Raw genomic sequence first — 135,710 nt, forward strand, 5'->3', positions numbered from 1 at the left:
AGTGACGGGGCGAGAGACTTTGGTATGTGTGAACCGACAACCATAGCGCTGCCCGTCAACCGACGAACGGCCAATCGGAGCGCGTGGCATCAAGTTTCCGTAGTTTAAAAATGCTGCGTTGTCGATGTACACAATGTTGTGGCGTAACAAGACAGCTACGCCACACTGAAGTAGCCGAAAGGCACGCGTAATCTCACGTAGGCTAGATAGAGGTCTGAAACAGGATACGTAATGAATGGTAGCAAGAAAAGTACGTAGCTGCGTTAATACTTAACTTTTAATCCTTCATGTGAATACAGCATTCCTAGATGATACAAGTGAGACTCTATCTTAAAATGGTTAATGGCGCCTTGCTAGGTCGTAGCCATTGACTTAGCTGAAGGCTATTCTAACTGTCTGCTCGGCTAGTGAGCGATGCATTCTAACTATCTGCTCGGCTAATGAGCGATGCTTCGACCGTGTAGTCGCTAGCAATCTCGTCGTACAACTGGGGCGAGTGCTATCCCGTATCTCGAGACCTGCCTTGTGGTGGCGCTCGGTCTGCGAACACACAGTGGCGACACGCGGGTCCGACATGTACTAAATGGACCGCGGCCGATTTAAGCTACCACCTAGCAAGTGTGGTGTCTGGCGGTGACACCACATTCCTCCCCCGCAAATCGGCGAACGGTCGTGTTATAAGGCTTCCGCCCGCCGTGGGGAGGGCCCCATGTTGACATATGCGATAAGGTGGGGAGCCTAACAACAGGCGAGGCTGTGCCACCCGCACCCGGCCATTCGGTCCGAGGGGAGCTAGGAAACGCCTGAAAACCTAGTCCAGGGTGCACGTGAACATGCGGTGTATGCGCCCGTAAAGAGACGGGAGGGGCCGAAGGGTCGACCTCCATTGCGTCGGGGTACCCGACGCGCGATGACGTCATGTGGTCCGGAGCGGGCAAGGGTTCCATGGCGGAGGACAGCTGGTCACGGGAAGCGATCGTCGGCGCGTGACCCAGGGAGGCGCTTGGCGGCTGCAGCGTAGCGTCGAAGGCGGTCGGCGCCGGCGGGAGAACAGGCGGCGGCGGCGGCAGCTGCTGCGGCTCGTCGCCATGGGGCAAAATGGAAGGCATCGTCGGTAACACCTGGGGATGAGGCGAGCCAGTAGATGGGTCCCCAGGGCGCTGACCGGACGGCACCGTCGCTGAAAGCAGACGGGGAGCGGCAGAACCCGTGCGACGACAGAGGCGCAGCTGATTGAGATGCCGACGCACCTCACCAGAGGCCCCCAAAACCAAATACATCGCACGGCCGAGGCAGCGAAGAATGCGCCCTGCGAGCCAACGCCGTGAACCTCGATAGTTGCGATAGAATACAACGTCGCCTGGAGCAAAAGGAGGAGTCTGCCGCTGCACAGGAACCTGATGCGGCGAATGCAGCAAAGACATCAAGGTTCGATGAGGACGACCGTGGAGCAACTCAGCCGGCGAGCGACCATCTCGGGGCTGAGAGCGATACGAAGACAAAAAGAGCAACAATGCGTCCTCCCGAGAATGCGACTCTTTCAACTTCAACATCTGTGACTTGAAAGTCCGGACCAATCGTTCAGCGGCACCGTTTGACTGAGGCGAAAACGGCGCGGATGTCAGATGTTGAATACCATTGGCCTGGCAGAAAGACTGAAATTCAGCAGACATGAATTGTGGGCCATTGTCGGAAACAATTGTCTGCGGAAGACCTTCAATGCAAAAGATAGCAGACAACGCTTGGGTGGTGGCAGTTGACGTCGTGGAAGACATCCGGACAACAAAAGGAAAATTACTGAAGGCATCTACCAGAACCAACCATCGAGCATTCCAGAATGGACCAGCAAAATCGATGTGCAAGCGTTTGGCCATGCAAAGAATTTCCGCGGCGGCGCGGATTGTTGTTCGGCACACGCCATGCAAGAAGAGCACATATTCGTAATCGCAGCATCGATTCCGAACTAAGTACAGTGCTGACGAGCAAGTTGTTTCGTTCGCACTATACCCCAATGTCCTTGGTGAAGAAGCTTTAAGACAGAGGACTGTAACGAACGTGGGACCACGACTCTGGACTGATCATTATCAGAACGCAACAACAAAACACCACGTCGTACAAAAAGTCTCTCCTTGTGAGCAAAAAATCGGCGAACCAACGGATCCTCGATCCGAGACTTTGACAAAGGCCATTGCGTAGCAACAAAACGCAAAACCGTAGCAAGGACCGGGTCAGCAGCTGTGGCTGTAGCTACACGACGAAAATCAATCGGAAACGAGTCGACCACTTCATCGGTTTCCGCATCAATGAACATGCAAGCAAGTTCAGAAGATTCGAATGCTTTATCCTCAGCAACAGGCAAACGGGACAACGCATCGGCGTTTCCGTGCTTAGCAGTGGACCGATACAAGATATCGTAGCGGTACTGCGAGAGGAAAACAGACCAGCGAATGAATTTCTGCGCTGTACGTGGAGGTACAGGCTTGGTCGGATGAAAAAGCGACGTCAAAGGTTTGTGGTCTGTGATGATGGTAAAGGGACGACCATACAAGAAATCATGAAACTGAGTAACACCAAACATGAGAGCCAAAGCTTCTTTCTCTATCTGTGAATAATTTCTTTGCGCAGACGAGAGCAATTTTGACGCAAAGGCAATAGGGCGATCATGCGATCCATCTTTGTGCGCAAGCACAGCACCGATCCCGAAATCCGATGCATCTACCATCAACAAAAGGGGTTTCTGGGGATCGAATGGCGTAAGGCAAGTATTTGAAAGCAATGCCGATTTCAACTGACGAAAGGCGCGTTCGCATTCCGTCGTCCAGACGAACGGAACACCTGTACGGCGTAAGCGATGAAGCGGAGCTGAAATTGAAGAGGCATTGCGCACATTCACTCCCACCTTGTGGTTCTAAATCGTTTAATGTTCTTGCGACCTCATCACGCAATACGTGGGGAACATTGCGCGCTCGGAAAAATTTCGGTTGCGCGTTGACTTTCAGTTCCAAATGTGCTTCATAATTCTTAGCGCAACCAAGACCCGGTGCAAAAATGTCTGCAAATTCTTCACATAGACTAGAAACACTGTCTGAAGGCACAGTCTGATTCACTGAGAGGACCTGATTTACCATAGACGTGTAAAACAACTGAAATAAATCTAAACCAAACAAGTTCACTGCAGAAGGAGAACGAAGTACGTAAAATGACACAAGTTTTGTTTGTCCCTTGTATGTTGCAAGAAGAGTGCACTGTCCTAACACAGGGATCTGCTGTCCTGAATAACTTTTTAACTGAACATTTGCGGCACGCAACGGAGGTTTGCCCAGTTGTTTGTACGTGTCGTGATTGAGCAATGAAACTGCAGCTCCGGTATTGAGCTGGAATGGGATCACTTTGCCATTAAAGTCCAAATCTACAAAAAGTTTATTGTCCTGCTGACGACAAGAGCGACTGTTTTGTGCAATTTGAACTGACACTGGTACAGAAGCACTTGCGACTTGACGCGATTGCCGGCAATGTCGACGCACAGTATTTGTGGGACGAACACAGTCACTGTTAGAGACAATGGCACTGGACGAAGTGGAATTAACTACATGAATGTCCATGGGCGAAGGTTCACGAGCCTTAGTGTTCTTGGTTCGATTCCGGCGCGAAGCAAAGGGCCTGGAATGATTAAGAGTGTCTGATCTGAGCTTTTTCTGACAAACACTTTGAACATGTCCTTTCATATTACAGAAAAAGCATATAGCTTGGCGTGACGGGCAGTTTTCACGCGAATGTCTAGTTGCACACCGCGGGCATGATTTCACTGCATTTGTGTGCTGGCGCGGCACACCTGGTTTAGAGCGTGGCGGCAGCTGCGTGGACGTGCGCAAGGGCAGTTTACCGGGCCGCGCAGCGCACCTGGCGGGCCGGTTAATGTTACACACGGCTGGCGAAGTTGCAAATGAGTCCTGTGCAAAGTCAAGCGTGTCCTGTCTATCCAATATGTCTATCACTTGCTGAAGGGAGGGATTAACTAGTTTCAAAATTTGCTCCCGTATACGAACATCAGAAACGTTCTGTGCAATTGCATCACGTACCATTGTATCTGAATAGGGGAGTCCACATTCACACTCAAAAGCACAATCTCTTGTAAGGCCTTGCAATGTTGCAACCCACTCCCTATTAGTTTGACCGGCCGTACGTTTTGTACGAAAAAACATATACCTTTTTGCAACTACATTAACTGTTTCTTTGAAATAGGCGCCCAATGCCGACAAAATTTCTTCGTAGGACAGAGTCGCTACGTCGCGTTGGGGAAATAATTTCACTATCACACGGTACGTTTGCACCCTTACACACGACAATAAATGAGGCTGCCGCTCGTTACCTTGAATTCTGTAGGCGGCGAGATGAAATCCAAACTGGCGCGACCACTCAGTCTATGTCTCTTGCGCCGCGTCAACACTGCGAAACGGCGGTGCAACTGCATGTTGCGGCGGCGGTAGCGGTGAAGCGGCGGCTGCCGCATCGGTGTGCAGTGCACGTTGACCCTGGACGAGCTGTCCAAGGGCATCCAATAACGCCAGCGTCTGCTGATTCTGCAAGCGATAAAATTCGGACAGTACATCTGGCGAAGCCATGACACAAGTAAGTGTAAGCAATTAGAAAGAACAAGACCCTTTCCGTTGACTCGGCGCCAACTATTGTGGCGTAACAAGACAGCTACGCCACACTGAAGTAGCCGAAAGGCACGCGTAATCTCACGTAGGCTAGATAGAGGTCTGAAACAGGATACGTAATGAATGGTAGCAAGAAAAGTACGTAGCTGCGTTAATACTTAACTTTTAATCCTTCATGTGAATACAGCATTCCTAGATGATACAAGTGAGACTCTATCTTAAAATGGTTAATGGCGCCTTGCTAGGTAGTAGCCATGGACTTAGCTGAAGGCTATTCTAACTGTCTGCTCGGCTAGTGAGCGATGCATTCTAACTATCTGCTCGGCTAATGAGCGATGCTTTGTCCGTGTAGTCGCTAGCAATCTCGTCGTACAACTGGGGCGAGTGCTATCCCGTATCTCGAGACCTGTCTTGTGATGGCGCTCGGTCTGCGAACACACAGTGGCGACACGTGGGTCCGACATGTACTAAATGGACCGCGGCCGATTTAAGCTACCACCTAGCAAGTGTGGTGTCTGGCGGTGACACCACACACAACATTCGTAATTTTGATTCCTACTGGCATCAGCTATGCAAGGTTAAAATTTCGTGACACAATTTTTCTCCACCCTTTATATCTGCTACATATTTTCCATCGATAACGATATATCGATAGCAAGATGGAAAAATCGAGTGCCGATTTTTTTTTTTCAAATTACATTTTTTCAGAATTTTCGGTAAATATTTGAAACTTTAGTAGAACAGAATTTTACTTTCACTGTGTGAAGGAGTCTTACAACTTTTTGAGCTTTCATCATGTCTAGTCTTTCTCTTTGACTGTGTGAAGCAAGTATATAAGGCAGAAAGAACTCCTATTTCACTGTGGCATGGCGGTGTGAATGGAATAACATGCTTTCCAGTGTGAAGAAATAGCACACCAGATGCGTCAAAAAACATCATAATTCTTCACAGACAGTTGCTGAAACTGATGAACAAAATTGCCTCGGTCGAATTAAAGGCAGACATTGATGCAATGTGCAGGCGTCTTGCTGGACGTGTTACCAGCAGGTTCGATCAACAGGCTATAATACAAAAACCCTCCGTGAACGCAAATGAAAATCCTTGAGTGGATAAAGACGCTCTTTTCGCGAACCACTATTAAGACGGTTTCTAGAACAGACATTTGCGATCGACTGTAGTATGATACTACTGACACCAATGTAGGTCTCGCATAAGCACCGTGAAGCCACGATAGGAGAAATTAGAATGCGACGGTTCGCCTATATTGACCACCGGTACAAATTTTTTTTTTCCGTGTGTATAATGTTAAGAGATTTTTCATATAATATTGCTGAGCAACCAGGCGGAACTAGAAGGGTGGAATGTACCTCTTCTAGCGTCACTAAGAATGTGTTGCAGTGGATTAAGCGTTTGTAATGAGCCACAGAGTGTTGGAATGTGCTGATGGAGATGAAAGTAGCTGACGCTGTGCTGTCTGGGCAACGACAGCAGTGCGGAAATCCACCCGATGTCAGAAAATGTCTGGGTGCCGTCGCTACTCCTCACGAAACACAGTTTCAAATAATATGTAGTCAGTCTTGTGTTTCCATTCTTAATTTGTTGAGTTTGTATTTAGTACTCGATCGACGTATTCACCAGCTGTCAGTAAATGTGCGGGCGCCGTCGCTATTCCTCATGAAACAGAGTTTAAAATAATATGTTGTCAGTCTTGTGTTTCCATTCTTAATTTGTGGAGTTTGTATTTCGTACTCGACCAACGTATTATTTCTATGCATCAGGCCAAGGCTCTTGTTAATTACTGAATATCGTATACACCGAAGCGCCAAAGAAACTGGTACAGGCATGCGTATTCAATGGGATATGTAAAGAGGCAGAACACGGCGCTGCTATATAAGACATCAAGTATCTGGTGCAGTTGTTCGATCAGCTACTGCTGCTACAATGGCAGGTTATCAGGATTTAAGTGAGTCTGGATGTGGTGTTATAGTAGGCGCACGAGCGATGGGACACAGCATCTCTGAGGTACCGATGAAGTGGGGGTTTTACCATACGACCATTTCACGAGTGTACCATGATGATCAGGAATCCGGTAAAACCTCAAATCTCCCACGTCGCTGTGGTCGGAAAAAGATCCTGCAAAAACGGGAACAACGATGACTGAAGAGAATCGTTCAGCGTTACAGATGTGAAACCATTCCGCAGATTGTTGCGGATTTCAATGCTAGTCCATCAACAAGTGTCGACGCCCGGACCATTCAACTAAACGTCATCGATATGGGCTTTAGAGCCGAAGGACCACTCGTGTACCCTTGATGACTGCACGACACAAAGCTTTATGCCTTGCTTGGGCCCATCAACACCGACATTGAGCTGTTGATGACTGGAAGCATGTTGCCTGTTCGGACCAATCTCGTTTCAGATTGTATCGAGCGGATGGACGTGTACAGGTATGGAGACAATCTCATGAATCCATGGACCCTGTATGTCATGTCACCAGGGGACTGTTCAAGCTGGTGGAGGCTCCTAATGGTGTGGGGCATTTGCAGTTTGAGTGGTATAGGAGCCCTGATACGTCTAGATACGACTCTGACAAGTGACACGTACACAAGTATCCCCTCTGATCACCTGCACCCATTCATGTCAATTGTGCATTCCGACGGACTCGGGCAATTCCAGCAGGAGAATGGGACACAGCACATGTCTAGAATTGCTACAGAATGACTCTAGGGACACTATTCTGAATTTAAAAACTTACGCTGGCCACCGGACTCCCCAGACATGAACATTGTCGAGCATATCAGGGATGTCTTGCAAGGTGCTGTTCAGAGCAGATCTCTTCCCCTCGTACTCTTACGGATTTATGGACAGCCCTGCAGGATTCATGGTGACAGTTCCCTCCTACATCAACACTCCTTCAGGCATTAGTCGAGCCCATCCCACGACGTGTTGCTGTGCTTCTGCGTGTTCGCAGGGTCCTATACGATATTAGGCAGGTGTACCAGTTTCTTTGGCTCTTCAGTGTATACAAGGTGGGCCAAATATCTCATGAAATAAGCATCAAACGAAAAAACTACAAAGAACGAAACTCGTCTAGCTTGAAGGGGGAAACCAGATGGCGCTATGGTTGGCCCGCTGGATGCCGCTCCCATAGGCTGCGTTTTTTTCAAATAGGAACCCTCATTTTTATTACTTATTCGTGTAGTACGTAAAGAAATATGAATGTTTTAGTTGGACCACTTTTTTCGCTTTGTGATAGATGGCGCTGTAATAGTAACAAACGTATAAGTACGTGGTTTCACGTAACATTCCGCCAGTGTGGACGGTATTTGCTTCGTGATACATTACCCGTGTTAAAATGGACCGTTTACCAATTGCGGAAAAGGTCGATATCGTGTTGATGTATGGCTATTGTGATCAAAATGCCCAACGGGCGTGTGCTATGTATGCTGCTCGGTATCCTGGACGACATCATCCAAGTGTCCAGACCGTTCGCCGGATGGTTACGTTATTTAAGGAAACAGGAAGTGTCCAGCCACATGTGAAACGTCGACCACGACCTGCAACAAATGATGATGCCCAAGTAGGTGTTTTAGCTGCTGTCGAGGCTAATCCGCACATCAGTAGCAGACAAATTGCGCGAGAATCGGGAATCTCAAAAACGTCGGTGTTGAGAATGCTACATCAACATCGATTGCACCCGTACTATATTTCTATGCACCAGTAATTGCATGGCGACGACTTTGAACGTCGTGTACAGTTCTGCACTGGGCACAAGAGATATTACGGGACGAAGACAGATTTTTTGCACGCGTTTTCTTTAGCGACGAAGCGTCATTCACCAACAGCGGTAACGTAAACCGGCTTAATATGCACTGTTGGGGGACGGAAAATCCACGATGGCTGCGACAAGTGGAATATCAGCGACCTTGGCGGGTTAATGTATGGTGCGGCATTATGGGAGGAAGGATAACTGGCTCCCATTTTATCGATGGCAATCTAAATGGTGCAATGTATGCTCATTTCCTACGTAATGTTCTACCAATGTTACTACAAGATGTTTCACTGCATGACAGAATGACGATGTACTTCCCACATGATGGATGCCCGGCACATAGCTCGCGTGCGGTTGAAGCGGTATTGAATAGCATATTTCATGGCAGGTGGATTGGTCGTCGAAGCACCATACCATGGCCCGCACGTTCACCGGGTTTGACGTCCCCGAATTTCTCTCTGTGGGGAAAGTTGAAGGATATTTGCTATCGTGATCCACCGACAACGCCTGACAACATGCGTCAGCGCATGTCAATGCATGTGCGAACATTACGGAATGGGAACTACTCACTGTTGAGAGGAACGTCGTTACACGTATTGCGAAATGCATTGAGGTTGACGGACATCATTTTGAGCATTTATTGCATTAATGTGGTATTTACAGGTAATCACGCTGTAACAGCATGCGTTCTCAGAAACGATAAGTTCACAAAGGTACATGTATCACATTGGAACAACCGAAATAAAATGCTCAAACGTACCTATTCTCTGTATTTTAATTTAAAAAACCTACCTGTTACCAACTGTTCGTCTAAAATTGTGAGCCATATGTTTGTGACTATTACAAAGCCATCTATCACAAAGCGAAAAAAGTGGTCCAACTAAGACATTCATATTTCTTTACGTACTACACGAATATCTAATAAAAAATTGGGGTTCCTATTTAAAAAAAGGTAGTTGACCTATGATAGCGCCATCTAGCGGGACAACCACAGCGCCATCTGGTGTCCCCCTTCAAGCTAGACAAGTTTCGTTCCTTGTAGTTTTTTCGTTTGACGCTTATTTCGTGATATATTTGGTTCAGTTACGATCAATGGGCCACCCTGTATATTACTTCTCAAGTCAACAGCCGTCTTTCTCAACACACATTAGTCGTACAGGGATGAATGAGGACTAATTATAACGATTTTTTTGTCGCAATCTGACATTACATACCGATTTTTCGCTAAAATTTCTATTTGTGAAAAATTTTAACATGAAAAAGAATTTTGATTAACGTAGGGAAAAGGGCACGATATATTTTCAGATACATAACTGTATCTTACGGAGCCAACTTATTAATGACGGATAAGAGACTCTCTTTCAGTATTATCTTATTACTAATACCATTTTGCTAGTTTTTGAGTAGTTATTGACTGCATAATTAGTATGCAGCATTGCCATAGATAATAAATCAAATGGCTCTGAGCACTATGGGACTTAACATCTTAGGTCATCAGTCCCCTAGAACTTAGAACTACTTAAACTGAACTAACCTAAGGACATCACACACATCCATGCCCGAGGCAGGATTCGAACCTGCGACCGTAGCAGTCCCGCGGTTCCCGACTGCAGCGCCTAGAACCGCATGACCACCGCGGCCGGCATAGATAATAACTGTGAGCACTGCAGTAGTCCATTATCTCTGCCCATCGTACAAGTTGACTTTTCTAAACGAATATACTTTGTGAAACGACGAACATATTTGTGAAATGATAGTTAAATCGACACCCTAGCTGCAAACAGGCGTTGGTATACATCATTTGGGACATGTTGAAAATGTGCGCCGCGACCGGCACTCGAACCCGGGATCTCCTGCTTACATGGCAGACGCTGTATCCATCTGAGCCAGCGAGGGCACAGAGGATAGTACGGCTGCAGGGACTTATCTCTTACACGCTCCCCGTGAGACCCACATTCCCAACATGTCCACACCACTACATTCGTAGTGCGCCAAAGAGATCTTTGCCCATCACACTCATTACTCGTTGCAGATTAATCTGCCAAGTCCCGTGCGAATTGGGGCATATCGTGTGCGTTCGCACAAGAAGGTCAGTGGCCGGGTAGCCATATTTTAACTATATATGAAGGTAGTGTCTGTCCCCGAAATAACAGATACCATTGATGCCCGAGCAGCTTCTCTAGAATGAAATGATAATTAAATCGACACCCTATCTGCAAACAGGCGTTGGTATACATCATTGGGGACATGTTTAAATGTGTGCCCCGACCGGGACTCGAACCCAGGCTCTCCTGCTTACATAAAAAAATCTCATTTTGTTCGTTCGTTGCTTCAGCTCGTAGGGGACGTCGCTAGATTCCCGTTTCAGTTATTCGTTGATCCATTAACTCAGTTTTTTATTACAGAGGGCAGCTAACCCTCTGACCGAACATGCTGAGTTACCGCGCCGGAATCTTAGCCACCGAGGGCACATGATGTATACCAACGCCTGTTTGCAGCTAGGGTGTCGATGTAATTATCATTTCATTCTAGAGAATCTGCACGGTCATCAATGGTATCTGTTCTTTCGGGAAAAGATACTACCTTCATATATAGTTAAACATATTTGTCATCGTCGCCTTGAATTACGATTTATCTTTGGTACTACGTCCATACGTGCTTACTGAAACTGAGAATGTTTGTCGAGTTAAAGTTAGAGGTTCCGTGGTCATATTGACAGTTGCTGATCTCTGCCCCTAGTACGTACAAGCCGGCACAAACATTCGGAATGCAAAACATTTTTTTGGGCACGTATAAATGTATATATAAGGATGTATTATAATTTCATGATCATTATTTTACCTAGTTCAGTTCATTTTTAAAGATGTTTTCTCCACATTCCCACAGATACCCTTACCCGAACGACTACACTTATTCCAAATACTGTCACTAATTAAAACTATAAAATTGCGAAAGTTTTGCACGAGGCACCGATATTGAAGATATTTTAATTGATTTAACATAATTTAATTTGATAAAGATAATTAGATTTAATGAAGCTAATTTAATTTAATAATTTAATTATTGGGTTGGTGCATAAATTCTTAGCTTTTTCTCCTAAGCTTAATAAAGACAACAGATACACATAACAGAGTTCTCCACCACTATTTACAGCAGTCTGCCAATACTGGGGTAACTTTTCGATTCCGCGACTGTAGAAATCAGGTGGTTTTGAGTCAAAGAACTCGTCGACCCATGTTCGAAGCGCATTTTCATCGGGAAAGGAAATTCCTCGAAGGCTGTTCGATACAGAGTGGAAAAGCTGAAAATCTCAGGGGTAGGTTCAGGCGAATAAGGTGATTGCGGGATGAATTCCCACCCCAAATCCTGTATAGGGTTTTATGCCAGTCTAGCAGAAAGCGGGCGGGCGTTACCGTGGAGTAGCGTCAATTCACGCAGTCTTCCTGGCCGTTGTTAGAGGATTGCGATTGCAAGACGTCTCAGTTGTTGACAATAAATGACAGCAGTGAAGGGTACACCTTGGGGAAATCGAAACAAGTATCCAAGGAACAGAAAAGCAACTGGAATCACTCAACAGAGGAAAGACCACTGGACCTGACGGAATACCAATTCGATTCTACACACAGTACGCGAAAGAACTTGCCCCCCTTCTAACAGCTGTGTACCGCAAGTCTCTGGAGGAACGGAAGGTTCCAAATGATTGGAAAAGAGCACAGGTAGTCCCAGTCTTCAAGAAGGGTCGTCGAGCAGATGCACAAAACTATAGATCTATATCTCTGACGTCGATCTGTTGTAGAATTTTAGAACATGGTTTTTGCTCGATTGTCATGTCGTTTCTGGAAACCCAGAATCTACTCTGTAGGAATCAACATGGATTCCGGACACAGCGATCGTGTGAGACCCAACTCGCTTTATTTGTTCATGAGACCCAGAAAATATTAGATACAGGCTCCCAGGTAGATGCCATTTTCCTTGACTTCCGGAAGCCGTTCGATACAGTTCCGCACTGTCGCCTGATAAATAAAGTAAGGGCCTACGGAGTATCAGACCAGCTGTGTGGCTGGATTGAAGAGTTTTTAGCAAACAGAACACATCATGTTGTTCTCAATGGAGAGTCGTTACAGACGTTAAAGTAACCTCTGGCGTACCACAGGGGAGTGTTACGGGGCCATTGCTTTTCACAGTATATGTAAATGACCTAGTGGATAGTGTCGGAAGCTCCATGCGGCTTTTCGCGGATGATGCTGTAGTATACAGAGAAGTTGCAGCATTAGAAAATTGTAGCGAAATGCAGGAAGATCTGCAGCGGATAGGCACTTGGTGCAGGGAGTGGCAAATGACCCTTACCATAGACAAATGTAATTTATTGCGAATACAGAGAAAGAAGGATCCCTTACTGTATGATTATATGATAGCGGAACAAACACTGGTAGCAGTTACTTCTGTTAAATATCTGGGAGTATGCGTACGGAACGATTTGAAGTGGAATGATCATATAAAATTAACTGTTGGTAAGGCGGGTGCCAGGTTGACATTCATTGGGAGAGTCCTTAGAAAACGTGGTCCATCAACAAAGGAGGTGGCTTACAAAACAGTCGTTCGACCTAAACTTGAGTATTGCTCATCAGTGTGGGATCCGTACCAGATCGGTCTGACGGAGGAGATAGCGAAGATCCAAAGAAGAGCGGCGCGTTTCGTCACAGGGTTATTTGGTAACCGTGATAGCGTTACGGAGATGTTTAACAAACTCGAGTGGCAGACTCTGGAAGAGAGGCGCTCTGCATCGCGGTGTAGCTTGCTGTCCAGGTTTCGAGAGGGTGCGTTTCTGGATGAGGTATAGAATATATTGCTTCCCGCTACTTATACCTCCCGAGGAGATCACGAATGTAAAATTAGAGAGATTCGAGCGCGCACGGAGGCTTTCAGACAGTCGTTGTTCCCGCGAACCATACGCGACTGGAACAGGAAAGGGAGGTAATGACAGTGGCATGTTAAGTGCCTTCCGCTTGCGGAGTATAAATGTAGATGTAGATGTAGAAGCAATTCATAGAACACCACATCATTGCTGTTCCACTAGATCCATGACATTATCTGTTGGGGATGCACGCAGGGTTTTTTATGGGAAGTTGCTGCTCTGTTTGGGCTCAACAATTCCTTTCTTTTCCTTATGTTAGCACAAAGAAACAATTTCTCGTCACCAGTAACGATAAGGATAAAAATTGTCGGTGTTGTTCTGGAGCCAGATGATGACGAGCAAGCGGAGATGTACACATGGCCCACCCGCTGATTTTGTGGTTTTGGTTTACAGCAGGCGCACAATGGTACAGTGATCACAGTTCGTCAAATTTGGCAGTTCTCGAGTACACTGACGTGAATCATTGCAGATTAAGACGCTTAAATGAACTTCATCAAAACCCGAGGGTCTTCCTGAAATTCAGTCAGTAATGTCGAAACGATCCATGCCATGCTCTGTCGAACGGCATTGTCCCCATACATGGCACAAATGTTCCTTGCCGCCTCCACAGCCATCACCCCTCTATTGAGCTCAAACAGGAAAATATGGAGGAAAAGTCCCTTCTTCACCACTTGCCACCCAATTTTATAGCATCTAGGCTCGACTCACTATCTCCACGTGACGATAGTATGTAAACTCAAATTGCAACGATAAATAAACGCTTAGGAACCGAAATACCAATATGCGAAACAAAAACGTTACGAACTAATGCAGCAACATAATGCACTACTGGCCATTAAAATAGCTACACCACGAAGATGACGCGCTACAGACGCGAAATTTAACCAATAATATGTGATATGCAAATGATTAGCTTTTCAGAGCATTCACACAAGGCTGGCGCCGGTGGCGACACTTACAACGTGCTGACATGACGAAAGTTTCCAACCGATTTCTCATACACAAACAGCAGTTAACCGGCGTTGCCTGGTGAAACGTTGTTGTGATGCCTCGGGTAAGGAGGAGAAATGCGTACCATCACGTTTCCGACTTTGATAAAGGTCGCATTGTAGCCTATCGAGATTGCGGTTTATCGTATCGCGACATTGCTGCTCGCGTTGGTCAAGATCCAATGACTGTTAGCAGAAAATGGAATCGGTGGGTTCAGCAGGGTAATACGGAACGCCGTGCTGGATCCCAACGGCCTCGTATCACTAGCAGTCGAGATGACAAGCATCTTATCAGCATGGATGTAACGGATCGTGCAGCCACGTCTCTATCCCTCAGTCAACAGATGGGGACGTTTGCAAGACAATAACCATCTGCACAACAGTTCGACGACGTTCGTAGCAGCATGGACTATCAGCTCGGAGACCGTGGCTGCGGTTACCCTTGACGTTGCATCAGAGACAGGAGCGCCTGCGATGGTGTACTCAACGACGAACCTGGGTGCACGAATGGCGAAACGTCTTTTTCTCAGATGATTCCAGTTTCTGTTTGCAGCATCATGTTGGTCGCCTGCGTGTTTGGCGACATCGCGGTGAACGCACATTGGAAGCGTGTATTCGTCGTCGCCATACTGGCGTATCACCCGGCGTGATGGTATGGGGTGCCATTGGTTACACGTATCGGTCACCTCTCGTTCGCACTGACGGCACTTTGAACAGTGGACGTTACATTTCAGATGTGTTACGACCCCTGACTCTACCCTTCATTCGATCCCTTCGAAACCCTACATTTCAGCAGGATAATGCACGACCGCGTGTTGCAGGGCCTGTACAGGCTTTTCTGGATACAGAAAATGTTCGACTGCTGCCCTGGCCATCACATTCTCTAGATCTCTCACCAATTGAAAACGTCTGGTCAATGGTGGCCGAGCAACTGACTCGTCACAATACACCAGTCACTACTCTTGATGAACTGTGGTATCGTGTTGAAGTTGCATGGGCAGCTGTACCTGTACACGCCATCCAAGCTTTGTTTGACTCAATGCCCAGGCGTATCAAGGCCATTATTACGGCCAGAGATGGTTGTTCTGGGTGCTGATTTCTCAGGATTTATGCACCCAAATTTCGTGAAAATGTAATCACATGTCAGTTCTAGTATAACATATTTATCCAATGAATAGCCGTTTATCATCTGCATTTCTTCTTGGTGTAGCCATTTTAATGGCCAGTAGTGTATTTTGAGTCAATAATTTAATATTAAAGATAATGCACTTTCCTTGTAATGTGGAGAATATGACTGAACTTACCGTACAGCAGTTATTTACGTTTTCATTAGTAGTTTGGTGATCGTAAGATGAAATAACTACTGTGAAAGTCCTGGTTTCAAGTTTAATGAGTGAAAATAGTTACGTGGAGGTATACCCTGTCTATGCAACTAACTGAAGGCTGTTTGTTTATTGCCATACGCGTTTCGCTTCTTTTGTTTGGGGAGCATCATCAGTGGCCAGATATACATGTTTCCTTTTATACATACAATAAACGTATTATGTAGTAGATATAATATGCTGCTAAATTATATTTTGTTGTGTTTTTCTCTTGTTTCTTAGGTTCGAACCAAGTTTTGTAGTACAAATTCCGTAACCTGAACTTATCGTTAGGTGTTACTTACGATGTCCAGAGCTGTTAACTCATGTGCGTGGTCCTGAAGACGTATTCGTTAGTTTCCATTCTCCAGCTGGCCCATTTCTCTCTTTCTTTCACCCACATTGAGCACAAAATGGAAAGTGCAAGCGATATATGCGATGTGAGAAAGGTGGCGAAAGAACGCCAGAAATCGGCCAGCTGGAGAATGGAAACTAACGAATATATCTTCAGGACCCCACACACGAATTAAGAGCGCTGGAAATCGTAACACCCAACGATAAGTTCACATTACGGCTTTTGTGCTACAAAAGCTGGTTCTAACATAAAAAAAAATTAAATAAAAAATAAAAAAATAAAAAAAAGAGAAAAACACGACAAATGTAATATAGCAACATATTATATCCACCACATAATACGTTTATTGTATGTACAAAAGGAAACATGTATTTCAGGCCACTATGATGCTTCCCAAATAAAAGAAGCGAAACGCGTACGGCAATAAACGAACTGCATTCAATTAGTTGCATAGACGGTACATACCTCTACGAATTTAGAGCAATAAGTGCTGATCGGAAAACATAAAAAAATTACGAAAATAGTTACGTTACAAAGAGAGAGATGATTATTCCTTGGATTTTGTGTAATGTCTGTGCAACTTGAGAGTTTTTAGATCGCGGGTACTGACGGAAAACTATCAGTATTAAGCCGTCATATGAAATTTTTAATCGCTTTCAACACCGTAACTCAACATGCGATATATTTTGGGCTACTTTCGCTGGTCATCGCACCTAGGTCAAACGCAATAGCTCTGGCGCCTCCATGATTGGACGCCGGCCGCGCTGGCCGACCGGTTCTTGGCGCTTCAGTCTGGAACCGCGCGACCGCTACGGTCGCAGGTTCGAATCCGGCCTCGGGCATCGATGTGTGTGATGTCCTTATGTTAGTTATGTTTAAGTAGTTCTAAGTTCTAGGGGACTGATGACTTCAGATGTTAAGTCCCATAGTGCTCAGAGCCATTTGAACCATTTTTTTAACCGTGGTTGGACAGGTGCTGAATTGGATCAACCTCTCGTATTCTAACATTCACAACCCGATAGGCTGACAGCAGAAAGGGCTCGAACGGAGGCGTATTGACAGTCATTATCCCCCCACTCCATTTTGCGAGTGCAGCAAGAAAGGGAATGTCTAGCAATGGTGCAAGGTACGCTCCTCCACGCACTTTATGGTGGCTTTATGAGTATGTATGTATATAAGTAGCTACTGAATCGTATTGCATCAATGAACCGTCGACCGTGAGCTGGAGATGCCACCGGCCTTGGGGCCAATATAAAATTGTGTTGCATTTGGTACTCATGTAGTTATCTTATCGCCTCATACGCCAGCCAGATTAAAAGCTATGGTTCACGTTGAAAGGTGGCCTAGTCGTCCATCTGATCGCTTAACAGGTAAGCAGTGAAGTCTCATTACTCACTACGTCCTGCGCGGTTGCTTTGTTGTTTGTTAGTGGCGTGTTTTGATCACACAAATTACGCTTTCTACTCATTACGAGAAATTGCAGCAATATGGGGGGTTCGGGGTTGAAATTGTACACAGTCCATATAAATCATGGAAAGAATATAACTTTATAATTTTTTACATTATTTGCAATATAGGAAGATCCAAGCAACACAATTAATAAGCAGTTTAGGAAGAAACAATTCATTTGAAAACCTTGAAAAATGTCGTCATACAGAACGCTACTATTTTGTAACTTTTGCTCCAGTCGCACAGAGCAGCGTTTCATAAACTTCTTCCACTTCATTGTAGCAGTTAATTTGAATGTAACACCTGTATTCGTTTTTCGTCTTGAGAGAATTTACTGATAACACGACGAGTAGAATATTGCAACGCTCTCTAAATGAAGAGAGAATCGGGTGTATGACCTCGTCGATGGTGAAGACATAATAGACGGCTCACGAGGTCACGTTTGGGGCAGGATCGGATAGAAAATCGGACTTCTCCTTTTAAACTAAGTAACCATCTTGGAGTTTGCCTCTAGCGGTTTGGGGAAACCACGGATAGCTTGACCAATGCTTCCCAACGAGCTCGCTTATACATTAACGAAGTGCGTGGAAAACTGTACATTCCATTTCTATTGGTTATCAGAAGCGCATTTCCCATTGTACCAGTTATTAGGGGCCGGCCGAAGTGGCCGTGCGGTTCTGGGCGCTGCAGTCTGGAGCCGCGAGACCGCTGCGGTCGCAGGTTCGAGTCCTGCCTCGGGCATGGATGTGTGTGATGTCCTTAGGTTAGTTAGGTTTAACTAGTTCTAAGTTCTAGGGGATTAATGACCTGAGAAGTTGAGTCCCATAGTGCTCAGAGCCAGCCAGTTATTAGGGCTTCCTCCCATTCAGGTATGGAGCGCATGAATAATGATAGCTTAAACGCAGCTGTGAGTGCTCGAATTACATCTACATCTGCATCTACATACACAATCTACAAGCAAGCGCATGGTGCATGGTGGAGGGTACCTTGTACCAGTACTATTCATTTCCTTTCCTGGTGCATACGCAATTAGAGCGAGGGAGAAAGCAGCTGTGTATACGATGTGCGACAAAAAAGTAATGAGACTGATTTTCTTTGCAAGGCTCGCAGGCTTGCGTAGGCACAATATCTTTGACCTTGGTCTATAAGCTGCTTCTAGTCCGAGTGGCACATCGATGCAACTACTCAGTTGTGAGTTATGCTGTAATAAGTTAATACATGTTTGTGTCTCTCGTCACGGAAATGGAACCGCATAATATTGCACGAAGGTATGCCATTTCCTTTTGCGTTAAACTGGGTGAAAACGCGACGACAACTTACGGTATGCTTCAGAAGACTTTTGGAGAGGAGGTTATGTCAAGAGCTCAAATTTTCGTGAAGGCAGAACGAATGTTGATCATGAACACCGCAGTGGACGACCATTATCCTCACGGACAGAGGTCAACTTGGCCAGGGTGCGTGAACTCGTACGATCTGATCGAAGATTATCCGTGAAAATGATTGCACAAGAACTGAACATCAATTGAGAAACGGTTTGTCTAGTAATAATTGAATTCTGCATCACGGTAATGCGCCATCCCATACTGCTCTGTCAGTACAGCAATTTTTAACTTCAAAACAAATTTCAGTACTACCACAGCCACTTTATTCAAAAATGGTTCAAATGGCTCTAAGCACAATGCGACTCAACATCTGAGGGCATAAGTCCCCTAGACTTAGAAACTACCTAAACCTAACTAACCTAAGGACATCACACACATCCATGCCCGAGGCAGGATTCGAACCTGCACCGTAGCAGCCGCGCGGTTCCAGACTGAAGCGGCTAAAACCGGCCATCACGGCCGGCAGCCAGCCACCTTATACACCAGATATCGCTCCGTGCGACTTTTTTCTATTTCCAAGAGTCAAAACGGCGCTCAAGGGACACCATTTTCAAACAACACAAGATGTCCAAAAAGCTGTGACGAGGGTTTTGGAGGATATTACAGAAGATGAGTTCCAGAAATGTTACCATCAATGACAGAAGCGCTGGAAAAAGTGTGTGCAATCAGAAGGGAACTACTTTGAAGGAGACAACACTAAGCTTGACTAAAACGGTAAGGAACATTATTTTCCACATCAGTCTCATTACTTTATTGTCGCATCTCGTATGCCTTTCTATGAGCCCTAACTTCTCTTATCTTCGTGGTCCTTAAGTGAAATGTACATTGCCGGCAGTAAAATGGTTCTGAGGACAACTTGAAATACTGGCTCTCTAAATTTTCTCAATGGTGTTTACCGGAAAGAATCCCGCCGAGTGTTACCATTTGAGTTCCTGAAGCTTCTCTGTAATACTCGCTTGTTTATCGTGCATCCCGGTAACGGATCTAGCAGACCGCCTCTGAATTACTTGTCTGTCTCCCTCAAATCCGACTTGATGTGGGTCCAAAACACTCCAGCAACAGCCGAGAATGGGTCGACCTAGTGTTCCATAAGATGAACCACACTAAAGCGAAGTCGATCATTCGCCTTCGCTACTTACAATCGTTACAGGCTCGTTCCATTCTACATCGGTTTGCAACGTTTGCAACTATATGTTTAATCGACGTATCCAGCAGCACACTTCTAACGCTCTGCTCGAACATTACTGGAGTCTTTTTCGTACTCATCTGCATCAACTTTCATTTTTCTATGTTTAGAGCCAGCTGCGATTTATCGCATCAACTAGAAATTCTGTATCAATCATCTTCTGACCTCCTACGTCCAAGCAACGACAACACCTTCCCATACACCACACCATAATCAGAAAACATCCGCGGATTGCTCCTCATCCTGTCAGTATTTTAAATATACAGAGAGAGAAAGAGCGGTCTTATTACACACCGATGACAGCTCGCCGTCGAGGACAACGTACTACATACTGTTCCCTAAGAAGTCATCCAGCCACTCGCGTACCTGGGAACCTACACTACTGGACATTAAAATTGCTACACCACGAAGATGACGCGCTACTGACGCGAAATTTAACCGACAGGAAGAAGATGCTGCGATATGCAAATGATTAGCTTTTCAGAGCATTCACACAAGGTTGGCGCCGGTGGCGTCACCTACAACGTGCTGACATGACGAAAGTTTCCAACCGATTTCTCATACACAAACAGCAGTTGACCGGCGTTGCCTGGTGAAAGGTTGTTGCGATGCCTAGTGTAAGGAGGAGAAATGCGTACCATCACGTTTCCGACTTTGACAAAGGTCGGATTGTAGCGCATTGCTATTGCGGTTTACGTATTGCGACTCTGTTGCTCGCGTTGGTCGAAATCCAATGACTGTTAGCAGAATATGGAATCGGTGGGTTCAGGAGGGTAATACGGAGCGCCGTGCTGGATCCCAGCGGCCTCGTATCACTAGCAGTCGAGATGACAAGCATCTTATCCGGAGGGCTGTAACGGATCGTGCAGCCACGTCTCGGACCCTGAGTCAACAGATGGGGACGTTTGCAAGATAACAACCATCTGCACGAACAGTTCGACGACGTTTGCAGCAGCATGGACTATCAGCTCGGAGACCGTGGCTGCGGTTACCCTTGACGTTGCATTACAGATAGGAGCGCCTGTGATGGTGTACTCAACGACGAACTTGGGTGCACGAATGGCAAAACGTCACTTTTTCGGACGAATCCAGGTTCTGTTGACAGCATCATCATGGTCGCATCCGTGTTTGGCGACATCGCGTTGGACGCACATTGGAAGCGTGTATTCGTCATCGCCATACTGGCGTGTCACCCGGCGTGATGGCATGGGGTGCCATTGGTTACACGTATCGGTCACCTCTCGCTCGCACTGACGGCACTTTGAACAGTGGACGTTACATTTCAGATGTGTTACGTCCCGTGGCTCTGCCCTTCATTCGATCCCTGCGAAAACCTACATTTCAACAGGATAATGCACGACCGCATGTTGCAGGTCCTGTACGGGCCTTTCTGGATACAGAAAATGTTCGACTGCTACCCTGGCCAGCACATTCTCCAGATCTATCACCAATTGAAATTGTCTGGTCAATGGTGGCCGAGCAACTGGCTCGTCACAATACGCCAGTCACTACTCTTGACGAACTGTGGTATCATGCTGAAGCTGCATGGGCAGCTGTACTTGTACACGCCATCCGAGCTCCGTTTGACTCCGTCCCCAGGCGTATCAAGGTCATTATTACGGCCAGAGGTGGTTGTTCTGGGCAGTGATTTCTCAGGATCTATGCACCCAAATTGCGTGAAAATGTAATCACATGTCAGTTCTAGTATAATATATTTGTCTAATGAATACCCGTTTATCATCTGCATTTCTCGGTGTAGCAATTTTAATGGCCAGTAGTGCAATAATCAGTCTTATCTTATCCTCGCGTACTGGCTTGTAGTATAGTCCTAGATTCCTGGTTCTTGAAACTCTGAAAGTAGGCATTCCCGGGACAATACGCGCCTTCCTGAAGAGTCTGCCACTTGAGTTTTTTCAGCATCTCTGTGACGCTCTCCCACGTGTCAAACAAACCTGTGACCATTCACGCTGCTCTTCTGTGTATGCATTTAATATCCACAACAGTCTTATTTGTGCGGGTCCCGCACACTTCAGTAATATTGAGGGGTTTGTAACCAGTCTCGCTTGTAGACTGCTTGCATTTCCCTGGTATTCTACCAATGAGCCGAAGCGTGCCAGTCATCTTACCTACGACTGAGTGTACGTGATCGTGTCCTGCGGCGTGATTTTACAAAGCGTATATTTGGTCACAAATTTAGCGACGTATGAACCATAAAGAGCGTTTTATTTCCAAGTGTAGAAATCAACCAATCTAAAGCAATAGTTATTATTCATTTCGCAGCTATATTTGTATGACTCAGTGTATTATAGTCTATGTGCCACGGTCGGACGAATACTTTGTGGAGTCACTGTACTCTCGTTTCCATCGGCTCCTTCACCTGCGCACTTTAACGCGGTCGCACACTGTCATCCATTAAAATGAAGTCAGAGCTGAATGCACCCCTCATAAGACACACCTGGGGACGGAACACAATGACACAATAACTTTGACCGGAGAGTGCAGCGTGTTCAAACATTCGGAAATAGGTGAGGCCATATAATATTATGCCTCCACACACAATAACAAATGGTTCAAATGGCTCTGAGAACTATAGGACTTAACATCTGAGGTCATCAGTCCCCTATAACTTAGAACTACTTAAACATAGCTAACCTAAGGACATCATCCATGCCCGAGGCAGGATTCGAATCTGCGACCGTAGCGGTCGTGCGGTTCCAGACTGAAGCGCCTAGAACCGCTCGGCCACTACGACCGGCACAGACAATAACAACTGGACAACCGAACTGATAAGTCTCTTGAAAGACATCATAGTCGCCGTTGACTGTATGAAATATTTATTGTTACTATTGCAATTTCGGCCTTATGGCCATTTTCAAGTAAACTGCAAAAGTTACCTAAACACAAAAATACAAAAGTGAAGTAACAGGGTGTATGTACATAATTAAGCAAACATTTCATTAAGAAAGTAGCTCAATTATAAAAATTGGAGATAAATGTACATTACTTACATTCTGTCAGCATATAAAACTATATCACATGAGTACATGTCGTCGTCAAAACGCAGCCTTTTGAAAATGGCCATAAGGCCGAAATTGCAATAGTAACAATAAATATTTTATACAGTCAACGGCGACTATGATGTCTTTTAAGAAATATTATATGACTGTGAATCCCAACCATGAGAAGTTAATCAAATGTATGCCTATCCAGGCATATTGGATATTACTGCACTACCAACGAACCGAGATTAAACTAAGTAATGTACATTTATCTCCAATGTTTATAATTGAGCTACTTGTCACCTCAGTGTGCCATAGCAGTTCGTTCTACATGTATAGTGCAAGTTTCATCGAGCTATGTCACTTAGCTGTGACACATCACGCGGTATAGTTTCTTTCGTTCCTACGTTTTGCACTCCAGTGTATGTCCCATAATTCTAAACATTTCAGTTTACAGTACCATGCATATATCTGGCGGTCGTTGCAAATTAGAACGACCTGCGTCTTTTTCGTGTCTCGCAGCCCGCTTCGTTCCCCCATAGCATACTGTCGCTACAAATAGGGTAATTTCTTTCACATAGCGAATGTAGAAATTCACGGGCATCATTTATCGGGTGACTTGAGCTCATTTTCAATACTAGGCTCTCTTATTTCTGTACCTATCTCTTCCCATATCAGTGTGTTGTGATTCACCGTGAAATCATTTCGGAAGACGTAAGGAATCAGTTCAAGCTTCGTTTTATAATATGGTCTTACATTTCGTTCTTGTTGTTGTGGTCTTCAGTCCAGAGACTGGTTTGATGCAGCTCTCCATGCTACTCTATCTTGTGCACGCTTCTTCATCTCCCAGTAGCTACTGCAACCTACATCCTCGTGAATCTGTTTAGTGTATTCATCTCTTGGTCTCCCTCTACGATTTTTACCCTCCACGCTGCCCTCCAATACTAAATTGGTGATCCCTTGATGCCTCAGACCATGCCCTACCAACCGGTCCCTTCTTCTTGCCAAGTTGGGCCACAAACTCCTCTTCTCCCCTATTCTATTCAATACCTCCTCATTAGTTACGTGATCTACCCATATAATCTTCAGCATTCTCCTGTGGCACCACATTGCGAAAGCTTCTATTCTCTTCTTGTCTGAACTGTTTATCGTCCACGTTTCACTTCCATACATGGCTACACTCCATACAAATACTTTCAGAAACGAATTCCTGACACTTAAATCTATTCTCGATGTTAACAAATTTCTCTTCTTCAGAAACGCTTTGCTTGCCATTGCCAGTACACATTTTATATCCTCTCTGCTTCGACCATCATCAGTTTCGTTACCATTGTGTTTTACTTCGTACCATTCACCGATTTTTTCAGATTCTTTTGTGTCCAGTTCATTAAATCTTTTCGCATCCCGTCGGTATGATACTTTGATTTTGCTCGCTATTTATTTCAGCAGAGGTCCCGCTTTGTTTAAATACGGCAAAAAGCTTTCTCAGTTTTTATAGTGACTTTCTGGAACTGTTAACAACCGCTGTCTGTTGTTCCAGTCTCTTATTTTTCTCACACGAGCTTAGCTTGTCACCTGTGGTCAGTGGTAATTTGGAGAGAGGCATTAATGAATTTATTTCAGGCAATAGCACCTTCCCACAATTTGTTTTAGAGCCTATTTATTCCAGCGTGATAAATGTCTTCTACTGCTTGCTAGAGACTACTGCTTGCTGACTTAAATGCAACCACGTAAATTTACTGAAGCTGCTGAAAAGTTTGGACCAGAATTAGAAACAGCCTCTGTGAGATTAATCCACTCATAAATATGACAATAACTTGTGGTGATACTTTTGCCAACGCCCCCTTTTTAGCACCATTTATATGTGCCGTGTATTAGGCCCACTCTGGGAGCTAATTAAGTGTTGATACCTTTGTTGTGTTATTCCAGTCGGGAAGCTTTACATTACGTTGACGTACTAACTATAAAAGTTGCCGTTGAGTAAGTTATTTTAGATCAGTATCAAGTAAAAGAAGTCAGTCCCCGAGGAACTCTCAAAATACCCCTCATGCAAAGGCCAACAAGACAACACTTAATGTGGTTTTTACGAGAGATAAGCGTGACCGAGATACCGGCGTTATCACAATATATTGTGATGCTTCTTCCCCGTATCTGATTACCGCAAGTGCCAAACGTACTATCACGAATCAGTCCAAAAAACCGGTGTTGTGGATTAGATATCAATATAGTTCGTTTTTTATTGCTTTCAAATGCGACATCTTCGGACCCACACTTTTAATGGTGTTACGGGCAAGTCATATACAAAAAAAAAAAAAAAAAAAAATTAGGTTAAATTACTCCAGGAGTTTCAGATTTATTAGGGTTTCGTATTTCAGTCCATAAAAACGGCACTTTTATTGTATTACTTTATAGTCCGTCTGTCTGTCTGTCAGTCTGTTAAGACGTTTGTTTTAGAAACAGGTGGAGGTATGAAGTTGAAATATATGTCAAATACGAGAGTAAGTCAATTATTATCCGCAATTTAGTTATATTTTTGTTTATTTTAGTAGTACTGTCTTTTCTCGTTGATGACGCATGCTTTGTTTATTTGTTGTTATATCTTTGCAGTTTTCAAGCTGCTGGGTTAGTTTCGCTATCGCGGCCGTGCTGTTAATCATGGTTGCTCCGCTGTCTATTTGCGCCAAGAAGATCGACGCTCAGTGATCCGTTTTTTGTGGTCGGAAGGCGTACCAGTGGCCGAAATTCATCGAAGACTTTCGATACAGTACGGGAACAGTGTTTTGCCAGGACGGAGTGTCTACGAATCGATTGAAAAATTCGGAAATGGTCGCACAAGTGTTACACAAGATGAATGAGCCGGACGACCGTTTACCGCCACAAATGAAGAAACCATTGAGCGTTCACGTGAAATGATTCTCTTAGACAGACGATTAACTATTGACGAAGTGGCATATCGTCTGCAAATTAGTCACGGTTCTGCCTACGAAATCATCCACAACAGAATTGGGTGTCATAAAGTTTGTGCAAGATGAGTCCCAAAGCAACTCACACAGTTGCATGAACAAACGCGCTTGGACATCTGCAAGAAACATTTGGATCGCTATTATCACGAAGGAACAACTTCTTAGACTGGATCATTACTGTTGACGAAACATGCATCCACCATTACGAGCCGGAGAGTAAACGGCAGAGTATGGAATGGAAGCATCCAAATTCGCCGTGCAAGAAAAAGTCAAGGCCCAACCGTCCGCTGGAAAACTGATGCTCACGGTTTTTCGGGACGCAGAAGGTCCAGTGCTGGAACATTATAGGGAAAGGGGCATAACAATAAATAGTGTGCGTTACAGTGAGATGCTTACTGCCAGGCTAAAGCCTGCAATTGGAAGCAAACGCCGAAGATTGCTATCAAAACGTGTTGTGTTGTTGCACGACAATGCCTGTCCGCATACTGGTGCCCACACTGCTGAAACGCTGCAGAAACTCAAATTTGAAGTTCTGGACCATCCTCCATATTGTCCCGATCTTGCCCCCTTCTGACTATCACTTGTTTGTTCCGCTCAAACAGGCATTAAGGGGCCGTCGATTTGCCTCGGACGAAGCAGTGAAAGAAGCGGTGCATTCCTGGCTCGCAGCTCAACCGAGAACCTTCTTTTATGAGGGCATCTGGAAGCTTGTATAACGATGGACCAAGTGCGTTGTAACGCAAGGAGACTATGTCGGAAAATGATGTTCTTGTAAGTTTCCTATTTGATTGCAATAAAATTTTATAACTATCTTGCGGGTAATAATTGACTTGCCATCGTACTATGGTCTACGGTCTCTTGGCGGTATAAAAGTTTACGCTTTTAAGTCGGTGCAGTCAAAAGACATTTATCATACTGGAATAAATAGGTTCTAAAACAAATTGTGGGAATGTGCTGTTGCCTCAAATGAATTCATTAACGCCTCTCTCCAAATTATCATTGACCTCAGGTGATGACCTAAGCTCGTATGAGAAAAACAAGAGACTGGAACAACAAACAGTGGTTATGAACAGTTCTAGGAAGTAACTATAAAAACTGATAAAACTTTTTGCCGTATTTAAACGAAGCCGGACCTCTGCTGAAATAAATAGTGAACAAAATCAAAATATCATACCGACGGGATGTGAAAAACTTTAAATGAATTGGACACGTAAGGTGTGTCTTATCCTCATGGTAACTGTGTTGTGGTACAGTCACGTATGTTCAAAGATCACTTGAAATTGCTCTGGGCGAGACAGAGATGCGCTGAAACACGCAAACGCACACGCACGCACACACACACACACACATACCTGACGTATGCACATGCACTTTCATATTATACGTATAGCTACCGTACTGAAACGCCCTAATGTGACTTACAGCTGCAGCCAGGTTTTATTATTTTATTGTATTAATTCCTTTAACACCTTATGTGGAGTATAGGGTTGCAACAAACGACCACCATCTTGAATAAGAATTTTCACTCTGCAGCGAAGTGTGCGCGGATATGAAACTTCCTGGTGCATCAAAACTGTGTGCCGGACCGAGACCCGAACTCGGGACCTTTTGTTAGGAAGGTAGGAGACGAGGTACTGGCGGAATTACAGCTGTGAGGAGGGGGCGTGAGTCATGCTTGGGCAGCTCAGACGGTAAAGTACTTGCCCCCGAAATGTTGCCAGCACGGTAACTCAGCGTTTTTGGTCAGAGGGTTTGCTTCCCCTTGCAATAAAAAAACTGAGTTGATGGATCAACGACGAAATGAAACGGGTGTTTTGCGACGTCCGCTCCGAGCAGATAAAACGAACAAAATGATATTTAAAAAAAATCTATTTTCACTTCTTCCCATCCTAATCCTTGCTGTTGATCTGCCTTGCTGTTGATCTTCCTTGCTGTTGATTTTCTGGTTCAATTGATCGTCTCCGCGTCATTTTGGGTCTGCCTCGTCACAGACGTTCCAGCGTGGTCAAATAAAGTGCTTCCTTCGCAATATGTTCATTTGGTCTCCTAAGTGTATGTCCTAATCAGCTTCACTTCCAGCTTCTTATCTGCAGCTAAATTGGCTTCTAGCTGGTTCTTTCCAGGAGTGTTTCGTTAGAAATGACATTTGGTCACCGTATATCCAGGATGTACCTCAGACATCTGTTGCTGAATGTCTGCAGCTGTCTGGATTAGCTGCTTTGTCACTTTCCGTATGTCACATCCAATATAAGCACAGATTTTACATTACTTTCAAATATCCGCAATTTGGCATTTCATTCGATCTCCAAATAGAGCGTAGACTTGTAGAAGCGTCTTCAGCTTTGTTGATGCGGCTATTAATGTCCTCTGTTGTACCATCATATGGCTTCTAAGGTAGCAAAACTTCTCCACCCTTTGGCTCCCAAGCTTAATCTCTGCGGTGTTGTTGTCATTTGCCCTCACGTCTTTTGTTTTCTGGTCATTAATTTTCAAACCGACTTTCATTGTCGCTGATTTCAGGCCTCCTAGGTTCTCTTTCATGTGGTTGAGGCTGTGGGACAAAAGGCAAAGGTAATCTGCAAAATCTAGCACTTCTATATGTGTTCCATTGCTCCATTTTATCCCTCTCACTTTATCCATTGTTCGCCCCATTACAAGATTCAGTACTGTGTTACATGTTATCGGTGTGAGCGTGCGGCCTTGCTTAACTCCTGTTTTCACTGCTATTGGATCTGAAAGCAATCCTCGATGTTGAACCTGACACGTGTATTTTTCATACATGCGCTTGACAAGAGCAATTATTTTCTTGCGAATTCCAAAAGTTAGCAGCGAGCTCCGTGTTTTTGTTCTAACCATAACTCTTTTTTTGTTCTAACCGTAATACTGTTTTTGTTCTAGTTATACTGTCGAAGCCCTTTTCAAAGTCTGCAAACAGCATGTAAAGCGATGACTCGTATTCATATGAATATTCAGCTATTATTCACAAGGTGTTTATCTGGTCAATGCAAGTATTGTGATGTAATATACGGTCAACCGAATAATACGTAATATGTAATATACAGTCAACCGAAAATGCATTCGCTACATCACATTTGGAGTCATCAGTATACAGCCAACTATAGATATTCGTAATTCAAGCGATCTAACAAAAAGGTCTAACAATTTCTAACCTGATTTAACACACAAGTTTGACTGAAAAACGTGCAATCAGGGGAAAGTAGATATAAGAGCATACGCAATACGCATTTCTGTACAGATGTACGCAAAAAGTTACCATCAGAACTACAAATAAAGATTATTTTTTCAGTCTTATTATTTTCTATATATTTTAACATTTCAAACCAAAGTCACCGAGAACACGTAGGAAAACCCCAGCTTCATTCACTCTTCCATTCTGAACAAACTGCATTATTAACGACCGCATTTTCTCCACGAATTTTCTTAAATACGAACTTATGTCTTCTTTTCTTTAAAGTCGTTCAGTAACTTCTCACTTCGACGAAACTTTCAATGCACATATTAACAGCGAATGGCTTGGCTTTCTCTAAGGAAGTAACGCCCTACAGATATGTCTCGTCTTTACACTGGCTAAGCCACTCCAGTAAGCATTCTCCAAGAACTCGGAGCTCACCTCGCCGTGTGCGCTTCTTCGCTCCTTACGATACTTTTTCGGCGTTCTTACCCCTCTGCTTGAGAATTGTCCTGTTTTTACTTTTTGGTCAACTGTTCGAGCGAACCGAAAAGAGCACTCCATAGAAAATACACAATGGATTTTTGTCCGAATAGCAAAACGAAGAGTGACAGATGGACAAATGGGAGATCAAAGGAGGCTAGTTTTGCAAAAAAAATTTTATGGCCCCAAAGTAATCAGGGTAATTCATAAAAACTTAAATAGTGACTAAAGGGAAAATTTTAGTCCAAATTTCCATAGCCGACTGATGAGGGGAAAATGTACAAATGCCGTATCAAACAGACAGGTGTGTGGTCTAGTTTTGCAGAAAAGATTTAACTGCTTACACGTATTAAGAGTAACTGAGAACATCTTAATTAGTGATTTGAGGAAAAATTGAAATATTTCACGAAGAGATGCTGCTAGCTATGCAAATGAAAAGTATAAAACTTTATCTCTTCAAGACCTAGCTATTTTGCTCATATAAATTTACATTATTGTGTTATTTAAATGTCAAAAAGGATTCCTTCAAATCAAATACTAAATGTAGGCCATTTCGAGGACAGAACACGTTAGGAAGGCAAATGATATGTCAAAAAGTACATCTGTTCAGAACATAGCTATTTCGAGTCTCGGTATGAAAAATCCCATTAGTTTGGTATTTAACTGCCAAAGTACTTTCCTTCTATCCAGCTAATGAATTCGGGGGATTTCCAGAATGGAAGACGGTTTTAAAGAAAACTTGTCCAAAAATTTAAAAAATATGTGATTCAATGTGCCACTGGGCACAAGAGAAATTACGGGACGATGACAGATTTTTTGCACGCGTTCTATTTAGCGACGAAGCGTCATTCACCAACAGCGGTAACGTAAACCGGCATAATATGCACTATTGGGCAACGGAAAATCCACGATGGCTACGACAAGTGGAACATCAGCGACCTTGGCGGGTTAATGTATGGTGCGGCATTATGGGAAGAAGGATAACTGCCCTCCTTTTATCAATGGTAATCTAAATGGTGCGATGTATGCTCATTTCCTACGTAATGTTCTACCGATGTTAACTACAAGATGTTTCACTGCATGACAGAATGACGATGTACATGATGGATGCCCGACACATAGCTCGCGTGCGGTTGAAGGGATATTGAATAGTATATTTCATGACAGCTGGATTGGTCGTCGAAGCACCATACCATGGCTCGCACGTTCACCGGATCTAACGTCCCCGGATTATTTGCTATCGCGATCCGCCGACAACGGATGACAACATGCGTCAGCGCATTGTCAATGCATGCGCGAACATTACGGAAGGCGAACTACTCGCTGTTGAGAGGAATGTCGTTACACATATTGCCAAATGCATTGAGGTTGACGGACATCGTTTTTCGTTTTGAGCATTTATTGCATTAATGTGGTGTTTACAAGTAATCACGCTGTAACAGCATGCGTTCTCAGAAATGATAAGTTCACAAAGGTAGATGTATCACATTGGAACAACCGAAATAAAATGTTCAAACGTTCCTACGTTCTGTATTTTAATTTAGAAAACTTACCTGTTACCAACTTTTCGTCTAAAACTGTGAGCCATATGTTTGTGACTATTACAGCGCCATCTATCACAAAGCGAAAAAAAGTGGTCTAACTAAAACATTCATATTTCTTTACGTACTACACGAATATGTAATAAAAAATGGGGGTTCTTACTTTAAAAAACGCAGTTGGTATCCGTTTGACCTATGGCAGCGCCATCTAGCGGGCCATCCATACCGCCATCTGGTTTCCCCCCTCAAGCTAGACGAGTTTCGTTCTTTGTAGTTTTTTCGTTTGACGCTTATTTCGTGAGATATTTGGCCCGGTCACGATCAAATGGACGACCGTGTGTAATAGAAGCTTTTGACCCGCCTTGGAATGATGCCGATAACGAACTGAAAGTTCAAAGTTTAACATCTGCAATTTGAAGTTGAATGTTTAACATTTGCTGTCTGTGATTTCGACCATAAATCAAGGACGCGTCAAAAGTTTCTCAAGTCTGTTCTATTTCTAAGTTTTAGACAAATCAGTTCCAAATATTTTACAGTTTTTTTCAGATATGTCATTTCACAAAATATTCGAGCCCTATCTTCTCTTTTTATGAAGAAAGCTTCTTTTTTTTATGCAAGTGATTTACACAGGCGGCAAAAGTCATGGCATGACTACATGCACATATACAGATGGCGGTAGTTTTGAGTACACAAGGCATACAAGGTCATTGCATTGGGAGAGCTGTCATTTATCCACAGGTGATTCACGCGAAAAGGCATCCGATGTGATTACGGTCGCACTACGGAAATTAACAGACTCTGAACACGAATTGGCACTTGGAGCTAGACGCATCGGATATTCCGTCTAGGCAGTTCTTAGGGAATTCAATATTCCGAGTGTCAAAAATGTGCTCAGAATATCAGATTACCGGATCAGGTTGTTTGTTGTGAAGCAATTTGTAATAAACTATTAATTTGCCTGTTCAAGTGTACGGTACTATTAGTTTATTAACCACAATTCCTACTTATTACTGACACGAAAGTGAAGGTGGTACTGTTGGTCTAGTGGTAGAACGTGTACCTGCAAACCGAGTGCCCGCGGAATCCAATCCGGGTCCAACCGATGATTTTTCACACTGCCTTTTGACCTAGCATCCTCTTCTCAGTGATGTAGAGCTTCACCAGAATCGACACGTTGTTTGGTTTCCATGTTAAGTTGTTGGTTCCTTTTCCGTGGTTGGATAACTTGGGTAGGTTACGGAGACGCCAGTCTCCGAAGTGGAGACTGCTCCAGGCCACTGAGACACTCGAAATTATTGCAGTAGAATCTCGTTTATATATTTTTGAAGACAGATGAGAAATTAAATGTACAAGCGAGATTAACATTGAAATTAAACTTCTTAATGTATTTGTATTGACTTTAAACGCATGCAAACAGAAGATACATAGAAATTCTTCAAATCCATACGTGGCATACAGCAAACCAGTGCTTAACAGTATTGGTTAAAAACAGTTTTGGTTGCAATTTTATTTTTTTTATTTTTCAACGACGCTTTTCACCTTATTTAGGCATCTTCAGGTTATCTTAATTTGGTATTTATTAGACGGATCCTTTAGTCAGCGTACCCAAAGGGCATCGTCGAATATATCGGGCCAACATCGCCTTCGTTAAACTAATTAAAACTTTTCTAAGTTTAACGAAGGCGATGTTGGCCTGATATATTCGACGATGCCCTTTGGCTACACTGAGTAAAGGATTCGTCTAAGAAATACCAAATTAAGATAACCTGAAGATGCCTAAATAAGGCGAAACGCGTCGTTGAAAATTAAAAAAATTAAATTGCAACCAAGACTGTTTTTAACCAATACTAGAAGACACATATTCTGTGCTGCAGTAGCTACAGCACGGTAGTTCACACAGTCTTACGCCGAAATTATGGACAATTAAAGTTACTTAGGACGAAGGAATGAATCAGTTGTGGGTTGTTTCTTGGAAGAAACTCTGCATTCATACAATTGCTGTGGGCATCTTGTCATCACTTATGTTTCTCGAACTTACGTAATGTTGTGTCATTTCCAACCTAGTAAGTGCTACTGATAGGCTGAGGTTGTCATCAGATTCATCACCCAACTCTTCAGATTCCTCAGAAATATCTTTTTTTTTTCTTCCTGGTAGTGGTACAAATTCTTTCATTATTTAAAAATAATTGTACGCACAACGCACGGCAGTATCGGCACCACAGTCAACAACATCATCAGTTCCATTTGAAATACGGGCCCAGTCTACTGGTACATCGAAATCTACATCAAAATCTTCATCATTTTCGGGCTCAACTTCAGTTTCACCGTTTGTTATTCCAGCTTCTCGAAAACACGTGCTTATTGAGTTTGCCCTCAACTGATCCCAAGCGGTCCTTACATACTGCATTGCCTATATAGGTAACAAAAAACTACAACCGACTGATATGTACTGTGATTGTTGGGCCACGGGCCGCATTACCCCTTGCTATCTCTGAAACCGACTGCCAAAAAGTATTCTGTAGCTACGGCCCGCAGTATTAACAGCAAGTTTGCATGCGGGCAGCAAACCAACAATCTCTGGTTAAACCATATACGAAAAGTTTTCTGACGACTTTTTTGGCTTGAGAAGTCTAAGTGCGACGAAAATGACTGTGGAGGAGTGAAAAATAGCGTCAAAATACGCAAACGTGTAGATGGATATCGTGGAAGTGGAGTAACTTCGCATCCAAAATCGAGAAAGTGCACAAAATACACTGTAAAAATGCGAAAAACGTAGAAGTGAGAAACGTATAAATGCGCTTTCATTGTATTACCAAAGATAACACGATGCTTTGCATCCATGATCTCTGGAGTATCCACAGCTGTCCACACAGGGGCTAGTGTTATTAACGTACACCATGTGAATCTCGCCTCGTTCGTAAATAACATACATGCTGCTGTGGACTGTAAATCTTCAGCATTCCGTCTTGCAGTTGGCCAATAAAAACAGGAACGTACAGAGATGAAGCCAACGCCCCCGCGGAACCCCCAGTACTAACCCTCCCCACCCCCACCCAATCCAAAACACACATTCTACGTAAAACAACCTTTCTGCATTTTTCCTATGCAAATTTTACATGTACGTCTGAAAAAAGTAGAAGTGCTAGTAGAACTCGCGCTCTGTGGGCCCGTATGTGATACTCTGTCGAATCGCATAAACGTGACCACCTGTCAAGAGCCACAATAATCACTTCTTCCAGTGCGGACCGCTGCTAGACGTACAGGAACGGAGTCACTGAGTTTCTGGAATGCACCGACGGGGGTACGCAGCCAGCTGCGCTAGATGGTAGAAATGATTCTAGGCACCATGGGACTTAACATCTGAGGTCATCAGTCCCCTAGACTTACAAGTACACTACTGCCCATTAAAATTGCTACACCACGAAGATGACGTGCTACAGTCGCGAAATTTAACCGACAGGAAGAAGCTGCTCTGATATCGAAATGATTATTATTTCAGAGCATTCACACAAGGTTGGCGCCGGTGGCGACACCTACAACGTGCTGACGTGACGAAAGTTTCCAACCGATTTCTCATACGCAAACAGCAGTTGACCGGCGTTGCCTGGTGAGACGTTGTTGTGGTGCCTCGTGTAAGGAGGAGAAATGCGTACCATCACGTTTCCGACTTTGATAAAGGTCGGATTGTAGCCTATCACAATTGCGGTTTATCGTATCGCGACACTGCTGCTCGCGTTGGTCGAGATCCAATAACTGTTAGCAGAATATGGAATCGGTGGGTTCAGGAGGGTAATACGGACCGCCGTGTTGGATACCAACGGCCTCGTATCACTAGCAGCCCAGATGACAGGCATCTTATCCACATGACTGTAACGGATCGTGCAGCCACGTCTCGATCCCTGAGTCAACAGATTAGGACGTCTGCAAGACAACAACCATCTGTACGAACAGTTCGACGACGTTTGCACCAACATGGACTAGCAGCTCGGAGACCATGGCTGCGGTTACCGTTGACGCTGCATCACAGACAAGAGCAACTGCGATGGTGTACTCAACGACGAACCTGGGTGCACGAATGGCAAAACATAATTTTTTCGGATGGATTCAGGCTCTGTTTACAGCATCCTGATGGTCGCCTGCGTGTTTGGCGACATCGCCGTGAACGCACATTGGAAGCCTGTATTCGTCATCGCCATATTGGCGTATCACCTGGCGTGATGGTATGGGGTGCCATTGGTTACACGTCTCGGTCACCTCTTGTTCGCACTGACGTAACTTTGAACAGTGTACATTACATTTCAGATGTGTTACGACCCATGGCTGAATCCTTCATTCGATCCCTGCGAAACCCTACATTTCAGCAGGATAATGCACGACCGCATGTTGCAGGTCCTGTACGGGCCTTTCTGGATACAGAAAATGTTCGACTGCTGCCCTGTCCAGCACATACTCCAGATCCCTCACCAATTGAAAACGTCTGGTCAATGGTGGCCGTGCAACTGGCTCGTCACAATACGCCAGTCACTACTCTTGATGAACTGTGGTATTGTGTTGAAGCTGCATGGGCAGCTGTACCTGTACACGCCATTCAAGCTCTGTTTGACTCAATGCCCAGGCGTATCAAGGCCGTTATTACGGCCAGAGGTGGTTGTTCTGGGTACTGATTTCTCAGGATCTATGCACCCAAATTGCGTGAAAATGTAACCACATGTCAGTTCGAGTATAATATATTTGTCCAATGAATACCCGTTTATCATCTGCATTCTTAATGGTGCAGCAATTTTAATGGCCAGTAGCGTACTTAACCTGACTAACCTAAGGACATCACATGCATCCATGCCCGAGGCAGGATTCGAAGTTGCGACCGTAGCTGCAGTGCGGTTCCGCACTGAAGCGCCTAGAACTACTCGACCACAGCGGCCGGCAGCTGCGCTAGATTTCTCGGTTGAGCTTCCACGGTGCGAACTCCCCGATCGAGGTGGTCCCACATACTTTCGATTGGGTTTAAATCCGGGGGGTTTGGTGGACAGGGGAGTACTTTAAATTCAGTCTGGCGCTTTTCGAACCAAGCAAGTACACTGAGAGCTGAGTGACATGTTGCGCTGTCCTGCTGGTAGACTCCATCGTGCTGAGGACAAAGAAACAGGATGTAGGAGTGGACGTGGTCCCCGCGGATAGATTCTTATTTGTGTCGATTGACTGTGCCGTCCAGAATGACGAGATCACCCAGAGAATCCCACGAAAACATTTCCCAGAGCATAACGCTCTCTCCTCCAGCCTGGACCCTTCTTACGATTGTTGCAGGATGTTTGCTTACAGATGTTTCACGCCATACAGGCCAACAGCCATGTATCCTGCAAAGTCCAGCTGGTGCCGCTCAGTGGACGCCCTGTTGCGGTATGGGCCTGCAAATTCCGGCATTCGTGGCTCAAAACTGGTTCAGATGGCTCTAAGCACTATGAGACTTAACATGTAACGTCATCAGTCCCCTAGACTTAGAACTACCTTAACCTAACTAAACTAAGGACATCACACACATCCATGTCCGAGGCAGGATTCGAACCTGCTACCGTAGCAGCGCGGTTCCGGACTGAAGTACCTATAACCGCTCGGCCTTAGCGGCCGGCGCATCCGTGGCCGATGTATAGCAGGCGCCTGCTGCAGAGGCCCATACGCAGCAACGCCCACTCAATGGTCATTGTGGAGACACTGCTGGTAGCCCCTTGGTTCATCTTGGAAGTCAGTTGCTCAACAGTTTCACGCCTATCCACCTGTACACGTTTCTGTACTTGTCGTTTACCCGTGTCGACAATGGCCCATGATGCACCACAATTTCTGCGGAGTCCGTGTTGGGTGTGTCCATTTTGCCATGCACGGTGTAATTTAACCACGGCGATACGAGAACGGTTTACAAACTTAGCCGCTTTGGAAATGCTTCCATCCTTGGCCGAAAGTCCATTGACATGCCCGTCTGATCATCACATAAATCGCTCCACTCCCGCATTAAGACTACGACTGCACTCATTTCCGAGTCCCTGCGACGCACTTTATATATGCTCTCCTGCTAGTATTGTTATCTGCTATCCGTGCGTGGTTAATGCACGTAGACGTTGAACATAGGTGGTGATTACCTTAATGTGTACTAATAATTCAAAAATGGTTCAAATGGCTCTGAGCACTATGGGACTTAACATCTGTGGCCATCAGTCCCCTAGAAATTAGAACTACTTAAACCCAACTAACCTAAGGACATCACACACATCCATGCCCGAGGCAGGATTCGAACCTGCGACCGTAGCGGTCACGCGATTCCAAACTGAAGCGCCTAGAACCGCACGGCCACAACGGCCGGCTACTAATAATTTCCTGTTACTAATTGTACTGGTGCATGTTTGCCTATTGGACACCACTTTGGCGACTTGCTTGTGGATAACCTACCCCAGTATCAAACCAGTGAAACGAAACCTACAGTTTAACGTGGGCTCCGAACCACGTATTATTTCTGACGACTCCTGGTGTCATTGGGAGGTAAATTCCGGGTTAAAGCCACGACTGAAGAATCTGTGGACCGACAGAGATGCGACCCCGAGGACCTCTCGATTACCACTCACGCGGCTTACCGCGAAACTATCAGGCCCGACATCCATAGGTTTCGATAAGTGAGTTTGCTAGTATCAAAATATTTTTGCAGTCGTATCTTTTGATTCCATTGACTTAGAAGCATAAATTATTTACATTGCCAAGGAAATGTACTCGTACAACATAGTATTAGACAAAAATTTCTGCTTCTAACCCCTTCTGACAAAAAGGAGCCATAACAGTTGGAGACACAAACGGAGAACTAAGTAATCCTACAAGGATTCCGTTTCTGTGGGTTGAGATACGGAACCTTTATGAAGCATTATTGAAAAAGTGCCTGAGAATAACTCTGGAGCACGCAGAAGACATTGTCGTATGTCAGTGTAAGTTCATACATGTACAGACCATCGGCAGGTCTCCCCGTTCCATTGACGAGTGGAGAGCAACAGGAATTATTACTTAAATGTTTCTGTGCGCGCTGTACTTATATAATATTGGCGTCACGATCCCCAAGGGATCAAAATTTACAGGGCTGTACTACATTTGTAGATTCACCACAAAAAGCTCCTGTTGAAACATTGTAAGTAGCCTTTCTCGGGATAGTTTACTCTTCTAGAGTCTACCAGTTCAGTTTCTTCAGTATTCCTGTGACACTGTCTCATGGATCAAATAAACCTGTGACCAATCGTGCAGCCCTTCTCTGCTTACGTTCAACACCCTATGTCAGTCCTACTTGGTATCAGTCCCAAACATTTGAACAGTATTCTAGGTTGGGCGAGGGAGTTTTTGTAAGTAATTTCCTTTGTAGGCTCCATCCATTTCCCTGGTATTCTACCAGCGCAGCGCTGACTGGCGCTTGCTCTACTCACGACTAAGCCGTTACGATCGTTACATTTCACATCGCAAGAAAGTGTTAGCCTCAAATATGAGGGTTGTCCAGAATGTAAGCTCCGATAGGTCGCTAAATGAAAACCATAGTGTAAATCAGAAACATTTTATTTGCAAGAGTTAGCTACACTTTCCAGATACTTCTGTACATGGTCGCCGCTCCAACTTAGATATTTGTCGGAGCGTTATACCAAATTTCCAACACCGTCGTCATAGAAGGCAGCCGCCTGTGCATTCCGATAAGCTGGTCTATAGCGCGTAGCCTGCGTCCAACCGTTTTCTTCATATCCAGCGTTTCATGTGAACAGATATCATACTCAGGACAAGCCAATTACGGCTGTGTTGTTGGTGATCGCACACGTCCCATCGGAAAGGCTGCAGGAGCGTCTTCACTGCCACAGCAGAGCGCGGCTGAGAATTGCCACGAAGAAGGAAATGCATGGCAGTTGTGTTAGGTGGGCTGCACTCTTTAAGGCGAAGCCTCTCAGCGGGCCCTCCTACTTGGCAGGAGACATCGCTGTTCTAGGCACCTTTACTCGCCCATGGTACGCTCACAAATGAAAAGAGCGTCTTGATGCGATCGACGGTCATACCAGAGACACTACCCAACACACTTGTGCAAAATTTCATTGGGTTTTCACTGTGGTGGTCATTTCGCGACCGATCAGAACTTACTTTCTGGACATCACTCGTATTTGCATGAGTTAAACGACTCCAGTTGTAACTGTCATTTGATACTACGATTTCTCCGTTTTGTTTAGTGTAAAAGTTTACGTTTCCACACATTTGAAGCAAGTTATCAGTGTGTGCACCACTTGAAAATCTTATCGAGATCTGACTGAGTAACTACGCACAGTACTTCATTAACACATAACAGCATCGTCTGTGAAGTCTGAGGTTTCTATTAATTTTGCCTGCAATGTTATTAATATACACTGAGAAATTCATGAGCTAACGACATTCACGTCCGCAGATAGATCGTAGTTGTCAAGCCGGTGGTGGCTCCATGATGCCAGCCGCTGTGGCCGAGCGGGTCAAGGCGCTTCAGTCCAGAACCACGTGGCTGCTACGGTCGCAGGTTCGAATCCTGCCTCGGGCATGGATGTGTGTGATGTCCTTGGGTTAGTCAGGTTTAAGTAGTTCTAGGTCTAGGGGGCTGATGACATCAGTCCCATAGTGCTTAGAGTCATTTGGCTCTATGATGGTGTGTGCTGTGTTTACATAGAATGGACTGGCTCCTCTGGTCCAACTCAACCTGTCACTTATGGTTATTTTCGGCTACTTGGAGACCATTTACAGCAGTTCACAACTTCATGTTCCCAAAGAACAATGTCATGTCACTGGCTCACAATTGTTTGCGATTGGTTTGAAGGACACTCTGGACCATTCGAGAAAGCGATCTGACCACCCAGATTTCCCGACATGAGTCCCATCGAAAATTTGTGGGGCACAATCGAGAGATTAGTTCGTGCATAAAGTCCTGCATCATGAACTCTTTCGCAGTTATGGATGGCTTCAGAGACGGCACGGGTCAATATTTCTGCAGGTGATTCGAACGACTTTTTGAGTCCATAACACGTCGAGTTGGTGCACTACGCTGGGCCATAGGAGGTCCGACACGATATTAGGAGGTGTCCACGACTTGTGTCACGTCAGTGTAAAGTTATCAGGACGGGTCATGAGGCCGGCCGGTGTGGCCGAGCTGTTCTAGGCTCTTCAGTCTGGAACCGTGCGACCGCTACGGTCGCAGGTTCGAATCTTGCCTCGGGCATGGGTGTGTGTGATGTCCTTAGTTTAGTTAGGTTTAAGTAGTATTAAGTTCTAGGGGACTGATGACCTCAGATGTTAAGTCCCATAGTGCTCAGAGCCATTTGAACCATTTTTCCGGGCCATCAGTGGCACTTGTTTAGCTCGGTCAGTGGAGCACTTCCTGCGAAAGACAAGTGTCTCGAGTTCGAGTCTCGGTCCGGCACACACTTTTAATCGATTAGGAAGTTTCATCAGCCATTTTAACTGCGTCGAGTACGGTTATCAGTTAGTGGTGTTGACGATCAATGCTCTTTTCTTATTCCTCGTGTTGGTCTCTGTACTCAAGTCTTCTGTGGTCATGTTGTCAGACAGGGCACTTATAAATACCTTCTACATCAGCCAGTCTCTAAGTATTGCGTAGAAGCTGCGCTGACACCAGAACAAAGTTAGTGACTAGACTGAGAACTTGTGGGTTTTGAGGATGCAGCATATTATCTCGTATGGAGACTTAGCGACAGTAGAAGTAGCTCCTGCGGAGTTCCAGGGAAGTGAGGGGTTTTGGCACCCTCACCGTTCAAGTTCTACACTGTGATGCCAAAAGTCATGCGATACCTTGTACTGCAATGTTGGACCTCCTTCTTCCCGCCACAGTGCAGCAACCTGACGTGGCATGGACTCAACAAGTCGTTAAAGATGTACAGGGATCACTCCAAACGAAATGCACACTATATTTTTAAATCCATCTTTTATTCTACATGTTTGAATGTTTTACAGTGTGTAGATACATCCTTTAGGAACAGTATTTTCATTTCTCCACCTAGCTTCCATCCCTCTCAACTGCCTTACGCCATCTTGGAACCAGCACCTGTATACCCGCACGGTAAAATTCTGGACCAACCTGTTGCAGCCACTGTTTGGCAGCGTGCACAAGGGAGTCATCATCTTCAAACCTTGTTCCACAAAGAGAGTCTTTCAGTTTCCCAAAGAAATGATAGTCACATGGAGACAGGTCAGGACTGTAAGGCGGGTGTTTCAGTGTTCTCCATCCGAGTTTTGTGATCGCTTCCATGGTTTGTTGACTGACATGTGGCCGTGCATTGTCGTGAAACAGCAAAACATCCTGCTTTTGCCGATTTGGTCCAACACGACGCAGTCGAGCTCAAAGTTTCTTCAGTGTCGTCACATATGTATAAGAATTTATGGTGGTTCCACTTGGCATGACACCCACAAGCAAGAGTCCTTCGGAATCGAAAAACAGCATAGCCATAACTTTTCCAGCAGAAGGTGTGGTTTTGAATTTTTTTTTCTTGGGTGAATTTTCATGATGCCACTCCATTGATTGCCTCTTCGTCTCTGGTGCAAAATGATGGAGCCATGTTTCATCACCTGTCACAATTCTTCCAAGAAGTTCATCTCCACCATTCTCGTATTGTTCCAAAAGTTCGTAGCATACCGTTTTTCTTGTTTCTTTGTGAGCCACTGTCAACTTCCTGGGAACCCACCTGGCACAAACCTTTTTTAACGCCAGCACTTTCAGTATTCTGCAAACACTTCCTTGCCCTATCCCAAAGTAGCATGACGTGATGCGTCTGTCAGCAGTCACCAATTCGTTAACTCTACGCACATTGTCTGGAGTGTGTGCAGTACGAGGTCTGCCGCTGCGAGGACAATCCTCAAAATTGCCGTGCCCACTTTCATCACGTAACTTGCTTGCCCACCAACTAACTGTACTGCGATCGACAGCAGCATCTCCATAGACCTTTTTCAAACTCTTGTGGATGTTTCCCACTGTCTCGTTTTCGCAGCACAGGAATTCTATGAGAGTACGTTGCTTGTGACGAACGTCAAGTGTAGCAGCCATCTTGAAGACACGCTGTGACGGCGCCACTCACGGGAACAGGTTGAACTAAGTTTGAAAACAAGCGGGAAGGATGTATCTACACACTGTAAAACTTTCACACACGCAGAATGAAAACTGTATTTTTACGAAAATAGCGTGCATTTCTTTTGGAGCGACCCTCGTAAATGCCGTGTGGCTAGAGCCTCCCGTCGGGTGGACTAGTCGCCTGGTGCAAGTCTTTCGAGTTGACGCCACTTCGGCGACTTGCGTGTCGATGGGGATGAAACGATGATGATAAGGACAACACAGCTCCCAGTCCCTGAGCGGAGAAAATCTCCGGCCCAGCCGGGAATCGAACCTGGGTCGTTAGGTATGACAGTCTGTCGCGCTGACCGCTCAGCTACCGGGGGCAGGCAGCAAGTCGTTGGATGTCCTGTGGAGAAATCTTGCCTCGATAGCCGTCCATAATTGCGAAAGTGTACCCGATGGAGGATTTTTTGCAAGAAGTGTCCTCCCCATTATATCCCACAAATGTTTGATGGGATACATGTCGAGCGAACTGAGTGGTGAAACCCTTAGCTCGAATCGTCCAGAACGTTCTTCAAACCAACGGCGAACAATTGTGGCCCAGTGACATGGCGCTTTGTCACCCATAAAAATTCCATCGATTCTTGGGGAACATGAAGTCCATAAATGGCTGCAAATAGTCTCCAAGTAGCCGAAAATCCAGTCAGTTGCATGTAAACAAGGCCCATTCCATTATGATGCATGATGTCAACACCAGCTTGCACACTGCCTTGTCGACAACTTGGGTCCATCGCTGAGCAGTGTCTGCGCCACACACGAACTCTGACATCAGTTCTTACCAACTGAAATCTGGACTCATCTGCGCAGGCCGCGGTTTTCCAGTCGTCTAGGATCCAACCGAAATGGTCAGGAGCCCGGGGAAGGCGCTGCAGGCGATGTTGCGCTGTTAGCAAAGGCACTCGCGTCGGTCATCTGCTTCCATAACCCATTAACGCCGGATTTCTCCGCACTGTCCTAAAGGATACGTTCGTCGCAAATTCCTCATCGATTTCTGCTGTTACACTGCCGGTCATTAAAATTGATACACCAAGAAAAAATGCAGATGATAAACGGCTATTCATTGGACAAATATATTATACTACAACTGACATGTGATTACATTTTCACGTAATTTGGGTGCATAGATCCTGAGAAATCAGCACCCAGAACAACCACCTCTGCCCATAATAACGACCTTGATACGCCTGGGCATTGAGTCAAACAAAGCTTGGATGGCGTGTACAGGTACAGTTGCCCATGCAGCTTTAACACGTTGCCACAGCTCATCAAGAGTAGTGACTGGCGTATTGAACGAGCCAGTTGCTCGGCGACCATTGACCAGACGTTTTCAATTGGGGGGAGATCTGGAGAATGTGCTGGCCAGGACAGCAGTCGAACATTTTCTGTATCCAGAAAGGTCTGTACAGGACCTGCAACATGTGGTCGTGCATTATCCTGCTGAAATGTAGGGTTTCGCAGGGATCGAATGAAGGGTAGAGCCACGGGTCGTAACACAACTGAAATATAACGTCCACTGTTCAAAGTGCCGTCAATGCGAACAAGAGGTGACTGAGACGTGTAACCAATGGGACCCCATACCATCACGCCGGGTGATACGCCAGTATGGGCGATGACGAATACAGGCTTCCAATGTGCGTTCACCGCGATGTAGCCAAACACGGATGCGACCATCATGATGCTCTAAACAGAACCTGGATTCATTCGAAGAAATGACGTTTTGCCATTCGTGCACCCAGGTTAGTCGTTGAGTACACCATCGCAGGCGCTCCTGACTGTGATGCAGCGTCAAGGGTAACCGCAGCCACGGTCTCCGAGCTAATAGTCCGTGCTGCTGCAAACGTCGTCGAACTGTTCATGCAGATGGCTGTTGTCTTCCAAACGTCCCCATCTGTTGACTCAGGGATCGAGACGTGGCTGCACGATCCGTTACAGCCATGCGGATAAGATGTCTGTCATCTCGGCTGCTAGTGATACGAGGCCGTTGGGATCCAGCACGGCGTTCCGTATTACCCTCCTGAACCCACCGATTCCATATTCTGCTAACAGTCATTAGATGTCGACCAACGCGAGCAGCAATGTCGCGATACGATAAACCGCAATCACGCTAGGCTACAATCCGACCTTTATCAAAGTCGGAAACGTGATGGTACGCATTTCTCCTCCCTACACGAGGCATCACAACAACGTTTCACCAGGCAACGCCGGTCAACTGCTGTTTGTGTATGAGAAATCTGTTGGAAACTTTTCTCATGTCAGCACGTTGTAGGTGCCGCCAGCGGCGCCAACCAAGCGATAATGCTCTGAAAAACTAACCATTGCGTATCACAGCATCTTCTTCCTGTCGGTTAAATTTCGCGTCTGTAGCACGTCATCTTCGTGGCGTAGTAGTGGCCAGTAGTGTATTTCAGTCGATGTTGCTTGTCTGTACACCTGCATGTAGCTATCCTATGGGTTTTGTCACCTCAGCATACTTCCGGCAGTACCTCGTCTCCTACCCTTCCTTTCACCTGCCTCGAGATGACTGGGTGTTTGTGTTGTCCTCATCATTTCATCATCATTCATGATAGTGGTGAGATTGGACTGAGCAAAGATTGGGAATTTGTACGGACGCTGCTAACCGCTTAGTTGAGCGCCCCACAAACCAAACATCATCATCATCATCCTACCCTTCGGATTTCACAGAAGTTCTCCTGTGCACCTTGCGGGTCTAGCACTTCTGGAAGAAAGGATACTGCGGAGACGTGGCTTAGCCACAGCGTGTGTCATGTTTCCATAATGATATTTTCACTGTGTAACGGAGTGGTGAGTTTACTTCAATCAAGAGTTTGTAGGGTTGTGTTGTTTGGGGAAGGAGACCAGACAGCGAGGTCATCGGTCTCATTGGATTATCCAAAGAAGGGGAAGGAAGTCGGCCGTGCCCTTTCAAAGGAACCATCCCGGAATTTGCCTGGAGTGATTTAGGGAAATCACGGAAAACCTAAATCAGGATTGCCGGACGCGGGATTGAACCGTCGTCCTCCCGAATGCGAGTCCAGTGTCTAACCACTGCGCCCGGTAAGAGTTTGGACATGTGGAGAAAGTTAAGCATATATCCTTTCTTCAGGGATTCTAGTCCCGCCGGAGAACTTCTGTGAAGTGTGGAAGGTAGAAGACGAGGTACTGGCGGAAGTGAAGCTGTGAGAACGGGTCATGAGTCGTGCTCGGGTAGTTCAGTTGGTAGAGCACTTGCCCGTGAAAGGCATGGGTCCTGAGTCGGAGTCTCGGTCCGGCACACAGTTTTAATATGCCAGGAAGTTTGATATCAGCGCACACTCCACTGCAGAGTCAAAGTTTCAACCTAAAGTATGATAGCAGTCGACCAACACTTACCGATAGGACGAACTTCTCGGCGACTGCGGCGTGGGGTCTTCGTCTTCAGTTTCAACAAAATATCTCGTAAATTTCTTCTTGAAACCAAAGAAACAAAAGTAGGGGCTGTGCGTGAAGAAACACGAAAAAATATGGACCACCCTATCCTCACATCGTTTGCATGTATTCTGTCAGACGTTATAATCTTCCGTTCTCTGACCAGCATTCCATGCTCTGAGAATAATTGACGATCTGCACTTCTCACTCTGCATGAGTGTTTGCGTTATTCATAGCGCTGAAGCCAAATGTCAGTTGCTGAGTTGTGAACGCTATCTGTAGCTAGTCCTCCATACTCCTTATCTCTCTGAGTGGATGTGATTGTTCACTGCTAGGAATCCCTAATGGCAGCAACCTTATCGTAGCTGTGAAGGCCTCGTTGAAGTCAAGGTCATCGATGGCACAGCTATCTGCCAGTCTTGCAGAGGTTGATGCATGTCGCTGCATCAAACGTTTGGGCAGGCAGTCTTAAAGCATCATTTCCTCGCTTCACGCTAATCTAACTACTATGGGTGGTCTCTCAGACCGATACAGTTTTTGTCGTGTGATATTTTACAAACCCTTGTGAGGTGAGGAAGACTCTTCTGTGTACCTTCCTATTGGAGGAAGAAATCCGGCAGTGTTGCTGCAATTTGTTTCTTATTTTTGGGCCTTGAGAAGTCTCACAAACGTACCATAGTGTCTGCGCTTCGTGTATTTGTCAAACGTTAACGTTTCTCCTTGTCGAGGAAAGCTAGACCTTCTCTGCAGCGTCTTCTATGCAAGACGTATATGGGTCTTCAACAGCGCCTCAATGAATTCCCAGATGAAGACTTTGATGACTGTGATAATGTCCCTGATTGGAGTTTTTAGTGATGACGATACTAATTCGGAGAAGGAAGGTGATGAAGATGTGACAGGTGATGACGATGGAGAAGCGTGTGTCTTCGGTAAGAACTGAAAGATGTTTCCGATCGACGAAACAGAAGTCGCTAGCTAACGTAAGAACACAGCAATTCAACACTTTGTTGCAGCTGCATGGACTGCAACAGTCTCGGAGAAACCTTGCTGTTTTGAAGATATGGCCCTCAAACACAGAAATAATATTTTGAAAAATGAAACACATCAGCCTTTTGTTGTCCTTGTTTGAAGTCGAAAACAAGGTATCGGTGTCAACATTGTGGTGTTCCGATTCGGTTGAAGAATTGTAGGAGGGCCTGCGTGAAATGCGAACAGGTGAAAGCAATTTAAATTTGATTCATGGTCTTAGAATAATACCTAAGGAAATTACTTACTTCTTGATGTCAAAATTTCTTCCTTGGCAGAATTATGGGGTGGAATAATCGCTATAAGGCTGAAACAGTGAGTAGTAAACTCAAAAGTGATTCCAAATACAATTTGTCATGACTGAAATGTGTTTTTCCATACAGTCATGTTACAAAGAGAGGTAACTATGTGTTGTTATTTTAGTAATACATAAGATAAAAATAAACTGCAAATTTTGTTGTGATATAGTTTTCAAAGTATTTAAAATTCAGCATTGTTTAAAAAAATGCAAATTTCCATAACGTCTGTTTCCACGAAGTGTATCGAACAACAGGAAGTCATGGAAATATGTACTCACCAAAACAGAGGCTATACACATAAAAAATAAAGGGGCAGTCTGAGAGACCCTTCCATAGTAACTGTGTTCTTGCCAACATCCATAGTAGCTAAGGGTTCACAGCCATTCCTGCTAGTGCTCTTAGTTAAAGCCCCCTTCCTCACAATTTCTATTTATTGTTATACTAGCTTTTTTGACTGTGGCTTTGTCCACATATGAGTTCAACACATATATTGCACACACCTCCTCCTACCCCTCTTTGTCCTCTTTCTCCCTGTGACTGTCCACCTCTTCTTCCTACCTTTATTTGTCTATCTGCAGCTTCCCACTGTCTCTGCCTCTTCATCTTCTCCTCCCTCTCTCTTTGTCCATTTCCACCAACCACTCTTCCTGACCATTTCTCCCCCCCCCCCTTCCGCCTCTCAGCTTCCCTTTCTCTTTCCATCTCCACCTCCCTCTCCTCATTTTCCAACTGCCCAGTACCCCTCATACATTTCTCCTCCTCCCCTCTCTTTGTCCACTGCCTCCTCCCTTCTGTCCATCCTGTGCCAAGCTCATTGGCATATGTAGCTCCACTACAGTTGAGTGAAGCCCTCACATGCATGGCACGCAACACATGATTTGAAAAACATTTATTAGCCCCTGATGTATGGGCCATAGTGCGAAGCAAGACACCTCTCATGCACGACAGCCTGCATATCAGGTCCTGGAAAACCATGTCTTGCCCCTGACATGTAGACAGCCCTGCAAAGCAGATTGATTTGGTAGGCCAATACTCTTCCCTCAAAATTTGCCTATCATTCAGGGTAGCATGTACACCAGGGGCTGAAGAAAATGCATTTTTGCCCCTGTTCTGCTGCTACTGGAGCTGGGAGATTATAAACCCCACAGAGATGATACTCATGAGGCCTGCTGTTCTTGTGCCACATTTGGTCCATATCAATACAGGATTTGAGAACAGATTTGGACATGACCATTGCCTGAGCAAACTCGAGCAGACTGGCGGCCTATCGCGCAGACCGAGTGACCACTCGCTGAGTTCTCTTACTGGCGGAGTGGAAAGACTCTCATTTTGCTTTTTTAAAGGTTGACCCGCACGACAGATATACTAGCACTCCGAACGACAGACAGACACTAACTGCTTAACAAATGCAGACGAGATACAGACTAGCAAACTGGGGACGAGAGACTGTACCAGACTGACCGACTGGCGAGCTCATAGCGCCCCTTAAATGCACGTGGAAAGGCAACCTTTCCCCTTTCCCACCAGAGGGAGACACCAAAGCTGCGATTGCCACAGCGGCGCCACCGCCAGAAACGTAGGACGACTGCTTTACACTACGAGCTGCGGAGCGCTCTTCAAAACAGCAATTTTTACCACGACTCAGGCACAACATGCTGATTCCATATTTTTAGATTTCTTCAAGACTTTTGAAACCGTTCCTCACAAGCGACTTCTAATAAGATTTCGCTCCTATGGAGTATTGGCTCAGTTGTGCAACTGGATTCGTGAGCTCCTGTCAGTAAGGTCACGTTTGATAGTAATTGATGGTAAGCTTTTCACATGAATCAGCTGAGTACAAATGACAGCTCTGCAAATCCACTGCCATTTTGTACCTTGAGTATGCATTACTACGGCCATCTGTACACCTGCATGTAACTATCCTATGGGTTTTGTCACCTCAGCATACTTCCGGCAGTACCTCATCTGCTACCCTTCCTTTCACCTGCCTCGAGATGACTGGGTGTTTGTGTTGTCCTCATCATTTCATCATCATTCATGATAGTGGTGAGATTGGACTGAGCAAAGATTGGGAATTTGTACGGACGCTGCTAACCGCTTAGTTGAGCGCCCCACAAACCAAACATCATCATCATCATCATCCTACCCTTCGGATTTCACAGAAGTTCTCCTGTGCACCTTGAGGGTCTAGCACTTCTGGAAGAAAGGATACTGCGGAGACGTGGCTTAGCCACAGCGTGTGTCATGTTTCCATAATGATATTTTCACTGTGTAACGGAGTGGTGAGTTTACTTCAATCAAGAGTTTGTAGGGTTGTGTTGTTTGGGGAAGGAGACCAGACAGCGAGGTCATCGGTCTCATTGGATTATCCAAAGAAGGGGAAGGAAGTCGGCCGTGCCCTTTCTAAGGAACCATCCCGGAATTTGCCTGGAGTGATTTAGGGAAATCACGGAAAACCTAAATCAGGATGGCGGGACGCGGGATTGAACCGTCGTCCTCCCGAATGCGAGTCCAGTGTCTAACCACTGCGCCACCTCGCCCGGTAAGAGTTTGGACATGTGGAGAAAGTTAAGCATATATCCTTTCTTCAGGGATTCTAGTCCCGCCGGAGAACTTCTGTGAAGTGTGGAAGGTAGAAGACGAGGTACTGGCGGAAGTGAAGCTGTGAGAACGGGTCATGAGTCGTGCTCGGGTAGTTCAGTTGGTAGAGCACTTGCCCGTGAAAGGCATGGGTCCTGAGTCGGAGTCTCGGTCCGGCACACAGTTTTAATATGCCAGGAAGTTTGATATCAGCGCACACTCCACTGCAGAGTCAAAGTTTCAACCTAAAGTATGATAGCAGTCGACCAACACTTACCGATAGGACGAACTTCTCGGCGACTGCGGCGTGGGGTCTTCGTCTTCAGTTTCAACAAAATATCTCGTAAATTTCTTCTTGAAACCAAAGAAACAAAAGTAGGGGCTGTGCGTGAAGAAACACGAAAAAATATGGACCACCCTATCCTCCCATCGTTTGCATGTATTCTGTCAGACGTTATAATCTTCCGTTCTCTGACCAGCATTCCATGCTCTGAGAATAATTGACGATCTGCACTTCTCACTCTGCATGAGTGTTTGCGTTATTCATAGCGCTGAAGCCAAATGTCAGTTGCTGAGTTGTGAACGCTATCTGTAGCTAGTCCTCCATACTCCTTATCTCTCTGAGTGGATGTGATTGTTCACTGCTAGGAATCCCTAATGGCAGCAACCTTATCGTAGCTGTGAAGGCCTCGTTGAAGTCAAGGTCATCGATGGCACAGCTATCTGCCAGTCTTGCAGAGGTTGATGCATGTCGCTGCATCAAACGTTTGGGCAGGCAGTCTTAAAGCATCATTTCCTCGCTTCACGCTAATCTAACTACTATGGGTGGTCTCTCAGACCGATACAGTTTTTGTCGTGTGATATTTTACAAACCCTTGTGAGGTGAGGAAGACTCTTCTGTGTACCTTCCTATTGGAGGAAGAAATCCGGCAGTGTTGCTGCAATTTGTTTCTTATTTTTGGGCCTTGAGAAGTCTCACAAACGTACCATAGTGTCTGCGCTTCGTGTATTTGTCAAACGTTAACGTTTCTCCTTGTCGAGGAAAGCTAGACCTTCTATGCAGCGTCTTCTATGCAAGACGTATATGGGTCTTCAACAGCGCCTCAATGAATTCCCAGATGAAGACTTTGATGACTGTGATAATGTCCCTGATTCGAGTTTTTAGTGATGATGATACTAATTCGGAGAAGGAAAGTGATGAAGATGTGACAGGTGATGACGATGGAGAAGCGTGTGTCTTCGGTAAGAACAGAAAGATGTTTCCGATCGACGAAATAGAAGTCGCTAGCTAACGTAAGAACACAGCAATTCAACACTTTGTTGCAGCTGCATGGACTGCAACAGTCTCGGAGAAACCTTGCTGTTTTGAAGATATGGCCCTCAAACACAGAAATAATATTTTGAAAAATGAAACACATCAGCCTTTTGTTGTCCTTGTTTGAAGTCGAAAACAAGGTATCGGTGTCAACATTGTGGTGTTCCGATTCGGTTGAAGAATTGTAGGAGGGCCTGCGTGAAATGCGAACAGGTGAAAGCAATTTAAATTTGATTCATGGTCTTAGAATAATACCTAAGGAAATTACTTACTTCTTGATGTCAAAATTTCTTCCTTGGCAGAATTATGGGGTGGAATAATCGCTATAAGGCTGAAACAGTGAGTAGTAAACTCAAAAGTGATTCCAAATACAATTTGTCATGACTGAAATGTGTTTTTCCATACAGTCATGTTACAAAGAGAGGTAACTATGTGTTGTTATTTTAGTAATACATAAGATAAAAATAAACTGCAAATTTTGTTGTGATATAGTTTTCAAAGTATTTAAAATTCAGCATTGTTTAAAAAAATGCAAATTTCCATAACGTCTGTTTCCACGAAGTGTATCGAACAACAGGAAGTCATGGAAATATGTACTCACCAAAACAGAGGCTATACACATAAAAAATAAAGGGGCAGTCTGAGAGACCCTTCCATAGTAACTGTGTTCTTGCCAACATCCATAGTAGCTAAGGGTTCACAGCCATTCCTGCTAGTGCTCTTAGTTAAAGCCCCCTTCCTCACAATTTCTATTTATTGTTATACTAGCTTTTTTGACTGTGGCTTTGTCCACATATGAGTTCAACACGTATATTACACACACCTCCTCCTTCCCCTCTTTGTCCTCTTTCTCCCTGTGACTGTCCACCTCTTCTTCCTACCTTTATTTGTCTATCTGCAGCTTCCCACTGTCTCTGCCTCTTCATCTTCTCCTCCCTCTCTCTTTGTCCATTTCCACCAACCACTCTACCTGACCATTTCTCCCCCCCCCCCCTCCGCCTCTCAGCTTCCCTTTCTCTTTCCATCTCCACCTCCCTCTCCTCATTTTCCAACTGCCCAGTACCCCTCATGCATTTCTCCTCCTCCCCTCTCTTTGTCCACTGCCTCCTCCCTTCTGTCCATCCTCTGCCAAGCTCATTGGCATATGTAGCTCCACTACAGTTGAGTGAAGCCTTCACATGCATGGCACGCAACACATGATTTGAAAAACATTTATTTGCCCCTGATGTATGGGCCATAATGCAAAGCAAGACACCTCTCATGCACGACAGCCTGCATATCAGGTCCTGGAAAACCATTTCTTGCCCCTGATATGTTGACAACCCTGCAAAGCAGATTGATTTGGTAGGCCAATATTCTTCCCTCACAATTTGCCTATCATGCAGGGTAGCATGTACACCAGGGGCTGAAGAAAATGCATTTTTGCCCCTGTTCTGCTGCTACTGGAGCTGGGAGATTATAAACCCCACAGAGATGATACTCACGAGGCCTGCTGTTTTTGTGCCACATTTGGTCCATATCGATACAGGATTTGAGAACAGATTTGGACATGACCATTGCCTGAGCAAACTCGAGCAGACTGGCGGCCTATCGCGCAGACCGAGTGACCACTCGCTGAGTTCTCTTACTGGCGGAGTGGAAAGACTCTCATTTTGCCTTTTTTAAAGGTTGACCTGCACGACAGATATACTAGCACTCCGAACGACAGACAGACACTAACTGCTTAACAAATGCAGACGAGATACAGACTAGCAAACTGGGGACGAGAGACTGACCCAGACTGACCGACTGGCGAGCTCATAGCGCCCCTTAAATGCACGTGAACAGGCAACCTTTCCCCTTTCCCACCAGAGGGAGACACCAAAGCTGCGATTGCCACAGCGGCGCCACCACCAGAAACGTAGGGCGACTGCTTCACACTACGCGCTGCGGCGCGCTCTTTAAAACAGCAATTTTTACCACGACTCAGGCACAACATGCTGATTCCATATGTTTAGATTTCTTCAAGACTTTTGAAACCGTTCCTCACAAGCGACTTCTAATAATATTTCGTTCCTATGTAGTATTGGCCCAGTTGTGCAACTGGATTCGTGAGCTCTTGTCAGTAAGGTCACGTTTGATAGTAATTGATGGAAAGTCGTCGAGTAAAACACATCCAATATCTGGCGCTCCCCAAGAAAGTCCTGTAGGCACTCTGTTGTTCCTGAACTACACTCATGCTCATAAATTAAGGGTAATTGCAGAATGTGGTGCCACACAACGTGGCACTACACAAAACTGGCGCTAATAGCATAGGCACACAGGGAATGCACACGACACAGATCTGTAAGTCCATGGTATCGGTGATGTTGAAAAAATCGTCCCGGATCACATGTGCTACAAAACGCCACTGTTTCCTGCACATGTACCCCGACATCAATATGGGATATGATTACCATGCACACGTATACACGCCGAACAACAGGTTGTCATACTCTGGATCAGGTGTTCGAGCAGCTGCTGGGGTATAGCCTCCCATTCTTGCACCAGTGCCTGTCAGAGCTTCTGCAGTGTCGTAGGGGTTTGAAGACGTGCAGAGATACGTCGACCGAGAGCATTCCAGACGTGCTCGGTGGGGTTTAGGTCTGGAGAACAGGCAGGCCACTACATTCGCCTGATATCTTCAGTTTCAAGGTACTCCACCATGACGGCAGCTCGGTGGGGCCGTGCGTTATCATCTGTCAGGAGGAAGGTGTGAACGACTGTACTCCTGAAAAAGCGGACATACTGGTGCAAAATTACGTTCAGATACACATGACCTGTTACAGTTCCTCTGTCAAAGACATGCAGGGATGTACGTGCACCAGTCATAATCCCACCCCACACCATCAAACCACAACCTCCATACAGGTCACTCTCAAGGACATTAAGGGGTTGGTATCTGGTTCCTGGTTCACGCCAGATGAAAACCCGGCGAGAATCACTGTTCAGACTATACTTGGACTCGTCCGTGAACATAACATGGGACCACTGTTCCAATGACCATGTACTGTGTTCTTGACACCAGGTTTTACAGGCTCTCCTGCGACCAGGGGTCAGTGGAATGCCCGTCTCTGGTCTCCGGGCAAATAAACCATGTCTGTTCAGTCGTCTGTAGACCGTGTATCTGGAGACAACTATTCCAGTGGCTGCGGTAAGCTCCCGAACAAGGCTGCCTGCAGTACTCTGTGGCCGTCTGTGGGCACTGATGGTGAGATATCGGTCTCCTTGTGGTGTTTTACACGGTGGACATCCCGTTCTGCAGCGTCTGGACAAGTTTCCTGTCTGCTGGAATCGTTGCCATAATCTTGAGATCACACTTTGTGGCACACGGAGGGCCCGTGCTACGACGTGCTGTGTTTGACCAGCCTCCAGTCGCCCTAGTATTCTACCCCTCATAACGTCATCAATATGTGTTCTTTGAGTCATTATCAACACAGTCATCATTAGCACGGCTGAAAACGTCTGCACACTTACTCGCCGGACCGTACTCTGACATGCACCAACACACCTCTGCCTACGTGGACTGCTGCCAGCGCCACCGTGCGACGACCGCAGGTCAAATGCACCGCATGGTCATACCTCGAGGTGATTTAAACCCGAAAATCGACGACCAGAGCGTTGTTTCGCCATGTATCAGCATTATCCTTAATTTATGAGCATGCGTGTACATAAACGATTTAGGAGACAATATGAGAAACCCTCTTAGATTGTTTGCAGATGTCGCTGTCATTTACCGTGATGTAAAGTTATCAGACGCTCAAAACGAATTGCGAAGTGATTTAGACAAGATGTCTGTATGGTGCAAAAAGTGGTAATTAAATAATGAAAAGTGTGAAGTCATCCACATCAGCACTAAAGGAAATCCGCTAAGCCGGCCGCGGTGGCCGAGCGTTTCTAGGCACTTCAGTCCGGAACCGCACTGCTGCTACGGTCGCAGGTTCGAATCCTGCCTCGGGCATGGATGTGTGTGATGTCCTTAGGTTAGTTAGGTATACGTAGTTCTAAGTTCTAGGGGACTGATGACCTCAGATGTTAAGTCCCATAATGCTCAGAGCCATTTGAACCCTTTTTTGAAATCCACTAAATTTCAGTTACACGATTAATCACACAATTCTCTAAACTCAACTAAATACTTAGGGATTACAATTACGAATAATTTAAATTGGAACCATCACATAGATAATGTTGTGAGGAAACCAAACCAAAGACTGCGATTTATTGGCAGAACACTTAGAAAATGTAACAGATCTACTAAAGAGACTGCTTACACCACGTTAGTACGTCCTCTTCTGTATTACTGCTGTGCGGCGCAGGATCCGCAACAGATAGGACTGAAGGATGACATAGAAAAAGTTCAAAGAACAGCAACCGGTTTTCTATGATCGCGGTATAAGGGAGAGAGTGCCTCGGATATGATAAGTGAAGTGTCAATCATTAAAACAAAGGCGTTTTTCACTGCGGCAAGACCTTCTCAAGATATTTCAGTCACCAACTTTCTTCTCAGAGTGTGAAAATATATTGTGGGCGTCCGCCTACATGGGGAGACATGAACAGCATAATAATGTAAGAGATATCAGAGCTTTCACGGAAAAATTTAAGCGTTCGTTTTTCCTGCACTCTGTTCGAGAGTGGGGTAGCTTAAAGCTGATTCGATTAACCCTCTGCGAGACACTTAATTGTGAATTGCACAGTAATCATGTAAATGTAGGGTAACAGCGGTATTTTTAAAAAGCCGCTTTGTTCTTTCCTGCCTGTCGTAAAGGTCAAACAGCTGAAGGATTGAAAGAATCCCACAAACATGAGTAGTAGATAGTGATGTAAAATGCCTGGGCTTTGATAAGTTGGGGCAAACGCCCGTGATAAATGCCTGGGAAAAGCCCAAAGTTGATAAATGCCCTGGAAATCATGCATTTTAAAGATTAATTGATGTCACTTATAGAAAATTTTAAACTGATATTTTGTATTGGAAAATGTGTTTTCCAACATTTCTTCTGTGCTGGTTTGGTAACAAAGTTGAAAAATCTGCTTGAGAGTTAGGTAATATTATTCAGGGGAAATATACTGGCCTGCAAACGTAACTATACATTTTTAATGAAGTTAATTCTTGGGGTAGCACGTAATAAAAAAACAAAACAAAACTCAAGTTTAAAAGTAATTCTCGAAATCAAGTATGGTTTATATTTAGTAGGTAAGCTGTAGGTAGCATTTCTTACGTACACTATACTAGTGTATAAATATTTAAAAAAGTTTATCCATAATGATTTTAATTAGGAATGAGTCATGTTCTGATTACGATTCCACGAGTCCAAGAATCACCGATTCTGTAGAAATCGACTACTAACGGAACAAAGACTCCGAAGTCTTCGGCAGCCAATATTTGTTATTAAATCTCTTTTATGTTATTATTTATCTTCGCAGCATGTCACTCATACGAAAGTAGATAAAGAAAGGAGCAAAACAGAAAACTATAGTTTGTCTCAGATGTCACTACATCTAACAATAAAGCATTTTTCTTTTTTGTTTTTCGACTGACAACAGTGGAACACGTGCCAGATGTTAAATTTATTCAGTAACAATTTTGCCATTAATAATTTATTCTTAAGTAGTATTCAGAGATCTGACACGGATTATAAAGTGTGCTACATTGGAAAGCAATGACCTAAGGACAATGTTTTTTCTCTGTCGCCTCATCACTACACAGCTGTTCAATACAGTTTGTGGCCGGCCGAGGTGACCGAGCGGTTCTAGGCGCTACAGTCTGGAACCGCGCGACCCCTACGGTTGCAGGTTCGAATCCTGCCTCGGGCATGGATGTGTGCGATGTCCTTAGGTTAGTTAGGTTTAAGTAGTTCTAAGTTCTAGGGGACTGATGACCTCAGAAGTTCCATAGTGCTCAGAGGCATTTGAACCAATACAGTGTGTGTGTGTGTGTGTGTGTGTGTGTGAGAGAGAGAGAGAGAGAGAGAGAGAGAGAGAGAGGGAGGGAGAGAGTCGAGAGTAGAACTGGTAAAATTATAAACGTGATTATAAATGACAAGCAGGTGTCAGTAACACGCGCCATCCCTGCCATCCCTTGATACTGCAGCATGTTGGAATGCTAAAAAAAAAAAAAAAAAAAAAAAAAACCTCTCCCTTCTTTCCTTTCGTACTTAGTAAACTTAACCATGAAGGCAAATAATGACATACGTATGTTTGAATGTAAGCATTTACTAACTTGTAATACCGGCAGTATCGTTCCATTCCTTATCTTAAATGATAAGTTATACACTCTAGCAGTGAAAAGTTTAAAAAGTATAACAAATGCCCAAATTTCGGGCATTTAAAACTGCTTTGGGCAAAATCCTGGGCCAATGGCCATTTACAAATGTCCTGCCCACTGTGCATTTGCCCAGTTCACATCAGTAGTAGCAGGAACCTGGATATCTAAACAAAACTGTTTAAATACGTTCAGAGCTTTCTCAACCCCACAGCCATTCTGTAACGATTCAGTAGCTTTCCGATCCTTCTGAGGGTACTCCTTCTGGAGGTTTATCCCCACACCACAGTCGTACGTCACCCAAAGACGGTGGCTTATCAGCGACCTTGCAGATCCTTTCTCCAGTGGCCGATTTGATGCTCGTTGTTTTCAGCTCTGAACGGCTTCCTCCTTCCAGAGGACGGGGCGTCACCTGACCAGATGTCGGTTTCGGCGGAACCACTGGACTCGCCGCGGATGCGGGAGTTCCTGTCCAAGATCGTCGGCCCCTACAACCAGGACTACGTCAGGCTGTCGCCCTCCAGCTGCGTCATGCCCACACTCTACATGGACGTCGCCCAGAGGGTGCTCGACTTCGAGGTCCGGCCGGACGACGTGTGGCTCATGGCGTACCCAAAGTGCGGTGAGTCTCACCTACACAAACCACTGCGACCGCTGTTTCATCCGTGTTGCACATGCACAGATAACCCGAAGCGCAATACATACAGTGTACTTTTGACGAACTGTCCAATTTAATACAGTCAATCAATTCTTTGTTTCTTCTTTATTTTACTTTGTTTTTTTTTCCTTTTTCCTCTTGTTGAAGAGCTGTCTGACCCTACTGGACATCTGAGAAGTTTCATGTGTTTAGAGTGCCTCACGCTGTATCCTTCCCGTAGGGGAAGTTGGGTACAACGCGTATGAGGGTGGGGCCCACCCGGCTAGCCGCGCGGTCTAACACACTGCTTCCCGAGCGGGAAGGCGTGCCAGTCCCCAGCACGAATCTGCCTGGCGGATTACTGTCGGGGTCCGGTGTGCTGGCCAGCCTGTGGGTGGTGGTTTTTAAGGCGGTTTTCCATCTACCTCCGTGAATGTGGGCTGGTTCCCCTTATTCCGTCTCAGTTACACTGTGTCGGTGATTGCTGCGCAAACACCGTTTCCACATGTGCGTACACCATAATTACTCTACCACGCATACATTTGGGGTTGCACTCGTCTGGTATGAGACGTTCCCGGCGATGCCACTGCGGGCCAAATCGCACAATAACCCTGGGTTCGGTGTGTGGCGGCGGTGGGGTGGGTGGACTGCTGTGGCGTCTTGGGAGGTTGTGAACCACTGAGGGCTACGGCGGGGCGAAGCCTCTCTGTCGTTTCTAGGTCCCCAGTTTAATACACACATACATACCTACATGGGGTTGAAACTGCGAACTGGTTCACTAGTTGGTAACACTGTTTTTGGCCGTTAGACCATGAAGATAGCCGTCGACTTTAGTACCGCCATCAAGCTTTGTAGTCTCAGACACGTTGCTGTTGAGAGAAATAATTTGTTACATTTTTGTGGTTGAGTGTCGGCCCGTGTGACCGAGCGGTTCTAGGCGCTTCAGTCTGGAACCGCGCGACCGCTGTGGTCGCAGGTGCGAATCCTGCCTCGGGAATTGATGTCTGTGATGTCCTTAGGTTAGTTAGGTTTAAGTAGTTCTAAGCTCTAGGGGACTGAAGACCTCAGAAGTTTAGTCCCATAGTGCTCAGAGCCATTTGAACCATTTTTTTTTTTTTTTTAGTTGAGTGTCTTATTTCGTGATATTTTGCGTTCTATAAGGAACTTATACTAATCAGCCAGCACATTATAACTACCGACCTCTATCGATATAAACCCATCCAGGTGATAGCAGTGTCACCTGGCGTGAAACAATTAATAGTAAGACACAAGCACGGAGCATGTAGTGTCAGTGAGCGGGCTTTCCGTGTGTAAAATGGGGAAGCCGCGATCTATCTGAGTTGACCGAGGGCAGATTTTGATGGCCTGGAGGCTCGGCATGAGCATTTCGGAAACTGCACGACTTGACATTCTAATTTCCCCTACTTTTAGTTTGTTAATACCAACAGACATATATTTTAAAAAGTATGTGTCTGCACTAAAAAAACACTTTCTAAGTGTTACTACAGTCTGTAGATTGGTTACCAATACGAGCCCTTGACTACCAATCTATTCTCTGAAAACCCACATCAATAGCACTTTCCATTTTCTCAATATTTTCTGTGTAAGTTTTAGGTGATTGACCATGTATACTCAGAAACGTCTCCTTCAAATTGAGGTCAATGACTGACACAAGTACATTTCTAATGGTCAGAAGTGCCAGTCTGCTTTTATGTCTCCATTGTTCGGCCTGTCGGGTGTCTTTTTGCTTCAGTTCGTCTACTTCGTGGTCCACACATTTCGTGTTAACTTTACCGCTAATCTCATTTCTGCTCCTTCGTCTTTCGCGAGTTTACTCTCAATCCATAAAGTTTTCTTATTAGACCGCTTATTCCATCAACAGGTCCTGCAACGCCCCTTCGCTTCCACTTATGACGGCGGTGTCATCAGCGGATCTTATCATTGCTAACCTCCCATCAGAAAATTTAACCCCCGTCCTGAACCTTCCTTTTATTCCGTCATTGCTTCTTCCATGCATTGATAGAGCAGTAGGGGCGAATGCCTGCATTTCTGCCATACACCGTTTTCAATCCAAGCATTTAGTTCTGGATCTTGCATTCTTATTTTTCCCACTTAACACTCAAAGCCACGTGTGCCAGCCTTGTTTGTTGGCTGGTCCATTTGTTCTTGAACAGTTTGCCCATTCAAAGTCCACGTCTCAATGCTATAACTAAAATCGTACACACCAGTCATAAACACCCGGTTTCAGTTACGTTGCAAGCATAGTTTTAAAAATTTCGTACAGATCACCAAAAACAATGTCAGTCATTTTTACACGTGTGTTTATCCATCCAGTCATTGTGTTCCGCTGCGCAAAACACAAAATTTCATCAATTGGCGCTTTGACTTCGTCATTGTACAACTTTCTTTTCAATGCGTTGACTATTCATTGTTATAGTCGGATTACAATTGATTCTCAGACCTACTTTCTTATATAGGGTTAAACCTATTGTAACACCTTCATTTCTTGTAAGTTTAGAAAGAATGCTTCTTTATTTCATCACTAGCTAAGTACCAGCATCGCCTGTGTATGTATTTATTCCAGTCTTCTATTAGCCCACCTTCTTCTCTCCTCCACCCATCACCTCTCCCTTCCTCTCTCTGTCCACCACCCCTTCTATTCATCTTCTCCTCAAGCCTTTCTCTGCTCATCTGTTCCTCCCTCCGTCCATCTACTCCTCCTCCTCTGTCCATCTCCTCCTCTTCTGTCTATTTACGTCTCCTACCTACCTGTGCCCATCTCCTCTACATCTACATTTACATCATACTCCGCAAGCCACCTGTCTGTCTGCTATTCATTGCACGCGGTGTGTCTGCGTTGCCTGATTTCGTACGCACTGTTTACAAACACTGGAGCGTGTCCGTGCCCGACCACAGTCGGTCTTCTTAGTCGCGAACCTACCGGTTTCTATCAGATGTTGTTGTAGTCGTGCGAAAGTGATGTCTGGAAGGTCTGTTGATAAAATACAGATAGATCGATATGGCGATAATTTTTTCAAAAAAATAACGATATATATCGGCGATGTTTCCCCAGTCGGTATTCAATATATAGATGGAGAACTGGCAATGTCGAATGCCGATACTTTTATGTTACACTATATTTTTTCGCAATTTTCAGTAAATATTTGAAGTTGTTCTTAAGAAAGTGTAGTAGAACATAATTTTACTTTCACTGTGTGGTCTTCCTACTCTTTGAGGTTTCATCCTGTCCAGTCTTTCAAAAATGGTTCAAATGGCTATGAGCACTATGGGAATTAACTGCTGAGGTCATCAGTACCCTAGAACTTAGAACTACTTAAACCTAACTAACCTAAGGACATCACAAACATCCATGCCCGAGGCAGGATTAGAACCTGCGACCGTAGCAGCCGCGTGGTTCCTGACTGAAGCGCCTAGAACAGCTCCTCCACAGCGGCCGGCAGAATTTTAAGAAAGAATGGTTCACCTTTAAAGGACGCTGGTGCAACCTATTCTTGAGTATTGCTCGAGAGTTTGGCATCCGTTCCAGGTCGGATAGAAGGGAGACATCGAAGCAATTCAGAGGCGGGCTGCTATATTTGTTACCGCTAGGTTCGAACAACACGTAAGTGTTTAGAGAGGTGCTTCGGGAACTTAAATGCGAATCCCTAGAGGGAAGGCGACACTATTGAGAAAATTTAGAGAACCGGCATCTGAAGCTGACTGCCGAACGATTTTTGTGCTGCAAACATATACAGGGTGGTCCATTGATCGTGACCGGACCAAATATCTCACGAAATAAGCGTCAAATTAAAAAACTACATAGAAAGAAACTCATCTAGATTAAAGCGGGAAACCAGATGACGCTATGGTTGGCCCGCTAGATGGCGCTATCATAGGTCAAACAGATGTCAACTGCGTTTTTTTTAAACAGGAACCCCCACTTTTTATTACATATTCGTGTAGTACGTAAATAAATATGAATGTTTTAGTTGGACCACTTTTTTCGCTTTGCGATAGATGGCGCTGTAATAGTCACAAACATATGTCTCACAATTTTAGACGAACCGTTGGTAACAGGTAGGTTTTCTAAATTAAAATACAGAACGTAGGTACGTTTGAACATTTTATTTCGGTTTTTCCAATGTGATACATGTACCTCTGTGAACTTATCATTTCTGAGAACGCATCCTGTTACAGTGTGATTACCTGGAAATACCACATTAATGCAATAAATGCTCAAAATTATGTCCGACAACGTCAATGGATTTGGCAATACGTATAACGACATTCCTCTCAAGAGCGAGTAGTTCGCCTTCCGTAATGTTCGCACATGCGTTGACAATGCGCTGACGCATGTTGTCAGGCGTTATCGGTGGATCACGTTAGCAAATATCCTTCAACTTTCCCCACAGAAGCAAAGCTGGGGACGTCAGATCCGGTGAACGTGCGGGCCGTGGTATGGTGCTTCGACGACCAATCCACCTGTCATGAAGTATGCTATTCAATACCGCTTCAACCGCACGCGAGCTATGTGCCGGACATCCATCAAACTGCTAGTAGTTCGCCATTCTGTCATGCAGTGAAACATCTTGTAGTAACATCGGTAGAACAGTACGTAGGAAATCAGCATACACTGCACAATTTAGATTGCCATAGATAAAATGGTGGCCAATTATCCTTCCTCCCATTATACTGCACCATACATTAACCCGCCAAGGTCGCTGATGTTCCACTTCTCGCAGCCATCGTGGATTTTCCGTTGCCCAATAGTGCATATTATTCAGGTTTACGTTTCCGCTGTTGGTGAATGACGCATCGTCTCTAAATAGAAGGCGTGCAAAAAATCTGTCATCGTCCCGTAATTTCTCTTGTGCGCAGTGGCAGAACTGTACACCACGTTCAAAGTCGTCGCCGCGCAATTCCTGGTGCATAGAAATATGTTACGGGTGCAATCGATGTTGATGTAGCATTCTCAACACCGACGTTTTTGAGATTCCCGATTCTCGCGCAATTTGTCTGCTACTGATGAGCGGATTAGCCGCGACAGCAGCTAAAACACCTACTTGGGCATCATCAGTTGTTGCAGGTCGTGGTTGACGTTTCACATGTGGCTGAACACTTCCTGTTTCCTTAAATAACGTAACTGTCCTGCGAACGGTCTGGACACTTGGATGTCGTCCAGGACACCGAGCAGCATACACAGCACACGCCCGTTGGGCATTTTGATCACAATAGCCGTACACCAACACGATATCGACCTTTTCCGCAAATGGTAAACGGTCAATTTTAACACGGGTAATGTATCACGAAGCAAACACCGTCCGCACTGGCGGAATGTTACGTGGATACCACGTTCTTATACGTTTGTGACTATTACAGCGCCATCTATCACAAAGCGAAAAAAGTGGTCCAACTAAAACATTGATATTTCTTTACGTACTACACGAATATGTAATAAAAAATGGGGGTTCCCATTTTAAAAAAGCAATTGATATCCGTTTGACCTATGGCAGCGCCATCCAGCGGGCCAACCATGACGCCATCTGGTTTCTCCCTTCAAGCTAGACGAGTTTCGTTCTTTGTAGTTTTTTCGTTTGATGCTTATTTCGTGAGATGTTTGGCCCGGTCACGATCAGTGGACCACCCTGTATAGTGTGTAAGGAAAAATTAGGGCCCATGTGGAGGCTTATTGATGACGTTTTTGAGTCGCTGTATTTACGCGTGGAATAGGAAAGGAAACGACTATTAGTGGTACAGGATACCCTCCGCCACGTACGGTACAGTGGCTTGTGGAGTATCTATGTGGGTGTAGATGTAGTGTTTAGAAGCGATGTGGTGAATTTTCTAATTTATTTGTTATCCTAAGTTATTATTTAAATAATTATCTTTTACAGTATTCCTGGCCAAAGAAGTTACTAGTATCTAACTATCTAACCATGCCGTCCGGCGAAACCACATTGGTGTCGTCTACATAGTATCGCGCAGTGGGCGCCGGCAGCATTTTAGTATCTTTTGCATTCTGTTGGTGTTTTCTTTAGGTAAAAAAAGCTACACACGACCACAAGTTTTTTGTTTTTGTAAGTACTTGTGTTCGTTCATCATGGCGGACGAAATAGACAATACGGTTATTTACGATGAAAGCGCGGACGTCTTGTCTGACGTTCCGGACGACTTGGCCGTTTAGGAAGAAGACATTGGATATAAAAAAAAAATGGAGGTGAAGCAGAATTAGGAAGTTAGTGAAATACGACCAAGAAGAATTCAGCGACCGCTACGGTTGTCAACTGATTCGGCTGAATCGGACGAAGAAGGCAGTGCACAGTGATCAGACTTTGATTTACCGAGGACCAATAATGAATTTGAAGGATCCCCGGGTCCAAACATATTTCCCAAAGAAACTCAGAGCGTCGAGGATATCGTTGAATTATATACTGGGAACGAACCAACGAAACCAACAAGTACGACAGTCAAAATTGCAATAGAAGGAAACTGGATTTAAAAAGTGACAAATTTGTCGGCGTTATGGGACCCGAACTTAGAAAATGGTTTGGGCTTGCTATCTTTATGCGAATGACAAATATTATCATTTTAACATTTATCCGACAGCAACAATAAACAGGATAATGCAGACTAGCTTGTCAAAGTGCAATTCGTAATTGATTATTTTTCCAAAAAGTTTAAAGAAACATTTAATCTAAGTCAAAACATCTCAAATTGAAAGAATGATACCGTGGCCTGGACGGTTAAATTATCAAGTTTACAATCCGTCGAAAACTACGAAATACGGCTTAATCATTCGCATACTGTGTGATTCCAGTACGGGATACATTCCGTCATTCAAGTTATATTCCGTCGCTGGACAGCCTTTAGCAAAAACAGTGATGGAACTATTGACACCTTGTGATAGAAAGTGGCATCACCTCTGCTTGGATGATTATTATAAAAGTGTATAAGTTGCAGAGAAGTTACTTGAAAAGAGAATTTGATTTTGTGGAACGATACGGCAAAACAGATGATTTCAGGAAAATTAAAGCGCCCAAAAGTCTATGTGTTTCAAGCATGTCATCAACAGAAAGGTGACAAACGGCCGGCGACAAGCCAAGTAAGCCGGACTAGCGCTGCCGGCGCCAAGCGAATAAATTTGTATGGGACGTGCAGACAGCAAAGTGTTAATGTGGGGAAGAAATTTCTGAGAACGTATGTCTGGAGTACAGCATGCACTGTGAGAAAACCAGGCAGTGCGGCGGTCTGAGGCGTCTTGTCACGGTCCGAGCGGATCTCCCCCTCACACCCTACCCCCCCCCCTCACACACTACCCCCCCCCCTCCCTCCCCCCCCCCCCCCCGCCGTAGGAGGTTCGAGTCCTCCCTCGGGAATGTGTGTGTGTCGTACTTAGCGTAAGTTAGTTTAACTTGGACTAAGTAGTGTGCCCGTGGTCTAGGGGTAGCGTCTTTGATTCATAATCAAAACGTCTTCGGTCCCAGGTTCGATCCCCGCCACTGCCTAAATTTAGATAAATAATCAGCATTGGCGGCCGAAGACTTCCGGCATAAGAAGTCAGCCCCATTCTGCCAACGGCCTTGTCAAAAGAGGGCGGAGGAGCGGATAGAGGTTCAGGGCACTCTCTTGTCCTACGGGTGGGAAATTGCCCCTAAAGGCGGAAGAATCAGCAATGATCAACGGCATTAGGATGCAGAAGGCAATGGAAACCACTGCATTAAAGACACGTAACGTGTATCCACAGGACATGTGGCCCGTAATTGAAGAAGTGTCATGATGATCTCTCCATTGGCAAAAGATTCCGGAATAGTCCCCCATTCGGATCTCCGGGAGGGGACTGCCAAGGGGGAGGTTACCATGGGAAAAAGATTGAACAATCAAGGAAAGGATAACGTTCTACGCGTCGGGTCGTGGAATGTCTGAAGCTTGAACGTGGTAGGGAAACTAGAAAATCTGAAAATGGAAATGCAAAGGCTCAATCTAGATATAGTAGGGGTCAGTGAAGTGAAGTGGAAGGAAGACAAGGATTTCTGGTCAGATGAGTATCGGGTAATATCAACAGCAGCAGAAAATGGTATAACAGGTGTAGGATTCGTTATGAACAGGAAGGTAGGGCAGACGGTGTGTTACTGTGAACAGTTCAGTGACCGGGTTGTTCTAATCAGAATCGACAGCAGACCAACACCGACAACGATAGTTCAGGTATACATGCCGACGTCGCAAGCTGAAGATGAACAGATAGAGAAAGTGTATGAGGATATTGAAAGGGTAATGCAGTATGTAAAGGGGGACGAAAATCTAATAGTCATGGGCGACTGGAATGCAGTTGTAGGGGAAGGAGTAGAAGAAAAGGTTACAGGAGAATATGGGCTTGGGACAAGGAATGAAAGAGGAGAAAGACTAATTGAGTTCTGTAACAAGTTTCAGCTAGTAATAGCGAATACCCTGTTCAAGAATCACAAGAGGAGGAGGTATACTTGGAAAAGGCCGGGAGATACGGGAAGATTTCAATTAGATTACATCATGGTCAGACAGAGATTCCGAAATCAGATACTGGATTGTAAGGCGTACCCAGGAGCAGATATAGACTCAGATCACAATATAGTAGTGATGAAGAGTAGGCTGAAGTTCAAGACATTAGTCAGGAAGAATCAATACGCAAAGAAGTGGGATACGGAAGTACTAAGGAATGACCAGATACGTTTGAAGTTCTCTAACGCTATAGATACAGCAATAAGGAATAGCGCAGTACGCAGTACAGTTGAAGAGGAATGGACATCTCTAAAAAGGGCCATCACAGAAGTTGGGGAGGAAAACATAGGTACAAAGAAGGTAGCTGCGAAGAAACCATGGGTAACAGAAGAAATACTTCAGATGATTGATGAAAGGAGGAAGTACAAACATGTTCCGGGAAAATCAGGAATACAGAAATACAAGTCGCTGAGGAATGAAATAAATAGGAAGTGCAGGGAAGCTAACACGAAATGGCTGCAGGAAAAATGTGAAGACATCGAAAAAGATATGATTGTCGGAAGGACAGACTCAGCATACAGGAAAGTCAAAACAACCTTTGGTGACATTAAAATCAACGGTGGTAACATTAAGAGTGGAACGGGAATTCCACTGTTAAATGCAGAGGAGAGAGCAGATAGGTGGAAAGAATACATTGAAAGCCTCTATGAGGGTGAAGATTTGTCTGATGTGATAGAAGAAGAAACAGGAGTCGATTTAGAAGAGATAGGGGATCCTGTATTTGAATCGGAATTTAAAAGAGCTTTGGAGGACTTACGGTCAAATAAGACAGAAGGGATAGATAACATTCCATCAGAATTTCTAAAACCATTGGGGGAAGTGGCAACAAAACGACTATTCACGTTGGTGTGTAGAATATATGAGTCTGGCGATATACCATCTCACTTTCGGAAAAGCATCATCCACACAATTCCGAAGACGGTAAGAGCTGACAAGTGCGAGAATTATCGCACAATCAGCTTAACAGCTCATGCATCGAAGCTGCTTACAAGAATAATATACAGAAGAATGGAAAAGAAAATTGAGAATGCGCTAGGTGACGATCAGTTTGGCTTTAGGAAAAGTAAAGGGACGAGAGAGGCAATTCTGACGTTACGGCTAATAATGGAAGCAAGGCTAAAGAAAAATCAAGACACTTTCACAGGATTTGTCGACCTGGAAAAAGCGTTCGACAATATAAAATGGTGCAAGCTGTTCGAGATTCTGAAAAAAGTAGGGGTAAGCTATAGGGAGTGACGTGTCATATACAATATGTACAACAACCATGAGGGAATAAATAAGACTGGACGATCAAGAACGAAGTGCTCGTATTAAGAAGAGTGTAAGACAAGGCTGTAGCCTTTCGCCCCTACTCTTCAATCTGTACATTGAGGAAGCAATGATGGAAATAAAAGAAAGGTTCAGGAGTGGAATTAAAATACAAGGTGAAAGGATATCAATGATACGATTCGCAATGATACGACTCGCTATGGCAAAAAAGGCATTTCTGGCCAAGAGAAGTCTACTAATATCAAATACCGGCCTTAATTTGAGGAAGACATTTCTGAGGATGTACGTCTGGAGTACAGCATTGTATGGTAGTGAAACATGGACTGTGGGAAAACCGGAACAGAAGAGAATCTAAGCATTTGAGATGTGGTGCTATAGACGAATGTTGAAAATTAGGTGGACTGACAAGCTAAGGAATGAGGAAGTTCTCAGCAGAATGGAATACGTGAATATATCTAACAATTATAATTGAAGACGTAAGTTGCAATTGCTTGTCTAAGGTGAGAGGAATTCGTGGCGAATCGAATCAGGAAGAGCCAACTGCTGGTGATGTGATTATGAGTAACAAGTACATCAGGCTCATGCTAACCATTACAAACCTGCCCAAGTCAACTGTTGGTGGTGTGATTATGAGTAAGGAGTACATCAGGGACATTTCAACCCTTACAAAGCTGCCTCAGTCCAATGTTGGTGACGTGATTCTGAGTAATGAGTACTTCAGGGACATTTAAACCCTTATATACCTCTCCAACTCAACTGTTTGTGGTGTGATTGTGAGTAATGCATACATCAGGGACATTTCAACGCTTACAAAGCTGCCTCAGTCCAGTGCTAGTGATGTGATTCTGAGTAACACATACATGAAGGACATTTCAACTCCTATAAATCTGCCCAAGTCAACTATTGGTGGTGTATTTCAAAGTATCGAGTACATCGGGGACATTTCAAGCACTATAAACCTGCCCAAGGCAACTGTTGGTGATGATATTGTGAGTAAGGCGTACATCAAGGACATTTCAACCCTTATAAACCTGCCCAAGTCAACTGTAGTGGTGTGATTCTGTGTAACGAATACATCAGGGACATTTCAACCCTTACAACGCTGCCCAATTCAACTGTTGGTGGTGTGATTATGAGTAACGAGTACATCAGGGACATTGAAACCCTTATATACGTGCCCCAGTCGACTGTTGGTGATGGGATTCTGAGTAACACACACCTCAAGGACATTTCAACCCTTATAAACCTGCCCAAGTCAACTGTTGGTGGTGTATTTCAAAATAACGAGTACATCAAGGACATTTCAATCATTATAAACCTGCCCAAGTCAACTATTGGTGGTTTGATTCTGAGTAGTGAGTACATCAGGGTCATTTCAACCCTTACAAATCTGCCCAAGTCAATTGTTGGTGGTATGATTCTGAGTAACGAATACATCAGGGACAGTTCAACCCTTATAAAGCTATCCAAGTCCACTCTTGATGGTGTGATTGAGAAGTGGAAACGCGAAGGAACAATTACAACTAAACCAAGACCAAGCGGAACTCATATACTGACTCTGTAACATTGCAGAAATTAATTGCAAAAATTCGCATGAAATCAGTGGGAAGAATTGCTCGTGAGTTCCATAATGCTACTGGCAGTTTTGCTACCATAATTACTGTATGCAGAAAGTCGAAAATAGTGGGTACAGTGGGCGAGCTGTTCCTTACAAGAAATACATATCTGTAGTAAGTGCTGTGTGACGCTTGAGGTAGTCTAAAGAATGACGCCCCTGTACAGTGGGTGATTGGAAGCAGGTGATTTGTAGTCATGGATCAACCTGTGGTAAACCGATGAAAATGTTTGGGTTTGGCGAGTGCCTGGAGAGCGTCATCTGCCACCGTGTGTACTGCCAATAGTGCAGTACGTAGGAGGTGTTGTTAGGGTATGGGGTAGTTTTCGTGGTTAGAGTGTGGTCTCCTTATTGTGCCTAAGAAAACCTTAGATGCGGAAGGATATCAAAACATTTTATAGCATTGTGTACCACGTACAGTGTAGAGATGATGATGGAATTATCTTAACAATACACTCTTCGTAAGGCAGCGTCTGTGAGGCAATGTCTTGTGGAAAATAACGTTCATGAAATGGACTGACCTGCTCAGAGTCTGTATCTGAAGCCAATGGAACACCTCTAGGATGAGTTAAAACTCCGATTCGCTCCAGTCCCTGATGTCTAACATCATTGCCTTCCCTGGTTTGCACTCTTGAGGAAGAATGGGTTGTCATTACTCGACAGATTTTCAGACACCTGACTGTTACCAGCAGATCTCAAGGCGTCACAATGGTCAATGATGGAGATACACCAAATTAATATCCACTGATAAGTGTCTTGATACTTTTGGTCGGATAATTATTCTGAACCCATGTCCATATAACACATGTCCGTATAACAAACACATTTTCTTCTTCTATGTGGGAGTAATGTTTCCTGAATATTTTTCTGTTCCTTGTTGTTAGATATAGACAGCTTAGAAGCGTCTTTCATCTTCCTGTTCCCATGTCCATGTAATGAAGAGTACTGTCTGAGCAAATCATTAACATAAATTTGTAACAACAGGCACTGAAATAAGTTCAGTCACTAACCATGACCATCTGCCCACAGGTATGACTTGGTGCCAGGAGATGATCTGGTTAATCATGAATAATTTCGATTATGAGACAGCGTACAAAATTCCTCTGCTTGAACGGACTCCATTTCTGGAGTAAGTATATACAAAGGTGAAGTATTTTCATGTTTGTACATTCTGTTTATCTATACATTATTTTATTTGAATGCATGGTGTCAGTTCTTTCGGAAAAACAGACACCACACAGATCCACCAGCTGTGAAACACTATATGTGAATTGAAGGGGGATCACTGCTATCATCTGTAGCAGGACATTAAGCGGAAACAGTGGTGAAGACTGAAAATGTGTCACATCAGTTTTCTGCTATATTAGCAGATCCTTTGCCTCTCCATTTTCTGCGATCCATTGCTTTCTTCTTATTACTGTATGCGGACACCCACGGAAAAAGCCTTTCAGCTTCCCCTCATGAAGCTTTACACAATGAATATTCAGTATTCGCAAAAGTTAAATCCGGAGCTACATTAAGTGCTGTAGTTGAGAATCTATCAGAAACAAACCATTTGAAAAAATACGACCACGTTGTAATCATTGGCGGCGCCAACCATGTTTACAAAAACGAGAGCAAGTAAGCACTCGCGCCAAAACTGTACAACACAAATGTTACCCTAATAAACCTACCAGAGCGACATAATCTCCCTCAGTGGTCGTGTATAAATACAAATATTTAGCGCTATAATTTGGAACTGCAGAAAGTATGTAAAAAACTAAATCATTTGCACTTGCTAGACATAAGCAAACTGAAACGTGAAGAACATACCAGGCACGGACTTCACTTAAACATAAATGGAAAGCTCATGTTAGTGAACCAAATAACGGAACTTTGTAAGAAGCTGCAGAACACCACGGACCCGATCATCTTAGATTATGATCCACAAGTTTTTTTTTTTTTTTTGGCTCAGATTCAAACGATTTCCGTTGGATTGGAAAGAACCTTATTCATATGCTGAACAAACCGACTTGGAAGTGAGCAAATCGTAATTACAGCGCAGTGTTAAAAACTTGTGTAATAATTCGACTGATTCAGAATTCCATGTCACAAGGTGTTGTAAAATATCAGTGCCTTTTATGATAATGCATCAAAACTTGCAGTATCGTAGGAATAAACTCAATTTACTGCAAGTATTTGCGAATGAGAATTCACAACACCTGTTAGTAATTACAGAACATGGACTCAAAGACAATAAAATTGATTATTAAAAATTAGATAGTAATCTGTTAGCAGATAGTTACTGCAGGAAACAGCACAAAGGGGGTGGGGTGGCAACATTTATAAATGAACATCTTCCTTTTAAGAAAATCTCAGTTGTTGAACAATACTGCAAAGAAGGAACAACTGAAATGGCTGGTGTTGTGGGCCACATAAATGCTCATCCGAAGTTATTGTTATGTACCTCCCACCAAATACCTATGTGCTGACTGTCTTGATAGACTTAACAGGGCAATTAGATAAACAGACCCCACTTACCTTAGCGTAGTTGGGACTTAAATATTGATACAAACTCCTGTAGTATAACCAATTTGAAAATAACAGATACATTAAACTCATATAATCTCACAAGTATAGTGAACTCTGACACTAGAGTAACAGACTCAAGCTCCAGTAAGATAGATTATGTGATAGTGAACAAAAATGTAAAAGACAGTGTTAACTTTCAAAGTGTTGATTTTCATTACTCAGATCGCTATTGTCAGGTGTTAGAATATTTAAGGTTTGCTGTACCAACAGCAACTAAGATAATTGAGAAGAAGCGGATCCTGAATAGCGCCAACATCAGAGTGTTCAAAACTATGTTAGCAGAGGAGAAATGGGACACTATGTACCAAACTAAAGGGTCAGAAAACAAATGGGAAAAAATTTTATAGAACAGTGCTGATGAACTGCGACTGCTGCTGCCCTCTCAAAGATATAACCAGTGTACAAACCAACTCTCGCCTTGAAAGTAGTACTAGGCTGAAACTTACACCTAGGCTGATTAAGTTAAGGCAGAATATATATATATATATATGATCTCGACTGTTTACATAAGGAAACAAAGCCACATATATTTAAGGAAAAGTACTATCAAGCAAAAAAAAACTTTTTAAGACAGACCTTTTACACTTGAGGAAACAGATGAACAATGATGCAATGGAGAGTTCAGCCTACATAGGTAAGGCATCCTGGAGACTAACCAATAAACAGCGTAAAGCCACCAGAAATGGACAGAGTGACCAGTTAGCATTAGACATGAGAGCCATCTAGTGAAAGATCCATATGAAGTATTTAATTTATTCAATAAGCATTTTATCTCTCCTTTTGACCAGCCACCCCCTATTACAGATCTACAGGCTGCCACACCTAATGATGTCAGGATGGAATTGAGCTCGAATTTATGGATGTGATCAACAGGAAATGTTTATCACAATACAAAAGCTAAAGCACAAGAATTCATCCGGAGTGGATGTTATCTCAAGTGTGGTGTTAAAGAAATTTTCCAATGAAATAACTAAACCCCTTACCTATCTTATCAACTGTAGTATTAATGAAAATACATACCCTAATGCCTTAAAAATATGTGTAATTCAGCCAATCCATAAGAAGGGAAGTAAAGAAGAAGTTTCGAATTCTATACCGATTTCGCTAAGCCCTACCTTCAGTAAAATATTTGAAACAGTTATCCTATCACAACTCACATTTTTCTCAAGACACAAAATACTTACTGAATCGCAGCATGGGTTTAGGGAAGATCTAAGCATGTTACCAGTTTCTTCCATGGAGTATATAGCAACATAGGATAGGGTACGCACACAGCCGGAATATTCCTTGACCTGAGCAAGGCTTTTGACTCAGTAAACCATGAGCTTCTCTTAAAAAAGCTGTGGGTGTACAATATCAGTGATGCATCAATGAAACTTCTATCCACCTATCTGGGAAATCGGAAACAGTGTACGAAACTTGCACATCAGATTGACAATAAGATCGTAACTTTTAAATACACAAGTGAAACAGTGACACAGGGAGTCCCTCATGGCTCAATTCTTGGACATTTCCTCTATTTAGCATATATTAATGACGTTGTACAGCCTATTAACTCGCACATCGTAAATTATGCTGATGACACCTCAGTTTTATTTCTTGGTAAAGATTGTGAGGAACTGGAATTTTCAGCAAGTAATGGAATACTAGAATTATTTCCATGCACAAAGCTTAAAGGTCAATGTAAATAAATCCCAGGTGCTAACCTCACAGCACTCATATGTAAATGGGATATGCAGCATAGTGCGAGAGGAAGCAAACCAATATAAATTTCTAGGGGTCCATCTGGACTCAAGCCGCCGGTGGATTAGCTACATTAACGCTATATGTAAAAAAAAAAGTCAGTAATGAGCTGTGTCTTCTTAGCCAACTGTCCAAAATGGTGCTCACCCACACGCTTAAAACTGAACAATCTATCCCCATCTTAGCTACTATATTGAATTAGTCGTCAGGATTGTCCGCAAGGAGTGATAGGCAATTTTTTTCGTATTTTAGTTTATTCATTAGTAGTTGCAAGAAATATGGCCAAATAAGCACGACAAAACTGCATTTCTGTTTCACACGTCCTCCAATTTATTAGTTTTTCAAATTTAAAAATTGCGCCATTACCCCATGCACAGTGTCCTATAGACTAAGAAAATTGTTGGTTTTTGAGCTTTAAGATTTTCAAGCTGCAGTACTTCCATCTCGGACACATCTCAATTTGGCCAGAGTAGTTTTAACTCCTCAGATGGTGGATTCGCGATGATAGCTCTTTAAAAAATCAGAAAACTTTCTCCAAGAATAAGTAAATAATGAGCAAAAGGATTTACATTGATTGCTTTGTTAGTTTTAAAAAATCGTAAAAATCGCTTATTTTGTAGGCTGACTGAGGTGAATCGACCCTTAAACTCGGATGCAGGCACTGTTTCAGAAGCAACATCAGTTGTGCTTACACTGCTCAACAGAATTAAAAGATCACTTTTTCGAAAAGTGACACACTGCAGCGAGAGATAGCGATGGTCGAATCAAAGAACCAGTTTTATTAATAATACTCATGTTTTTTGTTGCTCTTTTCTGTTGTGAGTTGGTTTAACTTTTGTATGACCGTCTGGAGGATGACTGATTTGCTGCTACAAATACTATGAGAAAACTAGTGGACTTTCTGGGGACCTACACATATATTTTCAGTCATTTCACTTTACAATACAAATCAAAAAAACACACATAACTTGTTTTCCTTCTTCGCATTTCACGCTTGTACAAAAAAAAAAAAAGGTTTATCTCCAACAAGATGTAGCAAAGAAATTATTATAATACATCGATCTATTTCTGCCAAATCATCTTTGGAACATATGTTTCATGTTCCGGCGTAACATCAAGCGCAAGCACGTCGGTCCGAAATGCTGCAGTAGAGAAGGCTGTGAGACGACGTCAGCTAATAGTAGGCTGACCGACCCCTCTCTAGGACGACACCGAGACAGGAGCGGCCTCTGCCAGAAGATAATATAAGCGCCGCTCCAGCTATCCTCGGCCGCAGTAGAAGAGCCTTGCTAGAAGATGAGATGTCATCCTAGCTCTTTAGTCGTGACTTGTGCATTGTTTTAATTTCTTGCACGTGTATTGTGTAAATCGAAGGACGTTGATTATTTGCATATCGCAAATTGCTTGCGAGACCTCATTGCACATCCACTAAGTTAAGTACTGTCATTTCACTTAATCCTAATAAACTCCATTAATAAGATTTGCTTGAATTGTTGTCTAGCTATTCGAGAAAACAGCTTTCCTAGGCACCATATATTACACAAGTGGGCAGGATCCCACATATCATACACAAAATACAAATAATTGTTTATACTGATCTTTGTAATTACATTAAATGTTCTTTGCAATTACATTAATGTTTATAGAAGTTGACATTTAGACATTTTCGCGTAGCTATGTCGCAGCAGATTTTTGGTTTTTGTATTTCAATATGGTATCGGTCGTTTCACATGATCCAAGATCGGTTAGTACATTTATCTTCCCATCCTCAGTTTTATTACAATTTCGAACGTGCTGAACAAATATGCTTGGGTGATACCATCGATGTTGCCGAACTGAGGGGTCTCAGCGGAACTTTTATTGTTTTATTTACGCACATGTTAAAGCTGATCTCCCGCGTGATCACTCCATAAGAGGATGGAAAACAGGATGGCTGAAAAAGCATACGTACCTCTGCTGCTTCGGATCACGTTCAAATTGTTTTGAGCGGTCCCTAGTGGTTAAAATCTGTACACGAAAGCAAAAATAGCGGTTGCTCTGCAGGAGTGTGATCACTCTTGGTGGGGATGTAGCCCCACAGTGTCCTTAGAGAAGGGATGAATCTTCTGTGGGGATGTCACAGGTGTCAAAGGTCGCCAAAAACGTTTTGCTGTTTGTTGTGTACATAGTTCCACGTAGTCAGCGCGTACACAACTTTCCCACTAGAGCACGCCCCGCTAATCACAACAGCGCAGGCGCAGCGCTCGTCCGTTTCCGCACTACGAGATGGCGCTGCCATAGAGACGGACCAAATTCTGCTTCCGCCGATCCACGTATTAATATGCAACACAGCCAATGAGATTGCTGCTAACGTAGAACCTTTTCTCCTCGCGGATCACACTCGCGCAGTGATACATGAAAGCGTGAGGTATTATAACGAGTGTACAGACCTCCGATTAGTCAGTCTGTATTTGTCTGCACCAGTCTGTACCAGTCTGCAGTTGTCTGTACCAGTCTATAGTCAAGATTCAGTCTGCAGCTGATAAGATTACCGTATTTCTGTACACAGCCATTAAGATAAATGTATAGACACTTTTGTCAAGTATCAGAGATATATGTGAGAATAAGATTAACGTACCAATACCAAAGGAACTTCAGATTGTCAATTGTAAATAGCATCCAGATGCAATTTAAGTAATTTTTATGCTTGTTTTTATTTTAATAAAGGTGTGTGAAAATTAATCAAGTTCTGATAAAGTTGGTCACCTTCTATCTGCTACTCTAAGTGTGGTGTGCGTACTGTAAGACCTTCGGTACACACACCATTAGATTTTTTGACTTGTCGCACTAACAAAGTAGGCGAGTGTCAGCAATATGTCTCGTGGTCTTATCATGGCGTGTTTATCTTCTGCCGTTAGGTCAGACGATAGAAATGCCACTTGCACGCTTAGAGTAGCAGATTGACGGTGACCAACTTTAAACAGAACTTGATTAATTTTCACACACATTTATTAAAATAGTAACAAGCATAAACTTTATGTAACTTGATTCTGCATGCTATTTACAATTGACAATCTGAAGTTCCTTTGGTCTTGCTACGTTAATCTTATTCTCACATATCTCTGATACTTGACAAAGTGTCTATACATTTCTCTTCATGACTACGTACAGGAATATGACAATCCTATTACGTGCAGACTGAGACTTCACTATAGACTGGTACAGACAACTGCAGACTGGTACAGACTGGTGCAGACAAATGCAGACTGACTAATCGGAGGCCTGTACACCCATTATAATACCTAATGCGTTCAGGTATCACTGTGCAAGTGTGATCCGCGAGGAGAAAAGGTTCTACGTTAGCAGCAATCTCATTGGCTGTGTTACATATTAATACGCGGATCGGCGGAAGTAAAATTTGGTCCGTCTCTATGGCAGCGCCATCTCGTAGTGCAGAGACGGACGAGCGCTGCGCCTGCGCTGTTGTGCTTAGCTGGGCGCGCTCTAGTGGGAAAGTTGTGTACGCGCTGACTACGCGGAACTATGTACACAACACTAAGCGTGCAAGTGACATTTCTATCGTCTGACCCAACGGCAGAAGATAAACACGCCACGATAAGACCACAAGACATATTGCTGACACTCGCCTACTTCGTTAGAGCGACAAGTCAAATAATCTGATGGTGTGTGTACTGAAGGTCTTACAGTACGCACACCACACTGTTGTTCACTGCACTGAGAACTTTCGTTTTTGACCGCGAAATGTGTGGAAATCGACGCCCCTAGCAAGGGGCTTGGTTTCATTGACGCCCTTTATGCCAACTTCTGAGACCTTTTCGTGTCGCTTCTGACCTCTCGACCTGTTTTCCTCCGCCACTCGTAAGAAAACCGCGTGGTGTCGACGCTGGGTGTCGTGGTTCTGAGCTCCTTCGCAGAGACGTCAGAGAAGGGACGAAATGTGTGTATGAAAAGCTGTAAAGATCTTCTCAACGTGTGGCACGTCCATGATGGCGTTGTGCAGAATTGCGGAGAAATTTGGTGGCAATTGACGTCATTAACACACCTTACGGCTGACATGAAGGCGGACGTGTCGCCACCTTGCTGTCTGAAACGTCACAAGTCTAAGGGTGACGCTGCAGAGCTCCGCGCTTTTGCACCCTTACAGAGGAGGGTTTTAGGCACCTTTCAGCCAAATTTCAAACTTATGCATCGCAATTGGAGGTTTTTTTTTTTTTTACCATCCTATTGAACCAACTAGGATCACGTTAACAACTTCAGTTCCTCTTCTTGCTTTGTTGTTGTTTCCTATTTTTCCAGTATTCCCTCATTTTCTCCACATGAAGTCTATTCCTTTCTTCTGTCCATGTTGTTCCCGATTTTTTATTTCTTCTGCTTTGAAAGCCTTCCAAATTTAGTATTTTGTTTTTAAAACGGTTTCTTTCTGCTATTTCTGACTCTTTGATGTTGTTTCTTTCAAGATCTTTTCTTACTTCTGTAATCCATGCTATTGTCGATTTCTTCTTCCAGAAGTATAGGAGTATTTGTTTTGTTAGTCTATTTCCATCCATTCGGTAGACATGTCCAAAAATGGTTAATCTTCGTTTGGCCATTACTTCAGATATTTTCTCTATATTTTTGTAGATCTCCTCATTACTTCTTATTTTCTAACCATCTGCAGTTTTCATTGCACCCATTATTTTTCTAAAAATCCTTCTTTCCAGTACCTCTAGTTTGTCCATCTTATAGTTCATCGTTAGGCATTCAGCTCCATATAAACATTCTGGTCGTACTACTGTGGTGCAGTGTTTTAGTTTTGTTTTTCTAGATATATATTTCTTGTTGTAAATATTTTTGGTCAAACCATATGTTCTTTCCATTTTGTTAATTCTTACACCTATTTCTTTTTATTTTTGCGTATGGCAATACAGCGACAATATTTTATATAAGTACAACATTATGTAAACGAAATGTATAAAACAAAACAATGTGTAAATAGTACATGTGTAAAAAAACAAGCAATAGCACAAAAGGATAAAGTACAAACACTCAAGACAAAATAACTACACGTTAAAAGCTTGGCAAGCCTGACTAGAATCTCATTCACATATTTAAAGCTCAATATCTAGATTGCACAGCCAATCCAAAGCAGAGGGTTTCACATATATAACCTCAGAGACAGGTCCGGCGTATCTTCTTAAGGGACATTCCTCAATAATATGGCGGGCGTTCTGTTCTGGTGCTTCACGGTCACAGGCTGGTGAGTCGCATAGTCTCCACTTGTCCTTATATGCGATGCATCTTGCATGGACCGTTCTGATACGGTTTAATTTAGTCCAGGTACAGCTCTTCAGGTCAATTACGGGGTTTCGAAAAAGTGATCTTTTAATTCTGTTATGCAGCATAAGCCCGACTGATGTCGCTCCTAAAACAGTGCCTGCCTCCGATTTTAAGGGTCGAGTCACCTCAGCCAACCTACAAAATAAGCGATTTTTGCGATATTTTTAAACTAACAAAGCAATCAATGTAAAACTTTTTGGGCATTATGTACTGACTCTTGGAGAACATTTTCTGATTTTTTTAAGAGCTATCATCGTTAAGCCCCCCCCCCCCCAATCTGACGAGTTAAAACTACTCTGGCCAAAATTAGATGTGTCCGTGACGGAAGTACTGCAGCCTAAAAATCTTATCTGAAGCCAAAAAACCAACGATTTTCTTAGTCTCTAGAATATTGTGCAAGCAATAATGGCACATTTTTAAATTTAAAAAGCTAATAAATTGGAGGACGTGTGAAACAAAAATGCCGTTTTGTCGTGCTTATTTGGTCAGGTTTTCTGCAACGACTAATAAATAAATTTTAAAAAAATGCCTATCACTCATTGCGGACAATCCTGACGAGTAATTGAGCCAAATTTCTGGGGACATCTTATTAGTTCTAAGGAAAGAAGGGAAAGCAGAAAGGTGGAAGGAGTATATAGAGGGTCTATACAAGGGCGATGTTCTTGAGGACAATATTATAGAAATGGAAGAGAATGTAGATGAAGAAGAAATAGGAGTACGATACTGCGTGAAGAGTTTGACAGAACACTGAAAGACATAAGTCGAGAGTAGACAACATTCCATTAGAACTACTGACAGCCTTGGGAGAGCCAGGCCTTACAAAAACCATCTAGTGAGCAAGATGTATGAGACTGGCGAAATATCCTCAGACTTCAAGAAGAACATAATAATTCCAATACCAAAGAAAGCCGGTGTTGACAGATGTGAAAATTACCGAACTATCAGTTTAATAAGCCATGGCTTCAAAATACTAACACGAATTCTGTACAAACGAATAAAAAAATTGGTAGAAGCCGACCTCGGGGAAGATCAGTTTGGATTCCGTAGAAATGTAGGAACACGTGAGGCAATACTGACCCTACGACTTATCTTAGGAAATAGATTAAGGAAAGGCAAACCTACGTTTCTCGCATTTGTAGACTTAGAGAAAGCTTTTGACATTGTTGACTGGAATAGTCTCTTTCAAATTCTGAAGGCGGCAGGGGTAAAATACAGGGAGAGAAAGGCTATTTACAATTTGAACAGAAACTAGACGGCGGTTATAAGAGTCGATGGGCATGAAAGGGAAGCAGTGGTTGGGAAGGGAGTGAGACAGGGCTGCAGCCTATCCCCAATGTTCTTCAATCTGTATATTGAGCAAGCAGTAAAAGAAACAAAAGAAAAATTCGGAATAGGAATTAAAATCCGTGGAGAAGAAATAAAAACTTTGAGGTTCGCCGACGACATTGTAATTCTGTCAGAGACAGCAAGGGACTTGGAAGAGCAGTTGAACGGAATGGACAGTGTCTTGAAAGGAGGGTATAAGATGAACATCAACAAAAGCAAAACGAGGATAATGGAATGTAGTCGAATTAAATCGGGTGATGCTGCGGGAATTAGATTAAGAAATGAGACACTTAAAGTAGTAAAGGAGTTTTGCTATTTGGGGAGCAAAATAACTGATGATGGTCGAAGTAGAGAGGATATAAAACGTAGACTGGCAATGGCAAGGAAAGCGTTTCTGAAGAAGAGAAATTTGTTAACATCGAGTATAGATTTAAGTGCCAGGAAGTTGTTTCTGAAGGTATTTGTATGGAGTGTAGCCATGTATGGAAGTGAAACATGGACGATAAATAGTTTGGACATGAAGAGAATAGAAGCTTTCGAAATGTGGTGCTACAGAAGAATGCTGAAGATTAGATGGGTAGATCACATAACTAAAGAGAAGGTATTCAATAGAATTGGAGAGAAATTTGTAGCGCGACTTGACTAGAAGAAGGGATCGGTTGGTAGGACATGTTCTCAGGCATCAAGGTATCACCAATTTAGTACTGGAGGGCAGCGTGGAGGTTAAAAATCGTAGAGGGAGACCAAGAGATAAATACACCAAACAGATTCAGAAGGATGTAGGCTGCAGTAGGTGCTGGGAGATGAGGAAGCTTGCACAGGATAGAGTATCATGGAGAGCTGCATCAAACCAGTCTCTGGACTGAAGACCACAACAACAACAACATCTTATTAGTGTGCACGCCGTCCATTTTGTCCTGCTTGTAAAACACTGTATGGAGGAATACGCATTTGAAGTTAAGATTTGTCTCAGATTAGAAATAAATTTGTGTTAAAATTTTCATGTTGACGGATAATGTGCTACCCTGGCGCCGTACACGAGTCCCTCCACGACTTAGAAGTCCTCCAGTTCCAGCAGTGTTCGCGTGTTTCCTAGCCGTTCACGCCTCGCGGTTAACCACCTGCAAGCGACCATAGTCGCTGCCGATGGCAGATGTCTCTGCGTGGTATCCAGCTCCGACTCCCACGATGTGCAGCATTTTGAAAATGGGTTTCAAACATTTATTGAATATCGAATCTGCGATAAATCATGATGTTTCAATGTTTCTCGGGCAGTAGTTGATGTGTTTTGGAGCAAACTGCCAGATGTCGTATACCAACTGGCACTCGTGTGTACCTTCAGATATTTCTCCAATAGCGCCGAGCGTGCCTGCATTCGCATTTGCTCTAGAGATGGGTCATCCGCGAACTAACGTGTCCAAAGGAACGGTTCACCAAGATCAACGGAAGGAGCGAGGAACGAATTATAAGGAACGGCATTTCATAGTTCACGTCGGTCGCGTCTGTCTACTTATAGTTCCAGGGAACGGGAAACGGTCGGTCTCGTTCCCGCAACGCCACGTCCGCCGGTCTCGTTCCCCAGCCTTCTGTCTCGGTCTCGGTCTCGCAACGTTTCACCAGGCAACGCCGGTTAACTGCTGTTTGTGTATGAGAAATCGGTTGGAGACTTTCCTCATGTCAGCACATTGTAGGTGTCGCCACCGGCGCAAACCTTGTGTGAATGATCCGAAAAGCTAATCATTTTCGTATTACAGCATCTTCTTCCTGTTGGTTAAATTTCGGGTCTGTATCACATCTTCGTGGTGTAGCAATGTTAATGGCCAGTAGTGTACAAGGGCTACTAGGAAAGTAAGAAACGATCGGTCGCGAAATGGAAACCACTGCGAAAATCCGACGAGGCTTTTCACAGACGTTTTGGGCAGTGTCTCTAGTATGCCCGCCAATCGCATCAAGACGCCCTTTCAGTTGTGAGCGCACTGTGAGCGAGTAAAGGTGCCTAGAACTACGATGTCTCCCGCAAGTAGAAGTGCCCCTCTGAGAGGCTTCGCCTTAATGGATGCAGCCCACCTAACACAACTGTCACGCACTTCTTTCTTCACAGCAATTCTCAGCCGCACTCTGCAGGGGCAGTGAAGACGCTCCTGCAGCCTTTCCGACGGGAAGCGTTCGATCACCCACAACACAGCCCTAATTGGGTCGTCCTGAGTATCATATCTGTTCACGTGAAACGCTGGATCCGAAGACAACACTTGGGTGCAGGCTACGCGCTATATACCAGCGTAGGAATCATCGTAAAGCACAGGTGGCTGCCTTCTATGACGATGGTGTTGGAAATTTGGTATAATGCTCCGACAAATGTCTAAGTCGGAGCGGCGACTATATAGAGAAGTACCTGGAAGGTGTAGCTAAATGTGCAAAGAAAACAGTTTTGATTTTCACTGTGGTTTCCATTTCGCGACCGCTCATTTCCTACTTTCCGAACAACCCTCGTCCATAATAGCACATGGCATGTTGTTTTTACCCTCAGTATAGTTTTTGGATTATCACAGTACAGTATACATATATGTTTCGCATGTTATATTGTACTATACGTATTTTTTGCTTATTGCAGAGCATAGCCTGGATTTCTTTGCAGATTTTCCTCACTTCTGAAGACACTGGCGAATATGGGAACCCATACGATGGACGCCTGTGCGAAGCTTAAGTCGCCGAGACTCATCAAAAGTCATCTTCCCTTGCAACTACTTCCGAAGCAGCTATGGACAGTGAAGCCTAAGGTAAATGACCGTTCCTTTTCTTCCCTTGCTGCTTCCTCCCTTCCTCACATGAGCCACACCGGACGACTTACAGAACACTGTCAGACGTAGTACATTGCAACTCCTACACTGTCGTACATAAGTTGTAGTACATAATTTCATCAATTAAAAAAATGTCGTGTGACTAGGGCCTCCCGTCGAGTAGACCGTTCGCATGGCGCAAGTCTTTCGATTGGACGCCACTTTGGCGACTTGCGCGTCGATGGGGATGAAATGATGATGATTAGGACAACACAACACCCAGTCCCTGAGCAGAGAAAATCTCCGACCCAGCCTTGAATCGACCCCAGGCCCTTAGGATTGACATCCTGTCGCGCTGACCACTCAGCTACCGGGGGCGGACATTTCATCAATAATACAGTAAAACTGTTGAAGTTGTGTGGAACTGTTGACTGGGACACAATAAGAGATAGTTCCTGCTGTCTGTTTGAAGAGCTGTTTGAAGAGACCTCCTTCCCAGGCTCACATTGGTAACTCTCCTTTACGAAATACGAGATTCTGCGTATCAGCCAACGAGGGCCGAACCGCACAATAACACTGGGTTCGGTGTGGGGCGGCGGAGGGGTCAAGTAGATTGCGGTAGCCGTCGTGGGGCTGTGGACCACTGCGGCTGCGGCGGGGACGGAGTCTCTCCGTCGTTTCTAGGCCCCCGGTTAACATACAATGCAATACAAGGTTGGTGAATACTCCTATAGTATTTATTACGTTATTCATTTTCGTCCTTTTATGTTAGTTGCTTGGAACTTTGTTATCTGTCTTCTAGTGAACCCGCTATAAAAAACTCCACGAACCGACACAGCTTTCAACAAAATGAAACTTTCTGGCAGATTAAAACTGTGTGCCAGACCGAGACTCGATCTCGCACACTCCGCTGCAGAGTGAAAATCTCATTCTGGAAACATCCCCCAGTCTATGGCTAAACTGTGTCTCCGCAATATCCTTTCTTTCAGGAGTGCTAGTTCTGCAAGGTTCGCAGGAGAGCTTCTGTAAAGTTTGGAAGGTAGGAGACAAGGTACTGGCAGAAGTAAAGCTATAAGGACGGACTGTGTGTCGTGCTTGGGTAGCTCAGTTGGTAGAGCACTTGCCCGCGAACGGCAAAGGTCCCGAGTTCGAGTCTTGGCCCGGCAGACAGTTTTAATCTGCCAGGAAGTTTCATGTCGGCGTACACTCCGCTGCAGACTGAAAATCTCATTCTGGAAAAACCCCCCTAGTCTATGGCTAAACCGTGTCTCCGCAATATCCTTTCTTTCAGGAGTGCTAGTTCTGCAAGGTTCGCAGGAGAGCTTCTGTAAAGTTTGGAAGGTAGGAGACAAGGTACTGGCAGAAGTAAAGCTATAAGGACGGACTGTGCGTCGTGCTTGGGTAGCTCAGTTGGTAGAGCACTTGCCCGCGAATGGCAAAGGTCCCGAGTTCGAGTCTTGGCCCGGCAGACAGTTTTAATCTGCCAGGAAGTTTCATGTCGGCGTACACTCCGTTGCAGACTGAAAATCTCATTCTGGATTATATCAAATGTCTTTATTTAAACTAGATAAATTCTGAAAATGATTTAGCTACGATCAAGGTGACCAAATTTTTTTAAAACCGATACAGTTTATTTGAAATAGAAATAACCTGGCAATTGTCATTCGGTGCTCCGTAGTGTCAGAGGTTGACTGTGAAGATTTTGTCAAACTGCCACAAAAATCTCAAATCAGTTCGTTACATGTAAGTAACTCCGCTTTCCACTTGGTATCAAATGCGCACGGTATTTCGGGAAGCAATGTATAGAGTACTTCACCTGACTTTCACGGCATCGTTCAGGGGCGCGGACGGCGTAGGCTCCACCATGTTCTGACCAACTACTGTCCTCAACAGACTCTGGTAACCAAACCCATTCTGACCATTAAAATTGATCACTGCCTTCCAGTTTGGGTCTAATAATTTTCTATTGGAGGACAATCTTTTCCTAAGTCAAAGTTATAAAATGTATCACCCTGTCTTACAAGATAAAACAAAAAGAATTTTTGAAGTACGTTATGCAAACGTCTGTGTGTTTTGAGATGATCATTTAAATACGTACGGTGGCTAAAATATTTACGATACAATTGTCAAAAGCTACAGCACATAATTAATTCCTAGATTTTACAATATATCTAAAATTCAAGACTCCAATTTAAAAACGATACGTAGGTTATCTATAAAGATTTTACTAAATTTTACCTGGCATTATTTTTACCAAAATTACCCATTCGACATTGTAAATGACGAAAAAGCAACCTGCTTTTCAACGGTCGTCAGTCTTTTAACTGGTTCGATGCAGCCAGCCACGAATTCCTCTCCACTGTCAACCTCTTCATCTCAGATTAACACTGGCTCCCTTCATCCTCAATTATATCGTGCATGTATCTCACTATCTATCTATCCCCATAATGTTTACCCTCTGTACCTTCCTCAAGAAGCAAAGAAGTTATTTCCTGATGTCTTAACATACTTCATATCATTCTGTGACTTATTCACGACAGTGTTTTCTACGTGTTCCTCTCCTCGACTATTCTGTGGAGTATCTTCTCGTTTCTTACTTTATTAGTCCACCCAGTTTTCAACATCCCTCTATAGTAACACATGTTCAGTGCTCATATTCTCTTCTTTTCCGGTTTTTGCAGAATCTATAAATGACTTTGAGACAACGCTGTGCTTCAGATACACCTCAGAAATTTCTTGCTCAAATTAATGATGATGATGTTTGGTTTGTGGGGCGCTCAACTGCGTGGTTATCAGCGCCCGTACAATTATCCAATCTTTGCTCAGTCCAATTTCGCCACTTTCCTGGATGATGATGAAATGATGAGGACAACACAAACACCCAGTCATCTCGAGGCAGGTGAAAATCCCTGACCCCGCCGGGAATCGAACCCGGGACCCCGTGCTCGGGAAGCGAGAACGCTACCGCGAGACCACGAGCGGCGGACTTGCTCAAATTAAGGCCTATGTTTGGTATCAGTACATCTACAACTAAAAACACGTTTCGGAAGCCACCGTGTGGTGCGTGGCGGAGAGTACCCTGTACCACTACTGGTCATTTCCTTTCTTTATACTTACAAGGATATGGTGTATGTCCTTTCAGATATGTCCGAAAGAACAGACATCATTGATGACCTGCAGCCGTCTGAAACGAAATTAGAATTTTATATTAATACCTCCTGCTGCTGACGGGCGTTGATAAATGTCAACGGGGACAGCTGAAAATGTGTGCCGCGACCAAGACTCGAACCCGGGATCTCCGGCACACATCGTAGACGCTCTATCCATCTGAGCCACCGAGGGCGCAGAGGATAATGCTACTGCAGGGACTATCTCGCGCACGCCTCCCGTGAGACCAACATTCTCACCTTATATGTCCACAAACTACATTCGTAGTGTCCCTACCCAACATACTCATTACTCGTGGAAGACATTCTTACCAAGTCCCGTAAGAGTTCGGGTAATATGTGTGCATCCGTAGAGAAGAGGAATGTCATTGTCAGTTTTGCCACAACTATATACTTAGATGGATATGGTGTCTGTTCTCTCGGGCTGGCCGGAGTGGCCGAGCGGTTCTAGACGCTTCTGTCTGGAACCGCGCGACCGCTACGGTTGCAGGTTCGAATCCTGCCTCGGGCATGGATGTGTGTGATGTCCTTAGGTTAGTTAGGTTTAAGTAGTTCTACGTTCTAGGGGACTAATGACCTCAGATGTTAAGTCCCATTGTGCTCAGAGCCATTTGAACCATTTGTTCTTTCGGACATGTCCGACAGAACAGACACCATATCCATATCCACATATTACCCAAACTCTTCCCCGACTAATGAGTGTACTGGGTAGGGATACTATGAATGTAGTGTGTGGACATATAAGGTGAGAATGTGGGTCTCGCGGGAGGCGTGTGCGAAATAGTCCCTGCAGTTGTGTTATCCTCTGTGCCCTCGGTGGCTCAGATGGATAGAGCGTCTTCCATGTAAGTAGGAGATCCCAGGTTCGAGTCCCGGTCGGGGCACGTATTTTCAACTGTCTCCGTTGATGTATATCAACGCCCATCAGCAGCTCAAGGTATTTATAAAAAATTCTAACTTCCTTTGTCTCAATCGCAAATAGAGCGAGGGAAAATCGACTGCCTTCACTCCTCCGTACGAGTGCTAATCTCTCTAATCTTATCTTCGCTGTCCTTACAGGAAATGTACTTTGGGGGCAGCAGAATCGCTCTGCAGTCGCCCTCAAATGCCGGTTCTCTAAATTTTCTCTGCAGCGTTCCTCGAAAAGATCGTCGGCTTCCCTCCAGTGATTCCTATTTGAGTTCCCGAAGCATCTCCGTAACACTTGTGTGTTGTTTGAACCTACCGGTCACAACTCTAGCAGCCTCTCTGAATTGCTTCGATGTCTTCCTTTAATCTGACCTGGTGCGGATACTAGACACGCGAACAGTACTCAACAATGACTCGTACCAGTGTCCTGTAAGCGTTCTACTTTACAGATGGACCACACTCTCCTAAAACTCTCCCCATGAGACTCAGTCGACCATTCGCCTCCCCTACTACAATCCTTACCTGCTCATTCCATTTCATATTGCTTTGCAATGTTATGACTAGACTGTGTCAAGCAACAGACCACTTGAGCTCTACTCGAACGTTATCTTTGTTTTTCCCTCTTATCTGCATTAACTTACGAGGGTCACTCCAAAAGAAATGCACACTATTTTTTTAAATCCATCTTTTATTCTACATGTTTGAAAGTTTTACAATGTGTAGATACATCCTTTAGGAACAATATTTTCATTTCTCCACATAATTTCCATCCCTCTCAACGCCTTACGCCATATTGGAACCAGCGCCTGTATACCCGCACGATAAAATTCTGGACCAACCTGTTAGAGCCGCTGTTTGGCAGCATGCACAAGGGAGTCATCATCTTCAAACCTTGGTCCACGAAGAGAGTCTTTCAGCTTCCCAAAGAGATGATAGTCACATGGAGCCAGGTCAGGACTGTAAGGCGGGTGTTTCAGTGTTGTCCATCCGAGTTTTGTGATCGCTTCCACGGTCTTTTGACTGACATGTGGCCCTGCGTTGTCGTGCAACAGCAAAACATCCTGCTTTTGCCGTTCTTACATAACGAGGTCATCAGCTCTTTCTTCCAATCGAGTGATTGGACTTCGCGCTTGGCGTGAGATTCGCGATAAATGCAGTGCTGTAGAGCACTCACTGTAACGCCGAATTTGGATTCCATCAGGACCTGCGGACTTACTTGCTTTCAATTCTTTCAGTTGTTTCTCTACATCAGTGACGCTTACGACTGTCTCCTCCATATGGGGGTCTGTGTGACGGTCAGACGATGGTGTGTTTGTACGATTCTCCTGCGTTAACAATTTCTTAAATCTGAAATCTGAAACTTAGTTCTGATGTCTTCTGTTGCCACACCAGACTGGTCAATGAGTGACTGTATCAAAGCCTTAGAACCACTTAGCGATTTTCGCAGGAGCAGAATTTTCTCGCATTCTGGGAAAGATCTATTGCTAATGTATGACTGTTGTTGTAAGCTTCGCGTATCGATCTTTTTACAGACGCACGAATTTCTATTAATTTTTGCCTGTCTTCATTTGCGTGTTCTCTTTTGAATCGTGGGTGCAACAGCCTTTGCTTCCTCAGCATTTTTCGAATTTCGCTGTTAAAGTACGGTGGGTCTTTTCCTTCTTTATTCCACTTACTAGCCACGTGCCTCTCCCGAATATGAATTACATTCAATTTAAACTTTGCCCATAATTCCTCCACGCCCATCGTAATGGAACTAAACGATGTCAATTCATTGACTATGTGGGGGCCTAACAGACGGCCGCTGTGGTCGTGCTGTTCTAGGTACTTCAGTCCGGAACCACGCGGCTGTCACGGTCGCAGGTTCGAATCCTGCCTCGAGCATGGATGTGTGTGATGTCCTTAGATAGGTTTACGCAGTTCTAAATCTAGGGGACTGATGACGTCAGATGTTAAGTCTCATAGTGCTCAGAACCATTTGAACCATTTGGGGGCTAACAACTGTCTACCTGCTCTTTCTACCGGAAATACTCTCCTAGTGTGTGATTAGTTAACTTCGGTAATGTCGCGTAATTCCCACCGCACACCCTTTTCATTTTATATGCAGTTTATATGGCATAATATTTTAATTAATTTTATATTGCTTATTGTTGCGAGCACGACAGATAAAATACGACTTTCACTATTATTTTCTGCAGATGAAAATATTTTAACTTTATGCACTTTGACCAATTGTATGGGGATAAGCACAACACTGAAAGATTTCCTGCTGTGGACGTACGATCTTTAATTTGCAAAATGTTTTTATATAACACTGGTGTGGCTTGTTAGATATGGAACGTGGTATCATTACTATAACTAATTATGGAAAAAAAATGTCCTTCGCTACTTTCATCTCTTGAACGCACTGAAAATTACTCCTATTACCTGTACGGAAGTTACAGTATTTTATGTTCACTAAACGTAAAAGCTGCAGTGGATTTTTTTTTTTTATATCTGAAGACTATTAACTGCCACGACAACATGAGAGCATGAAACTAAAAAAAATGAAATTTGATTTTTACGTTATCAGCCAGAATAGGTTTTGCCCAGCAGTCTTTGATCACACACAAGTAAAATTTTATCACTCATGAATTATTTACGTAACTGATAACATAATAGCAGCTGCCCATGTCCACCTGAAAATGACAGTAAAATCCCCAATTTCCCTCTGAAGTATCCAGGAAGCTAAAAGAGATGATTCTAATGTACCGTTACCTGCCCGCTATATTGCGGGAAAACTGCTTTCATTCAATTTAATTTAAATTTGCCGCGGCAGCGGCTCCCACGAGCGCCGCACGGCTCTGCGTCATGAAAAAATGCTAAAATGCTGAAAACGGCTAAGAATGTGGAGTGAAATCTTGGGCAAGCTAGCAATAAATTATTACAGGTAATAATTTTAACAATTTCTATATTCAAAAAATCAACATAAATTGAAAGTATACACCTTTTACAAATATCGACCTCCAATGGCGTCTTTCTCGATCAAAGGACAAACGAAGGCTACCTAAGCATTCAAGCGAGCGTCACAGGCTCTTACAACTTTAACGGCTACAAGAAGACAGAGAGAGTAATGTTTTAACCTCCACTATTTATAGGCAATTTAATAAGCATCTTTGTAATTATTTTTCATTATCTACTTTGATACATACATTCTTCGACCACAGACGTTATTTGTGAAATATAGATACATAAATATTGCACAAACATAAAAATGAAAAATTGTTATTTCCTTTTATACATAATCTACAACCATTCACACAGTAATGAAATAATAATAATAACAATAATACAGATAAATGTTTATTTTTATTACTTTATTATAACGATTTTGTAAATGTCTTCCCAGGAGACGTCACCATGCCCCTGACTAACATTGGCAAATGTTTGTCAATATGTTGCCATTGACGTCAACACAGTCACTGTATATCACTTGGTGTTTTGAACATCAAGTTGATTTTGTTCACTATGTTCACACGGCAGTTTGTTCACACTGTCCAATACTTTCTCGAGGAATGTATGTCGCCTCTCCACTTTGCGAGCTGACCGTATACCTAGTCCCAGGGTCATTACAGTTTTGGCTCCCCCATCTGGGCTATGTGCGTTCAGAAAACCTGAGAAAACTGCGCCGGAGTCATGGTCATCTCGCTCGCTTCGCAATTTAACATAGTTCTCTCAGTTCACGAATGAAGTGCGGTACTTGTCAAGTGTTCACAATTGAAGCACAAAACACAAGAATTATTCATCAAAAAATGTTGCCACTCGGTCCTTTTCGACACTGCACGTTTATGAAATTTCACATCCATGGTAATGCTCAAGTTTATGTTTTGGTGAAAGTACATTTGGGGGCCTAACAACTGTCTACCTGCTCTTTCTACCGGAAATACTCTCCTAGTGAGTGATTGGTTAACTTCGGTAAACAAAGTCGCTATGATCATATCATAATCGCTAATCCTCGTTTCTATACTGACGTCGTCGATTAAGTCAGGCCTGTTCGTAGCTACGAGATCTAAGATATTTCCATTGCCTGTGGGCTGTAGAACTACCTGCTCAAGACAGTTCTCAGAAATTATGTTCAAGAGAATTTCGCAAGAATGTCTGTCTGCGCCCCTGCAATGAATCCATAGACGTCCCAGTCTGCACCCTGTAAGTTATAGTCATCTCCATGTAATATTGCATGATATGGGTTGTCGTATCCACGGACCCAACCAACCAACCACTCGCGCATGCGCGCCCTGACCGTGACATCGCTGGCCACAGTTCCTGTCGCGGCCGTCGGCGTCTCAGGTCGTCACCGCCGACGGAAGAGGTCGCGCCGTGGCTGAGCTCGGGTCCGCAGCGCCCTCTGCCTTTTGCATATAAGGAGGAGCGCTGGCCCCGAGACGGACAGTCTATTGTCGATTGTCTACTGCTAGCCTTTCATGGAGTTCATAGCGGAGCCATTGCAGTGTGGTATTTGCTATTGCATTCGACTAGGTTCAGTACACGGATTACTCTTGGCTATTACTTGTATTGCTGGTGTACGTTTCGTCAGAAATAAAGATAAGTTATCTCTTCATTCTACCTGGCGCGATTCTTGTCATTAATTATTTTTCGGCCAACAGACATAGCTACATCCTGGTCACTATCCACGCTTTATACAGTTTGTGGTGGCTGCCTCAAAAGTACCACAGAGGACCTTGGGTTTGGGAGCCGTTACAAAATGGGTATTAAATGAAATGGGTACTCGTATTTCCGAGCTTGACTTACTGTCAGTGACTCTAAAACCTTCACAGCGGAATCGGATGGCCGGTAGAAACATATAACAATTAAATCAATTTCATCTAGACCTGTTACACGAGATCAGGTAACTTCACTGTCACACTCAAATTCGACTTCATCAGAGACAATATTTTCGTCAACTGCAACAAACACACCCTCTCCTATGAATCTAATCTGTCTTTTCGATATACCTTCCATCAATTATTAAACGTCTCAGAACTTTGTACTTCACGTTTCAGCCATGTCTCGTTTCCGAGAATAATTTGAGGGCGAGAAGTTTCCTAGGGGGCAGTAAATTCGAGAATTTTGTTACGAATACTTCGACAATTTGCTGATAAAATTTTGACAGTCGAAGTGTTTTTCTCTGAACACGGTCTGATTTCGGTATCTGCGAGTAGTCTGGCGAGTGTTCATCGGAAAACCTCAACCTACCGCCTTGTCTGGAGAAACCCCATGTACACTTCACGGGTACTCTGCTACCCGAATAGCTGCTGCCTTTGCGTAATGCGACATTGGCCTATCAAGGGGAGTCCCACAAATCCCCACACGATAACGCAGCAGCAGCCGAGACCGTCACAGAGTCGACGAAGCCTTTGGTTGAGACCCTCCACTCGGCTCCAAACTGTAGGACCCCCATCGAATCTGGAAACAATTCTGCAAATTGGGAGCTCCGCTTGCACCCCAAACTTGAGACCGGCAGTCTTCACCGCCTCCGCCAGCCGCCAATACGAACAGAGGATGGCTTCAGAACCCAAGAGACAGGCGTCGTTGGTGCCGAAGTGTGCCACAACTTGCAGACGACTGCACATTGCATGCTCGACACGATCCTCCACATCTCGAATGAGACCCACTGGCAGATGTACCGAGTGCACATTGGGTTTCTCTCTAGTCCTGAATGCTGTTTGCCTAAGGGGCTCCATAACGCGCCTAACTTTGCAGCACCCGATAACTAGTAACCTCCCCCCCCCCTCCTCCTCTCGTGTGCCTCGGCCACCTATCCACTCCCAGGATGAATGGGCGAGTTCAGACAGACAGCCTCCACATTGGCCCTCCACCTCGAGCGACGCGAAAACATTACCACCCGCCACTCATCCTTCCTGTTAGGGCAGATCCATCACATCTGGTACACTTGGAGGTACCTCAGCAGCAGCGCCTGTGGGCGAAACAAGCGTCCCCTAAAGTGCCTCATGCAACGCACCAGATTCTCCGCCGCCGCTACACTCCAAGACAGCAGCCCGAAGACGATTGACAGTAGCCAAAAGCACATACAGCTGTTCGCGAATTTGTTTTACCCAGGAATGCTCTCTTTTCGATGCTGGTCAGCTTTTTATGTCCTCCTTGCTTTGTTCGTCACATGCTTTCTTCGTTGCCTCTACTTCGTAGTTTCCCATTTTACAATCAAGTTAACCACTAATTTCAATACTGCTACACTTTATTACTTTCATCTTTCTGCAGTTTACTCTCAGTCCATATTGTGTACCTATTAGACTACTGCTCATTTCATTCAACAAGTCCTGCAACTCTTCCTCACTTTTACTAAGGATTGCAATGTCATCAGCTAATCTCATCATTGGTATCCTTTCACCCTGAATTTTACTCCCATCCCTAACTTTTCTTTTACGTCCACCATTGCTTCTTCGATGTGTAGGTTGAAGAGAAGGAGTGAAAGCTTGCATCCTTGTCTCATACCCCTAATTCGAGCGCTTCATTCTTGGCCTTCCATACTTACACCTAAAGGAAGCATACTGTATGAAAAATTTCAGGTTTCAGCCAAATTTTGACTTTGTATTTTTCTTTCCTGAGAATCATAAAATCAATCAAAAAGTTACTATAATTCTAAAGGTATTTTTATCGCCTTTTTTCAAAATTTATCGTTTCTCTTTGCGTATGCAACTACATAGTCACAAGTAAAGTTACTATAAAAACTGTCGCTTTCGAATGATTTTGCAATGAAAATGACGTCACGCAGTAGTGGTGCCCGCAGACATGAAGGGGCGCTTGCTCTCGCCATCACACCCATCTGGAGGCGCAGACCGAACACAGAGCGCGTTGCTAATGTCACAGCGTGGTTAACGGAAGGTCTTATTCGCTTCCCAACAGGTGACACTCCACGGATTGGAAAAAACCCACTGGGATTAGCTGGCTGAACCTACATATCGATTTCTCCCAGCCAACAAAATCACACGAATCGTTCTGCCTCCCTGTAAGGTTGGCTTGGTTCAGATGGCTCTGAGCACCATGGAACTTAACATCTGAGGTCATCAGTCCCCTAGAACTTAGAACTACTTAAACCTAACTAACCTAAGGACATCACACACATCCATTCCCGAAGCAGGATTCGAATCTGCGACCGAAGCGGACGCGTAGTTCCAGACTGTAGCGCCTAGAACCGCTCGGCCACCTCGGCCGGCCTTCCTGTAATAATATGTCTCACAATTTTAAAACATCTTGTATAAGCATTTATGTTCTCCAAGAATTTATTCATTTCTCTTCCTTACAATCGTGAAATTAAAATTAATATTAATTATTACTATAGAAATGGAAATGAGCGTTTGGCGTCATTGGCTGAAAGGCCCCTTGCGGGTTAGGTCCGGCCGCCTTGGTGCAGGTCTTAGTACAGTCGACACCACTTTGGGCGACCTGCGCGCCGGATGGGGATGAAATGATGATGAATACAGCACAACATCCAGTCCCTGGGCGGAGAAAATCCCCGACCTAGCCTGGAATCGAACACGGGCCTGTAGGACGGCAATGCGTCACGATGACCACTCAGCTATCGGAGCGGGCAATTATTACTATAATAGCGAGCCTGTAAACAGTTTTAGATAACGATAACTTGAATTGGCATTGCATGGGCGTGTATTTATTCCAACTATTCTAGCTCCTCCTTCCCCTCCCTGTCCATCACCTGCTTCTCTGTCTATTTTCTTCTCCCCATCTCTCTATCCACTTTCTCCACCCCCATTACTTTTCCATCTCTTTCTGCCCTTCTGTATGTCCATATTCTATCTTTCTTTCATTGTTGTCCATCTTCTCCACTCTTCCTCTCTCTTCACTTTCTCCCCTTACCCTGTACATTTTCCCCTCCCCCTTTTTCTCCCTGTCTCCTCCTTCCCCCTGTGTCCATCTGCTCCTCCCCCCTCTATCTCCTCTTGCTCCTCTATATCCTCTTCACCCCCTCTCTGTCCTCCTCTTCCCTCTCTTGGACAATATCCCCCACCCCCTCTTCCTTCCCTCCCTCTCTGTCCATGTCCTCTTTCCTATCTCTGTCCATTTACTCCTCCCCAGCCCTCTGTCCATCTCACCCTCCCCCCCACCTCTCTCAGTCCCTCTCCCTCCTTCGTCTCTCTGTCCATCTCCACATCTTCCCCTCCTCTGTCCAGTTCTCCCTCCCATTCTCTCTCTCTTCCCTCTGTCCATCTCTTCCTCTCCCATACCTATTTCCATGTGCTTCCCTTCTCTATCAGTCCATCTCTTCCTCCTCATTCTCTCTCCACCTTATCACCCCCACCACAATAGGAGGCTTCTGGTTTTTACCTCCATACTACACTATTGCTTTCCAGATAGTAAGTAATATTTGTACCAAGTTTGGTTGAAATTGGTCCAAAGGTTTAGGAGGAGTTTTTTACCCTTGTCTCTGCAGGCATATGTGCATCTCACACATATTTCTCATACATTTATTCAATTATTACTATTATTCTCGAATCAGAAACATACAAACTTACAGTAGCTATACACATGAATAAATATGTACAAATATATACACAAATTGTATTTATATTACATGTGCCCAGTACTTTGCAACCTCCAAGGCGCTTGGAGTGGCTTGCAGGAGATCAATCTTCGTGCAGGATGTAGGGCACAAAAGGTACTGGAGCATGTGGCTTGTGGTTTGTTCTTGTCCACAATCTTCTGTTATGAAGCCCCATCTCTTCAGGTTGTCTCTGGATCGTCCAACTCCTGATCGTAATCTGTTTAAAGATTTCCACACCAGCCAGCTCTCGTTGTGTCCCGGTGGTAGTTGTTCAGCTTCTGGCGTCTGCAGGTGAGGCGCCGACTTCTTGCATAACTCCAGCCTCGCCTCCTCTGGTGAAATGGTGAGCTTCTCGGATGTCCTCAGGAAGCTCTTTCGCGATCTCAGCCGTTGCTGTGGTGGATTATGTCCGTGCAGTGGATGGGCACTGTCCTGTTCCACTTTCAGTCTCTCCTTGTTGGCAGCCACTGTTCTGCGTATCCATGGTGGCGCTATTCCAGCCAGGCAGTAGAGCTTATCAGTTGGGGTAGGTCTTAAGCAACCTGTGATCAACTTGCAGGTTTCGTTGAGAGCAATGTCTACTTGTCTGGCATGAGATGACCTGTACCAGACTGGAGAAGCATATTCAGCAGTAGTAAAGCACAGTGCCATTGCAGAACAGCGAATAGTTTGTGGATGAGATCCCCACTGTGTCCCCGCTAGTTTGCGAATTAGGTTGTTTCGAGCGGAGATTTTCATTTTGGTGTTCTTGCAGTGAGTAAGATTTATTCAATCAGTTTCACACATTTCAGCTGAATCAGTAGTAAATTTCGCCATGTAATTCTGCTTACACGCAGCTCAATGTTTATGGCGTCATATCTCCTGAACTAGGTGTCATAGAATTATATAATTTTGTAGATACATTCAGCGCTGTATGTAGATACTGTCTGCGATATGTGTTGCGACTAGAGATAGTAGCAAAGAAGTAATAGATTTAAACTTCATGCATTATGCGGCAGTTTTCACCCATTTCAGTGTTTATGACACTGTATCTCCTTAACTATGTGTCGTACAATAAAATAATTTTGTAGTTACATCCAGTGGAATGTGTGGATTGTGTGTATTGTTTATTGAACCGGGGACTTAGAAACGATGGAGAGGCTTCGTCCTGCCGTAGCCCTCAGTGGTTCACAACTCCACAACAGGCGACAGCAGTCCATCCACTCCACCGCCGCCCCACACCGAACCCAGGGTTATTGTGCTGTTCGGTTCGGCCCCCAATGGACCCGCCCCCCCCCCCTCCCCCCTGGGACGACGCATACTAGACAAGTATAACCCAAATGTTTGCGTGGTAGAGTGATTATGGTATACGCTTACGTGGAGACTGTTTGCGCAGCAATCGCCAATATAGTGTAACTGAGGCGGAATAAGGGGAAGATGGAAAACCGTCTTAAAAACCATCCACAGGTTGGCCGGCACGCTGGACCTCGACACTAAATCACCGCCGGCCGATGTGGCCGAGCGGTTCTAGGCGCTTCAGTCCGGAACGCTGCTACGGTCGCAGGTTCGAATCCTGCCTCGACCATGGATGTGTGTGATGTCCTTAGGTTAGTTAGGTTTAAGTAGTTCTAAGTTCTAGGGGACTAATGACCTCCGATGTTAAGTCCCATAGTGCTTAGAGCCATTTGAACCATCTGAACTAATCCGCCGAGCGGATTCATGCCGGGGACCGGCACGTCTCCTCGCTGCCAGATGCAGCAGTTTTTCACCCACGTCAGTGTTTATGATCTCCTGCACTACAGGTTGAAAAATTATACAGTTTTGCAGGCACATTCAGTGATGTATGTGGATATTACGTGCAAAATGTCTTACAAACAGATTTAGCTTAAAGAAATAATAAATTAGAACGCCATGCCTCACGTGTCAGTTTTGCTGCTTGAAGAGCAAAAATGTAGTAAGAGACAAACCTTTTCCCTTTCATCATTTTGTGGTGATTGTCAGCGGGAAAATTTTTTGTATGGGATTGATATTACATATAAAGTTTGTTCCAAATCACTAAATGTTCTCATTCTCAAATACTGGATGAATAAAGCCTGAGTATTCGCGCGTCGTAGGATACATATATTTTTCACCACCATCTCTTTGATAGGCAGGTGGTTTTCACCCCAAAAGCGATTCTTTCCAGATGTCAGTGAAACATGTACCAAGTTTGGATGAAATAGGTTCAAATGGCTCTGAGCACTATGGGACTTAACATCTATGGTCATCAGTCCCCTAGAACTTAGAACTACTTAAACCTAACTAACCTAAGGACATCACACAACACCCAGTCATCACGAGGCATAGAAAATCCCTGACCCCGCCGGGAATCGAACCCGGGAACCCGGGCGCGGGAAGCGAGAACGCTACCGCACGACCACGAGCTGCGGACGATGAAATAGGTCCAATGGTTTAGAAGCAGATGTGGAACATACGAATACATACAATACACACCTACCTTTTTATAATGTGTATGGATTTGTATAGTGCAGTCATACTTTCATAACTGTATTGTAGTGCAACACGTTAATCATCCATTGAGAATATTTCGAAACGTAATATGCGATTAAGTGAACCTCTATGCTGCCACCCCTTGCGTTTCCCTTTTGTTCCAGATCATCTACGTGGTGAGAAACGTCAAGGACGTCATCGTGTCCTACTACCACCACCACAATCTCTACAGTGACGTCACGATGACGTTAGAAGAGTTTGGCGAGTACTTCATCGAGAACATACGTAAGGAAATCTGTTGCACGGAATCTTTAGTTGTATATGAACGCTTGGAGTCGTAATTAGCTCTTCAGAAGTAATTTGGCCCTGGTGGTCAAACCTGAGAACTACAGTCGAGCGTTGCTTCCGACATACAGCCAGCCAACACAGAGGTCCACATGAGAGAACACGGACATGGTCTTACAGTCCATGAACTCGTGCGGGCAGCACAGCAGTATACATAACTGACAGAATAGATTTCTTAATCCGCTACCACAGAAACACTGTAAAGTGCACAGCAGCTCGAGATTTTTACCATATATTACTACAATCCGAAAAATGTTCCTATCAGAGCAAAAAAAAAAAAAAAAATCCGAATATGTTAATACTTATTTAAGAGACTGACTGAAAAGTAGGGTACAAGCTGCCTGATCCTACCTTCTTTAGCATCTTTAAAAATTTCTCGAAAATTTTGGAATGCGAACATATTCGCGCTTTTTTTAACGTGCAACTCACCTCAACTTCCACAGCTCCCCATCTTTACAGCCACCAGTCCACCGCCGTAATCTGCTCATACTCTTCCACTCTCATTTGCTATTTCTCTCTCACTCATTCAGCCCAACTCATCCTCACTATCTCTTTGTGTCTCTCTGTGATTGTCTCTTGCATTACAGCCACAGACCCCTTCGTTCTGTTCTACTACTACAGTCTCCTCTCAGTGTCACTGTCAGTGTCTACCTCTTGCTCTCTCTTACTGCTACTGTCTCATTACTCCCTCCTACTGCTGCTGTCTCTTCTCACTGTCACTATATCTCCCTTCCTATTGTTTGTTGTTGTGATATACTCTCTCATTATCACTGGCTCTTAACCACTTCCACTTTTTTTTCTCTTTTTTCCTCCACCGCTGGCACTGTCTCCTTCACTCTTTTCCTAGTACTGTTCCGTCGCTGTCAACTACACTACTGACCATTAAAATTGCTACACCAAGAACAAATGCATATGATAAACGGGTATTCATTGGACAAATATATTATACTAGAACTGACATGTGACTACATTTTCACGCAATTTGGGTGCATAGATCCTGAGAAATCAGTACCCAGAACAACCACCTCTGGCCGTAATAACGGCCTTGATACGCTTGGGCATTGAGTCAAACAGAGCTTGGATGGCGTTTACAGGTACAGCTGCCCATGCAGCTTCAACACCATACCACAGTTCATCAAGAGTAGTGACTGGCGTATTATGACGAGCCAGTTGCTCGGCCACCATTGACCAGACGTTTTCAATTGGTGAGAGATCCGGAGAATTTGCTGGCCACGGCAGCAGTCGAACATTTTCTGTATCGAGAAAGGCCCGTACAGGACCTGCAACATGCGATCGTGCATTATCCTGCTGAAATGTAGGGTTTCGCAGGGATCGAATGAAGGGTAGAGCCACGGGTCGTAACACATCTGAAATGTAACGTCCACTGTTCAAAGTGCCGTCAATGCGAACAAGAGGTGACCCAGACGTGTAACCAATGGCACTTCATACCATCACACCTATGGCGATGACGAATACATGCTTCCAATGTGCGTTCACCGCGATGTCGGATGCGACCATCATGGCGCTGTAAACAGAATCTGCAGTCATCGGAAAGAATGACGCTCTGCCATTCGTGCACCCAGGTTCGTCGTTGAGTACACCATCGCAGGCGCTCCTGTCTGTGATGCAGCGCCGAGGGTAACCGCAGCCATGGTCTCCGAGCCGATAGTCCATGATGCTGCAAACGTCGTCGAACTGTTCGTTTAGATGGTTGTTGTCTTGCAAATGTCCCCATCTGTTGACTCAGGGATCGAGACGTGCTTGCACGATCCGCTACAGCCATGCGGGTAAGATGCCTGTCATCTCGACTGCTAGTGATACGAGGCCGTTGGGATCCAGCACGGCGTTCCGTATCACCCTCCTGAACCCACCGATTCCATATTCTGCTAACAGTCATTGGATCTCGACCAACGCGAGCAGCAATGTCGCGATACGATAAACCGCAATCGCGATAGGCTACAATCCGACCTTCATCAAAGTCGGAAACGTGATGGTACGCATTTCTCCTCCTTACACGAGGCTTCACAACAACGTTTCACCAGGCAACGCCGGTCAACTGCTGTTTGTGTATGAGAAATGGGTTGGAAACTTTCCTCTTGTCATCACGTTGTAGGTGTCGCCACCGGCGCCAGCCTTGTGTGAATGCTCTGAAAAGATAATCATTTGCGTATCACAGTATCTTCTTCTTGTCGGTTAAATTTCGCGTCTGTAGCACGTCATCTTCGTGGTGTAGCCATTTTAATGGCCAGTAGTGTATGTTGCACTGCCAGTGCGTCGCTCTCTTTCTCTACACTGTTATTGCCTTTTTCGTTCTTTCTATAATCACTGTCTACTATCTTCCACTATTTATCACTTTTACGTCTCTTTGCTACTGCCACTGTCTTCTTCTCTCTCTACATAGAAAAGTGCGAATATGTTCGCATGCCAAAATGTTTGGGACAATCCTCAAAGATGCTGCTAAAGATAGAATGAGGCAGCTGATACCCCAGTTTTCATTCCGAATCTTTTAAATAAACAAGAATATATTCGCATTTTTTGCGGTCTAATACGAAGTATTTTTCCGCTGGTTCTCTTCTTTTCCCTGCAGCAGCAGGTCATGTGACTCACATTAAAAGAGATGTATTGGTCAGTAAAATTTACTTTTGTGAAACTGAAACAACAAAACAAATTTTACAGCGCAGATCGAATTTTACGCGCAAAAAAAATAAAAAAATTGCATGTGGCTCAGTACTACAACATGGAGTTCTCAGATGATAACGGAGACACTTTACAGCATATTTCTCAGTGCAACGTCACTTTATAAACTGTGTTTTCGCCTCATACCGGTTTTTGCGTACTTATTTTACTTGTATAAATAGGGTAATTTTGAACCTCTCTATCTTGGAAACGGATAAAGGTATGAAGAAAATTTTCAAGATTTTTCGAGATCAGGATATCAGGAATATATTGTAAAAAAGTTGCACCTATTTTCTATTCAAAGCCGTGTGGGAATCCGTTGGCTGGATTTTCATACTAACCCACCCCCCAAAAAAAAAAAAAGTTTTCGATGTGTCTCGATAACGGATAAACATATTTGAAAATGAGATGTTTCTTCTAGATAAATGCGCAGAGAATATACCGTTAAAATTTGAGCAATTTGCTGCCGTTATTTATTATATAGATGTCACCTCATACCGGATTTTACGTGCAGAGTTAGGGTAAATTTGAACCTCTACGTCTTCGAAACCGATAGAGAAAATTTTCAAGATTGCTCGAGGTCTGGATCTTAAGAACATGTCGTAAAAATTTCCGCCATTTGCTGTACATGTCTGTCTTGGAATCGACGGTTGGGTTTTGGTCCGCAGGAAAAAACCCTTTTTTGTGAGGTTTTCCGAGGAACCACCCATGAAGTAATGGTGCCTCCACAAGTCCAGTCAAGCCCACTGTAGATAACATTAAACACAAAAAGAACCAACAGATTTGGTTTATTTGCCTAAGCAGGAGGAAATGTGTAATATTCATACTTTCACCCTGTACTATAGGATAGTGACGCTAAGACGATCCTTCTGTTGGGTATACAAATGGTCCCAAGCCCAAAAGCTATCCAAAAGCTCAACCCTACCTTTTCATCAAGAATAGAATCCGTTGTATGAGCGCCAGAAAATCCCGTTTTTATCCCCGGAGTTTTGGAACCTTTTAGGTAAGCTCACTGTCGCACACAACCCATTACTTCTCATACGTCTACGTCTAGACTTTCTACATCTACATCTACATCTATATCCATACTCCGCAAGCCACCTGACGGTGTGTGGCGGAGGGTACCTTAAGTACCTCTATCAGTTCTATTCCAGTCTCGTATTGTTCGTGGAAAGGATTGTCGGTATGCTTCTGTGTGGGCTCTAATCTCTCTGATTTTATCCTCATGGTCTCTTCACGAGATATACGTAGGAGGGAGCAATATACTGCTTGACTCTTCGGTGAAGGTATGTTCTCGAAACTTCAACAAAAACCCGTATCGAGCTACTGAGCGTCTCTCCTGCAGAGTATTCCACTGCAGTTTATCTATCATCTCCGTAACGCTTTCGCGATTACTAAATGATCCTGTAACGAAGCGCGCTGCTCTCCGTTGGATCTTCTCTATCTCTTCTATCAACCCTATCTCTTACGGATCCCACACTGCTGAACAGTATTCAAGCAGCGGGCGAACAAGCGTACTGTAACCTACTTCCTTTGTTTTCGGATTGCATTTCCTTAGGATTCTTCTAATGAATCTCAGTCTGGCATCTGCTTTACCCACAATCAACTTTATATGATCATTCCATTTTAAACCACTCCTAATGCGTACTCCCAGATAATTTATGGAATTAACTGCTTCCAGTTGCTGACCTGCTATTTTGTAGCTAAATGATAAGGGATCTATCTTTCTAGGTATTCGCAGCACATTACACTTATCTACATTCAGATTCAACTGCCATTCCCTGCACCATGTGTCAATTCGCTGCAGATCCTCCTGCATTTCAGTACAATTTTCCATTGTTACAACCTCTCGATACACCACAGCATCATCCGCAAAAAGCCTCAGTGAACTTCCGATGTCACCCACAAGGTCATTTATGTATATTGTGAATAGCAACGGTCCTATGACACTCCCCTGCGGCACACCTCTTACTTCGGAAGACTTCTCTCCATTGAGAATGACATGCTGCGTTCTGTTATCTAGGAACTCTCCAATCCAATCACACAATTCGTCTGATAGTCCATATGCTCTTACTTTGTTCATTAAACGACTGTGGGGAACTGTATCGAAAGCCTTGCGGAAGTCAAGAAACAGGGCATCTACCAGGGAACCCGTGTCTGTGGCCCTCTGAGTCTCGTGGACGAATAGCGCGAGCTGGGTTTCACACGACCGTCTTTTTCGAAACCCGTGCTGATTCCTACAGAGTAGATTTCTAGTCTCCAGAAAAGTCATTATACTCGAACATAATACGTGTTCCAAAATTCTACAATTGATCGACGTTAGAGATATAGGTCTATAGTTCTGCACATCTGTTCGACGTCCCTTCTTGAAAACGGGGATGACCTGTACCCTTTACCAATCCTTTGGAACGCTACGCTCTTCTAGAGAAGCACGGTACACCACTGCAAGAAGGGGGGCAAGTTCCTACGCGTACTCTGTGTAAAATCGAACTGGTATCCCATCAGGTCCAGCGGCCTTTCCTCTTTTGAGCGATTTTAATTGTTTCTCTATCCCTCTGTCGTCTATTTCGATATCTACCATTTTTTTATCTGCGTGACAATCTAGAGAAGGAACTACAGTGCAGTCTTCCTCTGTGAAACAGTTTTGGAAAAAGACATTTAGTATTTCGGCCTTTAGTCTGTCATCCTCTGTTTCAGTTTCATTTTGGTCACAGAGTGTCTGGACAATTTTTTTTTTTTTTTTTTTTTTTTGATCCACATACCGCTTTGACATAAGACCAAAATTTCTTAGGATTTTCTGCCAAGTCAAGACATAGAACTTTACTTTCGAATTCACTGAACGCCTCTCGCATAGCCCTCCTCACGCTACATTCCGCTTCGCGTAATTTTTGTTTGTGTGCAAGGCTTTGGCTATGTTTATGTTTGCTGTGAAGCTCCCTTTGCTTCCGCAGCAGCTTTCTAAGTCGGTTGTTGTACCATGGTGGCTCTTTCCCATCTCTTACGATCTTGCTTGGCACATACTCGTCCATATTGTACTACTATTAGAGTTTCTTCCCAGTCAATTCATATACAGAGCTCAAGAAGAATGACTCCTTAAATGATGACAATGATGATGATGGTGATGATTAAATATGTACGGCCGTATGTCTCTTGAATCAGATTTTCACTCTGCAGCGAAGTGTGCGCTGATATGAAACTTCCTGGCAGATTAAAACTGCGTGCCGGACCGAGACTCGAACTCGAGAGTTCGAGTGTCGGTCCGGCACACAGTTTTAATCTTCCAGGAAGTTTCATTTGTCTCTTATTCACCCCCAGGAGGTAATCTGCGTACCCCATCTGTCTGCATCTACAATTTGAAACGAGACTCGTCCGACCAGGCAACATATTTCCAGTCTTCAACAGTCTAATGTCGGTGTTGATGGGCCCAGGCACGGGGTAAGCCGGCCGGTGTGGCCGAGCGGCTCTAGGCGCTACAGTCTGGAACCGCGCGACCGCCACGGTCGCAGGTTCGAATCCTGCCTCGGGCATGGATGTATATGATGTCCCTAGGTTAGTTAGGTTTAAGTTGTTCTAACTTCTAGGGGACTGATGACCTCAGAAGTTAAGTCCCATAGTGCTCAGAGCCATTTTGAACCAAGGGGTAAAGCTCCATATCGTACCATCATCAAGGGTACACGAGTGGGCCTTCGGCTCCGAAAGCCCATATCGATGGTTCGCGGGCTGACACTTCTTGATGACCCAGAATTGAAATCTGCAGCAATTTGCAGAAGAGTTGCACTTCTGTCATGTTGAACTCTTCAGTCGTCGTTGGTCCCATTGCTGCAGGATCTTTTCCTGACCGCAGCGATGTCGGAGATTTGATGTTTTGCCGGATTCCTGATATTCACTGTACACTCGTGAAATGGTCGTACGGAAAGTTCCCACTTCATCGCTATCTCTGAGATAGTGTGTCCCATTCCTCGTGCCCCGACTATAGTAGCTTGTTCAAACTCACTTCAATCTTGCTAACCTATTGCTAACCTACCATTGTAGCAGCAGTAACCGATCTAACGACTGCGCCAGACACCTGCTGTCCTATATACACTACTGGCCATTAAAATTGCTACACGAAGAAGAAATGCGGATGATAAACGGGCATTCATTGGACAAATATATTATACTAGAACTGACATTTGATTACATTTTCACACAATTTGGGTGCATAGATTCTGAGAAATCAGTACCCAGAACAACCACCTCTGGCCGTAATAACGGCCTTGATACGCCTGGCCATGGAGTCAAACACAGCTTGGATGGCGTGTACAGGTCCAACTGCCCGTGCAGCTTCGACACGATACCACAGTTCATTAAGAGCAGTGACTGGCGTATTGTGCCGAGCCAGTTGCTCGGCAACCGTTGACCAGACGTTTTCAGTTGGTGAGATATCTGGAGAATGTGCTGGCCACGGCAGCAGTCGAACATTTTCTGTACCCACAAAGGCCCGTACAGGACCTGCAACATGCGGTCGTGGATTATCCTGCTGAAATGTAGAGTTTCGCACGGATCGAATAAAGGGTAGAGCCACGGGTCGTAACACATCTGAAATGTAACGTCCACTGTTCAAAGTGCCGTCAATGAGAGCAAGAGGTGACCGAGACGTGTAACCAATGTCACCCCATACCATCACGCCGGGTGTTACGCCAGTATGGCGATGACGAATACACGCGTCCAATGTGCGTTCACCGCGGTGTCGCCAAACACGGATGCAACCATCGTGATGCTGTTAGCAGAACCTGGAGTCACCCGAAAAAAATGACATTTTGCCATTCGTGCACCCAGGTTCATCGTTGAGAACACCATCGCAGGCGCTCCTGTCTGTGATGCAGCCCCAAGGGTAACCGCAGCCATGGTCTCCGAGCTGATAGTCCATGCTGCTGCAAACGTCGTCGAACTGTTCATACAGATGGTTGTTTTCTTGTAAACGTCCCCATCTGTTGACTCAAAGATCGAGACGTGCTTGCACGACCCGTTACAACCATGCGAATAAGATGCCTGTCATTTCGACTGCTAGCGATACGACGCCGTTGGGATCCAGCACGGCGTTCCGTATTACCCTCCTGAACCCACCGATTCCATATTCTGCTAACAGTCATTGGATCTCGACAAACGCGAGCAGCAGTGTCGCGATACGATAAACCGAAATCGCGATAGGCTACAATCCGACCTTTATCAAAGTCGGAAACGTGATGGTACGCATTTCTCCTCCTTACACGAGGCATCACAACAACGTTTCACCAGGCAACGCCGGTCAACTGCTGTTTGTGTATGAGACATCGGTTGGAAACTTTCCTGATGTCAGTCGCCAGCGGCACCAACCTTGTGTGAATGCTCTGAAAAGCTAATCGTTTGCATGTCACAGCATTTTCTTCCTGTCGGTTAAATTTCGCGACTGTAGCACGTCATGTTCGTGGTGTAGCAATTTTAATGGCCAGTAGTGTAGGTGGTGCCGACAGCAGCACCATATTCTGCCTGTTCACATAGCTCTGCATTTGAATACGCGTGCGAATACCAGTATCTTTGGCGCTTCAGTGCAGATAGCATAAAAAGAAACATGGTTACAAGAGGCATATACCGCACCATAAATTAAACTTCAATCGTTTATCAATGCAGCTACAGAAAGGACAAGCAAGTTGCTACATGAACATCGCAGGATCAACACAGTGAAATGTAGATTGCCCGAAGCTATTTGTATAATAAGAATATAATAATTCCAATACCAAGGAAGGCAGGTGTTGACAGATGTGAAAATTACCGAACTATCAGTTTAATATGTCACAGCTGCAAAATACTAACACCCAGCTGCAAAATACTAACGCGAATTCTTTGCAGACGAATGGAAAAACTGGTAGAAGCCGACCTCGGGGAAGATCAGTTTGGATTCCGTAGAAATGTTGCAACACGTGACGCAATACTGACCTTACACCTTATCTTAGAAGAAAGATTAAGGAAAGGCAAACCTACGTTTCCAGCATTTGTAGACTTAGAGAAACCTTTTGACAATGTTGACTGGAATACTCTCTTTCAAATTCTAAAGGTGGCAGGGATAAAATACAGGGAGCGAAAGGCTATTAACAATTTGTACAAAAACCAGATGGCAGTTATAAGAGTCGAGGGGCATGAAAGGGAAGCAGTGGTTGGGAAGGGAGTGAGACAGGGTTGTAGCGTCTCCCCGATGTTATTCAATCTGTATATTGAGCAAGCAGTAAAGGAAACAAAAGAAAAATTCGGAGTAGGTATCAAGATCCATGGAGAAGAAATGAAAACTTTGAGGTTAGCCGATGACATTGTAATTCTGTCGGAGACAGCAAAGGACTTGGAAGAGCTATTGAACGGAATGGACAGTGTCTTGAAAGGAGGATATAAGATGAACATCAACAAAAGCAAAACGAGGATAATGGAATGTAGTCGAATTAAGTCGGGTGATGCTGAGGGAATTACATTAGGAAATGAGACACTTAAAGTAGTAAAGGAGTTTTGTTATTTGGGGACCAAAATAACTGATGATGGTCGAAGTAGAGAGGATATAAAATGTAGACTGGCAATGGCAAGGAAAGCTTTTCTGAAGAAGAAGAGTTTGTTAATATCGAGTATTGATTTAAGTGTCAGGAAGTCGTTTCTGAAAGTATTTGTATGGAGTGTAGCCATGTATGGAAGTGAAACATGGACGATAAATAGTTTGGACAAGAAGAGAATAGAAGCTTTCGATATAAGGTGCTACAGAAGAATGTTGAAGATTAGATGGGTAGATCACGTAACTAATGAGGAGGTATTGAATAGAATAGGGGAGAAGAGGAGTTTGTGGCCCAACTTGACAAGAAGAAGGGACCGGTTGGTAGGGCATGTTCTGAGGCATCAAGGGATCACAAATTTAGCATTGGAGGGCAGCGTGGAGGGTAAAAATCGTAGAGGGAGACCAAGAGATGAATACACTAAGCAGATTCAGAAGGATGTAGGTTGAAGTAAGAACTGGGAGATGAAGAAGCTTGCACAGGATAGAGTGCCACGGAGAGCTGCATCAAACCAATCTCAAGACTAAAGACCACAACAACAACAACAAGAATATTCCAATGCGCTCTCTTCGAGTCAACGCTTTAAATATCTAGGTAGCCAAATTAGAGGCGACAATAGCCTGACAAGAGAAATTGCAGCTCGTAAAAACAATTCTGCCTCAGTTTTCGGCAAACAGAATCACCGAGTATGGAAAACACATGATCTCAGACTACAAACTAAAATTGCGGTTTTCAAAGCAATAATATTACCAACTTAACTCAACGCCTCGGAAACCTGGTTTTATTATAAAGCTGACATTAGGAGACTAGACACATTTCATCTTCGCTGTCTGAGATCAATTATCCGCATGGAATGGGAAGACCGTGTTCGAAACACGGAGATTTTGCTTCGCGCGAAACTGCCTGGCACTGAAGCTCTCTAAAAGAAACAGCAACTGAGATGAAGTGGCCATATCATACGCATGGACAACAGTAGACTTCTCAAAGCGGTGTTCTACTCAGGGCTCTCGTGTGGAAAGCGGCGGCAAAGTGGCCAACAACTGCGATATAAAGACACCATCAAACGCCACCTCACAGCCTGTGGCATTCCAAGCAAACTAGAAAACTACTGCAGATATACGTCTGGGACATGTTTTATTAGATTCATCAGACCTATAACAACAAAATGAATGGAAACTGTGCTTTACTGTAACCTGGTACAGTTTTGCGAGAGGTTCATATCAGCGCAGTTGTTAAATTTCAGGCAAAATCTTTTATAAGCCGTAACTCCGTAACTACGCATTTGCAGACCTATGTTTATATGAACTTTTTTTCTTTAGTTTTACTTGTAGAATAACATATTAAAATATTGCATGTCTTCGTGAATCACCCTCTATGTATGTTTTCTGTTGTATCAGACATGTCCGAAAGATCAGGTCCCATACGTTTATTGAAATTTCAGAATGTCTGACATTATCCAAAATAAGTTGCATCGCAATATTTTTGATGCTCATTGTGGGTTTTAGCCAAACAAAAATTCCACCTCCACCACTAAGCCTCTATAACGCAGCTGATTTTCCATTTCACACCCAGTGAACAATTTTTAACCTGTAAACAAAAATCTCACTGTAACGATAACTTATCCTGTTTACACCAAGGCAACGACATAGGATGATTTGTACCAGTCTCTTGTTTGCGTTGTGACGACCGACACATATTTTGCATGTAATTTAATAAGATCATGCAACAATGTGCCTTATTTTATAGTGTGATCCTCTACTTTCAGCCATGTACTGCCCTTTCTGGAGTCACGTCCTCGACTTCTGGAACATCAGAAATGAGCCGAATGTCCTGTTCTACAGCTATGAAGACATGAAGTCGGTATGTATATATTGCGAAGCACATATAAACTCTAAGACAAAACCGAGGGAGGTGACACAGTGGTTAGCACACTGGACTCGCACTCGGGAGGACGACGGTTCAATCCCGCGTCCGGCCATCCTGATTTAGGTTTTCCGTGATTTCCCTAAATCGCTTCAGGCAAATGCCGGAATGGTTCCTTTGAAAGGGCATGGCCAGATTCCTTCCCCGTCCTTCCCTAATCCGATGAGACCGATGACCTCGCTGTATGGTCTCCTCCCCCAAACAACCCAACCCAACCTCTAAGACAAAAAAACCGTACATCATGAAGGAATTGTCCGAACTGGTCAGAAATCGGTAGGTGTGATGCACATGGACAGTCGTTATCTCAAGTATCCGAGCGACCTGAATTGTATTTCGCCTGATTTGCATACAACCCTCATAACGCAGCTGTCTATCAGGTCCTCTAATCGCTCCTCGGTACAGTGGTTTGACTATTGAAAATGGTTCCAACAAATCACCACTAGAAAACACTGCTCTGTATCGCAATAACTCAAGATGTAAAGTAATACCACGATGCGACAAATGTCAGGGAACACCTTATCACAGATAAGACTGTCCTTAAGGCTTGTAAGCTCACATTTATTACAATAAATGACATACCTGAAATGTTACTGCTCTCATCATTACGTCAGATAAGTAATGCACGTAATAAGTTCGTCCTATTCATGATTTCCTCATCGAAGTAACATACCGTACTTATTATTTAACACACGATGACATTAAAAATTTAAGTTAGTCACGAGTTGCTAGTTGAGAATATGTATGAACTTCAAATGACACGACGAACCGTCTCCTTCTGCATATGAATTCAAACCCATGTCATGCAGACTAAGCAATGACTGACGGAAACTAAGAGTCATTCCTGACTAGGAATACAGAGAGTGATATACCTCAATTTAGACAGTATCAGTTAGGAAATATCATCTTTAAATTACGTAACGTAAACATTTTTAACGGACGCGAATTCCTACTCAGCATCTATTGTCCCTGTTAACGAACTACGAGAGATGTTAAATATTGCTTCTTCACAAGTAACTTACTTGAAATGCCGTGAGGTGAACCTTTGTGTTGGGCAGGGATCGAACCCAGAACCTAATCGGATTGTTGTCGAAGCACAATCAACTGTGACATACCAGATTTTCTCGGCAGTAGCTAGATGTTTTAACTGAAAAGACGAGACGAAATATTAATTTTTTCCTTCCCAGAACTCCAACCAAGCCCTATCGCTGTTATATTCTAGAGAAAACGAACGCTGAATGTGGGTTTGTTACACCAGCAGCGACATATGAGCATGTTTGAACTAGAAATAATATGACGAAGAGTTCAGTGCTGACTGGTAATCGAACCACACAAATATCGTTGTTGACTACACACAAATATACGTCAGCTACCTAATTTTTCTCCACCAGCAGCACGTAATAACATCCTTGAACTTACAGTGATCTCGCAAATAGTTCTGTGTCTCACTGGGAGTCAAAAACGTCAGATATCGTTAGTGTTGACAACGAATGAAAATACATTAAAAATCAAAATTATTGTCCACCAGAAGATAGATGCTCTCATGCTAGAGCTTGATAATACATAATGAAAACTTTAGTGCCGGGCCAGGATTCGAACCCATTCACGCGCAATATGTGGAGATGTTGAGGAATCTGCAGATTTGAACAAACAACAAATTGTAGTCGAGCTGTATTGTCACGAAGGGATCAAATTCCGCGTTAAGGGTGGTCTGAGTTGCATTCCCCGTTCAGAACCAATTTTATCGACATACAGAAGCTCAAATAAAAGATGGAATAAGTGTCCTGTGACCCTACATAGCGTTTGTTTCGTCACTAGAAATAAATAACTAATATAAGAAAGATTACTGATGATAGAGTTTCTACGTGACGCGACTCCTGACTTGATTGTGGTTCAACCTAACGTCTACTTGGTAGAGAAGGACTATCGTGCTTAACGTGAATTTCAGACTACAGTGCCATCATAACTTCTTCACTTGGCGCAGACAGAAGAGAATAGAATCTGTCTCTCCCTATCAAAAATCATAAGCAGAAGTTGAAATCGAACCCATACCATGAGTATATGAACCTATCAGCAATCCAACACACCACTAAATCCTCTTCTCTGCTGCTCATTTTTCTATTGCAATACTGTTGCGCCACACTGGATGACAATTATGACACACAGGCTCCCTGCTGTGGTTTGCAGCATGTTCAGAACATTCATTTACTTGGTTGACCGAATCGCCATGAACTAGCTGCCTCGGCTATCCAGTGCATGCATTTGACTCTATTTTGTAATCACCGAAATAAAATCACGTAACTGCCACCTACAAAGAACTGAGATCAGTGTTGGAAGCAGAAATTTAAATAGGAAGTGTTCCTTTCCACTTGAGCTACTCTATTGCGCTATCTGTTTGTTGAAAATGTCGTGCAGTGGAAAAGAAAAGCTGTAACTGTCTGTCTCTCAGAAGTCTACATTTGGCCTTGTGCATTATCTCACAACACTGTGGAATGCAGAAGTTCTGGAGGAATTGTTGTTGACTTCTGGAGCAGCTGTAGCTACGGTTCAGTTATTAGTGTAACGGTAAGTGTAGTGCACCGTAGACAAAACGTCGCGAGTTTGAATACATTCACTGCTACATTTTTCAAACGCAATTCTGCTGTCTGCTGAAGTTATCAATCTAATGGAACTTTGAACATAATTCCCTTCACTTCTCAACCCAAAATAGTCGCATGTGGAAAGGGGGCCAATTACTGCGCGTTTTCAGGTTTAATAGACGGCCAGGCAGTAGATGCATCTCGAAGCTTTTGTATTATGTATGGGGAGAGCACAACGTGCCAAAATACGTCAGAAAAGTATTTTCTACATTAGCTGTCGTGTGGTAGTGGCATTTTATTCTTCTTCGAACCTTGTTTGACAGCTTTAACTCAGAACAAGTTTTCTACATGTAATCAATAAACTGCATGTGCAGTGTCAGACTGTTAATAGATAACATCAGAGAATTCGCATATAATGTTGATGATTAATTTCTCTCTCATGTCTACTATTGTTTAAACAACACTGAAAGAAACCCTACGAAAATTGTGCACTGTATTATAAGAAATGAAATAAAACTACCCACGATAACCTTACGACGAAAGTCTGTTTTAATAAAGCTGAGTATCTGTACACAAGCATGCCTCTATCGGACCAAATTAGTAAAATGCTCCTCACTTAGATTTCGACTGGGTCTGTGTTTAATTGGTATGCTGTGTCATACTCAAGAGGTATGCAAATGTAGCATTTCATAAATAAAGTTATGTATTCCTAGAAACCCAAAATTTGCTTGCAACGGAAAGAGGCATTACCTGTTGTGCAGCATTGTAAGTTTTTCACCATTGCACTACGAGCCGAAAGTATTTTCTTGCGTTTTCCTCATCGATGTCTGATCTGACTCCTTGTATCTCTTTCACAGAAGGGATAAAAACGTTGCAGACAGCGTTACTGGAACCGCGAACCAGAACAGGCGCTTTTTTTTCAGGTTACCACAGAGCTAGCGAAAAGGTATATGTGTGGAATTCCTATTACAAGGCCAATAGTTGATATAACTCGTAAATTGCTATTTAAAGGTCAAGATTAGTTGCGATTTCCACGTGCAACGACTTTCCTGGGCTGAAAACCGTAAATTTACTATCTTTTGTTACACCTCAAACGATAATAACTCAGATTATTCAATGGAAATGACAGGAAAAATCAAGCAAACTTTGAGGCTTAATTCCGTGCGCACCGGGAAATAACTCGTCGATCACAGAGTTGCCAAACATACCTCGCCTTGTTGTCAAATCTCAGTTACAGTACCAGGAGGAAGAAGAGGAACCGATGTGTTCCTACAGAGGGCTGGGAAGTGACCATAGCTGGCACGACCTGGAATACGTAATGTGTCTGATTCGCATTTCTGTAACTAGGTTTAGGGATTGGAGCGTAGTTACTAATAATACTCAGAACTGACTACAAACTAAGCATCACAAATCAGTAACTCCCATACTTGTTTTTATATTTCTTTCGTAAGTGTACTCAAAACTAAGAAACTCATTCATGGACGTTTTCGTGCCAGGCCGATAGTCGAGCACAACAAATAAATAAAATTAAAATACAATGTTTGCGTGTGTGTGTGTGTGTGTGTGTGTGTGAGAGAGAGAGAGAGAGAGAGAGAGAGAGGGAGAGCCATAATCCGTAGGTAGTGGTCATCCACTACAGTAGTAGCCCTTGGGCGGCCTGGAAGATGCATGTCTCCTGTCTCTCTCTATCTCCATCATGTCCGAACAACATCGCATCGCTTTGGTTCACTCCGAGACGCCTGGACACTTCCCTTGACCGGCCGCTGTGGCCGAGCGATTCTAGGCGTTTCAGTCCGAAACCGCGATGCTGCTGCGGTCGCAGGTTCGAATCCTGCCTCGGGCATGGATATGTGTGATGTCCTTAGGTTAGTTAGGTTTACATAGTTCTAAGTCTAGGGGACTGATGACCTCAGATGTTAAGTCCCATAGTGGTTAGAGCCACTCGAACCATTTGAAGCCATTGAGGAGTGCGGCAATCTGGACCAACAGTGCCTTCTTGAACTTGTGGATAGCAGGTCACAACGAATACAGGCATCTATCTACATCTACATCTACATGGATACTCTGCAAATCACATTTAAGTGTCTGGCAGAGGGTTCATCAAACCACTTTCACAATTCTCCGTTATTCCAATCTCATACAGCGCGCGGAAAGAATGAACACCTATATCTTTCCGTACGAGATCTCATTTCCCTTATTTTATCGTGGTGATAGTTCCTCCTTATGTGGGTCGGTGTCAACAAAATATTTTCGCATTCGGAGGAGAAAGTTGGTGATTGGAATTTGGTGAAAAGATTCCGTCGCAACCAAAAACGCCTTTCTTTTAATGATGTCCGGCCCAAATCCTGTGTCATTTCTGTGACACTCTCTCCCATATAACAAAACGTGCTGCCTTTATCTGAACTTTATAGATGTACTCCGTCAGTCCTATCTGGTAAGGATCCCACACCGCGCAGCAGTATTCTAAAAGAGGACGGACAAGCGTAGTGTAGGCAATCTCCCTAGTAGGTCTGCTACATTTTCTAAGTGTCCTACCAATAAAAAGCAGTCTTTGGTTAGCCTTCCCCACAACATTTTCTATGTGTTCATTCAAATTTAAGTTGTTCGTTATTGTAATTCCTAGGTATTTAGTTGGATTTACGGCCTTTAGATTTGACTGATTTATCGTGTAACCTAAGTTTAACGGATTCGTTTTAGCACTCGTGTGAATGACTTCACACTTTTCGTTTATTTAGGCTCAATTGCCAATTTTGGCACCATTCAGATATCTTTTCTAAATCGTTTTAAAGTTTGTTTTGATTTTCTGATGACTGCATTAGTCGATAAACGACCGCGTCATCTGCAAACAAACGAAGACAGCAGCTCAGATTGTCTCCCAAATCGTTTATATGGATAAAGAACAGCAAAGTGCCTATAACACTACCTTGGGGAACGCCAGAAATCACTTCTATTTTACTTGATGACTTTCCGTCAATTACTAGGAACTGTGACCTCTCTGACATGAAATCACAAATCCAGTCACATAACTGAGACGATATTCCATAAGCAGGCAATTTCACTACGAGCCGCTTGTGTGGTACCGTGTCGAAAGCCTTCCGGAAATCCAGAAATACGGAATCGATCTGAAATCCCTTATCAATAGCACTCAACACTTCATGTGAATAAAGAGCTAGTTGTGTTTCACAGGAACTATGTTTTCTAAACCCATGTTGACTGTGTGTCAATAGACCGTTTCCTTCGAGATAATTCATAATGTTCGAACACAATATATGATCCAAAATCCTGCCGCATATCGACGTTAACGATATGGGCCTGTAATTTAGTGGATCACACCTACTACCTTTCTTGAATATTGGTGTGACCTGTGCAACTTTCCAGTCTTTGTGTACGGGTCTTTCGTCGAGCGAACGATTGAACATGATTGCTAAGTATGGAGCTAATGTATCAGCATACTCCGAAAGGAACCTAATTGATATACAGTCTGGACCAGAAGACTTGCTTTTATTAAATGATTTAAGTTGCTTCACTACTCCGAGGATATTTACTTCTACGTTACTCATGTTGGCAGCTATTCTGGATTCGAATTCTGGAATATTTACTTCGTCTTCTTTTGTGAAGGCATTTCGGAAGCCTGTGTTTAGTAACTCTCCTTTTTCAGCACTGTCTTCAATAGTATCTCCATTGCTATCGCGCATTGACTGTGTCTTGCCGGTAACATACTTCACATACGACCAGAATCTCTTCGGATTTTCTGCCAGGTTTCGAGACAAAGTTTCGTTGTGGGAACTGTTGAAGTCCGCGCTAAATTTCGAGCTTCTGTAAAAGATCGCCAATCTTGGGGATTTTGTTTCTGTTTAAATTTGGCATGTTTGTTTCCTTGTTTCTGCAACAGTGTTCTAACCCGTTTTGTGTACCAAGGAGGATCAGCTCCCTCGTTTGTTAATTTATTTGGTATAAACCTCTCAATTGCTGCCAATTCTATTTCTTTGAATTTATGCCACATCTGGTCTACACTTATATTATTAATTTGGAATGAGTGGAGATTGTCTCTCAGGAAGGCGTCAAGTGAATTTTTAACTGCTTTTTTGAAGAGGTATATTTTTTGCTTATTTTTAGGGGATTTGGGGATTACAATATTCAATCTCGCTACGACAACCCTGTGTTCACTAATCCCTGAATCGGTTTTGATGCTCGTTATTGACTCAGGATTATTTGTTCCTAAGAGGTCAAGTGTGTTTTCACAACCGTTTACTATTCGGGTGGGCTCATGAACTAACTGCTCGAAATTATTTCAGAGAATGCGTTTAGCACAATTTCGGATGATATTTTACTCGTACCTCCGGAATTTAACATGTATTTTCGTCAACATATCGAGGGTAAATTAAAGTCACCATCAAATGGTTCAAATGGCTCTGAGCACTACGCGACTTAACTTCTGAGGTCATCAGTCGCCTATAACATAGAACTAATTAAACCTAACTAACCTAAGGACATCACACACATCCACGCCCGAGGCAGGATTCGAACCTGCGACCGTAGCGGTTGCTCGGGTCCAGACTGAACCGCCTAGAACCGCACGGCCACTCCGGCCGGCAAAGTCACCACCTACTTTCATCGTATGAGTCGGGTACGTGTTTGAAATCAAACTCAAATTTTCTTTGACCTTTCAGCAACTGTATCATCAGAACTGGGAGGTCGGTAAAAGGATCCAATTATTATTTTATTCCGGTTGCCAACAATGACCTCTGCCCATACTAACTCACAGGAACCATCTACTTCAATTTCGCGACAAGTTAAACTACTTCTGACAGCAACAAACACGCCACCACCAACCGTGTTTAACCTGTTCTTTGGGAACACCGTTAGGTTCCTCGCAAAAATTTCGGCTGAGCTTATATCCGGCTTTAGCCAGCTTTCAGTGCCTATAACGATTTGAGCATCAGTGCTTTCTATTAGCGCTAGGAGCTCTAGTACTTTCCCAACACAGCTACGATAATTCACAACTGTTATACCAATGGTTCCGGTATCTATGTTTTTCCCGTGTTCAGCCTGCACCCTTTGTGACTGAAGCCCTTCTTGTGGTTTCCCGAGTCTCTCTAACATGCGTCGATGCAAGAGGACTTGCTACTGGGTATTAGAGGTGCGGTGTGTACAGCAATCTAGACCACCACCTCTGAAGATCTCACTGTATGGTGGTAAAACATTCAGTGTGTGGTTTTCATGAGCAATAAAAAAGGCGGAAATGATGTTTATGTTGATCTCTATTCCCATTTTCTATACAGGTTCCGGAACTGTCGGAACCGAGGTGATGCAGTACTTTTTTTGATGTGTGTATTTTTCTCCTTTTTCCTTCTTTTTGTTCTTCTCCTTTTCCACTCATATTTTCATTTGTTCTATTGTGGAGATATAGTTTGCACACTTTTGCCTATATTTAGCATCTTTTGTCAGTATCTGTGTCTGGTTCGTGAGGTATACTCTGTAGCCCAGATAGGAGTGCTCATCTTGGTCACTAGTTAGATAATGTTGTCCATGTGTTTTTCTTGCTTGCGGAATAATAGTTTTCGTCTGATTTCGGTGAAATCATTAACAAACCCCAGTGTCAGACACTAAGAGGGAGGCACTGCACATAATAGTGAATTTTACTTTTGAAATTTCGATATACTACGTTCCAGAAAGTGACGAGGAACGTACGTCTTGTAAAATTATCATGACCACACAGAACTTTATGAACTCTCATATTTTCCATGCACTACTCGTGAAAGGAACAGGAAAGGGGAAAAACATAGTTGTGTCCAAAGTACCCTCCTCCATCTACGCTTGAGGAGCGTAGAGGTTGTAGTATCACCAACAGCTGCTCAGAGGTGCTGCATCTTGCAATTATCAGTCGCTTTCAAGGGCGCAAAAAGCATTTCTTGTGGGACGATTTGCTCTCAAGGACAGAGATGTCAACTATGTGAAATACATGTATTTGAAACACAAATACAAAATGCAAAATAGCAAACTTTATATTGTAATTGAAATATTTTTTTTGCAAAAAACGTTTTCTTTTTCATATGAATTACTTAAAATAGAGATATTTTGTATTTGTAGAGTGCGAAATGCTAGTCTTCAATTTTTTTATTTGATACTTCAAAGTTTTCATTCATTTAATGAGCAATTTGTTTAAACAAAAATGGTTCCACGACAGATACAGATGGCGCAATATGCACCGAAGGTGTACCTGTCAAGTGAATATAACCATGACACTAATGATTAGAAAAGGCAATAAGGCTTGAGTAGATATTATATGTCTATCATTATTGTTTGTTTAGTGTAAAATGTACCTAAATCAACCTATAACGCCAAAAGGATTGAATGAAGGAGGGAATGAGGTCGCACGCATTACATTTGGAAGTCTTTAGAGCTATTTATAAGGCCTGATCTCAAAGTAATTCATACAAAAAAGTTTATAGTGCAGCCATGTCAAAATATCAAGCACTTTGGAATCTGTGTTCAAGTTTACCTAAAGCCTATGAAACTTATTTAGGATCACCTGAAAAGTCCTCTTTGTGTACATGTCTAACATGTGGAATTCATACTATAATTCTGTTCAAGATCTACTCACAGTCAAGGATACTTTAAATGAAACTTTAAGGAAACTCTGATAGCAGCTTTTAAAGAAATTGAAATACAATTTATTAACAAATACATAAATAGTTCAAATTCTATTGCTAATGGCATCGGAATAAGGGACTAAGATACCTACTCAGGATGTCTTTTGCCTGAGCTAATGAGAATGGAAAGAATGCTAAGCAGCTTGCAACAGGATAGACCTATACATTGTGATGTGGTTGTAGAAGTTATTAATGGAAGTCTTAATCGGCGTTTTGAGAGATTCTGTAAATTGATGGAACAAAACGCAAAGGATGGCACATTAGCATCTGTAGCTTATTCTTTTTCAAATGAAAATGGGTACCTGAGGCGAGCAGAGTATACTTTAAGGAACTATTTATTTCACAAGTGCAGAAGAAGATGGGAAGAACTTGCAAAAACTTAAAAAGAAAAACGTTTGATCCTTATTATATGTTTGTTGAGGACTCTGAGTCTTCTGTAGACCAGTGATAGTGGCAACACTACAATAGATCTGGAAACAATGCAATATTTAAAAGATAATGAGAATAGTCTAGACACCTTGAAGAGATATCGAACTGTGTTACCAATTTCTGCTCCTGTTGAACCGTTACTTTCGTTTGATGGAATAGTAATAAGGCCACATAAACAGGACTTGAAAACTGAAATATTTGAGCTATTGTTGGTGTTACAATCAGTGAATTAAATGGCATGTTAACTTTTCACTAACTAGAGGTATTTTACTTGAATAAAGGTATCTTTGAAAATGTGTATTTTCCGTTTTGTATTTAAATACTTTTACTTAAAATTATTTTGAATTTACATTTGAAACAGAAAAAAGGATTGGCACCCAATATTGCAGTCTCATAAAGTACATTACACGAATTGCTATCAGTCACAAATTGCTGCTATCAGTCACTCATTGCTGCTATTCCAGTAACGACACTTCTTTGGACACTGACTTTTTTAGTTCCCGCTACTGGTTTTTATTCCATGCCAAACTCTAAACAACTTTGACTTCAGTTATGGATTACACTTTCGTATCGGGGCTCGACAGAAAAAATGTGTACACAGCTGTCAAACAGATGCTTTCTCTTTAACCGTTTGAATTTCAGCAGCCCTTTCACATTTCTTTGCAGGATCTGACGTCTGTGATCCTCAGACTGGGCGCGTTCCTGGGGAAACCAGTGCCAGAGGAACAGCTACCCCGCATGCTGGACCACCTGAGCGTGGAGAAGATGCGCGCCAACCCCAACGCCAACTACCAGCCAATGGTGGAGCACCTGCGCAAGGAGGCCGGGCTGGTGCCGGCCGCCTCTCTAGGGAAGCACTTCATCCGCTGTGGCATCCTGGGCGGAGGCCTCACTGGCTTCTCCGACGATATGCTCCAGAAGATCGACGACTGGACAGAGCAGTGCCTGCAGGACTCGGACTATACCGGCCCCAGCTGAGGGCGCCCCTTTCTATCCCACACCTGTAAAATACTAATAAATACGTTTCACTCACCTTTACAGTGTCCTGAGTGTTTCATTTGAAAGACTTTTGGGGGTGGAGGGGAGAACCCTCTACTTTTGTGTTTGACCTATGTTATTCTGGTTTGACTATGGCGAATGAGGGGATGGAAATCTGGCATTTGCCTTATGGCCAGGAGAAATCTCTGTTAATATCATGGCTGCGACTGACTGAGCACTGAAGGAATTTTGTGCCTTTTCTATAAAAGCACATACTGTCTCATTTGATGTTGACTAGACATTTGGTTTCGAGCTGAAGCTAGCATATCATCATCAGCATACCGACGAGTGCTTTGATCTTATCTTCCAGTTCTATGCCAAGCACCTTGTCGTCTTCTGTTCTATTGCCTGCTGTGTACCTGGCCACACATGGCCACTTCTGCCTCTGGTCCGAGACCCGGGACGAGTGGGTAATCTTTCCCCAGCTGCTCCTCCACCAGACAATAGGCACTGAGCAGTGTAAGTACTCCACTGCTTTGTCAACAGTACAGCCACTGCCTTCATGAACTCAAGGTCTTAGCATTGCTTTGATGGCGTCACACTTTCAGTGGGCAGTGAGGAGGGAGATTCATATGCAGATGGAACTCAAAGTCGATTCATGTTATTGAATTACCTGATACAAAATATAAAATTAACCAAACTCAACGGTTTAGCATTCCCAGTGTTTTGAAATGCTGATGAATGATTAAACATTGGAAATTAACAACATAAACATGCTATGAAAGACATTACAAAAAAATAGTTCAAATGGCTCTGAGCGCTATGGGGCTTAACTGCTGAGGTCATCAGTCCCCTAGAACTTAGAACTACTTAAACCTAACTAATCTAAGGACATCACACACATCCATGCCCGAGGCAGGATTCGAACCTGCGACCGTAGCAGTCGCGCGGTTCCAGACTGTAGCGCCTAGAACCGCTCGGTCACTCCGGCCGACAAAGACATTACAACCCGTGGTCTGTTTGTCGTATGTAGAATACAAGTATATTATTTTAGCACACTACTTCGTACTTAGTATTCATGTTACTATACGATTTAATATTGCAGACATATACATACATTCATGCATACGTTAAAAATAAATGGTAAAATTCAAATGACAAAATATGGTATACAACTTATAGAAGAGTGGTTAACAATTGTAGACAGCCAGGTAAAAGACCAGATAGTCAAAAACGCAGTTTTTCAGGAAAGGCTAATAAACCATTTTTCGTATTGTTATATGACAAACTGATTCAAAATGACTAGCTACTTACTAACAGGATTCGTTTTATCTTTGTAACGCGTGTACTCTCCGTATTTCAGATAAGCTGTACTGAAAAACAAACGACTTCTGGATAGTATTTTAATGTAGACAAAAATCAAAAGACACATGACATGAACAGAGTCGCAACTGTCTTGAGCTAATAGAGAGTAACAGCAAGGACAAGATGCATCATGATTCCGTCAGTAAGCTACACTTCAGATCAGTAATTGTACCTATGTACTGATACAAATAAATACTTAAACCTTTCTTTGAACTTCCGTGTGGTAAATGGGAATTGAAAGGACAGCAAAAAATGGTCAACATGTGTGAAAAAAAGCAAATGAATGAAAAAATGGAAGTAAATGGAGATTGATGAAAAATGAGGATGACAAGGAATAGATAACAATTTGAAATTTTTACATGTGTTAAATGGACAACATACAGCAGACAGCAAAGAAATGTACTAAATGTTGTCTACTGAAGGACATTGCAGAATATGACAAAGTTAGATAAAGCTACATTGATTTGTAAAAAATGTATAAACGAGGATCAGCTTAGTAGATATTATTCAAATAAAAACAGTAACAAGAGTAACACATTGAATAGTACCGATGATATGGAGCAGATATTTAAAAAATTGCATTAAATGTGATACAGTAAAAAGTGTAACAGAATATGGGAAGCAATTAGGTAAATCTAGATCAATTTCCAAAAAGTGCTTAAATGATGATCATATGAGTAGATATTATATTAAAGTGACTTACACTCAAAATAGTATGGAAAACATGCAGAAGGATATAGACGACAAACAAGATAATAACCCATAGAATAGTATGGACAACAGCAGTAATACTGAAAGGTCGAAAATATGTAATTGATTTAATATTATAAACAATTTAGATTGTTTTGTAAAAAATCATGGAAACATAGTATCAATGTGTAGGGACTGTAGAAAATTAAGAAAGTCCGCAAATAAAAATAAATATTACTCAACCCAAAACCGATTTTATAACTTACTAAAAACTGTAGTAATAAATGGAAGAAGACAGAAACACAACAATTATAGATCTATTTTACAAGAATAAAATGCATTACCACGATACAAGGAAAAATTAAATAGTTTGTCAGATGAAAAATAACAAGTAGAGTGTTTGGACTTAATTGTACTTAAAATGGTTGTGTGAAAATTACTGTTTACGATAAAGAATAAGGCGCATTTGTAGATTTAAAAGAGTTAACAAAATGTAGTACAGAGAAATATATAAAAAAGATTTTTAAGGCAATTAACAAATGTTACAAGGAGAAAACGATTCGGATTCTAGCGAAGAAACAGAAAGCTGTGTTCAAACCTACCTCGTGCAAATCTCTCTTTTTTTTTTTTTTCACTGATCGCTGTATTCAAATTTCTGTCTGTGTCTTGATGTAACGTCCGTCTGTAAGCTGATTCTACACAACTACTCTATCAGCAACCGAAAGGAGGTGACTTTCGAATGGGAAAGGTAAACGTTTAATGGCGAGGCTACAAGTCAACCGAATCCAATAGGGTTTCTGTTTGCTGCTGGCATTCTATCACCAACTTCGATAAAATTGTATTGGCGTACATTGAAAGTTTCGAACAGAATTATACGAATCGCAGAATTTGCGTTAAATGAGCTAGGTTGACGTAAATAGAGTCAGCTAGAATGAGAGTTAATATTTGTAGAATTTACCTAAATCGGATATGGTAATCAGAATCAGTAACTGAATTTGCTAACATATAAAGGCTCCTATAAATTATAGGGTAATATGCAAGTGGTAAAGAAAGCAAAGTCCAGACATTCACTTTCAATGTAAAACATCATTGCTTGTCACAATCAAATTTTCACTCTGCAGCGGAGTGTTTGCTGATACGAAACTTCCCGACAGATTAAAACTGTGTGCCGGACCGAGACTCGAACTCGTGACCTGTGCCTTTTGCAGGCAAGTTCTCTACCGACTGAGCTACCCAAGCACGACTAACGACGGTCCTCACAGCTTCGGGAAATCTTGTTATTCTATTCACGCCGCCACCCCCAGTGCAACTTCTTTTGTGCCACCAGACACTTGCTTCACACAGTCAAAGAGAACGACTGGGCGTGATGAAAGCTCAAAAAGTAGTAAGACTCCTTCCCACAGTGAAAGTAAAATTATGTACTACGACAGTTTCAAAAGAATGTCAAATATTTACCGAAAATTGTGAAAAAATATAATATAAAATAAAAATATCGGCACTCAATATTTTCGTATGGACACATCGTGGTTCCCCCCCCCCATGAACCATGGACCTTGCCGTTGGTGGGGAGGCTCGCGTGCCTCATCGACACAGATAGCCGTACCGTAGGAGCAACCACAACGGAGGGGTATGAGTTGAGAGGCCAGACAAACGTGTGGTTCCTGAAGAGTGGCAGTAGCCTTTTAAGTAGTTACAGGGGCAACAGTCTCCATGATTGACTGATCTGGCCTAGTAACACTAACCAAAACGGCCTTGCTGTGCTGGTACTGTGAACGGCTGAAAGCAAGGGGAAACTACAGCCGTAATTTTTCCCGAGGGCATTCAGCTTTACTGTATGATTAAATGATGATGGCGTCCTCTTGGGCAAAATATTCCGGAGGTAAAATAGTCCCCCATTCGGATCTCCGGGCGGGGACTACTCAGGAGGACGTCGTTATCAGGAGAAAGAAAACTGGCGTTCTACGAATCGGAGCGTGGAATGTCAGATCCCTTAATCGGGCAGGTAGGTTAGAAAATTTAAAAAGGGAAATGGATAGGTTGAAGTTAGATATAGTGCGAATTAGTGAAGTTCGGTGGCAGGAGGAACAAGACTTTTGGTCAGGTGAATACAGGGTTATAAATACAAAATCAAATAGGGGTAATGCAGTAGTAGGTTTAATAATGAATAAAAAAATAGGAGTGCGGGTAAGCTACTACAAACAGCATAGTGAACGCATTATTGTGGCCAAGATAAGACACGAAGTCAACACCTACTACAGTAGTACAAGTTTATATGCCAACTGGCTCTGCAGATGATGAAGAAATTGATGAAATATATCATGAGCTAAAAGAAATTATTCAGGTAGTGAAGGGAGACGAAAATTTAATAGTCATGGGTGACTGGAATTCGACAGTAGGAAAAGGAAGAGAAGGAAACGTAGTAGGTGAATATCGATTGGGGCTAAGGAACGAAATAGGAAGCCACCTGGTAGAATTTTGCACAGAGCATAACTTAATCGTAGCTAACTCTTGGTTCAAGAATCATGAATGAAGGTTGTATACATGGAAGAACCCTGGAGATACTAAAAGGTTTCAAATAGATTATATAATAGTAAGGCAGAGATTTAGGAGCCAGGTTTTAAATTGTAAGACATTTCCAGGGGCAGATGTGGACTCTGAGCACAATCTATTGGTTATGAACTGCAGATTAAAACTGAAGAAACTGCCAAAAGGTGGGAATTTAAGGAGATGGGACCTGCATAAACTGAAAGAACCAGAGGTTGTACAGAGTTTCAGGGGGAGCATAAGGGAACAATTGACAGGAATGGGGGAAAGAAATACAATAGAAGAAGAATGTGTAACTTTGAGGAATGAAATAGCGAAGGCAGCAGAGGATCAAGTAGGTAAAAAGACGAGGGCTAATAGAAATCCTTGGGTAACAGAAGAGATACTGTATTTAATTGATGAAAGGAGAAAAAACAAAAATGTAGTAAGTGAAGCAGGCAAACAGGAATACAAACGTCTCAAAAATGAAATCGACAGGAAGTGCAAAATGGCTAAGCAGGGATGGCTAGAGGACAAATGTAAGGATGTAGAGGCTTATCTCACGAGGGGTAAGATAGATACTGCCTACAGGAAAATTAAAGAGACCTTTGGAGAAAAGAGAACCACTTGTACGAATATCAAGAGCTCAGATGGAAACCCAGTTCTAAGCAAAGAAGGGAAAGCAGAAAGGTGGAAGGAGTATATAGAGGATCTATACAGGCGCAATGTTCTTGAGGACAATATTATGGAAATGGAAGAGGTGGTAGATGAAGATGAAATGGGAGATATGATACTGCGTGAAGAATTTGACAGAGCACTGAAAGACCTAAGTCGAAACAAGGTCCCAGGAGTGGACAGCACTCCATTAGAACTACTGACAGTCTTGGGAGAGCCAGTCCTAACAAAACTCTACCATGTGGTGAGCAAGATGTATGAGACAGGCGAAATTCCCTCAGACTTCAAGAAGAATATAATAATTCCAATCCCAAAGAAAGCAGGTGTTGACAGATGTGAAAATTACCGAACTATCAGTTTAATAGTCACAGCTGCAAAATACTAACGCGAATTCTTTACAGACGAATGGAAAAACTGGTAGAAGCCGACCTCGGGGAAGATCAGTTTGGATTTCATAGAAATGTTGGAACATGTGAGGCAATACTGACCCTACGACTTATCTTATAAGAAAGATTAAGGAAAGGCAAACCTATGTTTCTAGCATTTGTAGAGTTACAGAAACCTTTTGACAATGTTGACTGGAATATTCTCTTTCAAATTCTGAAGGTGGCAGGGATAAAATACAGGGAGCGAAAGGCTATTTACAATTTGTACAGAAACCAGATTGCAGTTGTTATAAGAGTCGAGGGACATGAAAGGGAAGCAGTGGTTGGAAACGGAGTGAGACAGTGTTGTAGTCTCTCCCCGATGCTATTCAATCTGTATATTGAGCAAGCAGTAAAGGAAACAAAAGAAAAGTTCGGAGTGGGTATTGAATTCCTTGGAGAAGAAATAAAAACTTTGAGGTTCGCCGATGATATTGCAATTCTGTCAGAAACAGCAAAGGACTTGGAAGAGCAGTTGAACGGAATTGACAGTGTCTTGAAAGGAGGGTATAAGATGAACATCAAGAAAAGCAAAACGAGGATAATGGAATGTAGTCGAATTAAGACGGGTGATACTGAGGGAATTAGATTAGGAAATAAGACACTTGAAGTAGTAAAGGAGTTTTGCTATTTGGGGAGCAAAATAACTGATGGTGGTCGAAGTAGAGAGGATATAAAATGTAGACTGGCAATGGCAAGGAAAGTGTTTCTGAAGAAGAGAAATTTGTTAACATCGAGTATAGATTTAAGTGTCAGGAAGTCGTTTCTGAAAGTATTTGTATGGAGTGTAGCCATGCATGGAAGTGAAACGTGGACGATAAATAGTTTAGACAAGAAGAGAATAGAAGCTTTCGAAATGTGGTGCTACAGAAGAATGCTGAAGATTAGATGGGTAGGTCGCATAACTAATGAGGAGGTATTGAACAGAATTGGGGAGGAGTTTGTGGCACAACTTGACTAGAAGAAGGGATCGGTTGGCAGGACATGTTCTCAGGCATCAAGGGATCACCAGTTTAGTACTGGAGGGCAGCGTGGAGGATAAAAATCGTAGAGGGAGACCAAGAGATGAATACACTAAGCAGATTCAGAAGGATGTAGGCTGCAGTAGGCACTGGGAGATGGAGAAGCTAGCACAGGATAGAGTAGCATGGAGAGCTGCATCAAACCAGTCTCAGGACTGAAGACCTCAACAACAACAATATCGTGATGAACCATATCGCCGATATAAATCGGAATTTTTGGGAAAAATGTCGATATATCGGTAACTGATATTTTATCAGCAGTCCAAGATGACTATTTTTCTGAGCTGTGCTGATGAAATTATCTGTCATTTGTCTGTTTTTCTGAGGCATACGAAGCCAATATCTGGCTTCTAATTCTGCGCATTTACAAGAATTTTATTTTTGTGTAGGAAGTCTAGCAACCTGTCATACATTATTCTTACAATTATTTTCGATAGCGTTCTGAAATTTTTAATGTCTAACTTGTCACCACTTTTATAAACTGATATTACTGTTGACTGCTTAAGTTTACTTGGAAACACACCAGCTTCAAAGGAGTCATTGATTATGTCCACAAGTTGAGAGACAACATTATCGGTACTATATTTAATAACTATCGTTTTTCAAGAGAAACGCACGTCTTCTAGCTTCTAATAACATACCGCACGCAAAATTCTGGTTTTAATTGAAAACACGCATTCTTAACTATCTATCTGTTGTAGAAGACTGTTAAAGTTAAGAAATCATTACACAATTAAATTGTTTGGAGAAAAATGAAAAATCAAATACTCTTTGTTTGAATATACCCACTGTTTTGTAGGACAGATATGGACTCACATGATCCAGAGTGATAAGTATCGAAGAAACATAGAAAACAATTTTCGCGGTGTCGATAACACTGCACACCTGCTGCACTTTTACGTTTGCCATCTTAACAGTGCAATCTGAACCCAACAGACTTGATCTAGAGCCATGTTAAGAAATTGGTTGCGAGAAGTAACAAGACATTTAAACTGCCAGACGTACTGGGACTAATGCACGAAGCTTTGTGACACGTCACTGCCGAACGATGGCGAAATGGAGAACAGCACGTCATAAAAGAGGAGAAGGTAATGTGGATTTTTTGGTGGCTTGGTACTCTGTTACTGATCGCCTCGTTATCGACATAGTAGTACTGTAGTGTACGGTATTGCCCGGAGTCCGATTCAGAGATTACCAGATGACTGGCTGTCATCCCTTCAGTGGCTTCAATACTTAACTACATTGGAAATCAGCAGTGCACTTTGACCCCATACACAACTCATGCAGAAAAATTACTCTCGTTAAAGTCAGGAATGTTCATCACTCTTGTTTTTAATTACAATACTGTGTTAGCTAAGATAGAGAACATGTCTGGTCATCTAAGAAGCGTATCGCCCGATTTTTGTCACATATTATTTCCTTCTCTTTAAAAATTGAAAGACATTCAAAACTTCCCTGCTCGTCTCTTTCTGCGTCTTTCCTGCATTACTGCCATTTAGTTGGATCACTTGACTGGCCAGTGCTGTCCAAGTAAAACGCGCCGATAAAGATGTTGCCTCATATCATCGCTGAATCGACGTACACGTAACGTAGAGCATAAAACGTATCCTCGTTATCCTACTGTACTCGAGACAGCTTGGCTTCCGCTCCATGTGAAACTAAATCTAATGATGTTCCGGCAATCGTGGAAGAAAAATGTTCAAATGTGTGTGAAATCTTATGGGACTTAACTGCTAAGGTCATCAGTCCCTAAGCTTACACACTGCTTAACCTAAATTATCCTAAGGGCAAACACACACACCCACGAACGAGGGAGGACTCGAACCTCAGCCGGGACCAATCGTGGAAGAATACATAGCGTAATGTTTACTTGAAGTTTATTCTTTGCTGAAAGGAGTATAGAATGTATAGCCATCTAATGTTCATTGACGATTAAATTGTTTCCAAATCTGGTTTTTGATCGCCCTGTTCAACCGTTCAACAATCCTAGCTTTCAAGTGAAAAAATGTGAAAAAGTCGTTTATCCCATATCGTTCCATTACCACTGTGAAATGCCTGTTGTAAAATTCACCTCCATGCTCTATTTGAAGTTTTTCACGTCACCAATTCGTTCCAATCTGTAGAAATTGTTGAAAAATCTCCTCAACCTTCTTTCCTGCCTTTACCTTCACAGGTTGAGCCCAGGGGAATTCGGAAGCTGTACCTATGTCCACTAGAATCTACTTGAAACCTTTATTTGATCGTGAATATTCGCACATATCTATGATATCAGCTTGCCCCAAATCATCCAAACCTCATATTATCACATGTCTGTGAGGCAATGTTATACATGCTGGTCTTTGGAGCTCATGAACTACCATCTCCATTATCTCTTTCTCGAAGCTCTGATGTGACTGATATGATTTTGTTCGTTCCCTGTGGCAGCTTATAATTTTATTCAGAGGTAGATTGTTCAATCTTTTATGCTGAACTTCAAACACTTTGCGTGTGCTGTGTGCAGCTGCTAGCGCTGGTTTAATTACATTCTTGTGTTTGCCGTTCTTTGAGACTTTCATTCGTCCTATGTACATTAGACATGTGTAATATTTCATCAAATACTTCTATCTGTTTCGGGATGTACTTTTTTATGTTGCAAGTTTTTAAGGATATTAGCTCTAATAAACTGGATGTTCTTTCAAATTTCTTTCTGTCAATTCGTATGGCATTCTCAGTTAAATCTACTGAGTGCTTACCCAACATAAATAGTTTCGTCCCTCTGACTTCTGACTTCTCACTCAGCGTTATTGTAATGATTAATGAAGTCATTAATAACATAAGCTTCTTCCACCTCCTCCTCATCATCTTCTTCTTCTTTTCTGTCCCTGTCCATGATGTATGGCATCCTTTTCAGACTGTCAGTTACTAGCTTAAACATATCCTAGAGAAACTGATCTCATTACAACTGCTCTAACTTTAACAGCCTTCCACACTTCAATAATTTTACACATTGTCGACAACATTCTGCTGTATTCTAAGCCATTTTTGAGACAGCGTACAACTTATATGTAACTGAGACTACTGGCGATGGTGGAAGTCAAGTGCCTCAGCTGCGTTCTAATATACCCATGCAAATCAGTTAGTTTTGTGTTGACTTCTTCAATTTTCTCGGTCACATAGAGTTCACACTGCTGTATTCTATTAGTCAACACATCACTATTTCTAGCCATCACCTCAATAAGAATTTACAATTCAATTAATTTATTGTTGATTGTCTCGATTTTTCTGTCAACATATAGATGCATGTACCTTGCACCTCCGAAGGAATGTGCAACACAAGTCAAAAATTTTCCATGCTCTAGAGTATACTGACACACTCACATTTGAGTACACTGACTTTTAAGCAGAATCTCGTCGAAATTTCGTCTATATTAGCCCTCATTCGATTTCCTAGTTTTATCTAACACCAGAAATCCATACTGCGAGTTATTCCAGCAATCCCCACATATTATAACTAATTAATTGAATGACATGTTGGTTCTTACATGTGCTTAGCAAATATGCTTTAAATTCAGATTATCCTGTCTGAAAATGAAAATAAGGTTTTCTTTAAGCCTGATCAATTGTTTCTGGATTCTTTAATAAGTTTGGCTCAACTAAAATATATGACTTTCATATGGTGGTCAAAGCAGAAATATTTGCAGATCTCACCCAGATTTCTCAGTGGGACATCACTGAATATAAATACGCCACTTGGTTTCACTTTTTAAGGTAGTTGAGTACTGCTGCTTTTCACTGAACGTATCGTGCATTACTCCCTCAATGCCATGAAAAATCTCTTGCGATAACTAATATTTCGGCAGAAACAGGGTTTTTGAAGAAGTATATACATGCTCGAAGTGGACTCCCTCAGAACTTGGTTACGGTTTTAGAAGTCGATTAGTCTTTTCACAACCTGAAGATCAATGATCTACTCTTCTTCTTCTGGTTTCCAGTATCATGATCTTACTGCAAGACCCTTGTGGTGAGGTTGTTTTGGCCACTCAGGCATGGTGATAACTCATATGGTCTTACAGTTTATAAAATCTTACATACAGCTGTATATATAAACGACTTTTAATAAGATCATACTTTTGTTCCCACATCTGGTGAAGTTGAATTATACATATCCACCTACATCAATGCACAGCAACCATCATAGAGTTGCGCTATGGTTTCTTACAAAGAATAGGGAGTTTGGCATGCTACCTACAGCAGACTGCTACACAATATCTCATAGAATTGGTGGATATATGACTGCCACCTTAGATGACACTCTAGCCCATGCTGTATTTCAGAGCTAGCGTATATTAAACTCTTAAAAGTCTTCTCCTGTAAATGTATACACTTTCTCTTGTTAAATATTTTAACTGTTCTAGAAAATGTGATATAGAGATTGTATGATAGTCCAGTATCACCAATGGAGAGTGAACATTTCTGTAGAATAAGGCTGAACTGACACATCACACAGTCGAAGCCAATCATCCATGGATAAATGTTACTACCACCAGGCAAAACACCTGATACAATATCATACTGACACATTCTCACAGCCACTGGTGCTCAACCAGTAGCTTTCACTGAACAGCATTATTTCCACGTCAGGTGCTTGTTACTGGAATGACTTCAACTCTCCTGTAAGAAAAAGGAATTAGTAGTTAAGCTTCATTGATTCTTTATTTCTATTTTCTTATTCATCATCAGTGGCTTTATTACTTTCATTGTCTCACAGCAGGGAGTGTTGATATACATCTCAACATCCTTACCCTTTGATGAGGATCAGGCAATAATAATTATAGCCTGCACAGAGGTATTCGGACTATCATTCTTCCTGTACTCCATAGGTGAATGGAAAGGGAAAAAAACTCTAATAACAGGTGCAATGGGATGTACCCTCTGCCATCCACTTCACGGTGGCCTGCAGAATATAGATGTAGATTTAAATGCTCCGTTTTACGTCACCCGATGAGTGTTACAGGACGGTCGGACTTTTTCCAGCAATGAAGATACAGACAGCAAGTCAACACTCACCACATTTACATGGGGTTCCCAAAACCGAATCTCGTAAATCGATTTCCCAATACCGCTTCTGGTTTGCCTGTTTTCCAACTCCGCAGTCGATTTTTCTCTCCCATGTAAATGTATAACCGTTTTGGGAATGTGCTTGGGTTGTCAGGTTATGTCATGTTCTGAAAATATTCTACTTATATGGACGGAGTGACTTATTGTGCAGTGAAGGAAAAACAGAAATATTAGACTGAGCATGAAGCTGTCTATGTCTAATAATTAAGTGAAGAGAAACAGCGATTATGCTGGCTAAATCGTAAACTGGAACTGCTGTTTTCCAGATGCCATACTTAACTGGGCTACCACTTCCGCATCAGACCTCAAAGCCGGATTCACACAGGCAAGAAAACTGCCGCTACAGCTGGTGGCATACTGCAGTTGCAATGCATGTGTGAACTCCTCGATTTTAGTGGCGCTACTTAAGGCAGACAACTTTTGTCACGCCACAAAAAGTTCAACTTGTTTGTACTTTGTTGCACAACTTTCCTTCCACCAGTGCTCCCTGCTGGCAGTATTTCGAAACATGAGCATTATGTCACATTTATAGTGGAATAACTGCTCCTGCATTCCATTAGATTTTAGTGTTTTTTCATTTTATTACAAAAAAGGTGAAAACAGAGTTCGGCAGGCATACTCTTGGAGCTCCTGGAACAACAAGAACAGCAACCTATGTTTGGTTTTCTGCAGTGTGTGTGTGTGTGTGTGTGTGTGTGCGTGTGTGTGTGTGTGTGTGTGTGCGCGCGCGCGCGTGCAAATCAGTACTGTATCGCACAATCTTAAAAAGGTTTTGGATAAACTAGACATGGCCTGCACCTCAATAGGTATAGGAAGGGGAGGCTGGCTAAGCTTATAGGTGACAGTGTAGTGGATGGTGGTGGTTGTGGTGGGGTCACTCATGGAGAAATTTCTGTAGTACTAGGTGTTAGAACTGCACCTTTTTTAGACTGAAGTCAGCTGATAGGTATACCTCACTAAAGGATGTCCCTCTAACTAAGGGCTCACCTGAGGATGAAATGTTTCCAAGTAGAGAAGAAATTAGCGTATTTCATCAAAATATAAGAGGTATTAGAGATAAAGTTAGTGAACTGCTTACAGATGTTGACTCTGAAATTATTGGTATATCGGAGCACCACTTCAATAATTTGACAAATCAGAGGCTTCCTTTACCAGGATACGGATTAGCTGGCTGATTTTCAAGGAGTTCCTTTGTGGGGTGGGCAAGCGGCCATGTACATCAAAAACAGTATTCCATCTGAGTCCAGATATGAATTATGGCACTGCACTGACCAGGTATTTGAATGTTGTGCAGGCATAATTGAATTTAGTGAAACTAAATTTCTAATTGTTGTTGTTGTTTAAAGGTCCCCTAACTCTTGACTTCTGAGCATTTCTGCTCAAGCTACAGAGGGTTCTTGATTCACTTTGTAGGAAGTACCAGAAATTAGTTAAATGTGGTGACTTCAATATTAATTTTGTATATGATGGTGTAAGAAAAAGGATGTTGGTAGATCTAAATTCATATGATCCGATGCAGACTGTGTTTCTACCAACTAGGGTGCACAGCCATAGACAATGTTTTTATTCATTCTTCATTACTAGATGGGCACTCTGTTAGTAAAAGGGTGAATGGCCCTTCAGACCATGATGCACAAATTTTAACACTTAAAGGCTTTTGTACTCAAACAAATGTCATATTTAATTACAAACTATGTAGGAAAGTTAATCCAACAGCAGCAGAGAGTTTTTTAAACATTGTCAAGGAACAAGAGTGGCAGGATGTTTATAGTACCAATAATATAGATGATAAATACAATGCTTTCCTTAACATATTTCTCATGCTCTTTGAGAGTTGCTTTCCATTAGAATGTTCTAAACGGGGTGCTAGCAGTAATGGACAGACAGCCCAGGTGGCTGATTAGTAGAACAAAGTGAGAGTTACATCAAAATGTTACAAGCAGTCACAATCAAGCTACAGTAGCCCATTACAAACAGTATTGTAAGGTGCTTAAAATGTTATTAGGAAGGCAAAGAGTATGTGGTATACAAATAGAATAGCTAATTCACAGGATAAAATTAAAACCATAGGGACAGTTGTGAAGGAAGTGTCTGGTCAGCAGCACAAGGTCGACAGTATAAAGTCAGTTCACAGTAAAAATTTTCTGTTACTGATAAGTCAGATATATGTACAGTATTGAACAATCATTTTCTGAGCATTGCTGGTGAATTAAATAAAAATTTAGTTCCTACCGGAAATCATAGAAGTTTCTTGGCAAATGCCTTTTCATAATTGATGTCTCAATTAATCCTCTGTGACACAGACAAGAGGGCGATTGAGTCAATAATTATATCACTGAAGACTAAGGACTCTCATGGCTATGATGGAGTGTCTAGCAGAATATTAAAGAACTGGGCTGCACATGTTAGCCCCGTATTTGGCCAAATTTGTAATTTTTCCTTTACAATTTTCCTGAACAATTAAAGTCCTCAATAGCAAAGCCGCTTTATAAAAAGGGGGAAAGGGATAATGTAGATAATTTTAGACCTATTTCTACGCCATCAGTATTTGCAAAAGTTATTGAAGAGGCTGTGTATGTGAAGATAATTTATCATTTTATATCACACGAAATCTGTAGAAATGTTGGAACACGTGAGGCAGTACTGACCCTACGACTTATCTTAGAAGCTAGATTAAGGAACGGTAAACCTACGTTTCTAGCATTTGTAGACTTAGAGAAAGCATTTGACAATGTTGACTGGAATACTCTCTTTCAAATTCTGAAGGTGGCAGGGATAAAACACAGGGAGCAAAAGGCTATTTACAATTTGTACAGAAACCAGATGGCAGTTATAAGAGTCGAGGGACATGAAAGGGAAGCAGTGGTTGGGAAGGGAGTGAGACAGGGTTGTAGTCTCTCCCCAATGTTATTCAATCTGTATATTGAGCAAACAGTGATGGAAACAAAAGAAAAATTCGGAGTAGGTATTAAAATCCATGGAGAAGAAATAAAAACTTTGAGGTTTGCCGATGACATTGTAATTCTGTCAGAGACAGCAAAGGACTTGGGAGAGCAGTTGAACAGAATGGATAGTGTCTTGAAAGGAGAATATAAGATGAACATCAACAAAAGCAAAACGAGGATAATGGAATGTAGTCGAATTAAGTCGGGTCATGCTGAGGGAATTAGATTAGGAAATGAGACACTTAAAGTAGTAAAGGAGTTTTGTTATTTGGGGACCAAAATAACTGATGATGGTCGAAGTAGAGAGGATATAAAATGTAGACTGGCAATGGCAAGGAAAGCTTTTCTGAAGAAGAGCAATTTGTTAAAATGGAGTATAGATTTAAGTGTCAGGAAGTCATTTCTGAAAGTATTTGTATGGAGTGTAGCCATGTATGGAAGTGAAACATGGACGATAAATAGTTTCGACAAGAAGAGAATAGAAGCTTTTGAAATGTGGTGGTACAGAAGAATGCTGAAGATTAGATGGGTAGATCACATAACCAATGAGGAAGTACTGAATAGGATTGGGGAGAAGAGAAGTTTGTGGCACAACTTGACTAGAAGAAGTGATCGGTTGGTAGGACATGTTCTGAGGCATGGATAGTTGCATCAAACCGGTCTC

At 43.3% G+C, this 135,710-nt stretch overlaps 1 protein-coding gene across 1 annotated transcript; it reads left to right on the top strand.

The window, feature by feature from the left end:
- Positions 1 to 50,841: 50,841 nt before the first annotated feature.
- Positions 50,842 to 120,370, top strand: LOC124550632 (sulfotransferase 1 family member D1-like). The gene is made up of 7 exons (XM_047125355.1): positions 50,842 to 50,941; positions 57,665 to 57,913; positions 70,374 to 70,473; positions 82,936 to 83,077; positions 98,341 to 98,461; positions 109,511 to 109,605; positions 119,993 to 120,370. The coding sequence occupies exons 1-7, from the start codon at positions 50,842 to 50,844 to the stop codon at positions 120,302 to 120,304; spliced, it is 1,119 nt and encodes a 372-aa protein (XP_046981311.1). The 3' UTR covers positions 120,305 to 120,370.
- Positions 120,371 to 135,710: the final 15,340 nt, after the last annotated feature.

Source organism: Schistocerca americana, chromosome 9 (genome assembly GCF_021461395.2).
Source record: "Schistocerca americana isolate TAMUIC-IGC-003095 chromosome 9, iqSchAmer2.1, whole genome shotgun sequence".
Lineage (NCBI taxonomy): Eukaryota > Metazoa > Arthropoda > Insecta > Orthoptera > Acrididae > Schistocerca > Schistocerca americana.

Coding starts and splice junctions, on each gene's coding strand:
- LOC124550632 (XM_047125355.1), top strand. CDS start 50,842: ATGTCCCTGATTCGAGTTTTTAGTGATGATGATACTAATTCGGAGAAG. Junction 57,914..70,373: donor CATGGCGTACCCAAAGTGCG/GTGAGTCTCACC, acceptor ATCTGCCCACAG/GTATGACTTGGTGCCAGGAG. Junction 83,078..98,340: donor TATGGACAGTGAAGCCTAAG/GTAAATGACCGT, acceptor CTTTTGTTCCAG/ATCATCTACGTGGTGAGAAA.